Consider the following 144179-nt stretch of genomic DNA (forward strand, 5'->3'; position numbering starts at 1 on the left):
TATAAAGTGTACATGCACTTACCCCACATTACAGTAGCAGGAAAAATGATGTTAGGGCGCGCGGTCGGTTCGTTGACTAAGCAGCTTGAACGCTGGTCCGGACGAAAAAGGGAATTTGACAGGTTTTGTTGGCTTTTATACTAGAGTTAGTGTTCTGGGTGCACATGTCTGGTTTTCACTTAAAAGGAAGTGACGTCACAGCTCGGGTGTGTGTATGCGCATGAATGTGAGTGTATGTATGAGGCTGTGTATATGCGTGCGTATGTGTGTGTGTGCGTACGTGCGTGCGTACATGTGGGTGTGTATATGTGAAGAAAAACATGTTTGAACACATGCGAACACAGAAAAACTTTGCGAAATGAAGAAGAAGAAAAAAAAACTCAATTCTTTTAAGATTTAGAGTCGGTCATCTGTTTCGCATATAAATTTAACGTAAAATGAGTTCTCATTTTTCTGCCCATTCTAGCGCTTTGGGAAAGGTAAGCATTTTTTTCTATTATGGGAGATAAATTTTGTGTGAGTTTTTTTGTGGGGTGGGGTGATCAATCTTATTGAGGATTACAGGTGGTTTTACGAACTTGCTACTCAGACTTAGGGTTAGTTGTAAAAAAAAATAATATACTGTTTTAAAAAGTTAAAATGGCCTGGAAATAGAGGATTATTTTATTTGTATACGAAACTGATATCCAACTCTAAATTCTAAAATAATTGCTTGTTTAATTTTTGTTTTGTAGTCTTCTTTCTGACAAGTTTTTGGAGGAGGGGAATTCAGCAAAGGGTGTTCATCTAGAAATTCACCAAATTTAGTTTGAAGATAAAAAGGAAAAAGAAAAATATAAATTTAAAGTAAAATGCTCCTCTATTTCTGAGCCATCGTGTAGCACTTTAGGGCTTCTAACATGTTTTACAACTAACCCTAAGTACAAGTGGCTGCCAGTCAAGATTATACTAAGGATTAGGTTAGAAAGCCGTAACGATGTTTTGAAAAATCATTTTTAGAAGAATGTGCTGAAAAATAATTTTAAAAAATATTTGCGAACAATACTTTTTTTGGAATGTTTTAAAAAATAATTTATTGAGGAGAAATAATGTTTTGGAAAGAAAAAATATCGAGGAGGATGAAATTTGATCAAAAGTATTCCTGTCTTTATGATTTTGTCGTCAAAAAGATAAAAGTCTAGAATGTGTGATTGACTTAACATCCATATGAAGACAATACAAAACGAAGAATCGCCGAAACGAAATTGATCCAGGTGAGAAAGTTCAATAACACTTGCTTTTCTTTTTCACCTTTTTCTTGTCGATTTAATTTCCTTTCCTGGATGATTTAACAATTCGATTCTTTTTTTCACAGTTAGAAAAAAGAATCGATAGTAAAAATATAATCGAACTCCAAACTGCGGTGGTCCATTCGAAACAGTCGAGTCAATTGGTAATCGGATTTTGATCGATTATATCGTGTCTGTGCATCCGTAGTTGTGCCCGTGCGCGTGCCGGTGTCGCAATCGTTTTTATTACGACTAGCCTAATAATAATGGAGGAAGAAAAGTGGTGAGGCGAAATTAGAAAGAAAAAATGGATTATCGTGTCGACGATGAGGATTTTTAGGGGATTTGGCTGCAGTGTAATTTAAAAGATCGTTCACAGTTTTAGGTAAGGCACTGTTTTTTTTATTTTTTTTATTACAGAATCAAATCATTTAATGATGATACGAAGCCTTTTTTACTGTAATGTAGCGAGAGTTGTCTCGAAAATGGTTTCTTTTAGTAGAAAGAATCAGTGCGATTTTGAGTTACAATCTTTTTTTTTAATCATTATTCCGTCAAAACTTTGATTCTAAATGAATATTTTTCGGTTTATTTAATTCGCTTTTGTTAAATTATTATTTTTTTTTTTTATTTACGTAAATTACTTATATGTTTGTTTAATGTTCTGACATCTTTTTTTTTTTTTTTTTTCGAAATTAACATTCCTGTTTTCGCGTAAATCATAAATATTTTGATTTTTTTTTTTTTCATTCATTTCCGCATAATTTTCAGTCTAGTTAATATTTCACTGATTTATATATTATCTTATTTTAATAATAATACAAAATAAAATTAAAAAAAAAAACATGTTAACTTTAAAAACAACAACAAACAATATTTCCTCTGATGGACCCCAAAAATCTCTCAGGAGGTTCAGTTTTATTTTATTATTAGTCCTGAACCCATCCAATTTATAATTGAATTTTTGGTTCTGATCTAGAAGTTAACCTTTTTAAAAAAAAAAAAAAAAAAAAAAAAAATGCAGAACGAAAATGTCATATTCCAAAAAATCACGTCATGTAGCTTTTCTATATATAGATAGAAAAAATTTTTTTTTTTAATGATTTTTACCGATTAATAGTATATTGTAGCCATTACAAGACTGATTTTACATCTTCGGTAGTTTGAATTTAATTGTCTCCTTTTATTAAATATAGCAGATCAAAACACGGCGAACCTGGACAAAAATCGCCCCCCCCCCCTATTATTGTCCACTGAAAAAATAGGAAAAAACCGAAAGCCGTTCTTAACATGGTGAGGTTGGGGTGTTTATTCCGAAAGTCGTTCTTGTGGAGTGGAAGAGAAGGTGATTCTCGTTTAGGTCCGCCACGTTATTACTTTGAAAGCCATTCTTAACATGGAGAGGGAAGGGCGGAAAGGTGTTTTGTAACTATTCTGTACTTCCACCCAACAATTTAAGATATCGTGAAACTTTAATTTAACTTGAAAATACTATTTAAAAATTAGTGCAGAGAGTGATCCGCCGGATCCGGACGTAAATAATAACGTTATTATTTAAAAAGCCATTCTTAACATGGGGAGGGGAGGGTGTTTTGTACCTATTCTATACTTTAACCTTACAATTGAATAAAAAAAACATATAAAACTTTAATTAAACTTGGAAATTTTTAAAAAATAGCGTGGATTAGTAAGTGCACTAGCACCAAAAATAGTAAGGTAACATAAGTGCATAAGCACAAAAAATGATCAATTTACGTGATATTTGGAATATGACATTTTCATTCCATAACAGGTACGTGCACCAGCACCAATACTACTGCACCATTAAGATTTTTTTGTATTTTGGTTCTTTAATTAGGTTGAATTCTGAATTTGCATCGAAATTTCATTTTCACTGGAGCTACTTTAAACCTGATTAGACAATTTGTCCCAAAGTTGTTCAAAATAGGGTCCCAATTTATTTATTTATAAGGGAGATAATTGTAAACTTTAAAATTTATTTTGCACGTAGACAATATTGTTCACGAATACATTTTTTTCCTTCGTAGTGAATTTGCTGTTTCCTGCGAACAATCATTTTGAGAAATAATTAAAACTAAATATAATGGTTAAACTGGTTAGTATATCTGTTAAAAATCATCTCCACTGTTTTATTTATTTTTTTATCAAAAGTAAAATAAAATAATTAACACCCTGTACAATTGCTTTTATTTGTTGGGTTTCTACCAGTATTTTGTTTAATTTTGGCACTTCTGCATGACAGTGACATATTAGCAACAGACTAGTTATTGACGCCTGTTCTTCGAAAGAGAACTGACATCTAGCAGCCATTATGTAAACCTCAAATATAAACAAGTGTTTACGATAACGCAAAAAAGAAAATTGAAACATTTATTGAATAAAAAATGTATCAAAATATAATTTTAATGTATTAATATAATTTTTTTTCAATGAGTGAACTAAAGTGAAATAACTGAAAATAAAAATAATAAATATGATTAAAAACACGAAACATTTATAGATTGTTTTTAGAATTGTGTTTTTTTTTGTTTTTTTTTTACGGTAGGTTGTATAAAAATGTAGCAAAATATAATTTTAATGTATTAATATAATTTTTTTTCAATGAGTGAACTAAAGTGAAATAACTGAAAAAAAAAATTAATAAATATTAAAAACACGAAACATTTATAGATTGTTTTTAGAATTGTTTTTTTTTTTTTTTTTTTTTTTTTTTTTTTTTTTTACGGTAGGTTGTATAAAAATGTAGCAAAATATAATTTTAGTTTGCACTTTTTTGTAGAAAAGGAAGAGGTAATGTACCCCCTGTTCTTCCGCTGACAAGTGATATCTGTCGGTGGTTCTCGAAACTAAAATACACACATTCGCCTCATGTCACTGACATGCAGAAGTCCCTTAATGTTATATTTTTGAGCGATTATCCACACTCCAAAAATGTGACCTCGTGTCAACCATTTTTTGTTCTCACGTAACACTTGCCACTACTCGTTTTTCGCTTAAAAATAAGAAAAAAAAAGCAGTAAAAATTTTGCCAGCTAGGTAGAAGAGTAACTTGCCTATGATAACATTTATTTGTTTTATACTTGTTTTGTTTTTGTTGTTGTTTTATTTTTACCACTTTTTCGTATTGTTGTCTGTATATAAAAAAATGCCCGAAAATTTGCATTAGATTTAGTTTTTGAAATATATTTTGGCAGTATATTTCCAGTGTAAATGTTTATTTTTATTAAAGCTATTTTTCAATCGCGTTGTTTTAAAGGGCTCAATTAAGTCGCTCCTTATTGTTGTGAAAAGGATTTAATGTTTTTAATAATTTTATTTATCCGACCATTGCGTTGAAAATAAATAAAAGACGACGAAAAGTTAATGAATTAATTTTATCCCTTTTTGAGCACCTCCGTTTCGATTTAATCCCAATCGAATTCTTCAGGGAATTCTTTCATTCATTTTAACACATTCCACAAGGAATGAGTCAAAATCGAAAATAGGGCAGCGCAAGGTTCTTCCCTTTTCCCCATTTTTTTTATGCAATGTATCATTCGTCATTTCTAAAACGCTTTTCATCTTAATTCAAGCTCTTATTTTAACTTGTTTAGAATGTAATCAGAACCGAGGGTTTCTTTTTTTTTTCTTCTTTTTTTTTTTAATCGAAATATTTGATCATTCAATTTTTATATAGCGATATATATTTATACAAGTTGTAGTAATAGTTTGTTCACAAACTCCTTAGGGTTTACCCGCTATACCTGTATAAGTATATTATCTTTACGATTACTGTTTCCACTTCACTTCCGGGTGCATCTTTGTCTTTAATTGATTTTCTTTTTTCGGTATCTGTTATGTATTAAAATGTTAGGTAAAAGTACAGAGTAGATAAAGGAAGTACTTCCTCATGTTAAGAAAAGCCTTTCTAAATAATGTTATTTAGAAAGAACAAAAAAGAAAAAAAGAAAGGCATTCTTAATATGGGGAGAGGTAACCGGAAGTGAACTGGAAGCAGTAATCGTAAAGGTAACTTCAGATATTTCATCTTGATCAACAAAGGTATGACTTGTTTTCCGTTCTTGCCAGAAAACTGAGCAGTTTATACTTTATATAGTTGGGAGAGCCTCACAAACTCACTATAATTAGTATTTTATTTGATTCATTGTTATTTTTCTTTATTTTGCTGTTTTGGGGCTTACCCCCCCCCCTTCACTTTCTATTATCCTGCAGTCCTCTCTATATATTTGTAAATATGATCATTCAAAAACGTCTAGGGATTGATCAATAGGCCCATAGAGTAAATGTGGTATTTTGGTGGTTGGAACTAGTTTAGGGAATAGAGCAAGTGGATGATGGACGACCACTGACCCCTTACCCACTCATATCCATTTGGGCCATGTGGCACATTTTTTCTATAATTTTTCAATATATTCGTATTTAACATTACTTTTTTTTTTTTTTTTTTTTTTTGCAAGTACATGTAAACAACGTGAAAAAATATTGTAGAACTCCTTTTTTGCAGATATTTTTTCAGGCTGTTGACATGTAATCGCCCCCCAAAAAGTAGAATCCTATTGAGGGAGGCAATGGAGTAAATATATATTGGTATGGGTACTAGTGCACTTATTGATCCGTGCTGAAATAATTACGTTATTATTTAAAAAGCCATTCTTAACATGAGGAGGGGAGGGTGTTTTGCACCTATTCTATACTTTAACCTTACAATTGAATAAAAAAACCTATCATAAAACTTTAATTAAACTTGGAAATACGATTTAAAAAATAGCGCAGATCAATAAGTGCACTAGCACCTGGGTATGATGATAAAAATTAGCTTCATTTTATCTTTGATTTGAAAATTATAGAAATTAAAGAAAAAATAGAAATCCGAAATGTTTCGGGCTTGGGACAGGTATATGCATGAGAACTCCTTGATTTCCGGAAAATGCCGGATGTGCCCCAAGGGTGTTAATGATGATAAATTTACCGAAAATTATTTCAACTAATGTCACTCAGTCACTACTTACAACACCTTTCATGCTGTATTGTGAGATATTATCTCACCTCAGTTTTACCCTTGGCAGAATGAAAGAACTCATCTAGCTAAAACTACTATCAATAATTTCCCACACTCTTTATCTGTGCCTAAACCTAAATGTAGATATTGCATCAACAAAGCTTCTTTCTTAGAACTGCACGCCTGTCGAATTCTGTTCTGATTGCTTGCTTTCCACCTGACTACAATCTGATTGTCTTCAAGTCCAACGTAAACAATTTTTTTTTTTTTTGTTTTACATGGTCACCACTTATCAGGGCCCTGCTAAAAGGAGCTGCTAAAAACAGCCCATCCTGCCTTGACAGAGTACAAAATAGACTTCGTGGTTTAGTGGGGATGCCCTTTTCTCTTCCCTGCAGCCTCTCTCCCACAGAAGAGACGTTGCGAGCCTGTCTTTGTTTTATCGTTATTTCCATGGCAAGTGCTCGTCTGAGCGCCAATCTCTCATCCCCTCTCGCCAATCTTTCACGAGAAACACCCGTCTGGCTGGAACTACTGTCAATAATTTTCCCCACTCTTTATCTGTGCCTAAATCCAAACGTAGATTCCATGAGCAGAGCTTCTTTCTCAGAAGTGCACGATTGTGGAACTCTCTTCCGTTTGCCTGTTTCCCACCTGACTACAACTTGGATGTCTTCAAATCCAATATAAACAAATTCCTGACAAACCGCCCCCTTAAGTAAGACACTCTATCAAATCTCCAATACTAATGATTACTACAATACTATCTCATAACCCTTATCCCTGAGTGGCCTCCAGGTCTTGATAAGTGGTGACCTCTCCATGTAAAAAAAAAAAAGAGTACACTTGACATCATGAGTTTTTTTTTTTCAGTAATTCCAATCCTGCATCACGTTCAACCTGTGATGCCTGCATGTGCTTGTAGTTGTTGGTCTTGGCTGATGCAATAACACGCTTCAATTTATCACTCTTGTCCTTTTTGAAAGGTGGTTCATTGCCAGAGCATGCATTTGCTACCTACTCTGCCTCTTGCCTCGTAAGGTAGACTTTATCTTCAAAATACTGGTTGCAAACAATCTGCAAGGCTTTCCTAGACTTCTTTACCGAGATACCAACTACTGATGATAGAGTAGCACAAGTTGCTTTACATTTGTCAAAACGAACACGTTCATTGTTTCTCAGTAGTTCAAAGCTGATGTAATGATGTTCTGTTTGGGGTGCAGTACTCTCAATGGCATTCATATTTCTTGAAAAACCTGACCTATTGGTGCTTTGGTTTGAAGAGAAATTAGCGAAACATTCATGTCCACGCACTCTAATGAATCATCTTCCATTGCTTCCAATTCAAGCTCATGTTGCTCTTGCTCCATAAGCTGTCTTGACCACTCCTCCTCCCTCACATATTCCTCATCGACCTATTCACTAATTCTGAACCTCCTCACAGTTTTCATAAAATACTTTCTCAGCTGCATCCAATGAATCCATGTCAACACCAATGTCAAATAGACTTGCATTGGTGCCTCCATTTTTGTTGATAACTTCTTGTGCCAAACTTTATTTTGTCGCCAGGTTGTTGGAATAGGTTGATTGGGTTTCTTTGGGGGTTTTTCTGTTGCATCGCAGGTACACATCATTGTGATAACTACCACGCACTTTCTCCAACTGAGACATGACAGCTTTTCTAGACAGTGTGCGACCTGCTCCAAACGCTGCTGTCCATTGCTTCATCAGAGCTGCATAGTATGCGTTCAGAGTCATTTGTGCCTTGTCTCCATGTACACATTTGAATAAGAGAGAGTGACATCATAATATGTTGTTAACGTATCACCTCGTATGAAGATTATTTGCTCAGTTTCTTCCTCCATTTTGTGATATCATCCCACTGTATCTATGTACTGAAATGAAAAACAAAAGTTTTGATGATTGAGTAACCAAGCAATACAGTGTCCTCATAATTAAATATGCAATGTCATCCAAGGTTATATTCTAAATATTCATGAAAAATTTAAATATTTCTTCATCTCAGTTTTGGCCGTAAATATCCATTTAGCTGTTAGAACATTGTTTAGAATTGTGCCTACACATTAAATCTTTACTACCCATCAGTAGTTGCAGCCGGGAATTTTCATAACTACTACCTGGGTATATAGGGGGTTATTTGGCTAATTTTGAGCCCTAAAATCTCCCCCCCCCAAAAAAAACATCTCAAAACTGTTAGAAAATTGTTTAGAACTGTGCTTACACATTAGATCTTTACTATCCATCAGTAGTTGCAGTTGGGAATTATTGCAACTATTATCCGGGTATCTATAGGGACATTTGGCTAATTTTGAGCCCCCCCCCCCCAAATCCCAAAGCTGTTTTAAGAATTTTACTGACATCAATGTTCTTCATCTAATAGTTTTTAAACCATTTGAGATATCTGATGACTAATTAAGTACCCTATTGATGCCCACATTCAGTGATTTGAGGCAAATTTTGGCTATTATTGTCAAATTTTGGCTATTATAGGCTATTTGACCATATTTTGGCCCTGTAAAATTCCAAACAACCTAAAAGTGTTGAAAAGTTATGCTGGTATATCAGTTTTTATTACCTACCAATAAATAACCCTCTTTTATTTTATGTTTAAGTAGACATTTTTATTGATATTGCTTGTTTTTGGTCACAAATGTCGAGTAAAAATTGTTTGAGAGTTGAAGAACACTGCCTCCCCTGCGAGGCTACTAATATCGGATTTGCTGCTTGATGAGGATGAGGAAGGTGCAAACCGGAGCGATGGCCCACTGGCCTCAGACCCAGAGTTGCTCCTGTCGTCCAGTGGTGGTTGCAACTATGTTGCCGGCCTCAGGTCCCTAACATGACGGAGCACACCGTCAATCATGACTGACTGCTGACTCATCACATTGGTCACTCAGCCCCGTGTATATCTGTCAGTCCACCGGCTTCCCGACGGCTTCACCCAGGCATGATCCCTTGGTGCGCACGACACCCGTCCTTCCTCGTTGGCGACTTCTCTGTTGGGGTAGATTCCATTTTCTCGGAGTTGATATTGGTAGATTGCGTTTGCAGGTGCTGTTTCTGGAGAAACGACATCTTTCAGCCTGATGTTGTATCAATATACAGCTTCTGAGATGGTGCACTGCTTCCTGGCTGCAATTCTTTTGATGCTGCAATGTCTCCTTTCAGCAATGACACATCGCAGTCGCAACTGCACTTTCCACTCCTTCAAGAACTGCCTGACCTGCCAGCTGCACCTCTTTGGGCACACCTCTTTCAAAAAACATAGATGACAGCTGGCGAATAATGTAGGAGGAGTCCTGGCGCGCAAATCATCCCCAGACCGCGAAGTGCATAGGTCCACAATCGATGAGGGTGAAGAAGTGATTGCCACCGTAATGTGTGATATCCATGCCCATTCTCTGCCATGTGCCGCTCACTCCCAATTGCCTTTTTTCCCACTGTATCGGAGTGGGGTCGATTGATTGACATGCCTCGCAACTTTCCACTGCTCCCTTGCCATCTGCCTTTCTTACTTCTGGGTCAACCATCTTGGCAAAATATAGTGTCCGCTTAACCCCTGGGTGTCCACATTGCTGATGAATCTCACTGATAAAATCCACATCCGTATTACACGCGACGGCTGCACACGGCTGTTGCAGCGTCTCAGAACCTCCCTGGGTATCATCCAGCAGCCACCGTTGTGGTATTCGTGTCAGTGCATCTGCTCTGTTGCTTGCAGACCTGATCAACGTTACGTCTACAGTCAGGTTGTACTCTTTAATTGTATCGACCAGGGTGGCGAGCCGCCTTCGTATCAACATCTCACTCGCTGCCCGTGTGGTTAGCTGTGCTCTTCCAGTCAATGCATCGGTCATCCACTAATGGGTGCACGCAGAGTCTGTGATAATATGTAGTACCCCGGCTTGCCACTGAAGCGCCTTTCAATGTGGCATCAAGTTCGGCCAGGTTTATGTGCCTAGAATCATTACTGGATGAAGCCAACAGGCGTCTTCGAGTATGCCATCATCAACCGCAAAGACAACTCCAAAGGCTAGTGAACTAGCGTCCACCCAGACTGTGAACTCGTTCCCATTAACGCATCAGTTTCCTCGCACAGGGTCATCACAAGTCACCCTGGCCACAGTTTCTGTCAGCATGCTCAGGAGTGTGGCATCCTGCACTTTATCATCCCATCCCAATGATACAGATGTGGCGCAACGTTTTATGGTCACCACTGCCACCCTGAGCCAAACACATACTGGGAAGTGGCCCACCAGCTTTGACGAGTGATGTTGGATGGGACTTCCGGAACATCACCACCTCTCCTCCAGTAGAGCCCCTCCTTGCTACCGCTCACGCGCAGGCCAAGTACTTTTGCCCCATCTCACAGATGCTCCGGTTCCTTGCATGTCAGTCTGAAGTTCCCGAAGTGCTCTTTAGCTGACTGGGCAGACATGAGGCTCTCATTTACAAAGATATCGTCAATGTAAGATGATGTTGCCTGGCACACAGCCTCATCTTGTTGCCGGATAACGTGCATAATTGCTGTCATAATGCCTGGTGCCACGTTGAGACCGAACCCTAGCCTGGTTAGAAAATAGCGAGTTCCTTTAACTTCCACAGTCTGAAATGTCAACAGCGATTTTTCAATACGTATCTGCAGGTAGGCCCTGCGCAGGATCAGAATTGCTACGTCCGACTCTTGCTGCCGCCACTCCCTTAATTTGACCACCCAAATATCCACCCCTTCCGTGTATGGGTCGACATGTTCATTAAGTTTATGGTAGTCCATGGCGGGTCGGACCTGTTTGCTATTTTGTAAAACGGCCATCAGGGGAATAATCTATCCTCGGTGGGGCCCGAGCTCATCCTCCGGGTATGGAAGCAGCCAGCCATTGTTGATCCAAGTCTGCAGTTCTTCTTCATACTGCCCTCTGAGCCTCCATCTATGGTTAGCACCGGAATTCTCTCCTTGTACCAAGTGTCGCAAGATGCCTTGGACACAAGGGTCTGTGTGCATCCAGTGTCTACAAGGGCGAGGCATTCACGTCTGTTAACGCGCACACTCACTGCGGGCAGCACCTTGTTCAGCGATGATCTGGGGGAGAAGACTGATGCTGTAGCTTCTTTCCCTTACCTGTTTCCCGGACAGGCATGGGTCAAGTGTCCCCAGTTTTTTACACTTGTAGCACTGAGGCCCGCTAAGCCTTTGAGTTGGTGAGCGCGACGAGAGACAATCACGGGCCAAATGGTTGGGCCGACTACACTTGTAGCAACTTGTAACTGTGCCCAGGTCCTGAGATCCACCTTCTGATGGCTACACGGCTGATGTGCAGTCTACTGTCTCTGGGCTCTTTTTTATATCACCCGCGCCCGTACTGATACTTCTGAGATGTCCATCTCTTCTACTTGGGATGAGGTTCGGAGCAGATCTTCCACACTAGCGGGCAATCCTGCAATAAATGCGCACACTAGGCCTTTGTCTGACATTCCTTCGAACAGGACCGCAAGCTTTTCCACCCATTCCTGTACTGATTGCTCAGCGTTGCTGCCATCAAACAGTGGAATCAGCTTAGGATCAAATCCTGACGTCATGCCGAAATAGCTTTTTGAAATGGAACCTCCTTCACTCGTTCCAATGCACTGAGTAACCGTCTGTCTAGTAATGTCACCTGTTCACCGTCTGTATAGCAAAAAAAAAAAAAACCCCACTCCAAGCGACCTGCTTACATTCACCCACGTGAATCTCGCGAAATCACATGAGACCGTTTCTGTTAAATATCGCAGACGCCATCTTGGTTTCTCTTTTTCCTGTCCAACACGCATGACAGGCAGACACGTGGGCACTTCTCAGTCGGGCATTTTGTATGTCTGTTTCTATTTTCCCCACATGTTTTGGTCACAAACATGAATAAAACAAGATGGCTGCCACAAGCAAATTTGTAGCTTACAAATTTGCTTGTGGCAACCATTTTGATTTTTTTACTCATTCAATGTTCACACATTTTATTCGTGCATTTCTCGGGTTTAGATGGGTAAAAATAATTAGCTTTTTACTCAAAATGACTTCTCATGTATTAATATTTGAGATAAGAAACATTTTTAATGTCTACACAGACTTATTTTCTCATATCGCCCACAAACCTTATTTAGTGACATTATCCATATTGTTGTTGTAAAAACTGATCAGTATTTAACAACAAAAAAAAAAGAAGATAATGAAGATGCTTGGCAAAAAATATAACCCCGTATATATTTTCATTTATTTGTCTTTCAATAAATCTTATTCTCAGATATGGGTCAGAATGTTATTTCATGTATTTTCAAATAGTTGACTTAATTTCCTTCCAAAGAACCTCTGAAAATGCAACATTTTCTTGAGGCCACCAGTTGTGCTTCTCGTCTGTGCCATGAACTTACCTGTTTTGTTTTCATTTTACTTCAGTAAGTTCTTAGAAATCAAGAGATCCCCTTTCTACATAAAATACAGAGATATCTGAGTGTTCAATAAAGATTCTCGTCTGCTTCTCACATGTTGAGTTAGTAAAAGCAAAGAAGAACTTATTTTCTTTTCTCCAACTGGTCACTTAATCTAATATATAAATGTCTGTCTGTCTCCATATTTTCAAACTCTATCTCCTCTGAAACTAAAAGTCGCAGAGTGGCGCTTGGGGCCTCAAATGATTGGATTTTTTACAAGCCGTTCTTTTATGGGTTTTAATTGTTTTTAAGGAGTCAAAAATGGGTCAAAATTGAAAAAATTGTTAAACATTTTGTACATTCATGTTAGTTTATTTTAAATTTTTAATCGGTTCATATGCGTGTCACGTTGGTACAGTGGTAACGTCACCAGCTTTGAATACTAGTTTTGGTTTTAGCTGATGGCACCTAAATACTTTTTTTTTTTACTTCTGAAATGATGATTCTATAATAATATAATACGAAATCTGGACAAATTAAAATATCATATGTTAGCGTAGTTTACGCCCGGGCAAAGCTGGGTGCCCCCCTCCACTAGTTATGATATAGTTTGTTTATTTTAATCTTTTCTGAATTTTATGGATTCCAGGACAATAATTTATCTGGTCTAGTGGAGTATCCAGTTAAGTGCTGTTAAGAGAATGCGCACCATTGTTTGTATGAACCAGTGTATAGCCATGTCAAAAACAAATACTATATTGTTTTGAATATTTGGTCAGGGTTTACTTGTAAGGTGAAGTACCCTAACTCTAGGTTGCCTTGACAAACTCTTGTACAGAGAGATATCGAAGACACTATTGTCTAGTAGGTAATTTAAACATTTTGTTTCATTTTACTTTAATTGACATTCTCAGAAATCAAGGGGACCCTTTTATGGGGCTAATATTTGATTTTTATATGAAATACATAGATATTTGAATATTCCATTAAAGTTCTTCTTTGATCTGTTAAATACTGAATTAGTAAAGAAGTTGAAGACATTATTTTCCTCTCACCAAATGGACATGTAAATATGTTATAGTACGAAGTAATCACATTTCATGTGGTCTCTTGGTCTTACTGGATTCCAGGACAAGAATTCATCTAGTCTGGTGGAGTATCCAGCTTCATGCTATTACTTGAGATAACATCACTTGGAGAAGGTGCACCATTCCTTGTAACAGCCTTACACACACCACTACTTTCTTTTCCACCTTTGCATCATGGGTTCGAGCCTGCCTGCCTACTACAACTTTTTTTTTTTTTTTTTTCGCTGCTCCACATGCATCTCCAAACGCCCGGGCAATGCCGGGCACCCAGGCTAGTTCCTCATAAAAGTTAGTGTGGAATAACCATACCGATGAGATCTTATTTGAGCCACGAATACTCTGCAATTTTGAATATTGAGTCAAGGTTTACTTGAAGGGAAAAGAATCCTCATGCCAGATTGTTCTGACAAAGCCCTTTACAAAGAGACCTTAGACACTTGACTATAGTGTCTAGTAGGCATTCAAGTTCTCTGCAAGTAGGCATTCAAGTCTCTGTACTATAGCTTATCATGTGTTACCCAAAATTATTTTCCATTTATTATGGCGGTTGGGTGTGCCGGATAGGGTTATCTCTGTCCTTACCATCTAAGTTAGGTAACATTGTTCATGCAAAAATTTGCCATGTGTGATCAATTTAGATTACATTAAAACAACAAACTGGTCCTGCCTAAAAATTTAATTTTTTTTTTTTTTTTTTTTTGTTTTAAACAAAAAATAGTAATTTACAACAGATTTTAAGGAAAAAATAATTTAAAAAGTTCATAAAGGCAAAAATGTGTGTTAGTGTGTGCACATTTTTTGTATATCCGGCAAAGGCTTTTAGGGGGTGTGGGCACTTGGGAGAGGTCACTGCTTTACACCTTTACACCTGATCTTAAATGGAACACATACATCGAGTCTGTGGCCAAGGTCGCTGGGAAAATGGTGGGATCCTTCTACCGCTCCAGAAGATATCTCACTAATGATGCAATTCTCTATCTATATAAGAGCCAAGTACGTCCAAAGATGGAGTACTGCTGCCACATCTGGGCGGGGGCTGCAAAAAACAGCCTATCCTGCCTTGACGGAGTACAAAATAGACTCCGTGGCTTGGTGGGGGATGTCCTTTTCTCTACCCTGCAACCTCTTTCCCACAGAAGAGACGTAACGAGCCTGTCATTGTTCTATCGTTATTTCCATGGCAGGTGCTCGTCTGAGCTCCATTCTCTGGTACCCCCTCGCCAATCTTTCTCAAAAAACACCTGACTAGCTGAAACCACCGTCAATAATTTTCCCCACTCCCTATCTGTGCCTAAATCAAAATGTAGATACCATGAACAAAGCTTCTTTGTTAGAAATGCATGCCTGTGGAACTCTGTTCCGCTTGCCTGTTTCCCTCCCGACTTCAACCTGGATGTCTTCAAGTCCAACACAAACAAATTCCTGATGAACCGCCCGCCCTAAGTAATGACACCTTACCAATTCTGCAATACTATTGCTACACTATCCCTTTGATTACTGTACACACAATAACCCTTATCCCTGAGTGGCTATTGGGCCTTAATAAGTGGTGAACTCCATGTAAAAAAAAAAAAAAAAAAATTAAAAAAAAGGTGCTCGTTTATATTGCTGATTTTTTAAACCAACACATTTCAGGTGAAAACATTATGTACTTATGTGCTATGGTTAAATCAGTATAAATTCCAAAAATTCCAAAAAAATGATCAAGTAGAAAAATAATTGCAAGTAAAAATAGAATTTATTGAATTATATAGTTTTATTGTATGTTTTAATGTGGAAGAGTTGTGCTACCAATTCAGTATTACAAACAAGGGAGATAACCGATGTAAAAACGCACCAAACAAAACATTAACACAAATATCCTGTAATGAAGATTACCAATTGTGACGCTGTATAATATGGATTGTAATAAAGAATTGAGTTATTTATGATCGTTTAATGCTGAGGGTGAGAACCATATTTATAAACAGGTGTTTTTATGTTTGATTTTTAGTAAACTAGTAGTGAGAAGAGTAATTGTACTATTTAATACATACTTTATCTCTTTTCCAAAATTTATTTATGATAACCTAAGCAATGCTGGATAAATCTGCTAGTATACCTATATTTATGAAATTAGGTATATATAAATATATAGGTTAATCTCCTAATAGGTCATCATGATGTTTTATTTAAATTTTTCAGACTACTTAGTTATCATCTTGAATGTCATTTTCACAACGTTTCAGTCAACGTAATCACTGACCTTCTTCACTTCTATCTTGTCGAACTCAGGGAATCTTTCTGTCAAACTTCAATTATCATTCCATCAGCCATAATTAGGTAGAAGTTCTAAGTAATTCGCAATTGTGTTTCCGGTCGCCCACACTTAGGATTGAACCTTCAGAAGAATGCCATTTTTACAACCAAATTTATCCAAGTACTCTAACCACTATGCAATGGGTCCTTGTGGACAATTCTATTACATATTTTAGGTAGCCTTAAACTTATTTTATTTCTAGATATAAATATCACTATTTATTACTATGTAATACTATTGTGTGTTGGTTGGTTGTTTGTTTTTGTTTTACGGCATATCAACCCTTTTTGGGTTATTTAATGCTAAATCCAAAGATTTTGAAAAAAAAAATTTTTTTTAATAGAATATATTTGTTTTTTTAAAGTCAGTTTCTATTTAACCCATAGTTGGGACCCTAACAGGGACTACCACTCTGAGTCAGTGAACTTGGGAGCAATGGCAATTAAAGGGTGACTTCACACTCCCTAAAGCCTGCAAGCTGGGGCCTCACCATCAGATATTGTTTAAGGTCATATCCAGGACCACTACTGTGTGTGCGTGTGTGTATGTATATATATATATATATATATATATATATATATATAGGAAATTTATTACTGTGAGTCCAGAATGAGTTTACAAATTGTTTCAACTAGAGGAAAATCCTCAAAGAGAGGAAAAATCCAACTAGCATCATCAGAATTCATAGATGTCCATCTATGAATTCTGATGATGCTAGTTGGATTTTTCCTCTCTTTGAGGATTTTCCTCTAGTTGAAACAATTTGTAAACTCATTCTGGACTCACAGTAATAAATTTCCTATATACTGCTCTGACTACACATTGAGCACTTTAGTCCGTTTTTTTTTTTTTCACCACTGGTAAATATATATATATATATATATATATATATATATATACTTGCAGGCTGCCCAGCCTTTCCCGGTTGTAAAATATGCTTAAATATGATATTTTGATTAATGCAGATTTCGTATTTATTATTATACTAGCGGGGGGTACCTGGCGTTGCCCGGATGTTTAGAGGTGTGTGTGCTCGAGTGGGGGGGGGGAATAATCAAAACATAAGAATAAGCGAAGTAAATATTTTTAAATATTAAAATGTTAAAACTTAAAAAAATAGCAAAAAAACACCCAAAAAAACTAACATAAGGCAAACCAACGATGTTAAATGTAAAAATGGGAAAAACAAAAAAAGAAAATGCGAATGTAATGGAAAACAGAAAAACAAACGTTAAAACTTTAAAAAATCTGAAAAATAAAAACCAAAACAAAAAACACATGAAAAATGGCTTAAATAACCGTTTCAATATTAAAATTTAAATCGTGTCAAGGCTTTGGGGTTCAATCCTACCTTCCTACTAAAACTTTTTTTTTTCTTTTACACATCCAAACACCCGGGCAACGCCGGGTACCCCCTGCTAGTATATATATAAAAGTCACTTTGTGTGTGTGAGTTCCTTTCTCATAGGTTCCGAAACGGCTGAGCCCATCTTTTGCAAATTTCACACAAAGCTGTCCTTAGATATATTTTGTACAGAAATTCATCCGATAAGTATCGAAAATCCAAAAAATCCAATCTTAAAAATAGCTTTTCTCTTTTATAGATAAAAAAAATAATTTTTACAGGGAGGGGAATATTTTACATTACACTGGCAAGGGAAATAACATTTCAGCAAATCATTTCTTCTTTAAAAACAACAGATTTATTATAATTTATTATAATCCTTTGTTGAAGCCTGGTTGTACCTCACCATTTTATTTCAATTTTTTCTTATTGACTTTAATTCACGGTAAAAGAAGAGATATCATTTAAATCGCTGCAAGTCATTTCTTTGTTTGCATATTTTAAAACTAAACATTAATCAGAAGTGACTTTTCCAGGGCATCCATCGTCAAGCCCAAATATCAGTTAACATGATATTGTAAACAAATATAGCTGGAATTTGATGAACGACATTATCAGTTATATTTTAATTCTTTTGCGAATTAGTCCACCGGGAAAATTATTCTTCATCTATATATATATAAAAGGCAAAATGTGTGTGTGTGTTTGTATATGTCTGCCAAAGGCTTTTGGAGGGGGGGGGGCTCCGGGCGGTTACTCTTTCTTAGTACCTTTTATATGCTACCTATATTATAATATCTAAGATTTACAAAACGAACTCATGTGTATCTTTAATTTCAGCGAATTTTTCACGCTATTTTCGAGACTTTTTGTCACTCACCACATGTTTGTTTCACTTTTCAGTATAAAAGTGAAACTGTGAGAATGAAATCGAGTTCTCAGCCTTTCGTGCCGAGACGTCCAGAAAGCAATCAGTTTTGATCAATTGCTATTCATTGGGACACTTCCCCAACATGTTGGCGGGGGGAAACAAACAAATACGCAGAAACTCGCCTGAAACACCAATGTTAAGTCATGTGATGTTTGACCTCATTAAATTCACGCACCTGTCATTTAACTTTATGATCGTTACATTAAAACAGTTTTTACTTCCTCTCCCTCTGTGGCCGAGCGGGTAAGATGTCATGTTTTTCCCCCTTTTTTTTATACCTTCGTGTCAAAGCTTCGGGTTCAAGCCAACCTTCTTACCAAAACTCTTTTTTTCTTTTACACCTCCAAAACCCCCGGCCAACGCCGGGCACCACCGCTAGTCTATAACATAAATCTCACCTGTCTGTTTAAATGTATGTATGTTTGTATCTGCCTAAAACTTTCGACAGAGGCAACGGATTTTCATGAAATCGGTATCATTTTGAAGCTCAACCCTTTGGACAACAAATATTGAAAAACTGGCCAAAAACATTAATTCCTTCACCCTCAACTGGGTAGTTTTCTAGAGGGAGAGTCGAATTTTTCACTGACATTTTTTGCAAGTCTACCTCGCATTCAACGTCGCTTAAAAGGAGTTTATTTCTTTTTCCTCTGCGTGTTTTTTTTTTTTTTTTTTTTACAAAGGCATCACCACATTATCAAGGCCCAGAGGCCACTCAAGGATAAGGGTTAAAGAGTGTACAGTAGAAATTGGTCAATATAGTAATCATTAGTAATGAAAATTTGGTAAATTTAATAACTTATATGGAACGGCTCATCAAGAACTTATTTACTTTAGACTTGAACACAACCATATTGTAGTCAGCCGGAAAGCAGGAAAACGGAAGACAATTCCATAGGCGTGCAGTTCTAAGAAAGAAGCTTTGTTCATGGAATCTACGTTTAGGTTTAGGCACAGATAAAGAGTGGGGGAAATTATTGATAGTGTTTACAGCTAGACGAGTGTTTCTTGTGAAAGTTTGGCGAAGGGGGACCATAGATTGAAGCTCAGTCGAACACTTTCCATGAAAATAACGATACATCAGAGACAAACTCGCAACATCTCTTCTGTGAGATAGAGGTTGCAAGGAGGAGAAAAGGACATCTCCTACGAGGCTACGAAGTCTATTTTGAACTCTATCAAGGCAGGACAAGTCCTTTCTAGCAGCTCCTGCCCAGATGTGGCAACAGTATTCCATCCTTGGACGTACCTGGCTCTTATATAGGTAGAGAATAGCATCAGCAGTGAGATATCTACTGGATCGATAGAAAGATCCCACCATTTTTCCAGCGGCCTTGGCAACAGATTTGATATACGTGTTCCATTTAAGATCAGGAGTAAAGGTCAAGCCCAGAAGCTTGTCAAAACTTGAGGCCTCCTGAAGACGAGAGCCATTCATTTCAATTGATGACAAATGTGAATTAGAATGTTGATGGTGTAAAGAGAGAAGCTTGGTTTTAGATGCATTAAAAGTAACCAGCCACTTCTTCCTTTTTTTTCTTTTTGTTCAACAAACACCCTTGCACACGCCTCCACTTTCTTTTCTATCTTCGCGTCACGAGTTCGAGCCTGGCTGCCTACTACAACTTTTTTTTTTTTTTTTTTTTTTTTTTTTTTTGATCAACACACATCTACAAACACCCAGGCATCCAGGCTCGTAATATATAATAATCAATAGAGGATTGATTCTATAATAATACATACGCAATCTGCATATCATGTGTAAACGTATTGTATAACTGGGTAATGCCAGGTTGCCAGCTAATATATATATATATATATATATATATATATACACTAGCATGGATACCCATCGTTGCTAGGGTTGACATGAAGTTCGGTTTCGCCACACCTGCTATACTAAGAATATTGAGCAGTTTTTCATTATTATATGTCAACTCTATCGTTATCCAACAAAAATAAAAGAACGAATGAAAACACCCCCCCCCCCTGAAAAAAGAAGTACGTGACAAACTCTCCACCAGATATTTCGGCAGAAGAGATACGAAGAGAAACTATTCTCTGGATATTGAGCACCTTTTTATAAGACTATATTCTAGTTTGAGCGAATTTCTTTTATACTACCTCAGTCTAGAAAGATTGTCTTTACGGTCTGTTGCAACGAAAACAAACTGTAAATAATTCAGTTTCAAAAATACCAAATTAGAATTTGTGTTAACCGAATGTTTATGCTATAAAAATGATGAGTTATGACTTATTGCGTTATTAAAAGAAAAAAAAATAGTTACGATGCCAAGAAAATGTGAAGAAAAAAAAAACTGTAAAAAAGCGCAAATAAAAGAATCGTGGTTTAATTGAATTGTTTATTTTAAAATAAAAATTCACTGGACCACAACATTAATTGCGAAATCACGGGAATTATTTTATTCAAACTAATTTAAAAAATAATGCTTGAAAGTTTTTAGAAAAAAAAAAAAAAAACAAAGCAAAATGAACAACGTTCGTGTCCAAGGGAAATAACTCAAACCGATTCATAAAAAAATCGATGTCGGGGAAAAATAAATGAAATGAAATATGTTATCAATATAAATCAAATTTAAATAATAAACTTAAATAGAACACTTAAAATAATTCTCTCACTATAAACAATAACTAATATTTTCCTTAATGTAATATGCAAATGACGTCACCTCTTTAATCTTATATTTTGCAGTAATCATAGTATATATTGGAATGAATACTATGATAAAGTAATGGATTTTTGTATATATTAATCATTTTGTGAACAAACAGACAGACAGGAATACGAATTTATATATATAGATATCTACATAAAACACTGAAGAGTTCTTAAACTACTTGTTTTATTGATTTCTCATGTTGCTTACTGTACTTCATGGCAGTTGACACAATTCTATGATTATCATTTTTCTACTTACATCATCATAATGTTCGTTTTACATACTGGCATGCATTAGATGGCCTTAAGAAATTGCCTCCTAAAGTAACCTATCTCTGACCAGGTCTTTATTTATCCCTTTTTCATCATAGAATTGCGTTAGCTGATATCAAGAACAATAAGCAAGATTTCCATTTGAACTCTTCCTTAATTTTATTTAAACTTTTGGTAAAGTTCATTCCTCTCTGTGGTGTAAATGAAGAAAAAAGAAACAAGAACGACCGACCGCGTTTTTGTGTGGCTTACCTCGTGTTCATAATGAAGAAGAAAGAAACAAAAATGGCTGCCCTGTTTCTTTATATGCCTACAGGGTGACCACGAGGTATGCAAATGAGATGCTCCTGATTGGAGATAAAAGACAATTGCTATTCATTTGGACATTCACCTTTTATGTGGAGAGCTGGTTTTCCCCAACATCTTGGAGGGAAATGCAGAAACTGGTTGCAGCCAAAGTTAATTTCATTCCCCTATGGCGTGATGTTTGACCTCATTAAATTTATGCACCTGTCACTTTTTAATCATTAAATTAAAATGCTTTTCACTTCCTGTCCCGTCGTGGCCGAGCGGTAAGTTGTCAGGGTTTTTCACACTTTCTCTTCCACCTTCGCCTCAAGGCTTTGGGTTCAAGCCTACCTCTCTTCCAATTTTTTTTTTTTTTTTTTTCTACATCTGGGCAATGCCGGTCACCTCCGTTAATCTATTATATAAATCTCACCTGTTTGTTTAAATTTATATATGCATGTCTGCCTAAAACTTTTCTCAGCGGCATTGGACCGGGTTGAAACCGTTATTGTCCGAAATTTCTTGGTTGAATAATATGTGAAAAGTGGAAAAAAAGAAGTCAATTATTTACTATAGAAATAGCTGTTCGTAATGCGGGAGGGTAACAAAAAAGTCTTCCTTCATGACAGTTTAGCCGAACATGTATGCACAAAAAAACGTTCTTTCTTGAATTAGTTTAAAAAAAAAAAAAACATCGCTATCATAGACCAGTGGTTATAGTAGCAGTATTATCTTAAGATTGCGCATTCGGGCCGATATATCGGATATATTTCTCGATTTTTAGTTTTAATATTGAAACCGGGTTATTTATGCCATTTTTTTCGTTTGTTTTTTTGTTTTTATTTTTCCATCATATTCGCTGTTTTTGTTTTGTTTTCCCAATTTAAAAAAAATAGTTATTATAAACAGGATTATTATGTTCGCTTATTTATTTTCCATTTTGTTTTGATTTACCTCACCACACCCAGGGAATGCCGGGTACTCCTGCTAGTCTATAATATAAATCTCACCTGTATGTATGTATGTATGTATGTCTGCCTAAAACTTTTGACAAAGGCAACAGATTTTCACGAGATCAGTATCGTTTGGAAGCTCGACCCTTCGGACGACAAATATAAAAAAATTGGCTAAAAACAGTAATTCCTTCACTTTCAACTGGGCACGTTTCTATATGGAGGGGTCACTTTTTTCACTGAAATTTTCGAAAGTCATCCCCTCTTTTCGATTGACTAGCCTTAATTTAACCCTTCGTCACTTCCAGTTTGGCAATGAACGCAACAGCAAAGACGTCTTTTTTTTTTTTTTTTTTTTTTCACATTCTTTTCCTCCTTCATGGGCATGGGTTTAAGCTTTTCTTGCCTACTACCATTTTTTTTTTTTTTGCTCAACACACACCTCCAAACACCCGAGCATCGAGGCTAATCTCTAATAAATCTGACTTTACTCATTTTAAAATGAATCATTCCCAAATTAGTTTCCTGTGAACTAAAATATTACAATTTTAAATAATATTTCAAAAAGTGACATTCGTTTTATTAGAAGAATATTTAGCTGACAATTATTATACTGTAAGAAAAAAAATTGTGTTGCATTTTTAAATAAAGAAAGGAGGGACATGTATTCGTTTTATTAATTTAAAAATATATTCATTTTATCTTTATGGAAGAAGTCATTCTTTTTTTTTTTTTTTTTTTTGCCTGACAGATATTTATTATTTCAAAAGGAATATCATTATTAACAGTAAATTATACAAATTAGTGTAGAAAGCTCTGTGGAAATTCCACAGGTCCAACAAGTTTTATTTACTATTTCCAAAGACATAAAAAGAAACTGATTCCATTTCAGATTGGCAGTTTTGCTGTGGCTTCTGCACCATTTTTCTTAACATCCATTGGAAAAGATAACTCCATATATATCCAGTAATGGATTGAAGTAGCATTCTATGACCTTTTGACCAGTCCGATTCTGTTGGTGACATTGGTTCCTCCAGTTCTGTCTAGAATAAGGTACTTCTAGGAAGAACTATATGAACGTTGCTAACATCCCTGGTGAAAATAGAATGTGCAGGATTTGAACTTGGCATGCTCAGTTTGTCAGTTCACATCAGTAGCTACTTTCTTGTAATAATAGGATAGACTAGATTCTCAAACACTGGTAGAGCAACTAATCTTTAAAATAACATTACTTTTTCTCAATGGCCTTTTGGTTAGGAACAAAGTGTAGTATCTGTTCTGATACTCCACTTCACCTTTTCTGTCCTCAGTCAGCAGAGGAGAAATCCTTCATGACTGAGACAATTTTAATTTTTGTTCCTATCCAAAGTGCCTCTTTTAGGGGAGCTGGATTTCTCCACATTAAAAGCCGACCTTGTATCTAACTCTGCCCTTGTGGGGAGGCAAGTAAATAGGAACACTACTTTTTCTCTGATTCTCCTCACATCATTCCCAGATTGTCTTGGACTTTTCATTGTCACTGGATTGAAACAAGGAGAAATTCTTACTTCATTATAAACTTTTTTTGTCATGCAGGCACTCTTTTTGGGATGGGATTTTTTTTTCTCTTGTAATAGGTTGCTATGCTCTATCATCTGTCTTTTATGAACCAAAGGCGAACATGTTCGTGAAGATCCCTTTTTTCGATAGGTTGACATACATATAGGGAGATATCAATCATACCAGTTATTATCCCATGCCACAGGGCTTATGAAGAAGAACCTGAAGTCTTACCTAACTAATATTCCTGGTGAACCAAGTGCAAAAGAGATCTAGATATTTGCACTTAAGGGAACAACAAGGATACTAAAAAGAGCTCTTGGCTGGTTTCAATAAAAAAGCAGGACAATGTTGGCAGCTGGTTTGGCTGCCCCATACCCAACATTACAATATTCAAAGGAAGAAAATTAAAAAAGAAAAAAAAAAGGGGGGTACAAGGAACAATTTTAACTTAAACTATATTTTATTCACCTTACATAATGGAGCCTTAGTTTCTGAGCTTGATGCTGCTTCTGACTGGACCATCTCCATGGGGATGCGGGGCTCTAAGCATCCTATTTTCTGAAACCTTACATTATGTCCTAACTAATAGAAATTATATTAATTTTGTATTTCTTCTCCGTCACATTGTTTAGCTAACTTCTTCCCATCAATCATTTCATGCACTTTAAAACTATATTACTGCCAAGGAATATACAAGATGGTGTTTTATGCTGTTGTAAGGTGTCCACTTCTCATTATTAATCATAATTATTGTATATGCTGTTTGATTGAAAAGCATGCTGAGAGATATTAGAAATTCTGATTGGTCAAGAAAAATCACATGTTAGGAGAGATGGGCATTTGAAGTAGTTAGGTGTTTAGTTAAGGCAAAATAGTGAATAGAAGTAGTGGTCTGCGAACGCTTTTTGAAACCTTGACTGTTCCTAACAATTTATGCGGCAATGACCCAAGCCAGCTGGAGATGATGGTGTGCAAAATAAGATAAGTTAATATTATAAATATTCATCGTCATTTGTATTCATCCAAAACCATGGCATCCAGCCACTATTAAGACAAGATGGCGACACAGATAAAATCACTGGGAAATAATCTAATGTATAATATTATTGTAACATTACACATGTGTTAACATGGAGACACCCGGGACCCACACGTTGTAGACTCAGTCTCAAAGAAGACAAAGAATGGGAAAGAGGAAAGAACTCCTGTTTCAGGTTTTAAGAAAGGACCTTTAGTCCTCATTCTCCCACTACGCATGACTTTCGTTACGGCTGTGACATCACTCATGTCTCTGTGTTCTTGAACGTCCTCCAGATCTCTAATGTGATCCACCTCTCAAATGTGTTCTCTCTCTCCTTTTTATAGTCTTTTTTCTTTTTCATTACCATGACGTCATTTCACACACTGTTCGGTATTTGCATATAGCTGCCATATGCGCGTCCGCACTCTGTTACATTATGTTGTTCAGATTTTAAAAGTTAAACCTAAATAACATGTAGGCTGACAAATCAAACTTTTAATTTTTGACTAGCCAATTTTTATTTGTTACTGTTGTAACATGTTATTTTACTAAAGAATTTTGTTACACTTTAATTAAAAAAATATCCAATCCATAGTTTAATTATTGTATATACTGTTTGATTGAAAAGCATGCTGAGAGATACTAGGAATTCTGATTGGTCAAGAAAAATCACTTACTAGGAGAGATGGGCATTTGAAGTAGTAGACTTTCTCAAAGAAACCCTACTAACAGGATTAACTATTACTTAAATAATAAGTCCTTCATCTGAACTATTAATGCTCTTTAATTCTCAGATAGACCTATTTACAAGTGATTGGACAATTCCTATATTTTTTCCGATTTGGATACAATTATCGATTTTGTTCTAAATTTCAGATTCCGATACAATTACCAATTCTGATTCCGATTCTTTTTGAATTTTTAAATATAGAGTTGTTTTTGTTGGAAGGGGGGGGGCTTACTACAAAAAATTATGTAATGTGTGCATGTATTTTCACAAATGTAAAAATACATTGATGAGTGTGATTTTAGTTTTACTGGTAGTTTAAAATCAATAAATATTTATCCATTCATTATTAATACGAGCCATGGAAAATTAAGTTTTAAACAAAAGTAAAGAAATAAAAACTATAAAAGGAATCGTTTAGGGCACCAGAAAATAGGCTGACATTTTTCTGATTCCGATGGTGATTCCGATACACGATTTTTTTTCGATTCTGCTTCCGATTAATGGTCTCAACATTACTACTTACAAAGAACATTTTGAGATTAATGAATCCCAGGCAATGTCGTTTCATACAGCTAATCACATAATACTGTTTCATGCTTATAGGTAAGTTATCGCCTTTCACGCACATTACAAAAATGAGATGATCTAATTAGCAAAAATTTTGATTGGTAAAATCTGTTATTGCCAAGGTAAAAAAAAAATCTGAATTTACTCATTTTAAAATGAATTGTTCCAAAATCAAATAATATCATCCCATCAACCGAGACAGTACAATTTTAGATAAATACATTTCAAAATGTGACAATTGTTTTGTTTTTTTTCTTATGAAAATCGCTCCAGACAAAGCACTTAATGTAAGGACCTTTTTATAAAATAAAATTAAAAAAAAAACTTGTCAAGGTGTGACTTCTATATAGAAACATTGATTTAATTTGAATAAAATAAAATATGCATCAAATGCGCTTGAAAGCCAAATCACAATGCAATATTAGGAAAATAAACAAATATTTTACTTGTTTGAAATTTATAACATAAATATATTTCAGAGTTATACTCCATCTTCAGTATGTTTTCTTTCTTTCTTCTTTCTTTCCATGTTGTAAAGTTGGAGAAAGAAAAGACTGTTTGTAAAAAAAAAAAACTACTTCAAGGTTAAAAACTAGCCAATGATAAGTGTTAGATGGATGAATTCCGACCCAGAAAACAGCAATTATTCCCCATTTGCCAGAAAAATTGCATATTGAATGTGAGAACAAAATAAAGAAAGCAACTGATGAGGCAGCCAAAAGTAAATCCAAGGTCCATGGCTGCCAATTATTTTTGCATTAATAAGGCAGACTATTTGTTTTCCAAAGAATTAAATAGCTAAAATTTTAAATAAATGTAGAAGAAACGTATTTGTTTTATTTATTCAAAGAATTGACAATAGCAATTATTGTAATGGAAGTAAGAAAACATCCTTTTTTTTTCCTTAATATTTTCATATTTATTATTTTTAAAGAAATATTGCTGTTAACAGTAAATTATACAGATTGATGTAGAAATCACTGTGGGTCTCACTAGTGACCAATAATATGCTTATTCCTGTGACCAGCATAAGCTACAACAATACAATCACTGTTCAACATTTTTGCTTTTCTTTGCTTATGGTGTTTTTGCAGAATGTGTAATTAGGTCAGGCAGACGTAGCTTTGAAATTAAATCAGATTAACATGTGGAAAAAAAAAAAAAAAAAAAAAAAGATATAAGCTTAAAACTCAGAAGCAAGATTAAAACGTGACTGTTTCGGAATTCTTGAGATGAGGATTGATAATTTCTATCATTTGGATTATTCAGTCTACTTTTCTTGGATGCCATTAACACAACGTTTCGGCATGCATAACCCCCAAGCTTCTTCAGGCGTACTCAAAAATTTGTATGGAATTTCAAATAGAATCCTTTATTTAATCCATGGAGGTAGCTTGTTCTCGTTCCATCAGCCATGACCAGAGTGGTAGTCTTTAAGTAATTTATAATTGTATTCAATCCTCAGTACAGGCAATACTAAGAAGACAATTATGAATTACTGAATATCATCATCATCATCATCATCATCATCATCATCATCATCAGTGTCCCTGCTGTTTTAACAGCATTGGTGCCCATGGCTCTCCAAATTGTAGAGCCATGGTACTCTTGGGAAGACAATAGTTTCCTGTTGCTTTTTTTGGATACCAACCTGGAAATCTCTATGACTTGGTGTGGTACATACAGTGCCTAGCCTTCCCAAATGCTCCCCCATCTGGTACTTGCCAGGCTCATCATTGCTTAACTTTAGTGATCTGGCGAGAACCAGTATGTCAATGTGAGCAAAGATACCTAACTTAATAAGAATAAGCTACCATTGTGGTTTAAATAAAGAGTTCCATTTGAAATTTTATGCATATTTTAGAATTCAACAAGACATATCTGAAAAAAGTCGGAGGTTACATCGGCCAAAGCATTGTGGGAATAACATTCAAGATGAGAACAGTAGTTTAAATAAAGGTCAGTTAATATAACCTTCGACCTTCTTCAGGTGTATCTTGTCAAATTCAGGAATCTTTTTATCAGTCTCAGAAGTTTGCACAAAATTTCAAATAGAACTCTTTATAGTGCTGGTCCAATGTAGGGTTCTCAGATTTTAGCTGCATTTTCGCATCGCGAAAGACCAGCTCAGCTAGAAAGCTGTGGTCGGTTGTTACACAAAAATATCCCCCTTTGCACATTAATATTTACTTTTTACAATTTATACAAGTTTTTATTCAAAGCAAAAACAACTAAAACTCATCCAGAAAAGGCTCACGTTGTTTACTCGTAGAAATAAGATTGTTTTATTTTTTTTTTCTTCTAATGAGTCGCAACTTATTAAGGATAAAACATACTTAAGGATAAGGGTTAATGAGGTAGTTTTTAAACAAAGTGCATGTTTCTGGATAAGTTTTAGTTTTTTCCTAATGGATTGCTAGTTATCAAGAATAAAACACACTCGAGGATAAGAGTTAATGAAGAGTTCAAAGAATTTTTTCAATAACAAATAATTAGTGTTAGCGCATGTCATGTGCGTAAATAATGCAACAAAGCAAGATGTGGTATATGCAACAACTATATGCTGCATAAGAAAATTATGAACTTTGTTAATAGTGTTAGCGCATGTCGTGTGTGTGAAAAAAAACAAACTAAAACTGATCCAGAAAAGATGCACTTTGTTTAGTGTAATAAAAAAACTCCTTCATTAACCCTTATTCTCGAGTGTGTTTTATCCTCGATAAGTTGCAACTCATTAGAAGAAGAAAAAAAAACTTATTTTATTTCTACGAGTAAACAACGTGTGCCTTTTCTGGATACATCTTTTTTTTTTTTTTTTTGTTATACGAAAAAAACTTATCCTCGAGTGTGTTTTATCCTTGATTAATTGCGTCGTAAGAAAAAGCTTATCACAGTTTTGATTTTACAAGTGAACAAAGATAAGTTTTAGTTGTTTTTTATGTTTTCCTTTTTCAGAAAAAAACAAAAAAGGAAAAAATGATTTTCAAGTTTTCAAAAAATATGAATAAAAACTTGTATAAATTGTAAAAAGTACACAAATTTGTTGGCCCATAAAAGGCCGCAGTTTTCTAGCGGAGCTAGTCTTTCGTGATGCGAAAATGCAGCTAAAATCAGAGAACCCTACATTGGACCAGCACCCTCTTTACAGTGGGAACGTGCTCTTGTTTCGTCAGCCATGACTAGGTAGAAATCCTAAATAATTCACAGTTGTATTTTGTGTGTCACTTGCACTAAGAATTGAACCTTCACCCTCCAGAAGAGTATAACTTACAGCTAAATTTTACCAAACATTTGATCTATGTCACAGATCCTTTACAACCAAAACATCGTAAAAATAACATGCAAGAAGAGGAGAACAGCTGTCCGAAGAATCCAAATAATACAAATAACCATGTGCAGCACTAAAAAAAGTACAGGACATCTGTGGCCATTTTTATAGCCACAATGACATGGAAAAATCCATTTTTGGCTTTCTTTTTGTCCAATTAAGTACAGTTTTTTGCAAAATTGTTACTTTTGAGAATTTTGCAGAGAATCTTAGTGATGTGAATTATGAACATGGCGAAAGATTCCATCAGGATATTTCAGTGATGGAGAGACGTTTTAATGGAAAATGGAATGCACGTTGGCAAACTACTGCTGGAATATAAAAAAGGGAGGATTACACTCAGCATAAGAGGGTTAAGATGATAAATGTTGTTTAAACTGACAATTCTGGGGTTTTCATTCATAACCAATAGTAATAAAATTTGATTTATATTAGAGAGGTACTGATTAATCGGCAGGTAATCAGTAATGTCTAATCAGTCATTTTGCTGATTGGCCGATTAATTGAACGATTAATTACTTTTCTCTTTCCTATTAAATTTAAACTATTTCACCACTGCTATTGATACATTAACGTAGTTAGTGCTAATTTAATTTAACATTTGTTAAGTATCTGGCCATTATTATTGCTGTTTCCCTTTATTAAATAGAATTACAAAATACAAGTTGCAATTTTTAAATGAATATAATTAAACAATTAGATAAGAAAAAAAAAACGAAATTACAAATTGCAATCCTTTAAGTGAAATAACTATAAGCTGAAGTTCTGCACTTGCTGTAGCTTTACTTCCTCTTCTATCTTGCTGCATGCCTTCTCTGCTTTCAGTCTTTTCAGTATTTAAAGTTAAATACTTTTAAGTTGTAATGTAAAAACAGTTTTTCCAATTTCAGGACACAGCCTGTTCCTCATAGATTCATACACATTACTACCTGTACTAAAGAGCCTCTCACTCTCCACAGATAAAGGTTGTGCGCTTAAATATTTTGAATCCTGTTTACTCAGCAGTGGTTAGGTCTCCTGTGTCTTCTTCCACCAATGAAATCGATCATCACCTCTTGCGAGTAATGGTAAAGCTACATAATGATCAAGTTCTTTTGTGCATTTAAGCAGAAGGATTTACTTCTTTTGAGTTTAGATTGTGATTCTTGTATTTCTGTTGTAGTCGCAGTCTCCAGGTTTCACTCAGCTTCTACCTGCTCTAATTTTTTATTTCTTACTGTAGGCTTATTCGAAGCTAATTCATCAAACAGTTTTGAAAGAAATACAGTTGTATTTTCACTTTGATTTTCTTGATCCTCAACAAAGCTTGAAGAAGTGTATCCTGCTGATTCTGTTTCATTATCATCAGTAGAAAATAGAAAATGTAGAATCCATTTCTTAATAGTGTTTTCCATGTTATTCTTTTGAAAGTAAAATGTGAATCTTGGATCTAAGAAAGTAGACATACACAAGTTTTTATTATTTAGATAGGATGAAAATCTTCTTTCCATTGATTCATTGAAATATTGAACAGTGGTAAGGATTCCACTAAAGTCAGAAATATCAACATTAGATTGGACAGCCTTTTTTTTTTTTTTTTTTTTTTTTTTTTTTTACTATTCAATAACTTCAAAGCTAAAATTGTACGTATTATCATCAATATGGTTAAAGTTCTGTGACTTGCTTCTTTGGTGATTTCTTTAAATGAACTAGCTAACTGGACAATTTTTGAACCAGTCCCCATTAGTAAGTTGTTAAGATAGAAATCTTATCAACGGCATACATTACAAGAGCTTTTTGTTGTTCTAAATTTCTTTTTGACATATATGTGTGGTCACATCTTGAATGAGTTTTTTTCCTGTATTTAGCTGATCCTGTATTTCAGTTAATTTGCTAAATGCTAATGCGGAATGGTTAAAGTGAGAGACCATATTTCTGTTAATTTTGATGATTGTTGGGATAATGAGTCATTTATTGAGAGTTACAATGTACGTATGAAGCATGGCAGTGATTCTAAACTACATTTCCTGACACCAGAAACCATATTTGTTCCTGAATCTCACAAGTCTAAGAAAACTTTATTGAAGATTTTATACTCCCTAAGAACATTCTGCAATTCTTCACTTATTCTTGCATTTGTGTATGCACCAGGGAATGGAACAAATCTAAGAACAGCTCGGTACTGTTCAAAGTCATTTGAAAGCCAATGACCTGTCAAACTCAGAAAGGGAGCATTATCTGTTGTAGCTGTCTAAATGTCTGTAGTCCATGATATGCTACTAATTTCAGTAAGAGACAAATGAATTTTGTTTTACTTTTGTAAATATATTGAAAATTATTTTTGCAGTGAAGTACTTTTTTGATGGATTGATGTAAATTGAACAAAGTTTTGCAATAAGCCTATTAAATCCAATGTCAGATGTTACAGAACATGGTTGCATATCAACAGCAATCATTTTTCTGATCAGATAATGGATCTCTTGTGACATGTGATCATTAATATCCCAAACTTTCTTTTTGGCCAATATTGATTCTATAGTAGTTTAGTGTTTTGCTGGAGGTTCGTAGTCACTGCTACTTGTTCCGGGAATGTCTGAACCTGAATATTCATTGTGCTTCCTTTTCTCATCTGTAACTTTTGCTTCTTCTAGATGAACATTTCTAAGATGGCTTAATATATATTAGTTGTCGTAAACGTTTTTGCTGATTTACCACCCTTTGATATGATGGTTTGGCATAATTTGCAAGCAACTGTATTCTTATTCTTGGGATTGACATTAAAATACTTCCAGCAGAAACTGGTTGCCATAATAGTTGAACGTTGTTAATATTTAGTTAATTTTTTTCGTGTTTAAATTCCTTATGTTTGATATCTAATTAGTAATTTATCTCAATAAAATATGCATTATTTAAACCAGAAAAATAAAAAATATATATGCAATGGTAGCAAGAGGTTAAAAATGAAGAACAAGAATATGACTGAAGAGTGCTTTATTTTCGGTTCGCACATCTTTGCAATTTGCTGTACAATTCCTCAACATGAAAACTGAAAGATGAAGTAATAAATTTCTTTGACAATGATTTTAAGTTCAAAAAAATAATAATGTTAAATGATTTTAAGTAAAAAATGTTAATTTGATAGAACGAGAAAGGAGGGAAATTTCCCATATGCTTACATGAAATTCAGTGCAGTTGTATTATTTGATAATGTAGTGTAGACAATGCATGTCTCTTCGATAAATTTTCACTGGCAAACAAAAAAAGGGAGTTAACTTGTCTTTGCTTACACTATAATTTCATTAATATTAGTATCATTATGACAACAAAATTTGCTGATAAATCAGCATTAGAAAACCTATTAATCGGCAAATTTGTTAATCGGTATATCCCTAATTATAATACATGAAAACGATGCCTAATCTAGAGAAATAAAGGTCAGATTTAAAATCAGGATATTTTTCTTACACTGAAACGGGTCTTTTGTGACATGCACTTTTTTTTAACCTGAAATTTGTTGCACAGTGTAATTAGACATAGGAACATGAAATTTGTTGTACAGTGTTATTTTTCTTTGTCATTTTCTGTTCTCATTTATGCTCAATGTGAATGTCACGAGAAAGGATAAAGTTACAATCTAGATATAAACAAATGGTTTTATAATGGTTTTTGAACCCTTATATAACAAAGGCTTGGGCGTCTTCTATTAAAATCTGATTTTACTGTGCTTAAAAATGTATTTCCTTAGTTCGAAAACACCAAAATTAAATATAAATCACCAATAACTAAAAATAGTTAATGCCGATAAAGTACTTGGTAAAATTCAGTTGTAAGTTATACTTTGTCAAATTAGGCACAGTTGTTTGCAAAATTGTTACTTTCGAGAATTTTGCAGAGAATCTTAGTGATGTAAATTATGAACATAGCGAAAGATTCCATCGGGATATTTCAGTGATGGAGAGACGTTTTAATGGAAAATGGAACGTTGGAAAACGACTGTTGGAATATAAAAATGGAGGATTTAGAGTTAAGAAGACGAATGTTTTTTAACTGACAATTCTGTGTTTTTCATTCATAACCAATAATAATAAAATATGATTTATAGTACGTGAAAACGGTGCCTAACCTAGAGAAATAAACCCTAACCCTAATTCTGTATTTTTCATTCATAACTAATAATAATAAAATATGAAACAGGTCTTATGTGGCATGCACTTTTTATTTTTTTACCTGAAATTTGTTGCACGATGTAAGCAATCGTCATCTCAACAATTCAGAAACATAAAGCAAGCCAATACAAATGATTTTCTCTTTTCTTTTAAGCTTTTCGGGTTTTAGCATGAGGGTTATCAAAACTATCAAAATTCAATAGTTTTCAATATCACATCTTTTAAAACTGTCCAGTATATTATGTTCTGTACAAGCAGTAAAAATATAATATTGATTTTTGGGTACTTGTGTAGCTTACGAAGCGTGCTTAAATAATAAGATTATTATTAAGAAGCCATTCATAAATAAGGAGTGAGGAACTATTCTGTACTTTCATCTAACAATTTAATAAACAGCCGATATGGTAAAAATTGAATTTAATGGGGAAAATCCTATATAAAAACAAATAGCAAGTTCAGTAAAGTAAATACAGATGTTTTAGTACCTTAATAGTTTACAGTTCAAATTGTCAAATCTTTTGTTTTGTGTGTGTGTGTGTGTGTGTGTGTGTGTGTGCGTGCGTGTTTTGTACTTACCTTCCGAGGTTAGCTTTTTGATCCTCCCTCCCTTTCTTCTGACCTGATTTTTGACCTTGCTCTTCTCTTGATCTCTTCCCCTTATGTTGCACTCACTTAACTCTATTCATTTCACTTTTGATTCACCATCTCCAATCCATCTCATAAGGGTTCTATCTCCTAACAAGATTTTCTTTTGTTTTGTTTTTTCAACTTTAGACACAATTGTTTTTCTAAAAGAGCTTTCCTTTAAGAAATCACTTTGCCGTTAATACTTTGCAATTCAGTTATTTGGGAATTTTGAGAACTTATTTTATTTGAAAAGGTAAGCTTAATTTCCTGTAATTTTCTTGCCAACGTTTGAATTTGAACTCTCCAATATCAGTATTTTTGGTGCTTATGGAGTATAATGCAATTTTGAACAATGCATTTCAGATAACAACACTATCACGTACTTACATGTGATGTCAAAATTAGTATAATAAAAAAAAATATTATGAACAATGATCTCGTAGATGTACTAGATAAATTTTTCACAAAAAAAAATCAGACACTTGCATTTCGACATTTTCAATTTTTTTTTTTAATGGCAGATTTCAAAGAAAACAAGGGAGATAAGCCAGTTTATCATACAGAATCAGTGGCACAACTCTTCCATATTAAAACAGGCAATAAAACTCCTTAATTCGATAAATTCTCTTTTTATTTGGAGTTATTTTTCTTGATCGTTTTCTGTAATTTTTTAAATCTATACAATTTTCAACGTATACGTATGTGATAGTGTTTTTACCTGAAATACATTTGTTCGAAATTTCATTATATTGTACAAGCACAAAATTTTTTATTTATCAATTTAAGGCAAATGGTGGTCATGCTGAGTGAGATAATGCTGTCATTTTTTTAATTTTTGCAATTTGAGTACAGTTTCTTAAACGTTCCCTCAAATAAATTTTTAAAAATACTAAAGGTGAAATTGGTGAAGATGAGACATTATCAAAGGGAAGTTCAGAGTACGTTTTAGGTGAAAAGAGTTGTTTTGTCTGCAAGTAGAAATTAAGTACATGCTAGTGTCGTATGTGCTTGCTTGTGTGTGTAAATGGGATAAGCATGAAGATGTGCATTGTGTATGCGTGTGCCGTTTTTTTTCCCAGTGAGAGTGTATGTATGAATTTGCATGTAAACAAGTTTATTTAATAGCATGTGTATGTTGGCATTTAGGAAAGCATTTTGTATATCTGCTACTATGTCGAGGATCCTTTGGCTTTCAAGGGATCTAGGCATAGTCTGCATGCGTGAAAGAAAAACAAGGATCGAAAAATGCAGTGTTTGAGGTTTTATAGGATACATAATTATCTAGAAATGAATATTTCTTGTGCTGTAATTGGTCGAAAAAAAAAAAACACCCTAATTTGAGCTTTTGTCTAATTGAGTCAGTTGATATGTAAAAAAATAACATTCACTGTCACTGCTGCTTTTAACAAGATTACTTTTACAGCATAATATAGAAGATGTGTACTTAAGGAAATCACTCATTATAGTAGTTGAGTCGAAATCGAGAAGTATTGTGCACTATCAAAATAATAATTAAAATTTGATGATGTGAATAAAATCTAAATGTATTTATTTTATTCTTTTAAGATCTAAAATGATCGATTACAGGTTTGTTTTTAAAGGCACATCCAAGTTAGGATTTCTTAACTGGAGAAGGTTGAAAATAGAGAAATAAACGATCATGTGCCAAATGATTGAACTCTATTCAAGTTCCATCATTACTGATCATCATGGTGTTGTCTCAGTTTATCTGGCACTCATTAACCCTTATCCTTGAGTGACCCTTAGGCCTTGATAAGTGATTATTCTCTAATAATGATAAAAAAAAATAAGGTATCTCAAACCAGCCAATTTAGTGCATGAAAATGGTTCATGGTACATAATGAAATTCTCTTCAATTTCAACTTGTGGTAACTCGTTCATTTTGGGGAATTATTTTGATAAAATTTCGTAAAACAAAATTTAATCTTCTCTTTTTATAAAAGTTCTTTCTCTTGTGTCATTAATAGTTTATTTTTTCCAGCTTAGTTTTTAGTTGGGTTACCATCACTGAAATCGGGTCAGATTGTTGTGCTAAGTTGATTTGAAAAAAATCAAATCTTGCAACAAAATCATTTACATTTTTGTGGCATTATCAGCTCATTTTTGTCAACACATATCAATCTGAATATGTTTTTACGGTAAAAAAAAAACATGTTTTGCCAACAACATGTATTGATTACTTGATAGAAAACATCAATTACTGTAAACTGAATGTTTGGCATTGATAAAAGTAAGTACACGTAAATTTTATATTGCTCCACCATTGTTCAAATTTCCAGGTTTGAACTTTTTTTTTTTTTTTTTTTTTTTTTTTTTTTACACAGTGATCACCACTTATCAAGGCCCGGAAGCCACTCAGGGATAAGGGTTATTGCAAGTACATCACGTTAGTGAGGAGATTTTATGAAGCGTTTAATTAGGGGGGTGGTTCATTAGGAATTTGTTAACATTAGACTTGAAGACATCCAAGTTGTAGTCCGGAGGGAAGCAGGCAGACGGAACAGAGTTCCACAGGCGTGCAGTTCTAAGAAAGAAGCTTTGCTCATGAAATCCGCGTTTTGATTTAGGCACAGATATAGAGTGGGGGAAATTTTTCACAGTGGATTCAGCTAGACGGGTGTTTTTCGTGAAAGTTTGGAGAGGGGGGACCAGGGATTGGAGTTCAGATGAGCATCTGCCATGAAAATAACGATAAAACAAGGATAGGCTCGCAACGTCTCTTCTGTGGGAGAGAGGTTGCAGGGTAGAGAAAAGGGCATCCCCCACTAAACCACGAAGTCTATTTTGTACTCTGTTTCTTCCGTTTCTTCAAATTTTGGAATGCCCAGTGGTAGAGAGGTCTCTCTTCAGACTCCAACAGTAGTCAGCCATTATGACTGCGTCTCAGCGATTCTAATACCTGGTCTCTATCTCTTTCAAATCTCTCCTCTGCTCATCACTCAGGTTCTCAAGAAACCAGTCTATATGTGAAAATAGGTAGTGCATTTTGACGTTGTAGTTCAGGTTTCTGAAAGCAGACAACATGTTGTTGACAAGTTCTGCATAGTTTCTGGCTTTATTGATGCCGAAAAAGTTCTTCACTATCTTCCCATGCTTCCAGTTTCACTTCGTTCATGGATTTTTTGGATTCTGGATCTCTGAGCTGCCAGATCTGAGGACTGTTAAAGTTGGCAACTTTCAACTTCTCTATGGTCATTCTTGGAAAAGCCTGGTACAATTAAGTGAAGCAGTCACCATCCTTGTCCGGAGCCTTAGTGAACTGCTTGATAAAGTTGAGCTTGATGCGCAGCGATGGGAAGAGTATTCTGTCTCTGTTTACCAAACGGTCATTGATGACGTTCCTTTCTTTGCAAAACACCAATTCCTCCCGCACAGGCTAGTTCTTCTTTGCTAAGCACCAATTTTTGGAATATTTTGAGATTTTATGACTTCAAACTGACACCTTTTTGACATAATCATCCAGAACTAGCGTACCTGAATACTTCTTGTCATTAAAGTAATCATTTCTAATCAAAACAATTATTCGGCATGCCATTTTACCCCCACCAACTTCTTCTAAAATGCTCCACACATGCATACATGTGAACAATGGCGTAAAAAACGACATATGGCCATATCTCAAAAACTTCACCTGATTGAGCAAATCCAATGTGATTTTTGGAGTCAGCATATCAGATTAGTCCTAAATCAGCTGAAAAAATGCAAATAAATTTGTTGTTGACCAGTGACTCTTCCTAAACACATTTTAAGATCATTCGGTCAAGATTTATGCAGAAAATAACATTTTGAAGATCTTTGTGATACTCTCTCTCTTATGACTTGCAGCAAGTGGTGCAATGGAGGGGAAAAATAGCTGAATACTTTTACTGTATTTGTTGAAACTAATCTTCTTTGCCTTCACCAACATTCCAATCCTCATTTTGCATCAATTGAAATGAATGGCTCCCTGTTTTGATAAGTTTCTGGGATTAGCATTCATTTCAGATTTGAAATGGAAGGTTCATATCAAAACTTTTGCTAAGTTCGTTGGGAAAATGGTTGGATCATTCATTCTACTGCTCCAGAAGGTTTTGATGTAACCTCTACCTTTATAAGATTCACATCTGAGGAGGTGCCGCTCAGAGTACCTTTTCCTGCTTTGACAGAGAACAAAATCGACTTCAAAATTTAGTGGGGGAATGTGTTTCTCTTCTTTTCCCTACAGCCTCTTTCTCACAAAAGTGAGATTGCTATCGTTATTATCATAGTAGGTGCTCAACAACTCCAATGTAGGGTTTACGACTCCTGTAAAAAATTTACAACAAAAACTCATCTAGCTACAACCACTGTCAATAATTTCTTTTTCTCCCTATGTGTACCTAAAACTAAACAGAGCTTCCATGAGTGGAGTTTCTTTCTTAAAATTACCGCCCTGTGAAACAATACTGCAAGGCTGCTTCCAACAACATATATTGATTACCTAATAGAAACATTGATTACTGTAAACTGAATGTTGGGCGTTGATAAAGGTAAGTACTTGTAAATTGCATGTTGTTGACGAAAACATAATTGCTTTCATATCCAATGTAAATAAATTCTTGTTGAGCCATCCTCTTAAATAATAAAATTCTGCCCAGTTTCAACCATTCTTATTGTTGCCTAACCAACCACCTAACCAATTCATTAACCTTTATCCTTGAATGATCTTTGGGCCTTGATAGGTGTTGATTCTTTTGTAATAAAAACAATTCAGCAAAATTGCAGTGTTTTCTGGAAACTTTTGGTATCAAACCATAACCATTGTATAGTATGATATAGTATATGAGGGACGTTCCAAAACTAATGCCTTCACTTTTTATTTTGCTCGGATGGATCAGAGGGGATTGCAAATTGTGTTGTTATGATGACTGAACTTATGCATTCATGATCTGAAACTTTCATGTCTCTGTTGCAGATATTGACGGTGTGAGACTCTTAGAAAGTAACCCCTGTCATGGACGTGCGGCACAGGCAGAGATGAATTCCTAGTAATAGTGCATTGAGAATTGTGGTGACTGTTGAAAAATAAATTCTGGAGCACAAAATATTGCTTGTTTTAATGGTAACACTGCCATCTTCGTAACTGTTCAAAATTTTGGGGTTAGAAAAAGAAAATAGGACACTTTTAGAACGACCCTCGTGTATATTTTTTTCTATATATCTGAGCAAAGAATTTCTAATTTATCTGAAGAGTATATGAACTGAAAAGAGATGGTATTGACATAATAATAACCATTTGTTTCTGCATAATGAAACAGATCTGTAAAAAATGTACCGAAATGTTAACATGCTGAAGGATCTGTTTTGCATGAAATAAATATTTGGATCTTGAAATGTAACTATACTGTAATTCTTTTCTATTTGCTCTGTTGTTATATTTAACAGACATTGAGCTTCTAAACAAAAAGGATTGGTATACACAAAGAGTGAAATATAATTGAAACAACATATTTTACCAAGACAACATATATATATGGTATCACAAACCAGCCTAGTATAGATTGTGAAAACTGTTAAGTATCATGAAATTCTTTTCACTTTCAACTTGTAATATATCTTGTTTATTTTTTGGGTTATTCTGATAGTATTTGGATGTAAACAGAATTGAACTTTTACTCTTTAGAAATATACAATTCTTTTACTTGTGTCATTAATGTTTTTCCAAGCCACTTCAAGTGAGTTTACTATTTTCGCTGATGAGCTATTTATGTTTTACCATTAAAAATAGTTAGTGTTTTTCAAATTTGGTGTATGTGATATTGTGTATCTTTAATCTTGAAGAAAAATGGCCACTCTCTGTGAAGAAACCAGATAACACTATATTTGATTTTTTTTTTTTTTTTTTTACAAATAAATTTTTCTTTTGTTTTCCTCTATTTTTTTTTTTCTTTTTTAATCAAAATTTTTAACTCCAAGTGACAGAGATCTATGTTTTTGTTTTCATTGTCGAGATCTTATTGTATTGCTGAAGATCGCCGATTTCTTTTGGTTTTGTAGAAGAAACTGTCTTTTAATGCACAATAGCCATAGTGAGGTTAATTAGAATTTGTGTACAAATATTGGAATCAATTTTACGACAGTAGGAGCGTCAATATAATGAGAAATTTGAAAATCCTTTAAGAAACCAAATAACACAATGTAGGATTTTTTTTTTTTCCCCAAATAAAGGTTTTTTTCAATCCAAATTTTTAGCTCCATGAATCTACCTTAGTTAAATTTTTTTCAGTGTTGTAGTAAAATTGATCTTTATAAATGTTTTAGTTTATTTTTACATGGTAAAACATATTTGTTTTTTTATTGATTTACTATTAAAGGAAAAAATCTAGCCTATTGTACTATAAATTATATTAAGAAGATCCAGTGTGTTAACTGTTGAAATGAATCATATATCAAAGTTGTACTTCTGTCATTTTGTATGTTTTTTTTTAATTTTTTTTTTTTTTATGTTTATGGGACTTTTGCCAAAATGTTTGAATAATAATTATTGATTAATTATCATTTAACACAAGATATTATATTTGTAAGGATTTTTGGCTTGTTTTGAAGTCTGCATTTGTAGTTACTAAACTAAGAAAATAATACACAAGGAGCCAAATTCATTAATTTTGAACAAACTTTGAACGGTTATAATTTGGTTGTCAAATGAGCTAGCATGAAAAATTTGGAATCCCCGTTTTTGTGAATATTTATGCTTCCCTCATGAAAAGTTTTTCGGAGTAAAATTTTGGTTAACGATAACTCTATATATCTTCAACAGTAGCAGCATTGGAATGCCACCATTTAACTAAGTGATAGTTTTAGCTCTCTTTTGCCCATTTTGATGGAATGCATTTTTTTTTTTTATATAATTAAAAAAAAACATATTTTCAGGCAAGTTTACGTAGCTCAGTGGTAAAATGCCAGGCTACAGAAAATGCTGTTGTTTAATGCTTTGCAAACTCAAGCCATGCTAGGAAAACACATCCATCGATAACTTTTCGTACATAATAAAAAATTATTAAATATGTATATTTTCATCAATTTTTTTTATCCTCCAATCAATAATATAGACCAATGTGTGTTTATGTGTTAGTCTTGGGACGATTAATCAACTCAGTAATTGGAAATATCTGCACTTTCAGGGGTATCGGAATCGGAAAAATTTGTGCTTATTTTCCGATGCCAAAATGATTCCTTTAATTGTCATTTTTATTTGATTTTGTTTAAAACAAAATCTCACCATGCTGGTAGTATGATAATAAAATGATAAATAATTATTGATTTTTAAACTACCATTAAAGATAAAGTCTACCCACCAAGCGTGTTTTTACATTTGAAAAAATTTCTGCACATTTAACATGTGTTTTTATGGTAATCGGGGGAAAAATACCAACTCTATAGTTAAATATTTAGATTTATAAAAAATTGGAATTGTTCAAGTGTGTGTGTGTGTGTGTGTGTGTGTATATATATATATATATGCCCTGTCACATAAAAATAAAATGTAATGAGTAAAAAAAAAAAAAAACAACAAAAACTGTCCGACAAAACCATTTCAAGTGTTTAGGGGGAAGGGAGAAAGCAAATGGCAAGTTTCCCTCCCATCATCTAAAATAATTTGAAAACACATCCTTCACTCTGAGATGTTTTCTTTCTTTTTCTCTTCTTTCTATTCCGGTTGATATGTTGTCTTTTTAAACTTTCCTCTTTGAAACATTTTCTTATTTCTATTTTATTTCACTGAGACGTTATTTTTATGAATAATCTACTGTGAATACTAGTGAAGCTTTTTTTTTTTTTTTTAGAATGGTTATACACTTGTATATAAAGTAACAGAAATGTTCCCTTACTTTATAAAAATAATGTTTCCATTATTAATTTCAAACTACTTAAATATAAAAGTTAGAAATATTGCACTTGATTTATTTTTTGTTTGTTTTATTTTTGTTTTTAAGGAAAGATCCGTTTTTCTAGAAAAATCCCCAACTTTCCAAAATGAGTTATGAAAGTTCTGAAAGTCATGACAGGGATTTCCCTGGCCTTTATCGACCAGCAGTTGGAGGTGATGCCAGTATCAGTAAGTTCATATTTAAAGCTTTATTTTTCATTTGTCTTTTTTTTTTCTCCTACGAATTGATAATCTTTATGCAAATTAACGTTTGATGAAATCAAATTTTTACACATTTTTAAAAATAATTTTAAGTGCTAATTTTTTGTTGTGAAATGGATCAACGAGGATCATCTGATCATTACGAAATTACTAAATTGTGAAGTAAGGGTACACAATTGTTATGCTGTTAAATGGTAATAAAACGAAAGGAACACAGGACTTTTAGAAACAAACATGTATTCACATATATTATAGGCAATACCATTCCTCAACTGTTGGGCATTTGCTCACGACCTCCAGAGGAAGTGACATCATGAGATAGTCCATTAATCCCATGGAGAGGCGTCTCCAACACCCACCTCCCAAGCTTTTTGTTCGTAAAAGCTGTCAGTACCTCTTCCTTTTAGGGTTTACTATCAATGGATCGGTAAACTTTCTCTTATGGAACTCTGCCGTTATTCAGGTGTTGGTTGAAGAGGTCAAAAGTTTCGAATACAGTGTCTATCGGCTCATCTTCCAATGGTGGACTGTTGCTGGTTTCAACTGATCGACATCTTAGTTGGTTCTGGTGACGTTTGTGGGTATATGTTGGTCCTTGTACGATATATGCCATGTCACCGACTCTCTTAGTAATTGTACCCATCTCCCAGAATGATGCATTGTTTTTATAACTTGTGAAAAACACTCTTTCACCTGACATGAAACGTTTACTGGGTACACAAGTGGTCACTAGTGGCCTTGACTGTTTGGGTAAGAGCTTGTCCAAAACGGATCTCACTTTCTGCGCAAACATTGTTTCTACAGGTGAGCCTGCGGTTGGTGTGTTCGGGTTGGATGTAATCCTATACACGTGTAGAAATTGTTGAAGTGCTTCATCTGTTTGGGTCCCTTGAGCCTTCTTCGGTGCTCTTTTAAGAATGTCCACAAAGCGTTCCGCTTGCCCATTCAATGGCATTGGAGAGTGGTGATATGATTAACTTGGAATGTATCACAAAAACTTTTGAACTCAGCAGACGTAAACTGGGTTCCATTATCACTTACGATGCAATCGACTACACGGAAACGTGCAAACAGTTCATATAAGAAATTTGTAGTCGTTCCAGTTCTCGGTCTTCTGCACCTCAATACCTCAAGCCATTTGCTGTAACTATCGACTACGACTCGAGCGGACCCGCAAAATCGATGTGCACCCTAGACCATGTCTGGTCAGTCTTCGGCGAAAGCTTAAACGTAATTGGTGGTGATTTAGCTGCAAGGGCACAGCCTGTGTACGAGTCTATCCTCTCATTGATGTCCTTGTCCATGTTAGGCCAGTAGACATAGCTCCTCATCAAACTCTTCATATGATTTTTCCCAGGATGTCCTGTGTGAAAATCCTGTAGAATTCATTTTTGGAGACATTTGGGAATCACCACTCTTTCGCCATATAGTAAAACCTCAATGCAAAGCGAAAATACTTTCTGGAACATCGCCCTTTATGGCAATCTTATTTTTCATGTCACAGATGAAGTCATCCTTGTCTGCTTCCCTTTTAATTTCCAGTGAAGACACCGGGAGTTCTTTGATTGTGTTTCCCATCATTGTTTTTATTTCCCTGTCCATCCAAAGGGTGGCAATGATGGAATCTTCAAACGGATCCCTTTTCAATGGTATCAGCTTAAATAGACTATCCGCATGGCTAATTTGTTTCTTAGACAAGTACTCCAGGGTGAAATCATAATTCAGTAATAATGTACCCCATTTCAACAGTCTATTAGCCGTATATGTTGCTACTATTATTATCAACCTTGGATCATAGTGTGTCAAATAAAGATCTGAAGTTAACGTCTCTTTGATCTTCTCAAACGCCTTCTGGCGTCCAGTCCCAGGCTTTCTCTTTCTTCAGCAGTTCATTTAGTGGGGCACGCAAATCATGCATATTTTTGATGAAGACTTGGTAGAAATTAGCCAGGTCCAGAAAGCTTTGTAGTGCTTGCATGTTATTGGGAGCAAGTTCTTTATGGCTTCTACCCTCTCAGGATCGGGATGTCTACCATCTTCATCAATAACGTATTTTCTTCATCAGGAAGTTACACTTTGCTTCTTTTATTTTCAAACCAAAACTTTGAATTCTTTCAAAAACTTCATGTATGTGTTTTCGGTGCTCATCTATGGATTTACTGGCTATGACAATATCATCCAAGTAGGCGCAAGCGAAATTGAGGCCACCCAGCATGGTGTCCATGATCTGCTGGAAAATTACGGGTGCGACCTTAACTCTGAAAGCTAACCTTTCAAACTTGTAGAGTTCCCTGTGTGTATTTATACAGAGGAGTTTTGAACATTCTGCCTCAACGGGGATCTGCAAATATGCATCGCTCAAATCAACCTTAGAAAATACTTTACCACTGTTTAATTTGTTGGTGTGGAGAGTGGATGGTAGTAATCTTTGAGGGCTGTGTTCAGACCCGTGGAGAAATCTGCACATACATGAATCTGGTTTGTTTTCTTGGCCACATATACGGTAGGGCTGCCCAATCACTGCTGCTTACTTTCGATAGTATTCCAACCTCTTCTAGCCAATCCAACTCCTTGTCGATTTTCTCTTGCTGCAAATGGGATGTTTTGTTTCTTCTTGAAAACGGGCAGTGTTTTCTTTTAGTTCGAATCTTGGTATAGCCTTTGTACATTTTCCTAGTCTTGGTGAGAATACTTCTGGAAATTCTGCTTTTAACTCCTCCCTATTGCGCCTCCGTAGGCGAGTCTTCTACCCTATGACAGAATTTATTCATAGGTTGGTCCCACAATTCGAATTGCTCCATCCAGTCAGTACCAAAGAGGTTTTTCGATGTCCTATGTACATACACTTTCACTTTGTTAGTAACACCATTTAAGGTCACCAAGAGTGTGAGCGCTTCCTCAAATTCCACTTTATCGCCGGTCACAGTTCGAGCTAATTTGTTCGTCTTCCGCATGGTTGGTTTCCTTAACCTTTTCTATGTTTTAAGGTTAATGATGGACAGGTCTGATCCGGAATCCAATGTAGATGCACAGTTCTATTTGCGATATTAACTGTGACATATTTGCACCGGTTCTTATCCGAATCCAAGTCGGATCTAGTCTGTCGGACACTGTTCTTGTCCTTGTTCTTCCTGCATTGGATCGCTTTGTGGCCCTTCCTGCTACATTCGTTACAGTACTTATGTTTGTAAAAACATTGACTCGACCAATGTTTCCCGCCGCAGCGATAGCACGGGCTTGTAGGGGATCCGGCTCTTGTGATTGGGTGGTACTTATTAGGTGTAGCCTGAGTTTTCTTACTTCCAGCTTTGCTTTTTCGGGGTGACTATTTTTCTGGGCTGAAGGTTGTCCTTCTAATGAATATTGCGCCTGACTCCTTGACGTTGTTCCTTACGCAGACTACCCATTGACAATCCTCTGCCAACTTCTGGAGGGTGAGGCCCTGTTCGCTCTCAAGTCTAGAGAGAACACGCCTAATCTCAGCATTTTTGGATGAGACTAGGCCCTGTGCAAAAATTAAACACTTGAAGTCATCTGCCAATAAATCAGACAGACGGAAATCATCACAGTGTTTATTTACCACGGATGCGAAGGTCAGGTAATCGTCGTCGCTTTTTTGCAGGTTAAAGCACTTCCATCTTCTATTAAAGAGCGTAGTATTCGGGCTGAATAGTTCGGATAAAAGTTTGACCGCTTCAGAGAATTCCAATTCACTTGCCTTCCTGGGGAGAATATAATCCACAAACTTGCTATGTTCTGTGGCCCATAACTTCCTCAAAAATAGGCAAACTTTTTTAGCGTTGCTCCACTCTTGACAGTCCACGATGAATAGGTCTTCATATCTCCGATAGAAAGCATCAAACGTCCCATCCAGTTCTGGTCGGTAGTTGAACGTTTCTATAGCGTTCCATATTGTACTTTGGGAAAAAGCAAAACTGTCGTCCCTGTGTTCCGTTCTATCGAACATTTTTAACAATAGCTCTTCTTGTCTCTGTTGTTGAAGTAGCATTCTCTCCAACGCTTGTTGCCTCTCTTGAAAATGTAAGTGGAGCTGTTTATCACGTTCTTTTTAATTTTCCTCAGCCTTATGCTGATGGTCTATCTGGGCCTTGATTAGCTGTATTAATACTGCTTTAACCTCCTCCATCTTGTAATGGCTTTTCCAAGCGCACGAAAAGAAAATTTATTTCTGTTTTTGAATGGAGGAGAGAGATAAAATGATAAAACCCCCCCAGAAAATGTCCTTTCCTTGAGTGTGTGCATATGAAGAGCGAGCAATGTATCCTTTGGTTCTTGATAAAAACCTTAGAGATAACATAATATGAGGGTGGACAAAAAATAAATTTTACTTGCAAAACTAAAAACAATACAGTTGCAAAAGAATAAAAATAATTGTGGAATTGTCCAGAAGTTAACCAAAATGGCTAGATTTTTGTTGTTTTTTTTTATGTGTGTGTGTCCCCACAAGGAAGAAAAAAAGTTTTTCACTTTAGAGCCGACAGTTAAAAATAGAATATTTCAGAAAATTCCACTCAATGAAAAAGTATTTCCTTTAGTCCAAGTAAACCAAAAGGGGAAAAAAAAATATTTCTCTCCCGTTAAAAATTTGCATAAAGTTAGCAGTAAAAAGCAAAGGCAAAAAAAAACTTCTTTTCATTTGAAAAATGTCCAAATTTACATAAGAATAAACAGTAGACAAGTTACAATTAAAATTGTTCTGCGGTGAATTTGGGTCAACATTTTTCTCTTTTTTTCTTCTTCTTTCAATAAGCAACCAAACCAAATTAGTTGTTACGGCATTAACAAAAATGCGTTTGGTACAGTTCTTTTCAATTTATATATAGACAAAAGATTGCTTACAATTGAGTGGAGAGCTTTGCCTTGCGTTCATTTCTATTTTTTTGTTTTAGAATTTTGTTTTTAGAAAGTAATTGCCAGCCAAATTCTTAACTTGTAAATCCGAAGTTCTTTTGAAGTCAAATTAATATCAGATTTTTCCGTTTTTGTGGAGTTAATCTGTGTGAAAGTCGAATCCGTATGTCGCCAGTTGTTATGGTGTTAAATGTAATAAAACGAAAGGAACATAGGACTTTTAGAAACAAACATGTATTCACATATATTACAGGCAAGGCGGGTTGAGCAATACCATTCCTCAACTGTTGGGCGTTTGCCCACGACCTCCTTGACAGCGTACCAATCTCTCACTCTGGGCACCGGTACTCGTTAGCAGAAGTGATGTCATGAGATAGTTCATTAATCCCATGGAGGGGCATCTCCAACAACAATCTCTAACCACTTCTCTCTTGAGACAGCACTATTTCATTTCAGTCGCAAGTAGTAGTCCAGGATGACTGTAAACAATGCAGGCACAAGTGGAGAACTCATACAGCTCCTGGTATTCTCAAATGCACCCATTTTAGTACTGACCCAGCTCAATGATCCTTAACTTTGGGGAACCGGTGTATCATGCTTTTGTTAGCTTGCTGCATAAAACAATAATTTTAAATAATAAACATTTCATTCATAAATTTGTTGTATTCTTTGGATTTGGACTACGGTTCCCATCACAAGGACCCGTGGTGCAGTGATTAGAGTACTTTGAAAAATCAATTGTAAGAAAAAAAAAAGAAAAAAAGGGGGATATTCTTCTCAAGGTTCAATTCTCAGTGTGGGCAATCGAAAAATACAGTTGTGAATTACTTAGGACCTTTATCTAGTTATGGCTGACAGAACAAGAACCTGTTACTCCCGTGAAGTAAATAAAGGGTTCTGTTCAAAATTCTGTCCAAATTCCTAAGTTTCCCAAATTCGGCAAGTTATGAAAATGACGTTTAACAGTATAGTGAGAACAGTAGTCTGATTAATCGAAAATAATACAAATAACCAATCCTCATCTCAAAAATTCAGGAACGTAACGAAACAAACATTTTTGCATTTATTTGTATAAATTTATCTTTTGAATATGACTAATGAAAAGCAACAAGAAATCAATTTGCCTGAGCAACGGTGCATTTGGCCTTAATTTTTTTTTTTTTTTTTACAATTTAGAAGTGGATGGCAACTATTTAAATCAAAACTAAGATATATTAGTTTCATTTAAACTACCTGCCTTGAAAATTAATGGGTATATTATCTTTACAAGAGATTTTCTTAATTTATCCATTTTTTTTAAAAATTAAATCACTTTAATTAATGTTAATATCGATCAAGGTATTGCACATATATAGGAAAAACACTTCAATAAAATTACAAGTGAATAACACCATATGTTAATTCATTATAAACTGGTAAAAAAGTAGTTATACAAAGTAGGCAGCCAAATAGCTGTGTTTGGATTTTTGGTATTCGCTATATTTAAAAATATGTTATATTATTGATTTAAATGACGGAAATCCGTTTTGATAGTAAAATCTTTCGTGTTTATTTAGAGTATAAAACTGGTTAATAAAATTAAAGGAAAGGATTAAATATGGTAAAACTTATTTTTGAAGGTCATCTTTTTGTGGATGTGTAAAACCATGCCATCCCTATCTACAGTCACTGACCCTGCCAACACTGTTTGCTGTGGTATTCTTCTCATTTATCTTTTATTCTAGCCTTGTCGTCTTGGCGATCGACGAGGATGTAAACACTGGCTTACAACTATAAAAAAATAAAACAATGCAAACTCACAAGAGAAACCAATTGGAAGGAAAAGATCAAGGAACGCATGGGAGGAAGTAATAAGGATGGATTTGAGAGAAAGAAGGATAAATAGACCTGGGTAGAGATAAGTTAGTTTGGAAATCATTTTCTAAAATCTGCCCAACACATACTGACGTGTAAAACAGACATTAAACCAATAACAACTACTTGAATGAAAATATAAATACGACCTCCTCCCTCTTATGGCAATTTGTAACGATACCAAATTTCATGTTTGTAGGTAATTTAAAAGTACTTAAAGGACACACAGACAAAATTTGCATCTCTCTTATTAGTATAGACTAGTAGGGGAACCCGACGTCACACGGGATTGAATGAGGATCAACATATGTTCCACCCTTCCAATACTTTTATTGTCATCAAAAATGATAAAATTGCCTACTTGTCAATCAAATTGATTGATTGCCCGCTCTAAACGGGGCTCAAGGAGCTTACATGCTTCCTCATAGTGACTTGGTTCGCAATACACTGTAGTCCATATTTATATGTTATAAAGAACGTACTGTTGATTTTATAAAATTATTTGTTTGAATTAAAGTTTAAAATGCAAGAGTCAAGTATCATGGTTCAATTGTGCTCTAAACAGGAATATTCATTTTGAATGCGCCCCTGTCTTATCAAAGAACTTACTGTTTGTTTTATCCACTGGACCCTTCTGCTTGTGTGGTGATAAAACTTTTAAAATGCACCTGTGATGTATAAAAGTGTTAATTTTGGTCAAAATCAGACTGTTTCTTCTTTAATTGGATTTTTCGATTATCAATTTTTGATATTTATCAGAGGCATTCCGATACAAAATCTAAGTATACTCCCAAACACATAAAGTACATTTGTATGAAATTTAAAAAACAAAAAAAAAAATGGTTCAGCCGTTTTGGGGTCCATAGGGAATAAATACACAAACAAAGTGCCTTTTATATATAAGTATAGCTTCATTTATGTTTCTAAATTTTTAAGATGTGGATTGATAATTTGGATTATTCAGATTACTGTTATCAGACTACTGTTGTTTTCAATGTTTCAGACGATGTAACCTTCAACCTTCTCAAATGTGTCTTCTTGGAATCAGAAATCTGTTTGGAATTTATCATGAAACATTATTTCATTTGTTCTTTTTCTCTCAGCCATGGCCAGGGAGAAATCTTATCAATTGAAATAGATGGCGCTTGTCTTGGGGAGGCTCCATGTTTTGACAAGCTTCTGGGCTTGACCTTTACTCCTAATCTGAAATGGAACGCGTACATCCAATCTGTTGCCAAAGTCGCTGGAAAAATGGTGGGATCCTTTTACCGCTCCAGTAGATATTTCACTGCTGATGCAATTCTCTATCTATATAAAATCCAAGTACGTCCAAGGATGGAGTACTGTTGCCACATCTGGGTAGGTACTTTTAGAAGCAGATTATCCTGCCTTGACAGAGTTCAAAATAGACTTTGTAGCTTAGTGGGGGATGCCCTTTTCTCTTCCCTGCAACCTCTTTCCCACAGAAGAGACTTTGCAAGCCTGTCTTTGTTTTATCGTTATATCCAGTCTGAGCTCCAATCTCTGCCCCCCCCTTGCCAATCTTTCATGAAAACCACCCGTCTAGCTGAAACCACTGTCAATAATTTTCCGTACTCTTTATCTGTGCCTAAATTAAAATGTAGATTCCATGAACAAAGCTTCTTAGAACTGCACGCCTGTGGAACTCTCTGCCGTTTGCCTACTTTCCAGCTGACAGTCCAACATAAACAAATTCTTGATGAAACGCCTCCTTAAATAATACAATTTACCAAATTTCCATTACTAACAACTACTACAATATTATCCAATTGACTACTGTACACTCTATAACCCTTATGCTCAAGTGGCCTCCGGGTCTTGATAAGTGGTGACTTCTATGACAAAAAAAAAAAAAAGATGCTGTATGCTGATGATTTTAATACTTGCCTGTGAAACAATCGAAGGAATTACTTATTAATTTAAAGACTGAGGAATGATTTGGAAAGCAAAGGTTTGAGAGTGAATGTTACCAAGACCAAAGTGATGATTAGAAGTTGTAGTGTTAGGAAGCTCCTCAAAAGAGGAAAGTTCTCCTGCTCAATTTGTGACAATATTATTGGATCAGAAAGCGTTGATGTCAAACTTGAGTTTTCTGAAAAAGAGGGAAACTTGCAATTTGATTAAAAAAAATCTGGTGAAAAGAGAATTGTTTCTCTCATCATGTAAATAGGGATTTTTTTTTTACATAAACGTCACCACTTATAAAGGCCGATAGGCCACTCAAGGATAAGGGTTAAAGAGTGTAGAGTAGTCAAAAGGACAATATAGTAATCGATAGTAATGGAAGTTCGGTAAATTTGTTAACTTAAATGGAACGGCTCATCAGAAATTTGTTCACGTTGGACTTGAAGACAACCATATTATAGACAGCTGGAAAGCAGGAAAACGGAAGACAATTGCACAGGCGTGCAGTTCTAAGAAAGAAGCTTTAATCATGGAATCTATGTTTAGGTTTAAACAGACTAACTGGCTTTGTAACCAGTGTGCGTTAACTAAGATGAGTAGACAACAATGATTGACATTTTTCCCAGAATTTTGGAGAAAGAGCATGTCGGTGGGTCTGGAAGAGAGGAGAGGAGAACCTACCTCTCCTGAGATAAGAGTGAGAGAGAGAAACTGATGATGTAATAATTTGATACAGCAAGAGAGGATTTCCATGGCAGATGCTTGTCTGAACTCCAATCTCTGGTCCCCCCTCACCAATCTTTCACGAAAAACACCCGTCTAGCTGAATCCACTGTGAAAAATTTCCCCCACTCTATATCTGTGCCTAAATCAAAACGCAGATTCCATGAACAAAGCTTCTTTCTTAGAACTGCACGCCTGTGGAACTCTGTTCCGTCTGCCTGCTTCCCACCGGACTACAACTTGGTTGTCTTCAAGTCCAATGTTAACAAATTCCTAATGAACCGCCCCCTTAAGTAAACATATCAGCAAATCTCCTCACTAACGTAATGTACTTGCAATAACCCTTATCCCTGAGTGGCTTCCGGGCCTTGATAAGTGGTGATCACTGTGTAAAAAAAAAAAAAAAAAAAAAAAGAACCTCTTCCCACTGAGTGAGCACAATTTAATCAACTGCATATTATAGCCAACAGACTTCCTTTTGCTTGTCATCTGACTCCAGATCGTTAAGAGACAGACCCCAGGTTTAAAGGTTGACAACACTAAACTAAAATCATCCAGACTTGATATTAGAGCCAATCCAAAAACAATTAGAAAGTGCATTTAGAAGTGTTCTTATTCACTTGCCTTCCCACAAAGGCAGAGTTAGACACAAAGTTGGTTTTTAATGTAGGGAAAATCCAGCTCCCTGAAAAGAGGCATTCTGGATAGGAACAAAAATAAAAATTGTCTCCATCATGAAGGATTTTTCCTCCACTGACTGAGGACATAAAAGGTGAAGTGTAGCATCAGAACAAAAGTGTTTTTTTTTTCTTCTTTTTGTTACACGAACACAACATTGTAAGTATTATTCAGAATAATTATTAAAAAAAAAAAATACGAGAAACAACATCCATCAAATTGTTATTTATTTTTCATGTTTGAAAGTGACCTCTGCTCCTCAGTGGTACGACTTCTGATGCTCAATACTGGATAATTACCCTCTTAATCTTTGACAATATGGAGAGAATGGTAATTTGATTAAAGTAGACCATTTGATATCTGTCGTCCTAATCAGAGCAGCAACTTTTCTGCAAGGAGGTTCTAAGGGACCAACTGAAACCCAGGAATGGCCAATGTTGGCCAAATCATGAGGAGGATTAAAGGGTACAAACTGGTAGAAAGACTCTGGTGCTATTTAATCTTTTGTAATATTTGGAAGCCTTGCGTACACAATTAAGTGCTGTTGAATTATTTGAGAGCTCAGATGTTGACAAAGTATATTTGAAGCCATTGAGGTTGTCAAAGTTTTGTTATGTTGGTGATGCTATTGGCACACAGGAGGAGCAGGTGCTAGTGTGATTGCAAGAGTTAGGAGTGGATGGAGAAAGTTCAAGGAACTTTTGCCTTTACTAACCAGCAGAGTATTATCAATGTCAACCAAGGGAACGGTCTATTGTGTGATGATGTATGGAAGTGAAACCTGGCCTGTGATGGTTTAAGACATGCGTTGCATGGAAAGAAATACTATGAGAATTATACAATGGATATGTAATGTGAGTTTTAAAAGGCTGGCTTAGTTCTACTAAGCTTACAGGAATATTAATTCTGGACAGTATATGGAGATGTGTTCAGAAGAGGAGATTTCAGTGGTATTGCTACATTGAAAGAATGGATGAGAGCTGATTGGTCAGTAGATGTAAAACAATTAGGGTAGCAGATCCAGTTCACAGGGGAAACAAGGAAGGAAGTGATAAAAATGTACATGAGAAAGAAGGATAAATAAATACTTGGCCAGAGATAAGTTAGTTCAGAAGTCAGTTTGTTAAAGTCATCCGACACATGCTAACATGTAAAATGGAGATTAATACTTAATACTAAATATGATAATGTTGATGACCCGTACTGAGAATTGATCCTTCAATCTCCAGAAGGCTCACACGTAAAACTAATTATTACTTAGCAATATTATTTGTTGCATTATGCAGTGCCATGCATCCTTGTGACCAATTCTAATATGAATTTTTAGGAGTTTTAACCTATTCTCGTATGCTAGTTAACGTAATGCCAAAGTACTCTAATCACAAAAATTTGCAACATATTTTTTTCTTGGTTTTATGTGAGGTTGGGTCTACTCTACATCATGCTAAAAGTTGGACATGCGTATGAGAAAGTATTTTCGACTTAAAAGTCATTTTCCATTACGTTTTAAAACATTAACTCGGTCAGTTTTCATGATAAATCAATAAATCTGACATTTTTACCCATGTTTTCAGGGTCAGTCCTTCATATGAAATGGTTGCCAGTGATGTTGAATCACCTCTTATACCATGTCTATGGTTACCCCTACCCCACCCCAATTCATATAAGTTATAATCTTTTTTCAAAGTTGTTTACACTTCCTCCTCATCCTCATCATCTATGACTGGAGCATTTTTCATATTGTCACAGTTGCCATCTTGGCAATGTCAACATGCACTTGTACATTTTAGTCCGTGCCTTCTGCAGATGCATCTTAGAGTTATTGCATCCTTCCAAACAGTTGCAATGAATCATCTGAATCAGTTCATGTCATCACTAGAACAAATTTGTCCTCTTCTACCTTCCATCCCCACTCAGATAGTGCCATTTCATCACTACATGTCATTCACTTCATAATCAGGTAGTAAGTCTGCAGAGGATGAAATCTACAGGCAGAGGTGGTTGAAGGGAGTTGTTCTCGCGTGAACAACATTTTTATCTCTTATTTCTTTGTACTTAATTTCTTTTTATCTTTATTTTTATATTTTATAATTTAAAGTTTTTTTTATCAGAATTTTATTGTAAAGTTTTTTGAATTTTTGAAAAATATTTTGAAGTTTTTGAAAGTTTTTATTAATTTTTAGAATTTTTTTTTAGTATTTCATTTTCTTATATAGTTTTGTATATTCTTTTAGCATTTTTTTTTTCTATCACTTCTATCAATTTATCCCCATCATAGCGCTCCTCGCTATAAAAATGTTTTTCACAAATTCTAATCTAAAAAATTTTTTCATTTCTAATCTGAATGCTTTCAAAGTCGGTGTTGTCTTTTTACCTTTACTTTTGTAGAATGTCGGCTTTTTCTCTTTTCTGACGAGAAGCATTTAGCTTCGAAATGCCATGGACTAAAGAGGTTTCTTCTTTATTCCTCTTTCTGTAACCCTTATTGATTATGTAATGAAATTCCTATGTATCTTCACGCTTTATCTTATTCTATTGTATATAATATGAGAGAGAGTTATCTCCATCTCGTCGGAATATTATTTCCTTTATTCTCATCATGTATATATTTCATCTAAACCTCTGGCCTTGATGTAGGGGAGACTGAAACTTGCTGCTATGGTTTCAAATGATCTGAAATAGCAGCAAAGAGATACTTGATTCCAAATATTTCTAATATGTTATATCTCCCCTTTTGAAATCTTATACATTGTGAAATTTACTTTAAGTATGAAAACCAGGGGAGATATAACATATGAAAAATATTTGGAATCGAGTCTTCCCTTACTGTCATTTCAGATCATTGGAAACCATAGCAGAAAGTTTGTCTCCTCTCCATAAAAGTCAGAGGTTTGAGGGGGGGGAATATAAGATATTTTGTAATTCATATGCAAAACTAGGAAAACAAATGACTATGATTGAAACATTTTATGGCTGTAAAAATAAAAGTGCCAAAAATAGGCTCTGGATGATGGATGATCCCCTTAATGTGTGACCTTAAGGGCAAATGTCACATAGTCCACTACACAATGCAAGTCATTACCTTTCCAACAAGCCTTCATTTGTTAAATAGTCGCTGAAATTTGGAACTTATAAAATTGCCAAAAAAGGTGGTCTATCTCTCTCTCTCTCTCTCTCTCTCTTTCTCTCTCTCTCTCTCTATATATATATATATATATATATATATATGAGAGAGAGAGAGTCTGTTTATTGTACATACATTATTGGTTACATATGTGCAAATATGTTTCAGTGGAGTCCCAATTCTGGGGCAACACTTCAACAGACCAAGGTGTCAAGACCACATTAGTTTTTATAAGATATTTGGATGCATCTACATTCTGGGGGAAAATTGTGGTGTATGCTTTGTGAATGTGAGCAGTAGGGGTTTTTTGGGGGGATACTGTTCCCCCCATGTTTAAGTCGTCATTAGTAGGGAGGTGTTAAGTGATTCTTTTAGCTTGGCGGTTATTTATTGCCCTTGATTTAAAATTTCCCATATCCTTAGATTGTTTTTATGGTTGTATATCCTTTATTGGTAGTGACTTTAATTTTCTTTTGACAAGTGTTATTTTTATTTATCTCTCATTTTTTAATTTTTTATTTGTTTTTAGTTTGTTAGTTTTCAGAGTAGGGGAGATAGAGGGAAGTACCGTTTCATAAGTTAAGCCATTGACAGTTGGTAGGTGTTAGAATTCTATTAGTCTGGCAGCTACTTATTTTGATTTAAAGTAATTTCATGCTACTACCTATATGCTAGGTTGTTTTTATTGTCCTTTCTTTATTGTTGGCGACTCCCTATTGACAAGTTTTTATTTTTTGTTTTATTTTTTAAATATATTTTATATATATTAATTTATTTTTTATTCTTCCTTATTTTCTATTCTTTCCTTTGTTTTTATTTTTTTGGGTTCCTTCTTTATTCATATTATATACATATACTTGTAGCCAAATTGAATATTGAAATGTTCATATCTTTGGTTCTATGGGACGAAACTACATGAAAATCTGCAGGCTTTTTGAAGATTATAATACTATTTTAAGGTTAAAATTTTATGACAATTGCTAAAAAAGAACCTATATTTTCAAACCAATAAAATATGCCCAAATTTGCCTACATAGTGTCCTGGCAAGCCAGCTTTAGTTTTGCTGCTTTGGGGTGAATGTTGCTTAGAGTTTTTTTGCTTGATTGTCTTACCTGCGACCTTGTCAGACCACTAATATATATTCAAGTGTTAATTTTAGGGTGTCAGAGGATCACATTATCAAACAAAATCTGTGTCTATCAATCTGTCATCTGGTTGAGCCTACTGTATATCATGTCCGTGAGACGTGGCCAATGAGATCAGTGGAAGTTGACAATGTTTGATAAAGATTACCTCGGTTGCAATAAGCATTGTCAGCTAGTAGTGTTTCAACTGCTTTTCTCCGTCAACACCTTAACTTGAAGCCTTTTGTCATCTTTTGTCATCCGTCTTGTTGCTGCATCGTCTTCAATGATTCGTGCATGTAGCTTATCATCTAGAAGGAGAATTAATTTGTGGCGTAATCTCTGCCTGATTGCTGCAAGCATATCCGTAGGAAGCTGAGAACCTGGATAACAATCATCAAACGAGGACTTGACTTGGCTCTGTTTCACAAGTAGTTGACCTTTAATAATGGAATTACTATTGCTTTACCATATTATATGACCTTGTTCAGGACTCGCATATATGAGCCAACATGATCTAAGATCTAGTGCAAGCCAGGGAAGAAGTTTGCTCAATGTGGCCAGAATGAACGTTCTTGCAGCAAACAACATTCAACCACGTTTGATTATAAACTAGTTACAAGTTTTTAATTTTACTGTGGAGTTTTTCTTACTAATAAATTTATGCATTATTTGGATTATTCTGTCTGCTTTGTTGTTGTAGCCTTTAACCTCCAGCTACATCTTTTTGAACTTTGGAACCTAGTAGGCTTCCTTCAGTCTTGACAGACTATGGATACGCATGGTAAGGGTGCCTATACGTGAAAATTTTGTGGCAAGAGTTGCGCAATCTCCAACCACACCCCTCTTGAGTCGGAATTGTTGAATACCAGTGATAAGTGGAGGTTCAGAATGACTGGAAACAAATGCTGAGATAAGTGGAAAGCAGATACAGCGCATAGAATTCCCAAGTGGTCACCCATCAAGTACTAACCAGGCTCAACATTGCTTAACTTTGGTGATCTGACGGGAACCGGTGTGACAACATGATTATGCCGTACACAACCTTGGAACCTACAGAGAATTTGCAACTGAACCTTGAATTTAATACTAGTGGTGGTGGTGGAGGAGGAGGCTTGAAAGGTCATTAAATACGCTTACACATATGTTAATTCATGGAGATTTTGTATTATTACAGAGTCAATTCACTATTGAATATTATATTGTACCTAATATATAGTACTAATTTCAAAAGTTTTTAAAAAATGACTTAGGCACCATCAGCTTGAATCGAAACCAAAATATTTAGCGCTCCAACCATGTCTCCTATCCTATATAGCTATTGTGAGATGGGTAAGAAAGATTTAATATTTAAACGAATTGAAGAAATAAATCGAATTTAGGCATGCACAAAAAAAAGTAAAAATATTTCAACAAGTTGAAATGAACATTTTGCATTTCAACTTATATGTCAGTACGCGTTATTCATCCAAACAAAGATTTTTTTTATAAACCGTCTGTGATATATGATTACTATTTTCTATTCATTTCAGTGTTATGTAACCAGTTGTAAGAGTTTATCAGTTAAATATTTACATGCACATACATACATCTACTTTTATTTATATAGATTTAATCCACAAGGATAGATTGTTCTCATGCCATCAGCCATGACCACATAAAAGTGTTAATTTTTTTTGCTATCCTTAGTTATTGCCGGCAATAAGGATTTGAACCTTCAACCTCTGGAAGACTGTCATTTAAAATGATTGTTAAACATGACAGGGGTCATGGTCATTATTTTGATTTTGCTCTCCCTTAAGTCAGGCGGCACTTTTCGGTCAAAGAACACAGCAAATGAATAACACAAATAATTGAATAAAACCAAAACATTTATTGTATAAAAATATATCAAAATATAATTTTAAAAGCATTTGTTGTATTAAAGTAGATTTTGAATAATTTTTTTTTTTTTTTCAATGATTGTTTTTTAAAACATTTTTTGAAATTAAACTAAAATTGGATTTTATTTTTTTTCCGAACATTTTAGCATAAAGTCACCAAAAGAAAAAACATATTTTCTTACAGTGACAATTTTACTGTAATTCAAAAAATGTTATATTAAACATATAGGAGTTATCGCCCTTGGTGAAAATCAAAATAATGGTTATGGCGCCTGTCATGCATAAGTGCCTATAATACTAATTTATATTTATTTTGATTCAAATTCTATTCAGAATTTACTGAACATTAATGAACTTTATCGGAATACATGTAATCAATTTTAATGTCTTATTACAATACGATGCTTAAGTGGCAGAATGGATATAAGCTGTGAGAGTTCTAATGTCATTACAATTTACTGCTTTTATATTTTCGCTTAGTCTTGCCCCGTAGAGGAATGGTGTTACTAATTTTACTATATTTGTAATTATTTCCAAGATATTTATCTTTTATGTTTGTATTTCTTACTAAATATTTTGGTTTATAATTTTTATAACAACTCTGAAAATTTGCCCAGTGGCTTGATTATCAACAAGTTTTTACATTGTTGGTCTGTGTGCAAATATAACTAGAACATTAATATTTCTGAAACGTTCGACTGAGCTCCAATGGTCTCCCCTTCACCAATCTTTCACAAAAAACACTCATCTCTAACCAAAATCACTATCAATAAATTTCCCCACTTTTTGTCAGTGCCTAAACCCAAACATGAATTTCATTAACAAAGCTTCTTTCCTAGAATTGCCCACCTGTGGAACTCTGTTTAGCTGGTCTGCTTTCCAGCTGACTACAAAATTGTCTTCCAAGTCCGTCCGACGTAAACAAGTTTTTATTGAACCGTCCCATAAATAATCCAACTATACCAAAATTTCCACCACAAACAATACTACGATACTGTCCTAATGTTATTAGGACAGTATCGTAGTAATTGTTTGTGATGGAAATTTGGTATAGTTGGATTATTACATTAACCTTTACCCTTGAGTGGCCTCTGGGCCTTGATATGTTGTAACCTCTTTATAAAAAAAAAAAAAACGTTTGTACAACTGCATTAATTTTATGTTATTATTAGTTATTGTCTGCAATAAGGATTGAACCTTCAGGAAAGTGGAAAATGAACCTTGGGTTTACTTTCAGCAGCTTCGTAACTTTTGTTTCCTTTATTTTGTCCTTTAGTCCTCACATTCCATGAGCGGTGTATCAGACAAAGAATGAAGAATTGCTGTTTTCTGGGTTGAAATCTATCCATCTAACACTTATCATTGGCTAATGTTTGATTTTAAAGTATTTTTATTTTCTTTTTTTCTTACATCAAATGACTTCATACCTTGTCTGGGGTGATGTGATTTTCATAAAAAAAAACAAAATACCTTCAGAAGACTCATTTAGAACCATTTATTAATCAGCACGTTTTTGTGTGTTTTTAATGATGTAATGTTAGTAAATATACAATTTATGTACTCTCCCACCTTAAAAAGAAAAAAGAGAATAATTTTTCCTGTTTGTAATTTTCTTCAAAAATTGTCATTTTAGTTGGAGATGAAGAACATGAAAAGCAAGTGAAGAAAAAGGATACCGAAAAGAAGAAGAAAGAAAGTCGTAAAGAGAAGAAAGACAAAGGCTACATGATGTTTGAAGAAGAGGATAGTGAAGAGGAACAACTCGTGAACATGGATGACGTCAAGTAAGATAAATCTCTTCATATTCCATTCTTTTAAATTAGGGAAAAAATATTGCAATTATCCTATCAGTAATTTGTATGGGTACGCATAAAATCGTGGTTGATTATTTTCTGACGGAAGATTTAAAAAGAAGTAATATACTCATAAATCTATAGTGAGAGAGTTGTTTTATTTTTCTGGTTTTAATATGTAGACTGTTACATGTAATCGATACATATTCAGCCACTGCGAGACATAGGTGATTGTGACTCCTACAACAACTAAGCCCACTCTTCTACAATCAGCAGCATACATAAAATTCATGAGACACAGATGGGTTCTACGTATAACATCAAAATATATTTATTTAATTTAGGTAAAACAAAATTCTACAATAAATTTACTGTTTCAATCTAAAAAGATTTCGTCTGGTGACTGAGACCTCTGATGAAATCTTTTTAGATTGAAACAGTAAATTTATTGTAGCAACAAATGGTAATTTTTTTTTTATATTACTTGTATTGGTTGAACTATTGTTCTCATCTTTAGTGTTATTTGAGTAACGTTTTGATCGGTTTAGTCTTCGACCGTCGGCAGGTATGTCAGTTGTTGTTTAAAAAAAACAACCAATATGCCTGAGGATGGTAGAAAGTCAAACTGACCAGAACGTTGCACAAATAACACTCAAGATGAGAACAATAGTCCGATCAATATAAGTGATATAAACAATCAGCCCTCATCTAAAAAAAATTCAAAACTTTAAATGGTAAATTTTATTTACCTAAATTTAATAAAAATAATATTCTGGTCATTTTATTGAGCACTATCAACAGCATTATTAAATTCAATGGTTTTTACTTTTGGATACCTTTACCTGGAATATATATATATATATATATATATATATATATATATATATATATATATATATATATATATATATAGTAATTTATAAAATATATACGGCGATTAAGCATGAGGAGTCCTAGAGTGGATGAAACGCCGAATATTCAGTGGAGCTTAATCGCCATATATATTTTATAAATTACTAACTAGCTCTACCTACGTATTGAGCACTTTTGAAGTAAATACTTAAAGTTTACGCATAAATCTATACTTTTGTATATTAATTTTATGTGAGTAAATTAAGTAGTTATATATATATATGGCATAATCGCGTTGACACACCGGTTCTCATCAGATCGCCTAAGTTAAGCAACGTTGAGTCTGGTTAGTACCAGATGGGTGACCATTTGGAAATTCTAGGCACTGTATGTGCTCTCTACTTGCCACTAGTATTTAACAATGTCGACTCAGGAGATGTGTGGTTGGAAATTGCACGCATCCTGCCACAAAAACAATTTCATGTGCAGGCACCCCTTCATGGGTATCCATAGTCTGTTAAAGACTGAAGGAGCCCTTTATATATATATATATATATATATATATATATATATATGTATGTATGAGAGAGAGAGATATTACTGGAACTATACTAGAACGACACTTGAGGTAATTAGCTGCCAATCTATGGCCATAAATATGAGATATAAGGAGCTACTGAGATTAGGGGCAATATTTATTAAGGGGTATCCTAAGTGCAGCAAGATGTTTATTCACATTACATTTAAATTTCTGCATTTTGGTACAGTCAAGGTAGCAAAAATAGAATTTAAAAGATAGGTGGCCTGAGGAAAGAATCTATTAGAGTAGAAAGCTTTTCAGCAGCTGGGAACATTTACAATGAAGAGGTGAGATTTTGCTGTTACTTGAGTTAATCAGGGGGTTAGGGTAAGGGGGTATTTACATTGAGTGGGTACAAATGCAATAAGTTCATCAGAGCATCTGTAAAACAAACATAGGGATACAACATTGCAACGACGGAGCATGGTAAACGGTGTGGGACTTACCTTATCAGATTTAAGCCGGTCACACATCTACCGTATCATTTTCATATTTCTCTCCATATTTCTCTCCATGCAATGCATGTCTTCAATCCTCAATGGTCAGGTTTTTCCTTCAATGCATCATCATTTTTTTTTTACTCACCTTCAATCCTAGCAAGGCATATTGCCACTTGAACGTAAGGGGCGATTGATTGGGACGATGCCTCAGAAAGATTAATAACATGTGGTTTACATTACATTTGAGCTTCTGCATATCGGTACAGTCAAGTTTATGTGCACATATATGTCATTTTTTATTTTTATGTGCACGTATATGTCATTTTTTATTTTTATGTGCACGTATGTCATTTTTTATTTTTATGTGCACGTATATGTCATTTTTTATTTTTATGTTCACGTATGTCATTTTTTATTTTTATGTTCACGTATATGTCATTTTTTATTTTTATGTGCACGTATATGTCATTTTTTATTTTTATGTGCACGTATATGTCATTTTTTATTTTATGTGCACGCATGTCATTTTTTATTTTTACGTGCACGCATGTCATTTTTTATTTTTACGTGCACGTATGTCATTTTTTATTTTTATGTGCACGTATATGTCATTTTTTATATTTTTTTTTTTTATAGGAGTCCATCCAAAATTAAAAAGCCAAAACCAACATTTAGATTTCCCAAAAAGGATATTTTTCCAAAATCGAAAGAAAAGGTAAAGTTTTTATTAATGATTTTATTTTTTTTAACTTTTCACATGTACAATTTAATTTGGTACCTTGGAACTTTCTTGAATAGAGCAATTTAGGTTGTTTTTTTATTATTGTTTTGGGTTGTTCATATTGTCCATTACAGTGGTGTGTCTTTATTTTCTTTAATGAGAAAGACTGTAATGAGAAAGAGTTTTTTTTTTTTTTTTCTTACATTTGCAGAATAACACCCTCTGAATCTCCCCTCCTCCAAAATAAAATTCTACTTTTTTTATGTGATTGTGTAAAAAAAAGAAGAAAAAAAAAATCTGAGTGGCTGCCCATTAAGGTTAGGTTAGTAGACTGTATTGAAAAATAATTTCTTTAAATATTTTTATTTCGGAGCATATCATACAATAAATAGGGATCAAAAATAATATTGGCTATGAATTTAAAATATTTCATACAAATGAGCATTCAAAAAGAATTAAAAATATTGGGTAAAAGTTGATTAAACATCTGTAAGAGGAGACAAAATGAAGATTAATTGTAATAAAATTGCTCTGCTCAAGATTAGTTCCAATAGCACCATTAAATTCTTTATTTTAAAATTTGCAATTTGATTGATTATTAAATTGATTTTGGGCAAATATATATGAACTCTATCATCATTGAATTTTCTTTTTAATTACATTGTGCAACAAATTTCAGGTTTAAAAAAATACATTCCACAAAAGACCTGTTTCAGTATAAGAAAAATATTCTGATTCTAAATCTGACCTTTATTTCTTTAAATTAGGCATCATTTTCATGTACTATAAATCATATTTTATTATTGGTTATCAATGAAAAACACAGAATTGTCGGTTTAAACAATATTTGTCCTCTTAACCGTCTTGTGTTGAGTGTAATTCTATTTTATATTTCAGGCATAGTCTGGCAACATGCCAGGGTTCAATTTTCCTTTAAGACGTTTCTTCATTGTGATGGGATCTCCACCATATTCATCACTCCTATTACTAAGATTCTCTGCAATGTTCTCAATTTTCAAAAAAAATGTATTTAATTTGACAAAAAGAAGGCCAGAAATGAATTTTGCATTCCATTGTGCATATAAAAATGTCCACAGATGTCCTGTGCCCTTTTTGAGTATTGCACAGTATTTAGGCACATCCTCAGATTATGAAAGAAAAAAAATATGTATTCAATTTTTAACAGGGAGAATCAGCCTTCTATGCAAGTAAAATGGTTTCTCTACTTCATCTTTATTTATTTTTTGACTGAAGTTTAACAAAAATAATTACATTTACAAATACCTTTTCAGAATGTTTAAGAGGAGAAAAGGGGGGGTCGATTAATATTAAACTTACATGAAACTGCTCTGTGAATTTCTAGAAATTAAGCAATAGATTTTGAACAATATTTTGTTTGAAAAGATGGTGCTTAGTTGATAGCAATCTGAAGATCTAAACAAATTAAATAAAACTTTTAAACGTGATAGAATTTGTCATATGTATTTGCCCAACTTTTTATTTTTTACATTTTGTCTGTCAAACGGATCTTAATTAAATGAAATAATATTGGCACTTCTAAGATATCGTTTGAAATTTGAGGTATTAGAAATTTAAGAAAGCCAAAATTGTTTTTTTTTTTTTTTTCTTCAGATTAAATTATTTATCTTAAAAAAATGAATGAGCCAGCTTTCAATCATATAATGCTCTTTTCAAGCATTTTTTTATTTTTTTGAATCCAAATAAATTTCAAATCTGGAAGTCCATCAGGGTATTGATTACAGGTGGTCTGGTGATGCTCGTCTTTTCTTGTGCCACACATGCTTACATAACCTGGTTAGTGTAATAATATTAACCTGGTTAATGTAATAATATTAACACTTTTGAGATAGCGTTTGAAATTTAAGAAAGCCCAAAAGCAATATTATTTCTTTTCTTTAAAATAAATTATTTACCTTAAAGAAATGAATGAGCAAGCTTTCCTTTGATCTCATTTCATCAATATGTTATTTATATCAAAACTTGAGAGAGATTCTATTGAATGAGTTCAATTGATATACTTTTATTGAAATATCCACTTCCGCATAAAAACAATTTAATGTTACACCAATTATATAATATAAAACTGTATTATTTTTATTATTGGAATCCTTTTGAGATGAGCAATTTATACATTTATTTATTTATTTGTGGACAATTATCCTCATTTTCTAGTTATTGCTTCACAACGTTTTCGGCCAACTATTCCTCATGACTGGATAGGAATGCTGAGTCTCTTTACTGTATCCTCAGTAATGTTTTTTTTATTTATTTTTTTTTTATTACATTTTCACTCCAAACAAGGCGCATTACCACTTTGGTGTAGGGGGCTACTATCAGGGGCAGCAACTACTGGGGCACTATGTAGGGATTTGGGCAGCAAGATGTCGGTTCACGTTGAACTTCTGCATGTCACTACAGTTAGGGAAGCAGGAACCTGGAATGGAATTCCAGAGTCTAGCGGTTCTGGGGAAGAAACTACTGGAGTAGAAAGATCTTTTACATCTAGGGATCTCTACTGTGTGGGGGTGGGATTTAGCTGCCTGTCGGGTTTGTCGAGGGTGTCTACGTCGTGGGGGCACAAGTGTCTGCAGTTCGTCAGAGCATTCACCATTAAAATACTTGTAGAACAAGCAGAGGGATGCAACGTTTCGTCGATAGGACAGAAGCTGAAGCTTAGATGCCAGTTCAGGGCCTATCAGATTGGCGACTCTTTTTTGGACCTTGTCTAGGAGCGAGAGACTAGTAGCAGATGCACCAGCCCAAATGTGACAACAATACTCCATACATGGGCGAATGGTGGTCTTATAGAGGTACAGGATACTTTCTATAGCTGATTGCCCTTTGGGCCTGTGGCGCAGTGCATAGAGACATTGAATCTCTATGGTTCCAGGTGAGCATTGTCTGAAGATAGTGGTTTCAATCATACCCAAAGCATGCCAGAGAATTAGTTGGCCAAAACATGGTGAAACGACAACTATGGAAGGTAGTAATTACTAAGTTAACAACCTGACGAAGGCCAGAGGAATAATTGGCCGAAACGTCGTGAAACAAGAACTAGAAGATGAGGATAATAGTCCACAAATAAATAAATGGATAAAATTATTTCATAAAATGAAAACCATGAATACAAATTCAATTCAATGAATTTGGCAAAAATTAAGATAAGCTAACTTCAGTTCCCACATAGGGATGAGTGGGGACAGAATTCTTTAATGTACTAATGGGTCACTATTTATGATAATTCAAAGGTCACTTATGGATAAGGGTTAATGGGTGTCAAGTGGACAGTAAGACAGCACCTTGAGGATTGGTAACACTGGTTGAAACTGATTAAAATTTGATTATTTAAGAGGACTTAACAAAAATTTGCTTACATTGGACTTGAAAGTGACCATATTGTCCTCAACTAACCAGCAGACCCATGATAAAATAAACTTTGCTCATTGAAGTTTAGTTTTAGGTATAAAGAGGAAGAAAAGAAAATCATTTATAGTGGTTGTAGATAGACAAGTTTTTGCATACAGAAGAGGATACGGTGGCTTAGCACCAGTCCAATATCGCCTTGAGTTGCTGCATCATTGGTGCATTGATTACATTTCCTGAAAGTCCACTTCACTTAAAGATCCAATAATTAAATAATACAAGAATACATTTTTCTTTTAAAAAAAGTAGTAAAATTAAAATTTGATAATTTGTTGGAATAATTTTTTATTAAAAGAAAAAAAAAAATGATTAAATTCTTCCATATTGAATGTTATTGTAGTAGTATAACTACCAATTTGTATTGTGTGTTTGTTTTCTTGCTCTTTGTATTGGCAGATTCTGTTTCTTCCATTAATCTCTGTAAGTACAATAAGCACCAATGCAGCACACCCACACGTTCATTGTTTCCATTCAGTCATTAACTTATAGACTTTGTTGTTTTTACTTTTATTTAATAGTATCACTTCATTTATTTGCTATAACTACGTGACGCTGCCCAGGAATGCAGTGAGATCATTTTAGTTTTTAATTTTTATTTGCACATGAAACAGAAAACGAAATAAAATTTTAATTACAAGGGAGACAACCATTTTTATATTCTACAATAAAAAAAAAAAAAAAAAAAAAAAGGTATTCCTCTCAACGTTTTTTTTTTATTAAAAATGTTTTCCATACTATCAGGACTAAATAATTTTAAAAAATAAACTAAATAAAATTTTAGTTGTAAGAAGGGAGACAACTCTTTCTATATGCTTCAATTAAAAATATCAATGGTTTTGATTTGGGGAAAAGGGCTAATATGCCATAAAACTAAATGAAAGATGTTTTCCATATTACCAGCTACAAAATTACATCATTTTTAAATAATCTGTAGTGAAGTTTATTTTATTGCCAATAACATTGTACAACAATAACGTATGAAAATTGGCTATTCAGAATCAAAGTTTGATATGTCAGCTTAAATGCTATTTAGGTTCAATTTTTAAAATCTTACAAGATAACTTTATATGTTAAGACTTATTTATTTTTTATAGCTTATTCCTTTAGTTTGTTTTTAATTGTCATTCTATACTTCAATCCATTTCAGAGTGCAGCTGTAAAGCATATAATTGGAGACCTAATGAGAAATGTGTGATTTTCAGAGATCTATTAAGAAAATTAAGTCAAGTTGCTGAATTTTTTAGATGAGGATCAATAAATTGGATTGCTCACATGAACTAGCATAGCAGATAAAGTACTAAGTAAAATCCAGTTGGTAACAATTGTGAATTACTTAAGACTTCTACCCGATCATGGCTGAAGGAATGAGAGCATGCTACTCCTATGTATTAAATAAAGAGTTCCTTTCAAAGTTTCATGCAGATCTCCAAGTTCGACAAGATAGACCTAAAAAAAAGGTCGGAGGCGACATTGGCAAAAAATGTGGTGCAAATAACACTCCAGATGAAACAGTAGCTTAAATAATACAAATAAATCAACTATATTTAAAAAATACATAAAATAACATTCTAACCCTGAAGATATGTTGAAAAATAGATAAAAGTATGTATTTTTGTTGTGGAAACTGATAAGTATTAAACAAAACAAAGGGAGGTAATTAAGATATCTGGTAAAAGATTTGATCCCTATATGTACTGGTCAAGTGTTCATTCTTAATAATCAGTCCAACAGGCGTGGGTCATTGTGGTTACTTCTCGTCCTGCTCTGTTAGTCTGGGATATGGTTCTGTGCAGTTCTATAAGGTCCATTCTCCCAGGCTTTACCTTTTTGTGTTCTGAAAATGGGTTAGTTTATTGCTAATCACCTAAGCCACCCCAATGACGATGGGGTTGCCCAGGCCCCTTCTTTTTTTTTTTTTTTTTTTTTTTTTTTAAAGGTTAATGCTATCTCTACTTTCCCACCTTGTGTCACATCTCACAGTGGAAGGGAGATAAATAAGCATGGTTATTTATGCTTCAATACATCTTATCCTTAGCTCTATCTCAAACTGTTATTCTATGTATTTTCAAATATAGCTGCCTTAATTCCATTAAAAATGCTCTAAAACTCAAACATTTGTCAATAAGCTTCCAGTTGTGCTTCTCAGTTGTGCCATGAAGTGGATTGTAGTATAGAACGCCATGCTTACATTTCAATTCTCTGTGCATCAAGGAAAACATTAAGCTCATTATGTGTGCAGCCTTTTATTTAGTCAGTTGAATCTGATCTTTATTGGTACAACCTGATCAGCCTGTCTAAAGATACTGGCTTCCTGACCTACAATGCGCCAAATGTTGATCTTATTGTTTTTTTTTTTTATTCTCTTCCTTTTACAAAACTCAATCATGTTTTGCAAAAACAAGAACGACAATTTTCCTCTACAAAACAGCCAAACCAAACACCATGAATAAATATTTGAAGATATAACTTGAAGAATTTTTCCAAAATTATTGAATTCAGTGTTAAATAACATGAAAAATGTGGATATATCATAAAACAAAACAACCAAACCATCATGAATAAATATTTGAATATACAGTAGAACCTCTGGATATGGTGGCCCTAGGATACTTTTTTTTTTTTCTTTTTTTTTTTTTCAGGTTATGATGTGGAATACAATGTTTTCTGGCCCCTGGTTACAGTATTTGCCCAACCTTATGGTGTTATTTATAATGTTATTTGATTATATACATGTATGTTATATACTGTATTGTATTTTGTTACTAATTTTTAATGCCGTATCCCAGGGTTCCACTATATAAAGAACTTGACGCCTGAAAACTTTTTCCAAAATTACTTAATTTGGCATAAATAACTTGAAACGGGTTGATATGTCATAAAACTAAACAACAAAGCCATCAATTTTCAGGTACAGAGTGTCCCAAAAGAAGCTGATGGTTAAAAAAAAAAAAATTCATAACTTTCTTAATTTTTTATATTTTTATTTTATTTTTTCACTAAAATAACCCTTCCAAGGTCATTATGAGTTGTTACACTACAGAGGAGCGGATATTTATTGTAGAATCGTATTTTCGATTGAATGAGTCAATATCAGAAACTCAAAGAGAATTTCAACGAAACTTCAATACAACTCCCAATGCAATAAAAGCTATGGTTGCTCGATTTCATGAGCAAGGGTCTGTATGTGACCTCCCTAAATCTGGTAGACCCTGTACAGCAAGAAGTGATGAGAATCATCAGAGATTAGCAGAGAGTGTGGCCGAGGATCCATCCACATCAGTAAGAAGGAGATCAAGTCAAATTGGGGTCTCTCGATCATCTCTTCACAGAATGCTTCATGAAGAGGGCAAATTTCTATATAAAATTCAATTGGTGCAAGAGTTTCAGCCAAACAATCCAGAAGAAAAGGCTGGAATACGCCATGCAATTCCAAGATTTGGCCAATGGGGATCCAAACTTTCTCAAAAACCTCATTATGTCCAATGAGGCCCATTTTCATCTGAATGGGTTAGTAAATAAGCAAAATTGCAGAATTTGGGGATCAGAAAATCCCCACGCAACAGCACAACGGCAATTACACCCTCAAAAATGTACAGTATGGTGTGGAGTAATGGCGGATGAAGTAATCGGACCTTCATTTTTCGAAAATGAAGGAGAGAATGTAACATTGACAGGAGCTCAGTACCGCCAGATGGTTGAAGATTTTGTTCGACCTTGGGTACAAAACAAACCACCAATGTGGTTCTAGCAGGACGGTGCAACGGCACATATGGCATGAGAAACATTAAATCTGCTCCAGGACATATTCGGCAACTGAATAATTTCTCGTGGCTGTGAGATAAATTGGCCACCCCACTCACCAGATCTCACATGTGCAGATTTCTTCCTTTGGGGTTACCTCAAAGAGTGAGTATACGCAAACAAACCAGCCACAATAAATGCCCTTAAAAATAATATAGAGGAGGAAACTAGGGCCATAAGCCCTGAAACATTAAGTGATGTGCTGGACAATGCCCTGCAGAGAGCACAAGAGTGTGAAAATAAAAATGGTGGACATTTGAGTAACATCATTTTTCATAACTAAAATTAGACCTTGTGAAAAACATACCCTAGATTAAGTTGTGTAAATAAAATTAGCATAAGTAGACTATGATATCTTAGTATATCTCAAAAAAAGGCTCATCTACCTACATATGAAAATTGGTAAGCATAACTTAAATATTGATGAAGTTAATCGAATTTAAAATCCCTCAGCTTCTTTTGGGGCACCCTGTATTTCGATTTTTTGATAGGTGGTAAGTAGCATCTAACTCTCTGAATCTGAAAGCCGTTGAGATCTCGTTTTAATTTTATCTTTGTATCTGCCACGTTTTCAGTATTTGCTTGCCTACTGAGAAATTTTTTTGTTTTTATTTTTGAGGTCTGTTTGTTTTGTTTGTTTTTTTTTTTTCACCTGCATCACATATCTATCCCATCACAAGTCTGTTAAATGAGAAAATGCATGCCTACTGCCCAGGTTAACTCTTTTCAGAACTTTCCCATTTGAGATCTTCTTCCATTGTTTAATACTAGCAGTATCTAGCTGACATCATCCGTGTGAAGATATGTTACTGGTTAGAAACAATTTCAAATATCGTCATGTTTACAATTTTTTTATTGAAAAAAAAAAAAAAAGTTAAAAATAACATTTCTAATATGAGATCAACTAAGTAAAGAAAGAAACTGTTAGCACAATAGTGTTTTCTTTAAAAAAAAAAAGAAAAAAATAATTTGTTGATGCTGCATTACGTACAGACAGTTGTAAAATGACAAATGCTTTTAAAAAATCAAGAGATTTATTTTAAATCTTAAAAATAACAATAAAAATAATTTAAATGTTTTTTCAAATACATTCTTTACTGAGATATTTTTTTTTGTTTAATGTTAGTTCTGATAAAAATCTGTTAAAAAAAAGTGAATTTCATTTCTTTACATACTAATATACTTCAGTTATTTAATGGATATAATCGATAACTGCCTCTAGTTACCCCAGATCGTGTCTTTAGATTCTTTGAAATATTTTAACATAATAATATTGATTTTCACGAAAACAACAAAAAAAAAAAAAATACACACACACACCTACCATCCAACAGGTATTGATCTTACTCTATGTATTCTTTCTAAACGTATAACTTACATTACATATTTTTAATAAAACTTATCTATGCTTACAACACCTGTGTCAGAAGCATTCTCGTGACTTGACCTGTTACAGTTGACAACATTACCAGACTGACTTGCAGTGATCATGCAATGATACAGTGGATATGCTCCCCAAAGCTTGTTGATAGAATCCCTCTCAATGAGCTGAGATCCAGGCTCAACCTCAATTCAGTAAGCTGAGACCCTATACTGGAATACTGGTTTGGCCACATTCAACACATGACAGTCGACAAGTGGCTTAGAAGAATCTTTACTTTGATCTCCTTGAAGCTTGTTCAAGAGGTTGACCTAGGAAGAGGTGGAATAACAGCAAGTAGGACCTGAAACATCATAGGTTAACGCAATGAATTGAATCAAGTGGAGAGAAGCCATTTAACCAAGTTGACGACTCAAACATCCAACCCTGAAACTCTGGGAACAGGTGACAATAAACATGTAGTACTAGTATTGTAATTATGAAATATATATTCTATGTCCAACACAAAAGAATTCTTCACATAAAGAATTACACTAATGCACTCTGTAGTTTAAAGATGAAGCTTGAACATACAAAAAATAGAATGTTCACTTTTTTTTTTTTTTTTTTTATATATATTAAGACTACCAGAATACCCGTCCCAGGATGAGCAAAACAAATTCCACAAACAGTTTTGCATCACTTTTATGAAAGATTAAAATCAAGATGTACTAATACTAAACATTAATTTTGATCAAATCCATTACATGGTTTTGATCCTAGAAAATGTCTAAAATTGAATGCTAATGCTTAAGGCATCTCAAGAAAAAATCGAAATTCGGACAATTTTGCTTAGTGGCTATGGATGAAATTCAGTACAAATTTGAAATATTTGAATTTTCAAATGGGAGATTGTGGACATATTATTCCATAAAAAACCCCTTTAAAATACCCCTAATAAACTGAAATTTTGGAAATATTGTTTAATGGATGTCTAAAACCTAGAATTTCACAAAAATTTGGTGTTATCTGAATTTTCATGAAGGCTTTTACCTTCTTTTTACTCCCTTTGCATAAAACTAAATATAGCCCACATTGTATATTTACTTATTGTCTTATTAAATCTTTCCCTTCAGATTTTCTTAATTTAGTTTTATTCAAAGGTGGTAAAAAGGAGTGAAATGCTAGTGAAATTCACATTTTTTTTTTTTTCAAATATTTTTATGAAATTTTAACAAAATATATGAGACGTCAATTAATAAACATCCCCCAAATATCAGTTTCTTTGTTGCGTTGGGGGAGGGGGATGCATAATATTGGCACAACTTTCAATTTGAAAATTCAAATATATCAGATTTGCATTGAATTTGATCTAAATTTGACACCAAAGCAAGATTTCTTGAATTTTAATTTATTCTTAAGACCTCCTTAAATATTAGCCTTAAATAATAGACATTGTCTAAAATACAAATCATGATGAATTTTCATCCAAATTAGAATGAATATTCTAGGCATAAGATTATCATTATATCTTGATTTCAATCTTTGTAAGGAGGTATGAAAGTGGTGCAAAATTGTTCAGGGAATTCATTTTGCACAAAACTGTTCAGGGAATTTTGTTTGCACAGATATTCTTCTAGTTAACTTCATATATGTTAAAAAATTTCTTTACTCAAAACAATGTCTTTTTAATTAAAAAAAAATGTCTGTAATATTATTTTTAGGTACATACATTCCCAGAAATGTATAATTATTGGCTTTACTTAGCTTTTTATTTTATATTGCATATTTGCAAAATAACTGCAATTACTTTTGTTAATTTTCCAACTGATGCTGATTTTTGGCCTTCAAAATTTCTGATTTTTTTTTTTAACGTTTATTTAAATATAATAATCAAGTAGCAGGTGGAGGTAACTCATTGATCAAACCAGTTCTCCATTCGTTTTCAAGAATTTTGTGAATTGAGCTGAGATATTAATCCTTTAAATAATTTTTTTTTTCTAATTTCTAATAAATCACCATTTATCAAAGTCAAAATCCACCTGAGGATAAGGATTGAGATGAAAATATAGGCAATTGAATAATGATGAATATTATGAGAGGATTTAAAATCTTCCTTAGATAACACATACCTAAAATAACAGCCAACCCCCAAATAACAGCAATTCTCTTTCTTTTGTCAGAAACATTCCTTGTGGACTGTGAGAACTAAATAACAAGAGTTATGGGGCTGTAGAAAATAACTCAAGGCTTATTTTCTACTCTCCATCAGTATTGAAGACTCTTGACTCTCATGAAATTCATCTGCTATTTGCTAGCTCTTGGTTTTAGTATTACTAGGTGTCTATACACCCACTATAACGAATTAGTCAAGGCCGGCCTGATTGAGAAGTCAGTTTAGTTGCCAACAGCCTTACATCATCATCATCATATTAGGTTTACATTTTATATGCTAGCATGCATTGGACAGCTTTTGGAAATTAATTTCCAAACTAATTAATCTCTGGCCAGGCCTTTATTTATCCTTTTTCCACCAAAGTCCATTCTTTATCACTTTCTCCTGTGTTTTTCTTTTTGCCTCCTCCTGTGAATTGAACTTGTAACCTCAACTGTTCTACATCTACTAACATAAGGGAGTTAAATCCAAACATTCAGTTCCAAAATTATGATGCCGGAAGTGGACACAGTTTAGCTAAAATATAGAATGGAACGGAAGTCACTAAGCGTGAAACGAAATATGAAACCATATGGAAATAATTTACTTCAAAAAATTATTTTAGTTTTAACATTTCTTGTGTTAAAAAATAAAGATTTAAGTTTTACATTTCTATAAATAGTTATTTTTTTTTAACACTTCTGTCTACGCAAAACAATAAAAAAAGAATGGGAATTATTATTTGCATATATTATCATGGAATTACGTGAAAGACATTCTATCTAAGAATTGAAAATATTAAATAAAACTCTATTTTATGTAATCCTTTTTTTTTTTTTTCTGCGGACTGTTATCCTCATCTTCATAGTTGTTGTTTCACTGCTTTTTGGCCAACTCATCCTCTGACCTTCTCCAGAGGTCAGAGGATGAGTTGGTTGAGATGTGGTGAAACAACTATGAGGATAAGAGTGTCAAAGGATTCCAAAAAAATAAAAATAATATCTAAAACTTTATAAAACTGTAAAAAATTTTTTTTTATTATTTCCATATGAATATATTTTAAATATTTAAATAATTATTTATAGAAATGTAAAAATAAGTTTTTTTTTTTTTTTTTTTTTTTTTTTTTTTTTTTTAAATTGTTTTGTGATAAAACAAGTCTTTTTTGTTTTCATATTTCGTTTCATGTTTAGTGACTTCCATTCCATATTTAGCTAAACTGAGTCTACTTCCAGCGTCTTAATTTTGGGAACTGAATTTTTGAATTTAACCCCCAAGGACAAGTGAAATGCCCTTTAACCGTAGTAGACAATCATCGAGAGATGATGTCTCTATGAAAACATCTCCCTGGTTGTGTCAGGAAGAGCATCCAGCCTGTAGAAATCTTGCCGCAACTAAGGAAATGACTTGCAAAGAAAATTGGTTTTGTTGAACAGGTAGTAGTAGTCTGTGGTTCTAGTATTGGGTAAAAAAACAGATGACTTTTCTAATTTTTTGGTTGGCTTGAAGGTTTTTGGGTTTTTTTTTTCTGATTAGTTGATAAATATTTCCTTTTCAGGATGAGAAAAAAGAAAAAGAAGGAAAGAAAGAAGAGAAGAAGAAAGATGAAAAAGAAGCCAAAAGAGTGAAACATAAACTTAAGGACAAAAAAAAATCAAAACACCAAGACTTTCACATGAATCCGTCAGGTATGAAGCTTTTCAGTTATCATTTTCCGCAGATGTATATTCCAATCTTTATCTGAATGTTCTTTTGAAAACTCTCTGTTCAATTTTTAGAGAAGAGTTCAACTTTCTATGTAGGTTTAATGTAAGATGATTCCTCCTGCTCCAAATTCTTGAAAAATCATTTGCAAATGGAATCTTGTTTTAAAATAAGCTGGGAGGGGGGAGTATAGGACTAGTTTAAATTTACAAAGAGAAAAGCTGAACTCTTGCTAAAAACTGAACAAATAATTTTTGGAATAATTTATAAATTACAACTTTTATCTCTACGATTATATAAAAGTTTATATTTGTGAGTTTGTTCCCTATGGACTCAAAAACAGCTGGGCCGATTTTTATGAAATTTCACATGTAGGTACCTTTTTATATGTCTAGAGTTTTGTGTCCGAATGACTTCGATAAATATCGATAATCAAAATAATCCGATGAAAGAAAGAACAGACGATTTTGACCAAAGTTAACACCTTACACAGCCTAACATCACAAGTGCATTTGAGGAGTTTTATTATCACACAAGTAGAAAGACCCAACATATAAAATCAACAATAGGTTCTTTGATATGACAGGGGCGTGTTCAAAATGAATGTTTCTGTTTAAAGCACAATTTCACAATGATACTTGACTTTTCTATTTTAAACTTTAATGCAAGCCATTATATATAAAAAATAAAAAAATTAAATATATATGACATATAAAATCAACAGTAGGTTCTCTACAGTGCAATGTGGATTACAATATATTGTGAACTTAGTTACTGCGAGAGAAGCTTCCTCCAGGTACATCATGATGGGTCCCTAATTAGAGCAGGCACTCAATCAATTTGATTTAAAAATGGGTTATTTCATCGGTTTCAATGACAATAAAAATATAGGAGCGTGAAACATTCATTGATCATCATTTAATCCCGGACAATGTCGGGTCACCCTGCTAGACATCTGATGTGGACTATTGAGTGTGTACTAGTGACTGTTGTTGTTTGTGAATTTATATGGCATAATCATGTTTGACACACCGGTTCTCGTCAGATCACCAAAGTTAAGCAACAATGAGTCTGGCCAGTATCAGATGGGTGACCATTTGGGAATTTCAGGTGCTGTATGTGCTCTCCGCTTATCTTGGCATTGTTTCCAGTCGTCTTGGACTTTTTGCCACTGGACTTAAACAGTGCCGATTCAGGAGAGGTGTGGTTGGAGATTGCGAAACCCTGGCCTCACAATTACATGCGCAGCTGGCTCTACAGGGGAGCATCCGTTGTCTTTCGAGACTGAACGGAGGCATCGATGTTTGTGAATTTATGACTGTCATGTGTTTGAGTTTATCTGGTTTTTAATATAACTTGTCCTTCCTGTGACTAAAACAGTTCATTCTACTGCGGGTCCATCTTCCTTTCTTGTCTCTGCCTTATCTTTCTTTATCTATTCAACTATATCGCTTGTGTCAGGCTTTATGTCATACACATTTTTCAGGTTAATTTTTATTTGTATAGTAGTATAGGGTAAACTGATCTACCCATTTTAGGAATAATGGACTTACCCAGTGACCATATATTTACATCTAAACATCGATGTGACAGTTATGGCCCCAGAATCACGATGTATACTTCTGTAACATACTTTTGCTAATACATGTTTTGTTAATTGTATCAATGTTTATCTTTATTATTGGCCTGTAAGGCTACAACAGATACTTTTTTACAAATACCATTTATTTATCAAACTAGTAGGGTGACCTGACGTTGCCCAGGATTGAATGAGGATCAACAAATGTTTCACACTCCATATATTTATTGTCATCGAAATCAGTGAAATTGCCCATTTTTCAATCAGATCGATTGATTGCCTGCTCTAGTATGAAACCCACCCCGGTGCACCGGGAGGAAGCTTCACATGCCTTCCCACTGTTACTTAGTCCAAAATACATTGTAGTTTATATTGCACTATAGAAAACCTAGCGTAGATTTTATAAAATTATTTTTATATGTAATGGCTTGCATTAAAGTTCAAAATGCAAAAGTCAAGTATCAAGCTTTAATTGTGCTCTAAACAGAAACATTCATTTTTGAATGTGCCCCTATCATATGAAAGAATCTACTGTTGATTATATATGCGTGGCCTTACTGCTTGTGCGGTGATAATGGCTTGAATTTAAGTTTAAAATGCAAAAGGTGCAATTGTGCTTTAAACAGAAACATTCATTTTGAACACGCCCCTGTCATATCAAAGAACCTATTGTTGATTTTATATGTTGGGTTTTTCTGCTTGTGTGATAATAAAACTCCTCAAATGCACTTGTGATGTTAGGCTGTGTAAGGTGTAAACTTTGGTTAAAATTGCCTGTTCTTTTTTTCATTGGATTATTTTGATTATCAATACTTATCAAAGACATTCCAATACAAAATATATCTAAGAACACTGCCAGACACATAAAGTACAATTGTGTGAAATTTCATAAAAATCAGGCCAGTCGTTTTCAAATCTATAGGGAACAAACTTTTCCTTTTATATAATAGTAGAGATTCTAATATACTATTTGTCCTACTTTAAAACCTCGTTTATTTACCAGATTTCAATTTACCCATTGTTTGTTGAATGATATTATAAAATAGAATAACACAAAATGTCTTTTTAAAAAGGTTTATCCGATATTTGTTTTTATATAGTTTCTCATCGTTCATCAGTAATTTATGCTAAATAACATCTCCCCCATCTCCTTGTGTAATATTTTGCGTCTACTTTTACAAATTTATTCTGTCTGTGAAGTCTAAAACAATGCTCTTTACATTCGTTAAATTTTATGAAGAATACTTTCTTTTAAATTGGAGAATTCTTTTTAAATGAATAAAGTAACGAGTTTATAAAGGAACATAAAGAATATTCCTTTTCAAAATACTTGTTCATTTTCCCCCAAAAAACATATTTCACAAATATTCTTTTAACGTAAAACATCTTTTGCCTTTTCTCTCTTATAGATCCTGGCACTGCACAATCTTCAGCAATGATATGCGAAAAACCCGTTTTTGGTGTTCCTTTAGCGGTCGCTGTGGAACGAAGCAAATGCCATGATGGAATAGAGCTGCCAGCCATATTTCGCGAATGTATTGATTATATTGAAGAGCATGGTAAATATTGATAACGCTTTTTATTTTTTTGCGATTCCTATGATTAGTCCCTTAGTTTTACAACTTGTGAGATATGCATCAGAGCTGAAATGTGTAAACTAACCAGGTCTGAGATGACCATCACATTTCAAAAAAACAAAAGAAAACAAAAAGAGCAAACAAAAAAAAAAAAAAATCAGGTAGCAGGGATGTAAGTTCTCCCATTTTTAGTGGAATTAAATTTATTTTAATCCAGAAAAAAGCTGATTTCCATATATACATCCCTAAAGCCTGCAATATATGTTAGTTTTAAGCTTTTTTTTTTTTTTTTTTTTTTTTTTTAATAACAGCAAAAAAAATGATTTTCCCTCATGACAGTTCTCTCTGAAAACTGAAAATGATCATTTGGCTGTGAAGGCTAATATTTCAAACAATTTGTACGGCAGATAAAGGAGTGAGATGACTTTTGTTTCATCAAAGAATGATTTCCTGTTTCTTCCATCGACATATGCATTCAGTATCTTTTACTTAATTTTGACTTTTTTAGCTGAAACTAATTGGAATTATTTAGGAAAAAACTTGTTTTATTCTGTTGCCCTCTTATACATGTGAACACACTGTGAACTTCTGGTTGGGAAATTCATCTTGATTTTACCATTTTTTGCAATTTACCACTTTCATTCCTGCAGTAAAAGAAAATTTGTTCTTTTTGTATCCGTGGGTGATAATTTTTTTATCGCTTACTATTCCTCCTTTTATAGTGTACACTAATGTGGTTATAATATTTTGAGATATTATCTTTATCCAATGTGTGTGGGAAATGTGTGCACTGTCGGACATGTGCATTCTGTTCTGGAACTACAACAAGCAGAGTTCAGCAATCGGCCAAAAGTTAAAACTATATCTATAGGCTCTTTAATTCTAATTGTATTTTTTATGTTTCTATTCAATTTTTTTTGTCTTTATGCAATATTATTAAGCAAGGATTCAGGTTTTAAATCTGGGTAATCTGCAGACAGGTTTGTAGTCAAAGTAAAAATAACAAGGAATTATTTAAGAACAAAATGACCAAAAGGAAAAGTTCCTTGTCCATGATGTAAGGAGGTTGAAAAGCATGATCAACAAAAGAATGCTGTTCATACCTCATAGCTGACATCTGACGACATGAACAAAAGATCATTTAACATGTTCACTGTTGATGGCAAGAAAGAAATTTGAAATCAGTGAGCGGACAGTTTTTTTTGCTGTATCTCACAGGGACTGGGGAGCACACTGTATGAGAAACTGAGGTTGCTAAAAGAAAGTCAGCATTCTACTACAATAAAGTGTAAGTGGAGTTCTGGCCTCCGGGCCAAGATCACAGTGTAGTATCTGTTCTTATGCTGCACTTCACTTTTTCTGTGCTCAGTCGGTGAAGGAGAAGTCCTTCATGAGTGAGATAATTTGTATTTTTGTTTCTATCAAGAGTGCCCCTTTTTAGGGAGCTAGATGTTCTCCATATTAAAAACTGCCCTTGTGTCTAACTCTGCCCTCGTGGGGAGGCAAGTAAATAAAATGCAATAAAATGTAAGCCATGCAAAATCTTTTTTGTTTTTAATTTTTCATTTTGCTGCAACATGTTTCTCATTTTGGGGATTGAAACCCTATCATTGTATTGCATGTTTTAGCTTTACACCAATGTAAAACCTATAAGAATTATTTATAAATATATTAAAGAAAAGAAAGAGGGAGGATAAGAGGGTAGCTACAATATCACAAACAAACATATCTCTTTTTCTCTTTATTTCTTTCTCTTTCAAAAAAAAATTAAAATTACAAAACTAAACATGTGTTTGTCAGTTGATCTTAAAATTTGTTGAGAGTATGCGTACAAATTACGAAACGAAAATTGTATAAAAATCTTGAAGTATTTAAGGTAATCAAGGTACATTTTATTTTCAAATAATCTGTGAGCAAACTGAACCAAACTAGATAATCCCAAATACTTTTTACATCCATTTTGAAAAAAGAGATTTGCTTAGTCTTGAAACCAATTGACAATTTGACTTCAGTATGTTCAAACATAACTGGACAATTAATATTTTTTAAACGTTCATAGCCAGAATGATTATAATAGTAAAATAATATATTTTTTGTTTCTGAAACATATATACTGGTTGGTAATCAAAAGATAGTCAGTTCACAATCATAAATTTTGTTTTTAATTTTTTACTTGAATGAATGCCTATATATATATATATATATATATATATATATAATTTGGAATTTGTCTTTACATAAGTAGTAGTTTGTTGCTACACAGTCATGAGCATGCTCATTCCTGTGTAGCAACAAATTACTGCTTATGTAAAGACAAATTCAAAATGTAACTTGCTCTACTTCTGTATTGAGCACTCTTGTATTAACCTCGTTATATTTCACTGGCTACCCTACCTTTGAAAAATAGCAACCTCAAATTATATATATAGTTTATTGTTTTACGTATGTCTATATATATAAATATCATCTTATAGTTCCTGATGATTGTGTAACGAATGCCTACAGCCCACTCGGGAATGCTGATCACGTTGTGATAATGGTAGAAATCGCCCTTAATTCTCAACCCAAAACTGAAGACCCCTGCTCAAAACAATGAGGTACTACAAAAAGGCTGACTGGGAAGCCATCAGGGATCTCATCAGAGATGCCCCATGGGGAAAAAAATCTTTTCTCTTCCAGCTGAACAGTGCGCAAATGAGACCACTGAATGGTTCAAAACTGCAATTGAAGCACGTTTTCTAGTGGAATGGGGACAAAAATGGATGGTCACATTCAATGCTGCCAAGACTAAGCTTATTTTCTTCAATAATTACAAGAAACCTTCACTACCACCAATAGCAATGACCCAAAAGTACTTCCTTTAAACTCCTCAATCTAACGTTTACAGGAACATGAACTGGAATAGATACATTGAGAGCATTACCAAGGTTGCTGCGAAGAAGGTGGGCTGTATTTATTTGCTTCTCCACGAGAGCAAATTAGGCATGAAGTCGTTTTTTTAATGTGGAGAGGGGGAAGGGGAATGGGGAGAGGTGGGAAATGGGAGCCGGATAGTGAGAGTCTCTCGGTGTATAGGGTTGCCCCTACATGGACCAGAAACTCATTGCCACAAGGGCAATGGTCTTTGCTTGCAGCATCTGCTGGAACAGATACTACACTTTGAGATATTAAATCTTGTATTCAGGCAAAAATAAACATGAACAAAAAGCTTAAGGACAAGACCAACTCAAAAGGGGGGAAAATGGGGGTCGTTGGTCATCCTTGTCACTCTAGAACTAAACAAAAGTTTCTCTTAGCTAGAATCTTCTTCCACCATAATACCGCATTCGCCCTTTCGTACTTGGGGACATCCTACTTAGCACCCAATTTTTAAAACATTTTTTATTAGCATGGAAAAACAAAAAAACATAATAACGGTAATACAATAATTCATTTGTGTCGAGGGCGGGGGAAGAAAAAATACAAGCAGTGGTTACTAGGACCCTCCCAACACCGTCTAGTTGATAGACTGCCCGTTCCACTTTGTTTGTAAAGGAACCTCAGCTCTTGTGGGACAGTCTCTATGTGGGGGTGCCCTCTAGATTGGACGAAATGGAGAAAAGAAAATTTTTTTGATGAGGGATGGGGGGTTAGTTAATGGTTTATTTCTCTCCAAGATGGGTGAAATTTAGAGGGAGGGGTAAAAAGAAAAAAATTGTGGTTAAGAGTGGGTGGGGATCTTGGAGGCTTCCTAGTTGGGGAAGGATGGAGCAATCACTTAAGAGGCTTAAGATTGAGTTATACTTGACGGAACTGCATGTTCCACACCTAGGTGGGGAACACGTATTCAAATTTGGCTCCTCTTCGTACACACAGACTTGCTATCTGTATCCATCGTCTGTCAAATATCGCATGATGCAGCGTTCTATCACATCTGATCTTCACCCGTAGTTGGTGTTTAAAGAAAGCGATCAGATCCTGATCAAAAGAAGACCCCACCACCACCACCTTGTAGACGCGATATCCAAATCACCATTCTCGCCACAGCCAGGATCGTAATGTAGACCATTTGTCTTTTCCAGTCCCATGGCGGCCTTACGTTGTCAATGGCATTAGATACGGTAATCGGGCGAGGATGCTCAGGATCGATGCGAGCCGTCACCTTGCTGACATACGACCAGTACTGGCGGTGTTTACAGCAATCGAAGAAAGCGTGATCAGTTGTTTCTACGCCATTGTTCCACAACAGGGACAAGCAGGCGACTCCAAAAAACAACGGAACTGCATTGTATGTTGTTAAGTGGAAGTGCATTTCAGGCCAATCGCCAGGTCAGAGAGAACTCTGAATTGTTCAGATGACTCGAACCTGGCGCCCAACTCCATGCAGAGCAGCCAAACCCTCTACGAAGAGAGAGGTAGGCTCTTTCTACCCTGCTAGAAAGCTACTTACGCCTGAACGTATCCTGTACCTTTATAAGGCCACCATTTGCCCATGTATGGAGTACTGTTGTCACATTTGGGCTGGTGCATCTGCTACTTGTCTCTCACTCCTGGACAAGTTTCAAAAGAGAGTCACCAACCTGATAGGTCCTGAACTGTCATCTAAGCTTTAGCCTTTGTCCCATTGACGAAATGTTGCATCCCTCTGCCTGTTCTACAAGTATTTTAATGGTAAATGCTCTGATGAACTACAAGCACTTGTACCCTCTCGACGTGAATACTCCCGACAAACCCTACAAGTACCTAAATCCCACCCCTTCACAGTAGAGATCCCTAGGTGTAAGAAAGCATTCTACTACAATACTTTCTTCCCCAGAACTGCTAGATATTAGAACTCCCTTCTGGGATTCTGCTTTCCCAACTGTACTGACATGCAGAAGTTAATAATAAAAAAAATAAATAAATAATCAGAGAAAATTCCCCCAAATAGATATGTATATATTGTGGAGTAGTAAAAATAATTTGGCATAATGTGACATTAACAAAAAATAAAAAATTAAATAAAACAATTTTTTAATTATGTTTTTTTTATTTTAATTGTTTTATCTAAATTCTTGCATGTACAAAATTTGAAAATATAATGATTTTTTAAATATATTATTCAAACAACTTCTTAGCACAAACATATTTGCTTTTCAATTTGAACATTGAACATAAAGCTGTTATAAGCCACAAATAAGATGCAAATATTTAAAAAGATTTCTTTTTAATTTTAATAAAAAAATTTTTTTACATCTATGTAAAAATATATTTACAAATATGTAGCTTATAACAGATTTTTGCTGGAGGTTTAAATTAAAGCCTAACAGACGCTTCGAAAGAAGTTTTTCCCTTTTTTTTTTTCTGCTGAGTGTTTTCTATTCTAATTCTATTTCAACTCTTTTGTGCAGGGTTGCAATGTGAAGGCATCTATCGGATATCCGGAGTGAAATCTAAAGTGCAGATGCTGAAGGAAGCCTACAATGACGGAGCACCGGCTTATTTGTATGAACATGAACCAAATGTGGTTGCCAGTTTATTGAAACAGTTTCTCCGAGAATTACCAGAACCTGTTTTAACGACAGCTCTCATGCCCAAATTTGAAGAAGCCTCAAGTAATTTTACAGATTTATTTTTGATGCGATGACTAATAATTTTTATTGTATAAATTATACAAACTACTATTCTCATCTTGTTCATTATTTTCATAATGTTTACATTCAGTGTAATCCCTGATCTTCAGATTGTGTGTTTTCAAACCTGTAAATCTTTGTCAAACTCGTGGAACTTACATGGAATATTGAATGCTCAAGGAAAGATAACTCTTTTGTATTAAATAGTCGGTACTTGTACAGTTTAATGAAGACACTCAAAAATGAAAATATCGAAAAAAGGTTATATTGCACATATCCGTTTTGGACAGAAGATCTCCTAAAAAAATTTCATTTAATTTGTTCGAGTAGGGTTTTTTTTTTGTTTTTTTTTTCCAGCAGAAAAACACGTTCTTATGAGAGCGCGTTGAAGTCAACCATTATGGAATTTGTTGACACAATACGGGGGAGATAACTCTGTGTAAAGCGCCAACACTCCCTCCCCATTTTTAATACTAGCTTTTCTTCCTATAAATCAAACCTTTTGCTCGGTATCATAACAAATTGTGTTTTTACTGTAAAAAAAACAAAAAAAAACTACTTGATGAAATTAAGTGAAATTTATTTTCAGAGAACTTCGTTCCATAACAGATACGTGCAATATAACCTTTTTTTTTTTTATATTTTCATTGATTACAAGTACAAGTACCAGATAGTCACATTAAATGCCAAAGGAAAGATAACTCCTTTTTCTAAGATCCACAAAGTAGATTGGTCTCATTCTATCACCTTTGATACCTAATAACTTGGTAGTTGGTTAAGAACGGACATGCTCATCATAATATCACTGTGAAATAAGTATTTTTTTCATCATAAACTCAAACATCGATACATGGGGCAAAAAATCACAGGAAAAATCTCCAAGGAGTATCAATAATTACTTTTCCTAGAAAAGAAACATTGTTTTTCTAGCGTATTTTAAGACCTTATTCTAAAATGTCAAAATTTATTTCTGATTGTATTATCTATGATTATACTACGGCTGTGTTAATGAATTTTTTATTTTAATGACACAAAATTCATGTTAGAATAGTCTTTGGTTTTGGGATTGAGTTATATTTGAAAGATAAAAATCCATTTTAATTGTTCTAATTAGTCATAATTTACAATTTATTGATCAAGCTACCCATTTCTTACTAAGTTTCTGTATATTACACTCAACCTCTCTCACTGTTATTTGATCCCCTCCCCTATATGGATTATTTATGTGTCTTTATAAGTATTGCTTGAATTTATACTAATTGAATTTGAATGTTCTTTTTCTTTTCTTTTATTATAATTTTTTTTTTTTTTTGTGAAAGTATTTCGTTTTTTTTCACTCTATTTAAAAGCCATAATAACTGCATTGAGATGTTTTTATTCAATTTAGTTATCTAAATAAAATCTAATTTGTTTGGTTCTTATTTAGAATTCAACTTAATTTTTTTAAAAAGTACAGAAAAATATTTATGATGTACGTATTCGTCACGAAACAAAGATATCATATTCCAAAAATCACATAAAATTGATCAATTTTTTTTGTTTTTTAATTAAGAAAATCTTTTTTTTTTTTTTTTTTTCAAACAACGTTTAGCAATTTAGAGAGTAATTTGTATTCGTTATGAGGTTGAATTTGATCGCGATAGTTTGAATTGTGTTGTCTCTAATAAACAATGACAGATGAAAAATAGTGTCCCTTTCGTAAAAAAATTGGATTTTTTTTTTGTTTTTTGGTTAAAAAAATCTACTTTATCAATTTACATGATTTTTGGAACATGACATTTCCATTCTGTGACGAGCGTGTACAGTATAGATTCGTCTATATTTTTGTTTTTTAATTTAGTCAAATTCTAAATAAAGACCCATTTTTTATTTTTCAAATATTTGATTCAGAAGAGTTATTGGAATGATTTGAATTTCAATGCAATTTGATTTTAAATGAACAAAATATTTTCCATATTACTAATGTCATTCTTCGGTTTACTATCAGCAACCTCCTAATTCTTGTTTCCCTTATTTTGTCCTCATCTTCCATAGCAATATTTCTGACAAAGCGGGGAAAGAATGACTCTTATCTAGGTCAGAATCTATCCATCTAACACATATAACTGGCTATTTCTTTGTTTTTTGTGGCTCCCTACATCAAGTGGCTGCATGCTTTGTCTGGAGCAATATCCATTAAAAAAAAAATCAAGCAAATAAACGAAAGTTATAAATTTATCAACTGATTTTAATATTACAATTTGAATCGATTTTCGTATTGATCATTGTTTTGAAAATATTTTATTTTTCATTCTTTCTTTCTTAAAGCCATAAAGAATGATGCCAAATGCATTGAACAGTTTCGGTCCTTGATTGACATGTTACCCAACTGTAATCGCTTACTTCTTTCATGGATGATAGTTCATATGACACATATTATCAAAAGGGTAAGAATGATTTGAAAGCTTTTAAAATTCTATCTTTTTCTTTAGCCCCCCCCTCACTTTCTCACACTATTGTAAACATGAGCAAAACTGCATGTTTTAGTGGGTTGTCTAGTTGTACTGTATGCAAATAACAGGCTTGTATTTAACCAAGGGAAAAGAAACCATGCATTAAATTGGAAATATGTCTGTTTTCGTGTTTTGACCACCCAGAATTTGATTTATCTTTGGAAAACTTAGTGTTTCTTTAAACAGGAGTTCAAGCTGAAAAATGAATCCCTTGAAAAAATAGTGTTCATTTGGAGACAAGATTCCCTGTCAGGATTATGATCCTCTCCTCCAACCATGAGCAGGTGGTGCAAAGCTTCTATCTTTTCATCACCAACACTCTGATCCCCCCTTAGCCTCACTTGATATGAATGGCTCTAGTTGTAAAGAAACACACTGCTTCAACAAGCTTCTTGAACTGACCTTCACTCTTGACTTGAAATGGAAAACTCACATCAAATGGGTTGTTAAAGTCACCGGGAAACTGGTTGCATCATTCTACTGCTCCAGAAGATATCTCACTCCTGATGCAATCCTCTACCTGTATAGCAGTCAAATACCGGTATAAGAGTCAAATATGTCCTAAAATGGAGTACTGCTGCCACATCTGGGAAGGAGCCACTCAAAGCACCTTATTCTGCTTTGATAGAGTTCAAAATCATCTTCAATCTCGTAACCTCTTTCATACAGAAGAGACCTTGCGAGCCTGCCTTTGCTCTATCATTATTCTCATGACGAGTGCTTATCGGAGCTTCAATCTATGGTTTGCCCCTTGTCTATCTTTTACAAAAAGCACTCGTCTTGCGACAACCACTATCAACAATTTTCCCCACTTTATTATCTGTGTCTAAATCTAAATCCATCCAAGTTCTATGAACAAAGCTTCTTTCCTAGAACTACCCACCTGTGGAACTCTGTTCCACCAGTTTGCTTCCCAGCTGACTACAACATGATCGTCTTCAAGTCGGATGTAAACTAATTCTTGTTAATCCGTCCCTTAAATTTTTACCCAATTTCTATCATCGTACACTCATTAACCCTTATCCTCGATTGGCCTTTGGGCCTTGATAAGTGGTGATTCCCATGTAAAAACATGATACAATAGATGTGTAATATGAGTCTTAAAGACAGGCCCTATTCTGATGACCTCAGCAGAAGATTAATTCTGGACAGTATAATGAGATGTGTGCAGAACAGGAGACTTTGATGGTATAGCCATGTTGAAAGAATGGATGAGTTCTTGGGTTAGTAGATGTAGAACAGTCGAGGCAGCAGGTCCAATTCACAAGCGAAAGCCAAGAAGAACATGGGAGGAAGTGATAAAAATGGACTTGAGAGAAAGAAAGATAAAGAACTGATCCAAGATGGGTTTGTTTGGGAATCAGTTTCTTAAAGCTGACCAACGTGCAGCAACATGTAAAACGGATATTAAACTGAATATGAGGATTTGAATGGAGTTTTTCTTTTTACTTATTTACTGAAAACAAATACAATTTTCTGCTCTTTTTTTCTTTTAATTATCAAATGCAGTACCAGATTTACTGTTCCTTTGAGATCATCGAATGTACGACTCACATTATGTATCCATCGTATCATTCTCACATCACGTCTCTCCATGCAACGCATGTCCTCAGCCTTCCCTAATTTAAATCTGGGCTGTTTTCAACGCATAAAAATTCACAAATCGTTTGCATTTTTCTTAATGTTATTTTCTTTTCAAAATTTCCTGATAAAATTTGAGTTAAAAAAAAATTTTTTTTTTAATTTATTTTTCAGCAAAAAGAAAATAAGATGAGTCTTCAGAACGTGTCGATTGTATTAAGTCCTACAATGCAAATCAGTCATCGTGTGTTGAATGTTCTTTTCTCACACGTAACAGACCTTTTTAATGATACCTGCATCAAAAAGTGAGTAACATAAGAGTTTTATTAAATGCCACAGAGTAAGATAACTCCTTCTTTCTTATCAAATAGCCAGTGGTTGTCCAAAATTCTCCCTATATTAAAAACAAATCGAAATTCGAAATTTTTAATATTGAATTTCAAGGCAAACCAATGGTCTCTACTTAAATAAGGTAAAAAGACATTATTAAAGAAAACCTTTTTTGATGAAAATGAGCGAAAATGTTGCTAAAAAAACAGTCCCAAAGGGAGGTAAATAGCATGTAATTATTACCAATTTTTTTAAAAATAGTGCATTTTGTTTTGTTTCTAGCATAAGTGAATTACTTCCTTTTTATATCATGTCTTCCCAAAGAAATATAGTGATTGTTTTTTACAATAAAGATCGAAAAATCTTTTTTTTAAGTAATGTGTTAATATTTGCCAATTAATTATTTGCTTTTAGTAAAAGTAACACAAAAAGTCAGTAGGTACCATTGTTTTTTGATCAATTTTTTTCATTTTCCAAATTTCGCTATTATAGTGTAGTTGCACCATAATAAAAATACGGAAAACTCCTTATGATGTACGTACCTGTGACAAAACAAAACGATTATATTCCAAAAATTATGTAAAATTGATCAAGTGGTTTTATTTATATACAGAAAATCATTTTTAAATGATTTCAATTAACTAATGGGAAATCATAAACATTACAAGGCTGATCTCGTCAAGTTTAAATTATCGTAGAGTTATCTGTCCTTCTTTCTTCAAGATGGTGATGCGAAACAGTCACTTTTTGCTTACTCATATAACTTAATTTTCTATAGATTAATTCCGATTTTGGTAACAAAAATAGTAAGAGCAAAGTAATATTTTTTGTGTCTTGATTTAAAATCGTTTATTATAGAAAGAAATTCTTTTCCCTTATTTTTTATTATTTTATTAAGATTACGTCTCCCTTTCTTTGTTCATAAAATAAATCTGTATATGCGATTATTGAATTGAGCCGGACAAACAAACGTTCACTCTTATGTAATGTAAGTTAGACATAAAAAATATACTTAGAGCTAGCTAGATTAATAGTTACCAAATGGTGGCTAGTTTTTTTTTTGTTTTTTTTTTGTTTTGTTTTTTTGCTTGTTAAAAAAACAACAAATTAAGTATGAAATATTGTTTTTGCTTAAAACAATCTATTTAAAAAGTCGATTTGTTGAGTATATCTTAGCAAGCACTCTAATTTCATTGGAAAAAAGAAGTAAAGTGTGAAATTTCTCATTTTTTTGTATAATTTTGAAGAAAATTCCATTGCTCTTTTCTTAATTAAAAATTTTCTAATTTTGTTTCTTTTTTTCTTTTTTTTTCTTTCTTTTTTTTTTTTTTTTTTTGAAAATGTGAATAAAAGAAAGCTTATGGTAGTGAAAAATGGATAGAGAGAGTGAAAGAGAGAGATGGAAACGTTTCTCTCTCCTTCCCCTTTCTGTTTCTCCTTTTATTTTCTCTTTTCTGTCCTCTGTTTTTAATGCCTTTTTTTATTATCAAGTTAAATCTTAAAGAACAAATATGCAAAGTTTTACAAAAGAAAATTTTACTTAAAAGTAAACTAATTCTTCTGAATCTAAATAAAACATGTATGCACCCCCCGAATCAAGACGGAAAGCAATGGGAAACTACCGTCTTTACTTGTCTTTCTAAGATTACCATGGCTCTACAATTTGGAGAACTGTGGTTGCCGGTGCTGTTAAAAGAGCAGGGCTGCTGCATGCATGCAAAAGAGAGAGATTCTTTGCTTATTTTTGGTCCACCGACAAAAGGAGGAGGGTGGACCTGGAAGTTTACCCTTGTCCGTTCATCTGTCCACACTTTTCTCAATAACTACAACTTGGAAATTTTTGAAATTTTGCACAAACATTAAACATGGTATGAGTAAAAATGTAACGGAACGGATTTTCCGGGGAAAATCTGGTTGCCCCCTAGGTTACTTTTTGAGTTAAAATGGTTAAAATTGACACTTTTGTGCTTATTAAAAAAAAAAATTGATGCCTTGGATTTTTATAAACCTTTCTGAAAAGTTGTAATTAACTGATTTCTATATAATTTTGTTTGTCTATACTTCGTAATAACTCTTGGGTGTGCCCCATGGGCTCTTTTAGGGCTAATAAAAACACTCCATTTTGGGGACTAATTTACCATATTTGTCTAAAATTTTCTGTGTGTGTGTGTATTTAGCAGTTTTGCATGGTGCTGAACTCCAATTTAAATATGTTAAGGCTTTGGGGACTTTTGGGGCTAAATGGGGTGGTGTGGGGGGTGGGGCAAATGATGGACTTAGTCATTTCTTTTTTTGCATGGTGCAGAACTCAAATTTACACATGTTAGGGCCTAAAACTGCACCGTTTGTCCATTGTTCACCAGGATTTGACATCCCCTGGGGACTTTGGGGGTTAAATGAGAGGTGGGGGTAGAAATGCTGAACTTAGTCATTTTTTTATGCTTCGTTCACTGTGCACTCACGGGGGACCATGCATGCTTCACTTGTTTTATTAGAAGATGTACTCGGTATGAAACGTAACATTAAATTCCTTAAAAAAATAAAGTAAAAAAAAAAAAACGCAAGAAACTGAAACATATGCTTGCAAGCATTATGATTTTTAGTCGCGTGCAAGCGACTCTATAAGTCACTCCGTTGGTCCATCAGTCGGTTTGTCCATAACACTTTTGTGCTTGGTCTTTTTGGTTAAGATCAAAGGTCTGTTGTTAATAGATGCTGTTCTTAGCTTTTTAAACTTTTCTTAGCCTTTTGGCCAACATCAAAGTGTAGTATCTGTTCTTACTACATGCTGTACTTATTGTGATATAAAGTGGGGGATCACTTTTCTGTATTAATTTAATGTAAAATGATCACCCCCTTTACAACCAGTCAGTCTCAAAGCCATTCAAGTCATTCTCCAGATCATTCAAGTTGTTTTTGAAGGATTCCAGTTATTTTTTAAGCATTCAAGTCATTCTTAAGGTCATGCAATTCATCCTTAAGTTCATTAAAGTCATTCTAAGTCATTTACTTTTTATTTATTTAAATCATTTCGGCCCATTTTTCGGTCATTTTAGTTTATTTTTAAGAATTTCATGTCAATCCTACATTCACGCATTCATTCATTACATGAGAGCATGCGACTAATGGCTATCGGCCTTGTTTCTAAACAGTTCACTTCTTGTAAGTAAAATGAAAAAAAAAAATACTTGAGCTGAGAGCAAAACCAAAACCAGTTAGTCAATACAATAGCCATTAGACCAGCTTGACATGATTTTTCAAAAGTGTTTTCAAACCTACTTATTCTTAACATAATGCAAACAATTCATGCATGCAGTCATGAAACAGCAAAAAGATAAAAATCCGATGATCCCCACATCCCAATTTTGATTCCTTAGTAGCCCTTTTCTCTGGATGAAAACTGATTAAAATTTTTCACATGTCTGAATACCCTATATACTAAATTACAAGTCTGTAGATCAAAAATTTGTTTAGTATATAGGTTGATAGTTGTCCTCTCACACACGTCCTCACTTGTATAGATATATAGATTATCAGTTATTAAGCTTAGCTTTCTTTGCTCATAAAAATAAATTTGCATACGTAAGTATTAAAGTGAACCCAACACAAAGATAGATTAACTGATTGTCCATAACCGACAAGTTGAAAGGAAATCATACATTTAAAAACAAAACAAATGCTTACATAGTACTTTAATTTATTTTTTTTATATTTTTTACTATGACCTTCATGGAGTCACAGATAAATTTCAGCAAAATTAATAAAATTTAAGAGTCTAATTTCTTTGTAATTATGTTCTTTGCAATTGACTGTAAGAATCTGTTATTTTTTTTTAGATACATCCCACCCTTGAAGCCTGCTACATCTCGTTGGTCTTTAGAACTTCCTGATAATCTTTGTGCTCTTGAGGAAGAATTAGCGAAGCAAGAATCTTTGCTCGACCAATTACATGAGGAACTCAATGCTGGTGTAGAAGACGCACTGAAAAATGAACAACTCTGGGAAGTACAACGTGTGGTAACTCAACTCAAAAGGAAGGTCAGTTCATTTTGATTGAAAAAAAGGTTATTTTTTTCTTTTGTATCACAACCTCTTCATATGACATTTAATTTTTTTTTCTGCAGTTATAATCTGTTTTTTTTGTTGCTATTTTTTATTTTGATTATGTTTCAGTAAAAATTATTGCATATATATATATATATATAATATAAGTACATAGGTTTAATAAAGTATGTTGAGAAACACTTCAGCGGTACTTGTACAGTTTAATCAAGACATTAAAAAATCAAAATATTGAAAACAAATTATATTGTTCGTACTCGTTATGGAATAAACATTTCATGAAAAAAATAAATCACTTAATTTGATCAAGCTGTTTTTTTTTTTTTTACTGAGGAAAATCAAATTTTAATGCGATCGATCGGGTAGCGGCCATCTTTTTTTTTTTTTCGTTTAGGAGAAGGGAGCACCAGGGGAAGATAACTCCAATCACCGCTTAAAGTTTGTCAAAATTTGATGAGATTATTTTTCACTTATTTTATAGAGTTTCTGTGTCCTTTTTTTGATCCCTTTTTTAATTTTGTCCTTTGTTTATTAATTTTTCATTTAAAGGTACCCCTCTCTTCGTGTCCGTAAACAGCCAAATGGTAACGATAGATTGATTAAAATTTGATTTTTCTCTGTAAAAAACTTGATCAAATTAAGTGAAATAACGGGTATATACAATATAATGTTTTTTTCAATATTTTTATTTTTTAACTTCTTAATTAAACTGTACAAGTACCACTTTGGCAAGAGTTAAACACACATTTATTTTTCGGAAAGGAAACACGAATAAAGGTGAAAGTCCTTAATCCACTGAGTTTCAAAGAAATATTTTCCTTCTCGACAGAAGGGAGGAGTTAGCAAAATGTATAAGAAATTTTGCTTGTAAAGTATTTAAAGAAACTAAGTATGAAAAGGATCATAGTAGCGTAAAAGTGAAATGTAGAATAGTGAAACAGATGGAGTAAAAAGAAAAAAAATTGTTTCATGTGAGAGTGTGTTCCCATGGTTGTTGAGTTCAAAATTAGGTGAATCCGAGAAAAAAAAAATATATATATACACACACACACACACACACACACATACTAGCTAGGGAACCAGGATTGAATGATGATTAATAAATGTCTCACACTTCCATATTTTTATCGTCATCAAAATCGATGAAATCAACCATTTTCCAATCAAATTGATTGATTGCCTGCTCTAGTTGGGTAGTTGGAGACCCATTGCACTGCACCCGGAGGAAGCTTCACATACCTCCCCGCAGTGACTTAGTCCACAATACATTAGAGTCTACATTGCACTGTAGAGAACCTGTCGATTTTATAAAATTATTTTTTTATATATAATAGCTTGAATTAAATTTTAAAATGCAAAAGTCAAGTATCATGGTTTAGTTTTGCTCTAAACAGAAACATTCACTTTGAACACGCCCCTGTCATATCAAAGAATCTATTATTGATTCTATATGCCTGGCTTTACTGCTTGTGCGGTGATAATGGCTTGAATTTAAGTTTAAAGTGAAAACATCAAATATTATGGTGCAATTAAAACAGCAACATTCATTTTGAATGCACGCCTGTCATATCGAAGAACCTATTGTTGATTTTAATGCTTGTATCGTAATAAAACGTCTCAAATGCACTTATTCTGATGTTAGACTGCATAAGATGTTGAATTTCGGCTGTTTTTTTTTTATAATATTTATCGAAGACATGCCGATACAAAACCTATCTGAGAGCACTGCCAGACACATAAAGTACCTTCATGTGAAATTTCATAAAAATTGGCCTAGCTGTTTTCAAGTCCATAGTGAACGAACACACATATACACACAAAGTTCCTTTTCTATAATAGTAGAGATATATACATATATACCAATAGTTTACATTCCAATGCCAAATATATATTTATATTTTTCCTTTCATAATATTTTATTTTGTCTTTTTTGTTAAAGATGATAAAAGCGGGTGAAAATAAATATAAATTGTTAGGAACCATATGATTCATAAAGAACTTATTCACGATATAATTGGGATCTCTCAGTAGAGAAGATCAAAATATTTTTTAGCCCCATGAGGATGCATTGATGTTTAAGGTGCCATGTGTACATATATATAGCACAGTGCCTTACAAAAACGGTGTCTTTATATAATTCTAACATGGTTAGGTTAATGGAATTTTTATTGCTACATATATATATATACATGTTATATATTTACATATATTTAATCAAACTCTCCTCCCTCTTCAGTCCAAAGTATTTTTTCTCCTCCAGAACAGCTGTTACACTTTGATTCTAACCCACAGATCAAGAAAGTGTATGTTAGAGTTTCAAACTAAACTTCAATGAAAAATAATCACTCTAAATGTTAATCTATCCGCCCCCCCCTCTATTAATTTGGTTTCTGGTGACACCCCCAAAATGGCTATTAAAATAAAATAAATGTGCCCAAAGTAATGCTAAAAAAGAATATACAGTAGAACCCAGAGATTTGGCATTAATCCATTCTGGGGTTGGTGAAGTTGCCGTATAAGCAAATTTTTAAACAGTACATATTAAAAATTAGTACCAAAATACAGTACAGTATATATAATACACATGTATATAATCAAATAACATGATAAATAAAACCATAAGGCGGGACAAATACCATAACCAGGGGTCAGAAAAACATTGTATTTCACATTGTAACATGAAAAAAACATCCCAGGGCCACTGTATCCAGAGGTTCTACTGTATCAGCTTCGTGGGTGTATATATGAAACTGTGTGGACCGTCTGGCTATGCTTGCTTGAATGTTATCTTCCGTGATCAGGTGATTCCATCTCTTAAAAAAGGAATGATGGATGAATATATATATATATTATATATCTATATAAAAAAACAGATGTATGTGTATAGAAAAATATTTAACCAATAAACTCTTAAACTACTGATCACTAGGACTGTGACAAGAGAATATTCTTATCATTGTTTTGACTCTGACGTATATATCTGCCACAGTTAATCAATCGAAAACCACATCACTTTATCTAAAAACATATAAGATATTAACTGATACACACTCGGGAGTCAAAATAATGAAAAGAATATTCTCTTGTCATAGCCATACTGATCACATAACACTGAAATTAACAGGAACTAATAACCATACACCACGGATGGTTTATAATAAGTAAAATCTTTGTTTGGATGGATGAATAACGCATACAGAAGTCGGCAAGTTGCAATTCAAAATGTTCATTTCAACTTGCCGACATATTTGTATTAGTTTGTGCATGCGTAAAACTAATCATAGCTAAAAGTGGTTTCATTTTAAAACTTTATCTGTCTGTCAGGTTAGCTCAAGCTGTAAGGAACACGACTGGAGAACTAAATATTTTGGTTTAAATTCTAGCTGATGGCATCCAAGTTTTTTTTTTTTTACTTTTGAAATCATTACTATATGTTAGGTACAATATAATATTCAATAGAGAATTAGCTCTGTAATAATAAATATGAAATCTGCATGAATTAAAATATATTCAAACACATTTTACAATGTGTTACTTTTACGCATGCGCAAATTATATTTTCATACGTTAAAGTTGGTTAATTTCAATTTTTTTTTATCCATCTGTAGTTAGTGCAGAAGATAACGAATAAGGTTAGAGCACTAAATGTTTTGGTTTAAATTCTAACTGATGGCATCCAAGTCATTTTTTTTGTTGTTGTTGTTTACTTAAATTTTTTTAAATCGCTACAATATATTAGGTACAATATAATAATCAATAGAGAATTGGCTCTATAATAAATACGAAATCTGTATAAATTAAAATATTATATTTAAGCATATTTTGCAATTGGGCAATACCGGGCACCCTGCTATTATATATACTAGCTGTACCCTGCCACACATTGCTGTGGCTCAAATTGGCGCATTGGAAAAAGTTCCAAAATGAAAAAATGCATGTTTCTTATAGGTTTAATTCCACATTTCGTATGGGTAAACAGTTTTTTCCATTTTCTTAGCTGATATAGAGATTTTCTGGTTTGGTGACACTTGAACACATAACATAAATTGTCCATGTGAAAAAACAGTCAGTGTGTAGCTGTAAGCCAAACAATTGTAAAGATTGTTTCCTGAGCTTTGTTGATGGTTATTGCAAACGACAATAAAATTGGAAAATGCAGTTTCCTAAACTGTAATGGTGTATCCGGTGGAATCATAGGAATGCGTGGAATGAAGATATCTTCACCTGTGCAAAGTCCTGTTAAGGTTGTTTCTATGATATTGTTTGTTATTTTTTATTTTTTTTACTGCAAGCCATGTGCCATTGCAAAGCTTGGATTGGTTTATATTTCACAGCATCATAATTAGTACATCAATTTTCAGTTGCAATATATGCGGAGGCATCCCTGGCAAATCTAGCTGTTGGATAATTAACCACATTATCTGCTTCCACAACAGTATCGATGGATGTGTATGTGACACTTGGAATTTTACGTTGAATAATAGCGTTAAGTGCATGGACATCTTTGTATTGAGCTACAAGAATAGCTCGTTTACTCAGTCAAGTGGAAGTCGTATAATTAATTTGAATATCTTGAAAAAACTTTTTAACCAATTCTTCTTTTGATGTAATAAAATTACAGAAGTTAAAAGTCAAAGAATGTCACCCTTAACTCGGATCAGCCAGCACTTTTCTGTGCCCAATTTCCCACAAGTGATGCAAAAATTTCTGTGCGGATCGAGCAATCTGCAACCGGACATATATATTTTGAGTTAATTGAGGAGACTACAATAGAATGATGGATTAGAGATGGACAGATAGACAGGAAATATATAGATAGAACAGACAAAGTGAGAGGGAAATTCAGAAAGAGAAGGAGATAGAGGGAGATAGAGGGAAAGTTAGAAACAAAGGGAGTGAGACAGAGGAAAGGAGAGAAGGGGAGAGAGATAGAGGGAATTAGAGAACGGGGCGCAAAGAGAGATGGAGATGGTTTTATATATATGGATGGAGAGAGTTATTAAGAGAGGGGGAGAGAAATAGAGGGTGAAGTACACTTCTCCATTTTTTTTTTCCTTGATCAGTAGAGGAGAAATCCTTCGAGACTGGGGCAATTTTTATTTTTGTTACCATCCAAAGTAACATTTTTTTTTTTTTTTTTTTTTTTCGGGAACTAGATTTTCCACAAATTAGAAACCGACTGGGTTATCTGTACTTTCACCTAACAATTTAATGAACAAAAAAATATTTTAAAACCTGAATTTAACGTGTAAATACTAATTTTAAAAAATAGCACGGTAAAATAAGTGCATAAGCGCCACTTTATTTCAAATATTTACTTTCCAAAGACTGATTGAATGAATTAAACTTTAAGTGTTGTGTAATTTTCTCAGCATTTGACTTTCACCGGCGCATGACGTCAACAGCCGGATAAAGTCGAGCGTTACCGAGGAAATAACGTTATGTGAAAGAAAAAGTAAAGTAAAATTTTAAATAAAAAACACAAAAAAAAACTACCGGTCATTTGTATTTCTTAATAAATGTTTGTAGAAAATAACATTTTTTTTTTTTTTTGTCACAAAAATAAAGCTTTAGCAGTTTTTGCAATAAATAATAGCAACTTCGTTAATTTTTACGGCTCAACCTCCACATGTTAAAAACGGCTTTAGGAATACACCCTACCTCCCCATTTTAAGAACGGCTTTCGAGGTTTTGGAGGTATATATATATATATATTGCCGATCCCCGGCGAGTAGGTTTTTTTTTCATTATGTTATGTCCAGGAGGAACACACATACACCGATCAAATTGTTTGTTTCTTTCTTTCTTCTGTGGATGTCATATTCCGGAGAAATCTGAGATGCAAACTGAGTTACGTTTGGTTCATTAAATGCATAAGTACAAATAATTTTTTTTTTTTTTTTACTTATGCTTTGTTTATTAAATTTACAATTTCTCTGTTACTCTTTTAACGATTTAAAAAAAAAGTTTGTTTAATACGCACGTGTAGTCAGAATCGTTATTTTTCGTTATTTCAAAATTGTCGACCGAAAAGAAACAGTCGAATAATAGTTTTTTTTTTTTTTAATATGGTAATATTTTTTTACTTTTTAACATTTAAAAACACAGTTAGATGAGAAACAGTCACTCTTATAAAATTTAATGGAAAACGGGCATGTAAATTTCTAGTTTATCGATTTGGAATAAACCAGACGTTTGATATATATATATATATATATATATATATATATATATATATATAAAGTATGCTTATATGTATTGTATTCACTCCTAAACTAATTAACCAATTGTCGTGAATTTTGGAATGCAGCTACTAGTCATAAGAGTATATTATTTTGTTATTGGAATCTTTTGAGATGAGTAATTTGTATATTTCAATTTCTTGTTAAATCTTAAATTTTAAACATTTTTTAGAATCAAAATCATGTAATGGATTTGATTGAAATTCGAATAAGTTTACTAGACATAAGGTTTAGTATGATTATATCTTGGAAAGTGGAAATAAAAGTGATGCAAAACGGATCCGAGGGAATTTTACCTATCCTGGGACAAGTATTCTTCTAGTAATGGCTACGTAAATATCATTATATAATGTCTATAATGTTTGTTTTTTTTTGTTTTTTTTGCTAGATCAAATTTGCCCGCAAAGCAATGGAAGCTGCTGAGAAGAGAAAGAAAGAAATTGAACAGCAAAAACGTGTCGCTTCTGTTCATGAAGAAGAAGAATTGAGGTTGGATTTGCAAGAAATCCCCAGTAAACCGATTGGTGACCAAGAGATGGTGGAATCGGAGAAAACCGCACCTGGCGCGAATCCAACTCTGGCAGAGATTGCTGCAAATGCAGCAAATGAAGATGCTGCTGCTACAAAAACGTCAGCAGCAACTGATTCGCAGCAAATAACCGAACAAGATGTTGTGCCTGCTGCCAATGGTATGCCAAGTTTCTTTTTTTTAATTAGCTTTTCTATAAGAGTTAAAAGACTTTTAATTATCTATTATATAAAGAGCAGTTTTGTGGTGTGTGTGTGTTCAACTAAAACTAGAAAATGACAAAAAATAAACACCTTCAAAATTTGTATTTTACTAGTTGGTTTTACCCCGGATGAATAATATCTAAAATTTATTTAAAGAACTAGCGAGGGGTATCCGGCGTTGCCCGGGTGTTTGGAGGTGTGTGTGGAAACTCTGGGGGTGGGGGGGGTTAAAAAAAAAAAAAAGTAAGTATTAGGATCGAACCCGAACTGTTGAGGCAAAGTTGTAAATTAAAGTGTGGAAAAAAAGACGTGTGACGTTAACCATTGCCCCACCGCGGCATGCTAACGGAAACACGTTTGAATTTATTTAATTGCTTGGATTTAGCAGGTGCCCGTTTTAATGAGTTAATGAGGTCAAGTTTGACTGCGGGATTTCATTTACTGCTGAACGCTTTTTTTTCCCCCCAAGATGTTATAGGAAAAAGACTAACCCAAATGCGGCGAGCGACAAATGTTGAATATTTATCTTCCCGAAATCGAGCAAATTGAATAGACAGGTGAGCTTCGTTGTTAACTGTGAGATATTATGATTTGTATGTGATATAAAAAGTTTTAAAAAGTTGCGAAGCGACCGATCGCTTCTCTGAAAGAAGCCTTTTGTAGACACACAGAAAAAGCAAGCATACATACATACACACATACATACATACATTTTAGCTTTTATATTTATAGATTATCCGTTTTTTTTTTGTTTTTTTACTCTAAACTGGTGCAGATATTATCTAGGGAGGTCTGTTTTCTAGTCAGTAGCTAAAGGCGAATAACTCTGATTCTTTTACAAGGGTTATTTCCCTTAAGTCAATTCCTGCATACAGTAATCTATAAAAGTGTGTGTCCAGAATGAGAAATGGCCTGGGTGAAAAAGAAAGGAGAGGATATAGAAGTAATACTGATAGTTATATTAATGTTGATGCAGAAAACATTTTTAAATTCTCTGTCCTCCTGCTTTCTCTTTCTTCCCCTTTCTCTCTTTCCTCCTTCCTCTTCTCCCTTTTGTACCTATTCTCTTCTCTCTTGCCTCCTATCTCTCTCCATTTCATCTTCTCTCTCTCTTCTCCTCTTTGTTTCTCCTTCTCTCCTTTCCCCGCTTTTCTTCTCCCCTCTTCTTCTCTCTTCCTCACTCTTCTCTTCCCACTTCTTCTCTATTTCCACCTCTTCTCTCTTCCCTTGTCTTCTCTATCTTTTCTCGTTTTCTATCTTCCCTCACTCCCTTTCTCTCTTCCTTCCTCCTCCTCTTTTTCTTTTCTCCTCCTCCTCGTCATCCCATTATCTTCCCTTTCTCTCTCTGTCTTCCCTCTCCCTCACACATGGCCTACTATAATAATACGGCCGTATATGTCTCATTGAGAGGCAATTTTCTAAGCGGCCATTGAAACTAAGACAAAGGGAGGTAACTCAGAAATTGTTTTCTATTCCAACATTATTTCAGATGTTAATGCTTTGATAATTAAATAATTCTTTCAGGTTTTAATATTTGAAATAATGCTTAAATGAATTCTACTTACATATTTTACTGTTATCCTGTCCAAAGTAAAACGTTTCCATTAATTAGATGTATTTTTCCCTTTTATTTCTTTATAATACACAACAAAACAAAAACAAATTCATTTTGAGTTATCTCCCTTGACCTTTTTAATAATTTTGTTTATAAATATGAAAAAAAAAAATTTTGCTTTGACTATAAATATTTTATTAGAATATCCTTTTTTTAAGAATATCAAAATATTTACAAAGCACATGAATATAAAGATTGGAAAGGAAGTAAATTGTTTTTCACTCTGTTACAAAATTATCAAATCGTTAACTGCTATCTTCCTTACAAGAGGAATTTTAAAGTATCTTTACAAAGCACAAGAAATTCAATAAAAATTGTAAATAAAGGTAAATGTTCAACAGTAAATTTCACTTTTATTTTGATCGTTGCCGTTTTTTAAAAATTTTTAATGAATCTTTTCTAATTTCATCTGAAGAAAATTTTTGTTTGTTGTTATAAAATATATTTATAACAATTTTTCTTGCAAATTTATGTACTTTTTCAATGTGTTTCTCACATGTAAATACATACTTTGGCGAATAAGTTTTTAAAATTATTTCTGCAGACTTCCTAGTTGTAGACTGAGCATGTTTTTCAATGAATTGAGAAGAAAAATCCAAAATTGCAAAGCAAGAACAGATAAATTCAGCAATCTGAGTGGATGGAATTGTCAAACCTTCTCGAGATAATAAATTAAGATAATGATTCTCAGTGATCTCCTTATCATTGCCAACCATAAAAGTAGAACAAATATCACAGTTAAAGCACTTCAAAAGTTTTTTTGCAACATAATATGCTACTTCTTTGCTGTCAGGTGATAAACATAGTTCATTTATTTCTGACTTGTGTTTGGACAAAATATCCAGAAGATTATCATAATTTTCATTCTTTGACAATGAATTGAGGTTTTCCTGCCAAATGTCAATATTTTCTTTTAAAAGGGATCTACAGATTAAAATCTTTTCACTGCTATAAATCTCACGAAGACCCACTAAAAATCTCCCTCCACTCATTTGACAATACTAGAATCAGAGGGCCAGGCCTTTATGTGCTTCAGACTAAATATGCAACACAATATTAGCTACTTATATTTTCTCTACCGCTCTCCCTCAAACCAAGACTGTACCCTAATAAACAAAGTCTCAGACAGCATAGATATAGCACTCTCCCTCGATACTAGCGCACAAATACATGTATTTGGTGACTTCAATGTCCACCACAGTAACTGGCTAGGATTCTCAAATCACACAGACGTAGCTGGTAGCGCCACATATAGCTTCTCTATATCTCATTCCCTATCTCAGATGGTTACATTTCCGACACGTTTCCCAGACCAGCACGATCAACATGCCTCACTTCTAGATCTCTTTCTGACAACAGTTCCCAATGACTGTACAACAAATGCCCATAGCCCACTCGGGAATGCTGATCACGCTGTGATAATGGTAGAAATCAGCCTAAATTCTCGCCCTAAAACTGAAGACCCACTACTCAAAACAACGAGGTATTACAAAAAGGCTGATTGGGAAGCCATCAGGGAGCTCATCAGAGATGCCCCATGGCAAAATATCTTTACTCTTCCAGCGGAACAGTGTGCAAATGAGACAACTGAATGGTTCAAAACTGCTATTGAAGCACATGTTCCCGCACGGAAATACTATAGCAAGCCCCACTCCCCCCAATGGTTTACTTCTGCTTGTGCAGCTGCCATTTGTCAAAGGCAGCATGCGTTCCGCAGATTCAACCGACATAAGTCCAGCTCAAATAAACAGAAGTTTATAGAAGCTAGAAATAATTGTAAGAGAGTGATAGACACAGCTAAGTCAGATTACTCTGAAACCACCAGAAAGCGCATCGAAGCACAGAAATTAGGAACCCGGGATTTTTGGAAAATCTACAACAGCGTAGTTAATAATGGACAGTCAATTATTCCCCCACTAACAAACAATCATGAGGTTGCTTGCACGGCAACTGACAAGGCTAATCTGCTTGCCAGTCGGTTTGCCTCAAACTCCACACTGAACTCGGTACACCACTCACTCCCTGATTTTCCTCTGCGAACAGACGCCACACTTGACGACTTGAAAATCACCCCTTCTCAGGTACATGCTATTATAAAAAACCTAGACACCTCTAAAGCATGTGGACCAGATCTCATCCCGGCTGTGCTATTAAAAAAATGCTCTGCCGAGGTTGCTCCAGTTCTGTCCAAACTTTACAATAAATGCCTTAACGAATCTTGTTTTCCCGACTGCTGGAAAACCGCCTCTGTGGTACCAGTCTTCAAGAATTCTGGTGAAAGAACTGACCCACTAAATTATCGCCCCATTAGCCTCCTCCCGCTTTTCGCCAAAATATTTGAGTCCTTAGTTAATAAAGCCCTAGTCCAGCACCTAACAGCTGCTAAACTCTTGACTGACAAACAATATGGATTCAGGCAAGCCCGTTCAACAGCAGATATCTTAACTGTAGTTTCTGAACGTATATACCGTTCATTGGATAAAACAGGGGAGGGTAGAGCGGTGGCCCTTGATATATCTAAGGCTTTTGACAGAGTATGGCACGATGGTCTTCTAAGGAAAATTAGATCATATGGAATCACTGGAAGAATTCATAACGTAATTAAATCCTTCTTAAGTAATAGAAAAATCAAAGTTGTCCTCGACGGACGTACATCCAAACAATATGACATAAATGCGGGAGTGCCTCAGGGGTCTATCCTTGGACCTCTATTGTTCCTGATATTCATAAACGACCTCCCTGATAATATTGTTTCGGAGATGGGTATATTTGCCGATGACACCACTCTCTATAACAGATATGAGGGGAAAACAAATGAACACATATCCAAGAAAATGGCAGAAACACTAGAGGATGACCTCCAATCCGTAGTGGAATGGGGACAAAAATGGTTGGTCTCATTCAATGCTGCTAAGACTAAGCTTGTTTCCTTCAATAACTACAAGAAACCTTCTCTACCACCAATAGCAATGGCCAAGAACACATTGCCTGAAAGTACTTCTTTTAAACTCCTCGGCCTAACGTTTACAGGGAATATGAACTGGAATAGATACATTGAGAGCATTGCCAAGGCTGCTGCAAGGAAGGTTGGCTCCCTCTACCGTGCTAGAAAACTACTTACGCCTGCCAGTATCCTATACCTCTATAAGGCAACCATTCGCCCATGTATGGAGTACTGTTGTCACATCTGGGCTGGTGCATCTGCTGCTTGTCTCTCGCTCCTGGACAGGGTTCAAAAAAGAGTCGCAAACCTGATAGGTCCTGAACTGTCATCTGGGCTTCAACCTCTGTCCCATCGACGAGATGTTGCATCCCTCTGCCTGTTCTACAAATACTTTAATGGTGAATGCTCTGACGAACTGCAAACACTTGTACCTCCCCGACGTAACTACCCCCGACAAACCCGACAAGCTACTAAGTCTCATCCATTTACAGTGGAGATCCCTAGGTGCAAGAAAGCCTTTTACTCCAATAGTTTCTTCCCCAGAACTGCGGGTCTTTGGAACTCCCTTCCGGGATTCTGCTTTCCCAACTGCAATGATATGCAGAAGTTCAAGTGTAATGTTAACAAACATCTTTCTACTCTTCTCCCTTCATAATGACCCCGCTAATTAATTCCCTAATAGTAGCCCCCTGCTTCAAAGTGGCACTGTGCCTTGTTTGGGGTGAAAATTGAATTAAAAAAAAAAAAAAAAAAAATCGCTTTTCAACGAGATCACTTTGAAATCTACAAGTGAGAATATATTCATACCCATCATTCAGCAGTTCTTTCATAAGTATTGCTTGTGCTCTCAAAGTTGTGACAAATGCTTTGCTAGTCTGTGCAGTGAGGCAAAAGTCAGAAATTTTTGACCAAGACTCGACCCAGTTAGAAAATGTTTGGTAAAAGTTGATTTTATCATTTGCAGTAACAGCATTATTAAAAAAATTAGGGGTAAATCTTTGATTAGAATTGGCTATAGTCCACCAGCACCATATCAATTTAAGAAAATTTGCAATGTCGGTCCGTTCTGGAAAGTAGCTTTTACAAGCAGCAATTGTTGTCTCGTGGAATACAGCAATAGCCAAATTGACACTTTGCTTATTGTCACCGGGATGTAATGCATTGAAAGTTAGTTTTGGTGCTTTTTGTAAGGTAGCATCCAAAACCCTGTCCTTGTCATATATTTTATGTATATCAGACTAAGATAAAACTTCTGACTGGGAACACAAATGAAGGTCTAAAATATTGAAATTGAAAGAAGGAAACACAAACTTGCTTTTGTTTAATAAACTGTTTCGAATATTCTTCAACAAATGAACTGTGGCAAAAAAGAAAAAAATTTTGTTTGGAGAATCTGGATAAGTAATAAAATGTTTTTATCTCCTTCAAATTTGTTTAATAAAATTTTAAAGGCATTTACATTTGCAGAATGGTTGTCTTCAACTACAGCCCTTATATCAAATCCTGCATTTAAAAGCTGTACAATGCATACAATTATCTCCTGAGAGAGCCAGTCGCCAGTAACAGTCACTTCAGAACAGACTTTAACTACAGTTAGGACTGTCTCCTTCAACCCTGAAATCATAAATATCATGGTACCTTTATATAAGTTGCCAGTTTCATCAGCACCAACATACTTCCCACCATGAAACTGAGTTCCCTTTTGAAGGTACATTTCATCCAGCATCAAGGTTTTTGTATTTTTTCTAATGAAGGAAATGGTAATTGATCAACCAGTAGTTTATATGCTTGAGGAGAAGTATAGCGCAATAATAAATGAGAATCTGATTAGTTCAACAGAAAATGAAAGGCGACCCTTAGGTTTAAAATGTTGAAATTTGTATAGTTCTTATAGAATGGAATTTGGAGCTTCTGCTACAATGTTTTGAATATAAGAGGGGAAATTTTCCAACATGCTATACCTTGTAAGTTTTGCATTGTGACCCTTCACAAACCAATGTGGTAATGATATTGGATTTCCATAATACTGAAGTTGAACGTGTAAATTGTTGTCAATCCGAATGCACTCTTTCAGTAATGGAAAATTTGTCTCAAAATCTATCCGGAAAATCCATACATATTTTTCATTTTTTTTAAAACTGAAATCAGTGGGGCAACACTTTGTTTCTTCCAAATCTTCGAAACTCATAATAATATCTGCTGAAAGAAAATTTGGTAGTTCATCATCTTGGTAATTTCGATCCTTTGGGGCTTTTCTCATTGTGTTTGATGTAGGTAGAAGAGATGGCTTAATATTCACTAACGGTGAATGAATTGTTGGTATTGGATATAGGGACCAATTTAACTTATTTATTTTTCCTTTTAAAATAAATTTTTCCTCAAAATGTTTTATACATAAAACTGAGTTTTTTGTTGCAATCCAGTCAGCACGATTTACAAATTTTGTCCATTTTTCAAACAGGTCGGGTTTGCCATGTGGAAAATGAAAAGTTGATAGATTTTCGTGTTTTTTATAACCAGTTTTGCAGCCAAATGCAACGCATTTGTTCACCATTTTGTTAAGCAAATTATAACAAAACTTAAACAATATTTTAAAAAAGATAATATATATTTTTTACAATATTTAAAACGGGTAGAAAAAATTCAACAAGTAGAGATCGCAAAAATAGTTGTAAGCATAAAGATCGCTTACGTCTTCGAAAAAAGTCAAGGGAAGTTAATCTATTGTACTTTTGTTCTGTAAATTAACATGAATAAAAGTGGTGAAAAACATTTTATATGGATAAAGACATGTATTTTAAGAATGAAATAATATAAAAATATTTAAATAAAAGTTTATTATTCATTATTTCAAGAGTTAATATAAACTTTTGAGTTACTTCCCTTTGAAATTTTTAATGTTGTATGCGGCTCGAGCTTACACAGTTTTCCATAATAAAAACAATGGCCTCTTAGAAACGTGGTCTCTCATGTAACATACGGGGCCGTATGTATAGTAGACCATGCCTCACACCATTCCATTCTTCTTACCATTATAGAGTTACCCTTCTTTCCATCATCTTATATGTTATTGTTAACTCTGTGTCTTCCCTCTTTCTCCTCCTCCTCCTCCTCCTCCTCCTCCTTTTATCTTCCCTCTTCCTCCTCCTTTTGTCTTCCCTCTTCTTCCTCCTCCTCTTCCTCCTCCTTTTGTCTTTCCTCTTCCTCCTCCTCCTTTTGTCTTTCCTCTTCCTCATCCTCCTTTTGTCTTTCCTCTTCCTCATCCTCCTTTTGTCTTTCCTCTTCCTCATCCTTCTTTTGTCTTTCCTCTTCCTCATCCTCCTTTTGTCTTTCCTCTTCCTCATCCTCCTTTTGTCTTTCCTCTTCCTCATCCTCCTTTTGTCTTTCCTCTTCCTCATCCTCCTTTTGTCTTTCCTCATCCTCCTTTTGTCTTTCCTCATCCTCCTTTTGTCTTTCCTCATCCTCCTTTTGTCTTTCCTCATCCTCCTTTTGTCTTTCCTCTTCCTCCTTTTGTCTTTCCTCTTCCTCATCCTCCTTTTGTCTTTCCTCTTCCTCATCCTCCTTTTGTCTTTCCTCTTCCTCATCCTCCTTTTGTCTTTCCTCTTCCTCATCCTCCTTTTGTCTTTCCTCTTCCTCATCCTCCTTTTGTCTTTCCTCTTCCTCATCCTCCTTTTGTCTTTCCTCTTCCTCATCCTCCTTCTGTCTTCCTTCCTCATCCTCCTGTTTTCTTTCTTCTTCCTCTCTGTGTTCCCTCCTCATCCTCTTTCTGTCTATTCTCTCCCTCCACTTTCTTTCTCTCTTTATCTTTAACTTCCTCATTTCTTTCTCCTCACCTATTACCTCTTTCTCTCTATTTTACTTATTTACATCATTCCATTCTTCTCATCAATATCAGACACCCTTCCTCCAACCGTCAAATATGTAAATGAAATGTACAGCCTGACAAGCAAGCAATATACTATCATTAGTTTAGTAGTAAATATTTAATAATATATGTAACAAATAGTCACCCAATGGTAAACACAGATGATGACCATTTTAATTAAAACAAAGGTGTCCGAAAAAATACTCCTAGTTGGATAAAGTATTTATTGAAAGGAATGTATTAAATTGAATCAAATTTTATTGTTCATAACAATGTGGCTATTCAGAATAAAATATTGATATTGTAAGATGGCACCTATTGATAAAAGCATTTTTCTTTCTAGTTCCCAGTGTTCCATTAGATGAGCCAACCGAAGGAAATGCAGAAGTTAAGGAACTGAATGACGACGATGACATCAACAAGAATAAACCCTCCAAAGTGGAAATGATTAAACAACCAGATGACAATGACCCGACTGTTGCATCTGCCCAAGTGCATGTACATAACAACAACGATATAACAACTAATAACAACACTGTAATAGATAGACCGCCAGTCCCTTCAGCAGCAGCAGCAGAGAAAAGCAGACCCGATTTCCAGGCAGACGTGGAAGTATATGTGCCACCAGAAGCTTCGATACGAATCCCAACGAATATCAATGATATTCTTAACGGTATGTTTTCTCAATTGGAAATGATTTAGTGATTGAGTAAAAGAAGCAGAAGATACGTGCGGTTGACATAATGTACTTTCTTTTAGGGAGTTACTGCTTATCATGGCCATTCAAAGATAAGGGTTAATGAGTGTCATTTAGACTGTGACACTACGCCGTGATGATCAGTAATGGTGGAAGTTGGATAGGGTTTAATTATTTAAGAGGACAACTCAACAAGAACTTATTTACATTAGATTTGAAAACAACCATGTTATAGTCAGCCAGGAAGCAGCCCTGCAGTTATGTGTTCTACAGACAGACAGTTCTAGGAAAGAAACTTTGCTCATTGAATTTTTGTTTAGCTTTATAGAGTAAGAGAAATTGTTGACAGTTGTAGCTAAATGAGTATTTGTTATGACTGTTTTGCCAGGGGGGGGGTCATAGACTGAAGCTCACTCGAACACCTATCATGAAAATAATGATAGAGCAGAAATAGACTTGCAACATCTCTTTAGTGAGAGTGAGAAAGCAGTAGGGAGGCGAAAAGGCCCTTGCCCACTAGATTTCGGAGACAGGTTTGTATCTTGTCAAGAGAGGAAAATGTGTCATCCTCAAATGTGGCAATATCTTAAGCATATTTAGCTCTTGTATAGGTAGAGAATTGCGTCAGGGATGTATACTGTTTTAAACTATGAAACCAGCAATGCAGGGTTTAAATCCTATCAAATCTATTGTGTTCAGCTAACAAAATTTCTGTACAACTTCAATAGCTTCCTCATCCAAATATATTTTCTCCAGATGCGAGTTTTCATCCATCTCCATCAAGAAAGACAAATCATTCAAATTGTGTCATTTATAATAGGAATCGTGTTTTGGCATTAATCCCTCCAAAAAAAGGGGTTGATATTATCATCATGGGTTTAACATCCATGTTACATGCTGGCAAGTGTTGGATGACTTTTAGAAATTGATTTCCAAACTAACCCACCTCTAATCACGTTTGTAATTATTCCTCTTTCTCTCAAGTCCATCCTTATCACTTCTCCTATATTTTCTACGGTTTTCCTTTTTTGTCTTCTATTATTCATTTAACATCACTTGTTCAGGGGTCAGACGTTTTCTGATATTATCCAAGCTCATTCTCCAATTCTCATGATTCAGCGGGTTAACAGTCTCTAAATTTAACCCCACGTGGCCTTGTCTAATCACTTGCTTTCAAGTTTTCCTTGCTCAGTCAACCTTCCTGCAATTCATTCTTCTGCAACAATTTACCCAGAACTTTCCAAATGACCATAGAATCATCTCCGTATTAGGCAAGTCTATTGCTTTCAGTGAATTCCTTTGACCGAATGTGTTGGGTTTGGTCAGATTTCACATTGCAGATACATCTGATCATGGATCGGTTATTGTGCTGCAAACGGGTGAGAGAGGACTCCCATCATTCACTGCCATACAATGTGATACTCCTGACACAACTGCTATACAATTTACCCTGGATGTAGAGAGGGACAGCTCTCGATGCTATCAGAGGTAACAGTTCACAAATTTCGTCCAAGCTACCTTCACTATTGTCGTCGTACTATCTAGTCCTCAGATCTAAGCCTGTTTTTAAGACTCGCATTCCACAACCATTATCTCATTCTCGTATCATTTCTCTTCATGCATATCCTCAACCATCACTGAGCAAGTTTCACTTCCATGCATCATCACGTTGCATACACATGCCGATAGTGATAACGCTCTGCTGGTTAGTAATGACAGAAAATGCCTTGAACTTACTCCATCCACTTTTAACTTTTGCAATCAAACTAGAGCCAGCTCTTTCCTGTGCTAGAATGGTTTCACTAAGAAAACAAAACTTTTGAAAAACCCTGATAACTTTGCCATCCGAATACACTTTCCTCAAATCTGACTTCTTGCTTGTTTTTGCGTATAAATTTGTTATCAACCATTACATTCCCATTACAAGTTCTGCAAAAATTGAGTTACATACAACTTCCTTTCGACAAACTGAGAAGGGAAACTTTCCTCTTTCACGGGTTTTCCAGCACTGCATCCATTGATCATCACTTTCAGACGTTTACTTTCCATAACATTCCTCCAAGTTAGCAAGTGGATTTTCCATTGTTTCCAGGTGCTTCCAGACCAGGCTGTCTGAAGATATTGGCTTCCTGAGACGAAATGCGCATAACGTTGATGCTTTTTGTTTTTCTACTTATTTTTGCAAAACTTAATTATGTTCTGCAAAACCAAAAACAAAAACAAAAATCCATCTTTTCCCCCTTTTCCTTCTTTCCATTTCTCCTTTCTCTTTCTATCTCTCCCACTTCCTGACTGGTTTCCTAACTTAAAATCTGCCAAACGTTAATACTGTAATCTTTTTCCCTCTCCCATTGCAAAACTCTATTATGTTCTGCAGAGCAGGGAACAAAAACGATAAAATCCATTATAAAACAACCAAACCAAACCAAACCAAATATTACAAACTAGCGATTGGAGATACAAAGAGCTTAAAGAATAAAAAACCTTCTACAAAATAACTGGATTCAGCATTAAATAACCAGAAAAATTTGATATGCCATAAAAAAACAGAACAACCAAATCTTCCATTGTTTCACAGGCAACTATCATCAACAAAGAAAGGGTGTGGATATCGTCTCTGATTAGGGAAGCACCAATGATGAAGATGTATCCTATCAGATCTATTATATTTAGTTACACCTTTATACAATAAAAAAAGCATTGTGTGCAGAACAGGACATTTTTTAAAATCCTGTGACCTTGAAGAGCTGATAATAAATAAGACAACGTGGTGGTATATTTGAAAGAGTGTGTCTTTACAGAAGTACAGAAATAATGTTACTGTTCGTCCTTTATTGTAGGTTCCTCTATACATAATGTATAGAAGAGTCCATATAGTCATGAAATAGGATAGATCAACATTATACCACAGTCCCACCCCGTTTTTTTGTTTTTTTTTTAACCTTGCTATGTATGCAGTTAGTGCCTTTTCTTTTTAGGGTTTATTTTACATTTTCGTTTTGATCTTCGTTGCTCAGAAACTGTTTGAAGGAATGGTATCTGAAATGTGTTGAACATGATATCCATTAGTTCGCTCTCTGTAGTAATATTTTCAACAACATCTGATTCATGTGTCTTTTGTGGATAAACTTGGATCTCTTTACCATGAAAATCATTTTCTCAAGCTGTTTATCTACTCTCCCTGTTTCGCAGTAGAATCTAATCATTGCCTCTGCTGGCGTCATGTTATTTTGTTATTTGCAGTCATCCTATATATCCACAAAAATTCTTGCATGGCATTTTCGGTGGGAATCTAGAATCTAAATCCTGTAATTGATCAAAATCAAAAAATGAATTCAGATCAAAATTTAAATAAGGATTCTAGATATAAGGATTATTATCATTTTAATTTTCATAAGATGACATAAAGGTGGTGCAAAATTATTGTTTGGGGAAACTAATTTTGACTATTCTGGGATGAGTAATCTTCTAGTTATATATATGCTAATCTTTCTTCTATCCTCTCCCTCTCTCGTTCTCCTCCTCCTCTACCTTTCTCTCTCCCTCTTCTACCGTTCTTTCTCACTTTCCTCCTCTTTCTCTCCCCCTCTTCCTTTCTCTTTCCTCCTTCATTCCTCCTCTCCTCTCTCTCTTTCTTCCATTTTTTTCTTTCTTCCATTTTTTTCTTTCTTTTATTTAGTGAAACAACTTTCTGAAATGCATTCAACAAATGTTCCCGTTTAACAACAAATTTATTTTTTCAATTCACAGAAACTGATTTCGTGTTTGACGAAGACTTGCTGCAATTATTGGAGGAAGAAGAGGCCCTCAAACTTGAAGAGGAAGAACTGTTAGCGATTAGTAAGTTCTTGCCATTTTCTTTTTTGGAAGAATTGTTGCCTCAAGCAAATCCTATTTATGTATACAAGAAGTGGCAACCATTTTTACCCAAGAATGAAAGTAGTCTTAAAAAAACATGTAGAATATAACTTTGTTAACTGTGCAGTAAAAATGATATTGTGTCCTGCTTGTTTCAGTAATCACATATACAAATTTAATTTTATGAGCAAATAAAGACAGGAGTGTCTTGATAATAACTGATAATAATCACTTCATTTGATAAAAAGGTATTACCTTGAAATATATTATGGAACATGGTTACGTATATTAGATCGCTGTGTAGAAGTTGAGAATAAGTCCAGTGAGATTTTTAAAAAAATCACTTTTTGTTTTTTATTGTGATAAACTTCTACAACTCCTTTATATACGTATATATATATATATATATATATATATATATATTACAAGCAAATTACATCATCTTATGGGTTTGTATTACTGTACACATAGATTTGAAAAAGTTGTCAAAAAACAAATATATAACAAATAAATGTTATCAAAGGCAAGATAAATTACTTTTCTACCAAACTGGATATAATTTTCGTGTTTTTATTCAATTTAACATGTTTATTCAGCTCGAAAAACATGCAGTGTTTACCGATGTATTGGAAAATTCAAAATGGCGGCCGACTCTCTCTTTAACACGGTAAGTTCAGGAAAAGGTGTTATAAATAATAAACTAGACAAAATACTATGAAAAAAAAACACCGAATATATGTCAAGTTATGTCACGGTAACATATAATGAGCGAATTTCTAACAGTATTTTGTCTAGTTTATTATTTATTACACCTTTTTCCGAACTTACCGTGTTAAAGAGAGAGTCGGCTGCCATTTTGAATTTTCCAATACATCGGTAAACACTGTATGCTTTTCGAGCTGAATAAACATGTTAAATTGAATAAAAACACGAAAATTATATCCAGTTTGGTAGAAAAGTAATTTATCTTGCCTTTGATAACATTTATTTGTTATATATTTGTTTTTTAACAACTTTTTCGAATCTATGTGTACAGTAATACAAACCCCATCTTATTGTTTTTGTTTTTAGGTGATGAACTTCATCAGAAAATTGAAACTGAACAAAGTGAAATCGAACGTCTTCATCAAGAGATTGTAGAATTACAATATTTACGACAAGATTCCGATTTGGATGATATGAGTTCAAGTTCTGAAAGCAGTTATGAAAGCGAAGATGAGGACGAATTGCAGGACATACTGAACCAACTGATTCGAGACAACGAACTTCTTGAGGCAAGTAATGAAAAATTTGTATGTACTTACAATAGAATATTAATATATATAGATATATGTGATTACTTACAATAGAATATTAATATATATAGATATATATGTGAATCCTTTTTTTTTTTTTTTTTTTTGAATTCAGTTTATTCTTAAAATTGTCTATTTTTAATCTAATTTGACAATTTGTTCCCAAAATATATTACTTTATTAGAAAAACATCTAATCGTATGATAGATTTAATTTTTCAAATCTTTCCGTTGCCAAGAAATGAAAATATTTAGAAATCTCATTAATTATTTTGGAGATTTCATTCTTTTCTGTAGTAAAACCACTTAAACCTAAGGATTCTGATGTATTTTTGTACCATAAATACAAGCTCAAGATAAATGTGACAGTTTTTTGGAAAGGAAAGAAAAAAAACCTATCTTAGTAATTGATGTATTCTTAAAATATGCATCTCTTAGAGAATCTTTTACTGAATGGAGTTCAATTGAAGAATCCGCCCTGAACCTCAGTCATAATTTTTAGGCAGAAATGAAACCCGGAGCACATAGCTTTCACATGCTTTTTGAGAGAAACCAAAATACCAATTTGATCTTAACAATCAACTCATCCTTGGTGTTACAAATGCTACAGTTGGTGTCTTTCTCAACTGCACTCCACACATAATAGTCCATGGGATTGCAATCCTGCTGCCATGTGAAGTCTTCTAACAATTACTCATTCCATTCAGCTCGACAGCAATGACAGCAACTAATATCACCATTTGAATTGAGTTTGAGTACCTTTTGGAGACACCGGCATGCCCATCCACATTTTGAGGGAGTACAATCATCATGTGTGAGACTTTGTGCAGATTATAAGCTAGCAGCTAGCAACATTGTTCTTTGAATCCCTTACTGAATGGTTGAGCTTAGTAAGGAGTTTCTTGGCTTTCATATGCCTTCGTAACTTTTGAGGAATAGTGAAAATTAGCGCTTTCCTCATAGTTGCCATTCCAATCTCCATTTTTTTTTTTTTTTTTTTAACCAGAATTTGCATTGCATTACCTTGCCTGGATATTGTTGCGCTGGAGCTTCTCAACAATTTTTGTTGTGCAAACACAGAACGCTTGCTGTGATCTTTCCTGCTAGCCTCTGCTTCCACATCTCTGTCACAATTCTCCAGCTCACCTCATGACCTTCAAGATATTAAAGAAGCGCTGAACAACAACTAAGTTTTCTGAATTTTTTAATCCAGCATGAATCATTGTGATGCAAGTTACTCTCTTCTAATATTTGAGTGAATATAATTCAATAAAATCTTTCTTGCCAGTAAATTAGCAGCAAAAGGATGCATTAAAAAGAGTGTTTGGAAATCCCATTATTTTTAATGTTTTAATTAAATCCTTTAGTATCTTGAGTAAAGTAGTTAAACCTAAGGATACTAACTTTTATAATTGAGATATTTTCTTTTAGTCACTTTTATTTGTAAGTTTTTTTTTTTTTCTTTTTTTTTTTAATATTATATCCTAATTTCCATGTCAGACTACTTGTGCTCAAGCAAAAACAATATTACGTACTTATGTCGAAAATAGTAATATATTCAAAAATTATGAAAGACCATCAAATAGAAAATTATTTATAGTTAAAAGTAACTTTTACGGAAAATTGGGTAAAATTGCATTTTTCTTAGACGTTATAAAGTAGACAATAATAGTCTACACACAGGGAACAAATATTTTAGATGACTTGTTCATGGCTGCAATATTTGTTGTCTATAGCGATAAACTTTATTTTACTGAAAACACAATTGTAGTTGTTCTACTGAATGAGTTTTTGGATATATAACTATTTTTGACACAACAATTAAGTACATAATATAGTTTTTGCTTAAAACAAGATATTTAAAATATCGATTTGTTAACATGCACCAATGACATTGTTAATCGCAGAGTGGCAGTAATGGGCACAAGGGATCAGTCGATATATTTTAGAGTTGATTTAGGAATGGCAATGTGTTTTGTTACAGTTTTGTTAAAGATGGTTTTACAAACAGTCTTGAGTGTATGATGGTTGACAACAGTTAAAGTTGAGGAGTTGCAAGTTTGACACAGTCGAAGACAGGTCGTGGTTCGGACTAGATTGAGACAGCTTCAGGAGATTGAGATGAGTTGACATCAATAAATGAACAGGGTTTCGACAGAACGTACATGTCGACCTTAGCATGTAGAGGGTTAATGGTGTCACGTACACACCCAAAGTGCAACTGATATTTGCAGAATATGTCGGAGTTTGTGAATCTTGTGTTTTGATCTGCCAATGTGGGAGACAGCGACATGGCCAGAAGAGAAGATGAACAAAAAGAAATTTACAATATATAAGTTAGGGTCAGCACTTCTTGTTGAGCAAGGTAGCACATGATCAAATTCTTCAATTGTTTTTATGATTCTCTTGCTGAATTTCTCATTTTTAGTTTGTTCCATTTTTTGGTTTGTTCCAATATTTAAAACTTTCCATTTTTTTGTTCGTTCCAATCTACAACTGCTATCAACAATTTTCCCCACTCTCTATCTGTGCCTAAATTCCATGAACAAGGCTTCTTTCTAAGAACTGCCCACCTGTGGAAATCTGTTCGGCTGGCCTGCTCACCAGCTGACTATATGGTTGTCTTAAAGTTCAATATGAACAACTTCCGTAAATAATCAAATTATACCCATGTTCGCTCATTCCCAAGTGACCTTCAGGACTTGATTAGTGGTGACTCCTTTGTAAAAAAAGAAAAAAAAATTTTTTTTTTAACTTTACACTTTTTTTGTTTCAATATTTAAAACTTTGTTGTCTTTAATATTTAAAACATTCCATTTTTCTTTACACAGAAAAAGAACACGGAATTATGTCAAAAAATCCATGAGGAAAGAATGATTTGTTTGGATGTGAAGGTCAGAATTCGGCTTTTACAGCAAAAGCAGCAGGATCCGAGTGGAGTAGGGGGTACATCTGCCCCGGCAGGAGGTGGCAGTCTGGAGGGTAATGCACCCCCAACGGACTCTAGGACAACAGCATGACAAACAAATACTTAATTTGTGGGAGAGAGAAAAAAAAAAACCTTCCCCTGTAGCTTTGTTTTTTGTCGTTTCCTTCCTAAGACACAAATGGTAGATATTCTATCAAAGAAAGTGCCTCTACGGTCTGATCTTAACAAAATATGTGCTTCTTCTTTTGTTGTCAGCATGATTATTGATCAGTCTGAGAAAAAAAAAAAACGGTTGGATTGAAGAAATGTTTTTCGTTTTTGTCCAGAATTTTCCCTATATTAATAAAAAAAAAAAAGAAAGAAAAATTTGTATGCTGTACATACCTGTGACAAAACAAAAATATCACCCAAAAATCACATAGATTAGACAAGTAGTTTTGTTTTTAAATAATGAAAATCATATTTTACTAGTGGGACCTGTAGAAATTCCACAGCAACATCTTTCATATGTAATATATTGCTGCTGGGTATTCTTGGAACATTCAGCATGAATGGAAACCTCGTGATATTATTGTAGCCCTTTTGTTAAAACTGTAAAAGTATTTAAGTAATCTGGTTAATGTAGTGTTAGAATATATCTGGTTGTTACGGTTTATCTCCAATATCCTTACAAAAGTATATGAAATATTTCCATTGTATGGACGCCTGGCACAAATGCTATCATCATGCAATCTTTAGATAGAACAGATACTACCCTTGGATCCTCATCAGAAGACCAAGAATGTATATTTCAGTTTCATGTACGCCCCAAAAGCGACAAAATTTTTTTTATTTAAGTTTTATTTTTACATTGCATCTTTGGTGATCGGGAGATCCTATTTATTAAAAAGAAGTATAGAAGGTGATAACATACCACGAACATTAAATTAGCGTGTGTGTGTGTGTGTGTGTATGTATATATATATATATATATATATATATATATATATATATATATATTAATTTATTATTTGATTCGATTGTTATCACCTTCTATCCTTCTTTTTAATAAATAGGATCTTCTGATCGTATGATTTATAATCTGGAAACCGTGACACACATACATATGTTAAAAGTACTATGGTAATAATATATAGATGAGTAACTGCGATTTTGAAAATCATCTAAAAACAAGAAAGGGAAATAACTCAACAATAATTCGAACTTGTGTAATTTATGTTATGTAATTCTCATTATTCACTTAAAAATTATTTTTTTATAAAAATTAAACTACTTGATCAATTTACATGATTTTTCGAATGTGATAATTTTGTTTTATCATGCATATGTACATCGTACAGATTTAAAAAAAAAAAAATTTTTTTTTTTTAATATGGGGGAATTCTGGACAAGAATTTTTTTTTCTTTCTTTTTTTTTTTGCAATTGAACATTTTGTAATTGTCATCCATGTTTGTCATCATCAAAGTCATTTTTTTTTAATGTTTTTCCTTTTTTTTTTAATTTTTTTATTTTGCTACAGACCAATTCATGACAGAATGAGAGCCGCTATTGACAAGGGTTTAAATTTTCAGAGATTGTCTACTTAAGTTAACTATATTTAAAAATACCATTCTGACTCATATCTGAGGATAAAACGTGTTGAAAAATAAATAAATGAAAATACAGATGTGAATCTTATTTCCACAACAAAAATATCTATTTTCAGTTTATTTTTCAAAAACTTTTATCGGGTACGAACATTATTCTAATTATTTTTAAGTTTAGCTGAGTTATTTTTTTTTTTTTTAAATTTCTAAAAATCAAACATGTTCATTCGTGCTTCTCAGCTGTGCCATGAAGTGGCCCATGCTCTTTACACAAAGTCGGTTTTAATCTTATCTTTTTTGGATGAGACAGTTTCCTTATTTGCGTTGATTTTATTCCAACCATTGTCCATATCAACATTATTGTTTGCCTACATGTCTAAATTTAAATACAGAAGTTTTTAAGAATAGCCCACGTCATTGTTGATGTTCTGTTACATTTATGAATTAAAAAAACAAAAATGTAAAAAAATAATCATTTCATTTAGGTAGAGAAGAAACCTCTATGTACACAGTAAACAAGTAATCAACAACTTTGAATATGGGGAAATGGTTATAGGCAGCTAACATACTCCCTAAATTCTGGCGCAGTGCTACCGGAAGTAGTGACAAGGCAAATCAGTTCCTTTTTTTTTGGGGGGGGGGGTTCACTCACACCTATATTTCCCTTGTGCATGTACTTTTTTATAAAGTTTTTTTTTCCGATTTTTTTTTATTATTTAATAATCATTGAAAAGTTTTTTTGGTCTTATTTTGATTAAAAAAATATTGAAAACACTTTTTAAAATCTTTTTTAAGTAATGAACTATTTAATAAAGACTAATTGTATTATTTTCATCTTTTTATAATTTTGTTAATTTTTATTGTATACTTTTCGATAATGTCCTTTTCTTATATTTTTATTTCAATAAATCGCTTCACAATAGAAATATTGAAGAACAATAAAAGTGAAGGAACTGATTTGCCTTGTCACTGCTTTCGGTAGCACTATGTCGGAAGTTAAGAAGTGCATTAGCTGACTATAACCAGGGAAATACATCACCATGGATAAACGATATATTGGACATAAGTCAGAAGGTGCATTGGCAGATATATACTTTTAAAATAACAAGCTACACTGAGGGCAATAGTCTAAAGAGAAAATGCAAATAAAGTTGGCTTTTGAAGGAATGTACAAATCTTTTTGCTATTTTATTCTTATTAGCTATATATTATTTATTATTAGCTATATATTATTTATTATTAGCTATATATTATTATTATTAGCAGTATATTATTTTATTCTTATTAGTATATTATTTTATTTCTTATTAGCAGTATATTATTTTATTTCTTATTAGCAGTATATTATTTTATTTCTTATTAGCAGTATATTATTTTATTCTTATTAGTATATTATTTTATTTTTATTAGCTATATATTATTTTATTCTTATTAGCTATATATTATTTCTTATTAGCAGTATATTATTTTATTCTTATTAGTATATTATTTTATTCTTATTAGTATATTATTTTATTCTTATTAGTATATTATTTTATTCTTATTAGCTATATATTATTTTATTCTTATTAGCTATATATTTTATTCTTATTAGCTATATATTATTTTATTCTTATTAGCTATATATTATTTTATTTTTATTAGCTATATATTATTTTATTCTTATTAGCTATATATTATTTTATTCTTATTAGCTATATATTATTTTATTCTTATTAGCTATATATTATTTTATTTTTATTAGCTATATATTATTTTATTCTTATTAGCTATATATTATTTTATTCTTATTAGCTATATATTATTTTATTCTTATTAGCTATATATTATTTTATTTTTATTAGCTATATATTATTTTATTTTTATTAGCTATATATTATTTTATTCTTATTAGCTATATATTATTTTATTCTTATTAGCTATATATTATTTTATTCTTATTAGCTATATATTATTTTATTCTTATTAGCTATATATTATTTTATTCTTATTAGCTATATACTTGTACATTCAGTGTGCATCATGCTGATGTCACTCGCTAAAACAAGTTGAAGATATTGGGAAGATCTTTTATGACCTCATAAATGCTGAAATGACAAAAGGATGATGTTCTTTACAATAGAGAATATAAACAACCTGTGACCCCTTAGATTACTGGTTGTGATGAGCCAGTAAGACCCAAAGCGTCTAGTTATTATTATTATTTACTCACTTGGAGTTTTCAAACTTGTTATTAGCAGTAATTGTTCACTGACAATAACAAGTGTTCTCTGGGGTTTGAGTGACAGCAAGTGTCTCCAGATTATTATTCTAAAAGCAAAAAGAATATTGGTTAGTCTCTGACCATTTATTTTTCTCAAGAGGAAAATCTGAAAAGCTGTTTTTGTATGTTTAAAAAAAATTTAAATTTGAAAATGATTTTTCAAAATAATTCAATATGTGTCTCGGGGAAGAAGAAAATGTGAATTTATTGTATCTTTATATTTTATCTTTAATGTTTTTGTTGTTATTTTTTTTTAACCGCTTGTATGCAATTCTATTTTATTTATTAGTCATGTCTTTGTTTCCAAAAAAAAGTGTGTGTGTGTGTGTGTGTATATATATAGATGTATTTTGCATGAAGCATGCAAATTCCTCGTGGTGAAACTGTTTATAGGTTGAATGGAATTTGTAAATATCTTTGCTCAGTTTATGGAATTCTTTGATTTCAAATGAAAAGCTCTTTTCAAATGAAAAAACTAAAACTAAAAAAACAAAACAAAAAAAATATTAGAATTGCTGATTTATTTAACTCTCAATGTTAAAATGTTAACGAGAACATTTTTTTTAAACATTCCAAATATGGTTTGTAAACAGCAAGAAATGAAAAGTTGCTTAAACTTTCTAAAAATATTGTCTGAGGGTTAGAGAACAGTATCCTATGGTGCCTTCTGGATTGAACATAATTTTATTAACAAAGCAATTTAGGATCAAAAAACATGTTTTTAAAAAAAATAAATCCATTAACCAGTGAAACTTTAGCAGAGTTTATTCTGCAAAACTTTTCTTTATTTTCATTAAGTTGTAAAATTATTTATTCTTTAAAAAAAATAACATCTGCAAATGTTTTTTGTATTTAACTGTTTCTGTTTTATGAAGGTAATTGTTTAGATATGATTTCTAAGAATTCCTGTGTTTTATTGATGCATTTGTATCTTAAAGGTTATGAGTTTTAGTTGAAGTGTGTGATATTTTAATCCAAACACACATAATATTTTTATTTATACGAGAAGTGAACAAAAATGAAATAAATCTGAGATCTCAAATACACGTAAATGTAAAACTAAAAAAAAATCCAAATTTTTGAACTTACAAAATTTTGAAAAAGCAAGTTTGAATAAAAACTGAAAGAAATTTGAAAAGAGTTTTTTTTTTCTTTTTTTTTTTCTGCTATGCAATTTTTTTTTCTCTTCCTCTTGTTAAAAATGAGAAAAAGTTTTTTTTTCTTCTTTTTTTTTTTTTTTTTTTCAACTGCCCATTTGTAAAAAAAAAAAAAAAATGTCTTTGCTGGAAATTTTTTTTTTTTGTTTTTGTTTCTCTTCAACAGTCAATCTGTTAATGACTGTAAAAACACATTTGATGACTGGAAACCATTTAATCATAATTTTTTTTTTTTTATATTATTGAAACCCTACATCTTGTGTTTATTTTCTTCACAATAAAAATGAGTAATATTTGGATTTTTTCGACTATTGGTCTCATCTTTGTTATTTTCACACTATTTTAGTCAATGTAACCTTCGACCTTCTTCAAGTGTATCTTGTCGAATGTGGGGAAATCTTTCCGTTGAACCCATAAATATTTCTGTTGCATCCCAGAATCTGCACAAAATTTTGACCGGAACTATTTACTCAATCTACATGCTCTCATTCTGTTAGCCATAATTTTATTAACAAAGCAATTTAGGATCAAAAAACATGTTTTTATAAAATATAAATCCATTAACCAGTGAAACTTCTGGGTAGAAGTCTTAAGTAATTAACAAATGTATTTTGAGCGTCTCTTGCACTGAGGATTGAATGTTCAACCTTTAAAAAGATGATACTTTACAACTGAATTTTACCAAATACTTTATCCACTACATCATGGAAAAGGTCAAAGGTTACATCAACCGAAACGTGAAAATAAAAATGAGAACAATAGTCCAAATAATCCTCATCTCCAAAAATTCAGAAACATAATAAAAATAAGATTGTGCTCTTTTTTACTTGATTGCATATAAACAGTTTAAAAATGTTGACAGTAAAAAGAAATTAAAAACAAAAGCCATTTTAGATTTGAATCACTTTTGCATTTAAATTTAATGTAAAATGATTCCGGTTTGTATATTGTTTTTAAGTACAATAAAAAAAAAAAACTAAAAAAAAACTGCCTAGTTGGGAAATGAGTGATTATTACCACTTTGTAGGGGATTAATTTATATTAAATTTATGTGTGAAAGTGATCGTCCACTTTAAAATCTAAAAATTTTTTTTTTTTTTTTGTTTCTTTTTAATGCCAATTTTTTCAAGGCTGTTTATTCACCTAAAGAAAAATAGAATTTATTTTTTGTGTGTGTAAATTAGCAAAGAAAAATATAATTTATTATTTATTTACTTTTTTATTTATTTATTTTTTTTTTTTTTAGAATTAGCAAAAGTTAGTTTTACCAATTTTTTAAGTGTTTTTTTTTTGCTTTAAGTTGGAATAATTTAGGCTGCCAATCAAAAAATTGTTAATATGTAAAAATGAATCCATAGAAATAATTTTGCTTTATTTCTGATGAATTAAATGTTTCCTCATGTCAATTGAAAATGGAGACCTGAATGGCAAAATTAACTTTTTTTCATCCACATTTTGTCAATCCTCCAAATTGAAAGCAAAAAAAATAAAAATAAAATAAAGAATTACTTTCATAGCTGCTTCATGTTAATTTTCTATAATTTCAAATAAAACTTTTGAAGCTTAAAAACATAATTGAAATATTTAAAAATAATTACCATTTTTTTTTTCTTTCATTCAAAATATTCCCAATTTACTTACTCACAAGGGCAGAAGTTAAAGACAAGGTCAGTTTTTAATATAGGAGAAAATCCAACTTGATTGAGACAAGAATAACTATTGCTTCAGTCTAGAAGGGTGTCTCCTTTCAGTGAGACCGAGAACAGAAAAGGTGAAGTGTAGTATCAGAACAGGTACTACACTTTGCTCCTAGCCAAAATGCTAAGAGTCTATCATGCTTTTTATTTAAATGTTTCTGCTTTCGTGATCATATAATTTAAGCCAGTTCCAGATTGAAGAAACTTTATTATATGCATTTACAATAGAGACAAGTTATAACAGATCCAATCTTTTGTAAAATGGATGTTACGTTAACAATATATCACCGATTTCTTAACATAGATAATTTCTTATTTATCAGACATTTATTTCTCAACTAAATGCATTTTAAATTTAATAGTTTTTGTAGTTCTTTGTGGTTTCTCAATGTTGTGGCCTGTAACTGTCGGCCATTTTATTGGCAAATTTTAAACAAGTTTTTTAATGATTGATGTAATCATTTTTTTTTTTTTTCTCAGATATTTGCAACTGATTATTTAATTTCAGAATTTAACTTTTTCAATCTTTTTGATTTACAGAGAAAAAAAAATGATTATTTGTTGTCATCAACAACTTTTTAAAGGTTGGCTAATTTTTTTTTCATTCAGTACCCATTTAAGTTGGTCATTGTATATTCACACAATTCAATGAAAGCAGCTAAGAAATACATTAATTTATTATTAGAAAAAATATGGAAATTCTGAGGATGAGGAGGTATATAGACAGCAAAATTTTAGATTGTAGATGAGATTTTTTTTTTTTTTTTAGTAGAATTTTTTTCTCAATCAAAAAAAAAAAATGAAAGCAATAAGGACTTATTTTGTTGCAATATTGTGTATTTGTGTTTTTTTTTTTCTTTCAGGAATTGTGAAGCCTGTTTCTTGCTGATTTTGTGCCCATTTTTTTTTTTTTTCAATTTTTTTTTTTTTTTTTTTGTAAATAAACTTGTGATTTCTTCATAAACCCTTGCAAATTTCCTCATTCTTTTGACTTTTATGAGTTTTAAGTCAGTAAGCACACTTTAGACAAAAACCTTTTTCATTATATATATATATATATATATATATATTGTTACAACCTCGAAATCCGCTGAGAACGGTGAAAGATGATGACACAACAAAATGTATAAAAATAAAGCAAAGTTTCCTGGGTTAATAGCAAAGTGTTAATGTAGGGAATATCCATTTAAGAGACCAGTAAAATATGTGACACAGAAACAAGAAGACGAAGGCAGATGAAAAATTAGTAAAATTTTAATAAAAAATACAAGAGAAAGAACAATATATGCATATAAAACAATTGGTTTACCAACTGAAAAGTAAATATTCATCCAAAAAAAAAAAAAAAATAGTCTGCCAACATGAGATGTGGGAGAGAGATATGTAGAAGAGAGGTAAATAAAACATAGGAACTCATATTTCTTTTTATATATTTTTTTGTCTTTTTTTTTTTGTGGAAATTTAATAGTTAACCCTTCTATAAATGACGATAATTCTTCCTTCAATACCATGAATAATTCATGACGATAATTTGCTTCATGCTTGTATTTCATAGTGATTTGCGATGCACGATTCTCATTTCAATGTGTTCATTTCAGATTGTTGTCTGATTCGATGTTGAGATATAGAATCCCTTCATTAAATTTTAGTTTCTCATTATTTGTCGTTTTTTTTTTTACTTGATTCATTTTTGCTTTTTTTTTTCCATCACAAATGGATTTATTCTTTCGCCGTTTTTCATAGTCTATTTCATTTTTGTCATCCTCATAATGTTGTTGTCCGTTGCGCATATGCATCGCTCGCCCTCCTTCTTCATCCGCCCTGTCATCTCGACTCCTCACCAATCTTTGCTACTGTCATTTTCAGCAATTGTGTCACTAATGCTGCTGGCTTGTCTGGCAACTTCCTCTCCCTCTCTCTCCTCACCTCGCTCCTTCCTCCTGTTAATAGGTTCTCTCTTTTTCTCTAGCCTTTCTCCTGTTAATAGCTTATCTCTTTCTTTTTCTTGTTAGTAGGTTCTCTCTGTCTCTCTTCTGCTTACATTTTTTTTTCTTAGACATACGATCTCTTGTTCAAAACTATGTTTTTGTAGAAAATGAATAAATAAAATGAATAAGAAATTTGGATATTTTTTCTCTATTTATGATTCAAATAAAAGAACTTAGTAAAATATATATACAAGTTAGAAAAGGCATGAAAATTGTTAAACAAAATGTTTTTACTATAGGCTTTAAAAATAAAGGTACAAGATTCAATTTGAAATTTATTTATCTTAAAAGTGCACTTTTATAAATTTTATAAAGTAAGGTATAAAAATTTAATTTAAATTGAATCAAAAAATTACCTTGGATTTATTTTATGTAATGTACATTCTGTTGCACTTTTTAAAAATAAAATCATTAAAAATTTTATATCTATATCATTAATTGCTAGATGAAAGATAATGTTTTTAAATTGCAACAAAATTTACATTACAAAAAATAAATCCAGGGTAATTTATTGATTCAATTTAAATTAACATTTTTTATACCTTACTTTGTAAAATTTATAAAAGTGGACTTTGAAGATAAATAAATTTCAAATTGAATCTTGTACCTTTATTTTTAAAGCCTACAGTAAAACATTTTGTTTAACAATTTTCATGCGTTGGATGAAATGCTTGTATCTTATCTTTTTCAGATTATATTTTAAAACTCTCCTTTTCTCTATTTCAGTTTGTATTTCTCCTCACACTACAATTCATTTTTGCAACCCCTTCTTTGTAATATAGATCTGAATAATGAGAAAATCTAAATTTTTTTTTTAATAAAAACTTTAAAATAACTTTTTTAGATTAAATTTTTTTTAAACTTCTTTCAGAATAGAAAATCTTTAAAATTTAATAAGGAACATATTTCATATAGGTTTCATTAACAAATATTCAGTACATAACAAGAAAAATACAGATGAAAATTTCAAAAGGACTGTATAACTGATTACGGTCAATGGTAGTCCTCGCCAGCGAAAGTCTTTGCTATTCTATTATTATTTAAAGCATTTTGTGTCCTGCTCTTTCATGTGAGGACTAATATATATATATATATATATATATATATATATATATATATATATAAGATAGATCTCAAGTAACATCTGTACATCATTGTATTAAAGTGACAAGCGCTTGTACGACACGAGTGCAAGTCTCAGCAACAAGCCATTGCAAGATGACTGGTAATTGCTTTGACCGCAAATTTCTCATAAGAGTTATCCTCTCCTAGAAGGATTGCTTCCACCACGGCTTACAGCCTACCCCGCTAATGTCATTTACCCATAACTGGGACTTAGGTAGCTGGGCATGGTCCACATGCTGGTGGGTCATGAATGCTGCAGTCAACAGGGCCTAAGCTCGTCTGGAGGTTTCTGTCAGGGTTACCTCACCTTTAACCTTTGGTTCAAAAACCTTATCCCACAAGGCAGTGGGGATTCAGTTTTCTGGTGTTGAACACTCGCCATTCACCAGAGCTCCGTTAGCGTGGCAGAACTCACAACGTGAACGTGGGGATGATTAGATTGGGAGGAGCTATATATGACGCTAGAGCATTTGTGTGCTTTTAACACACGCCCACACCAATAAATAAATATATATATATATATATACACACACACACACACTTTAAGAATACATAACACCTCACCAAAAAGAATGAAAAGGATTGTGGAGTAACGCTTTTCATTACAAGTTGGAGGTCATTTCAGACACGTTCTTTTATTTCTTTCATCCCACAGATATACGTTTATTCAATTCACGTGAATTGCTCTGATATTGAAATTTGTGAAAATTACTTATTGAATATTTATCTCAATAAATGAACTGTACAAACTACTTCCGTGTGCACATAATGCCGATAAAATTAACTTTGAACAAATTTGTAACCTTAGGATGCTTAAATGACACTGAATTATTTTTCTTGCATAAAGAACAACAGCAAATAACATCCTTAACTGCTTGTCTGCATCTACCAGATTTTCCACGATATTCAGCAACTAAAACAAATAGGATTTGACTTGATCTGTTTTTCTTTTAAGGCTATAAAGATTTGGAATCTTTTATGATGTTTCCTCCGCAAGAGTGCCACTTCCATAGGAAAGTTTACAACATCGTCCACATACTTTTGGCTCATTCTGTATATGTCTATCAATGCGGTTTTATACACATATTTATTGTCTGCAAAGTTCTTTTTTGATCATATATTCTGCTCTTATCTGTGAGCAATCAAAATCCAATGGCCCAACAGTTCAACCTTCTAACATTAAGATGACAGTCTGTCTGTCTCTGTTCCTTCGTGTGTGCCTTGAGTTGACTTGCAGCTTGCACTGCTGTTTCTCTTTCGTCATTGCCAATTTTCCTCATCGCGAGTCGTTGTAATGCAGTCTCTTTTATACAATAGGCATGCAACATAAAAATATGCAAGACGTTTGCATTTGTTTATTTCTTATGTTCAACATTATGCCGCATTTTTGTCACGTATCATCCAATGTCTCGTTCGTATTCGTTTATTGAAGGTCAACTTCCCAATTACATTGCTATCTACATTTTCTTTAGACCATCTCTCTTCTTCATCTCCATGACTCAACTGTTTTCAAATCTTGCTTCAAAACACATGATCTACTCAATTTTCATTAATATCTTGTTCTGAATCCGTTAAACTTGACTTCATGGCTCTTGTTGGCTCCATGCTTGCGACAGTTTCATCTCAAGCCTACTTTAAAGGCAATTTTGATGTCTTTAGATTCTGTGAAAAATGTAATCCTTATTGAAACTTGTTTGAATGTTCTATTAACATATGCATGTCTGTATCACTAATAAACACTGATTTTTATGTATATTTGTTTTTACATAAGCAGTAATGTATTGCTACACAGTCATGAGCATGTTTCAATCAGCTAGTTTTTAGTAACTAGAGACCTCATCAAATGGTTTAGCTTATATGAAAGCAAACTTTGCAATGAAGATCTCATGTTAACTTCCGGTAAAAGCCATTTATAAATAGAAACAAGAGATGGAATTAATGTGTGTAAAACAAGACTAAAAAGGGGTGTGGGAGTGAAGTAGACAGGGTGGTGGTTTAAGAAGTTAAGGTAGGGATATTAAAAGACAGAATGAGATGTTTTCTGCGTGTTATCTTATATATAAAGTCAAGTTATCTTTTCCCTACTTCATTGACCCGTATAGCTTTCTATCTAGTTAAAGCTGCATATGCAAATCTGCTTCAGCAGTGATTTAGGTCAATTCTTGATTTGTGTTTTCAGAAAATATGTATTCATTTATTTTTAAAGTTTCTCTACCTATTCAATACTTTTTACATTTTTATTCAATTTGGCATATTCGCCTAACAGTCATCCGCAGGAAAATCAGAGAAATGTTTACTCGTGCTTGGATCTGCTATTATCATCACTCACATTTACCAGGAATTTTTCTTCATCGCACCATTATTATTTTATTTTGCTGCTGTTTGTTACTTTACATTTTTCACTGAAATATGGAATACTCCCTTCACATACACTTTTTTTCATTGGCTGTTTCTAAAACTTTCTTTTACATTCTCAATTAATGGAATAACAAATTAACAGAATGTTATTCAGTAATCAAAGTGATCAATATTATTCAGTAATTAAGAGTCAATAAAACAATTAATTAATAACAGTTACATTATTTATTTTACTTTTATTTTGCATTTTATTGCATTTACTATTAGTTTTTAAACCATATGCTTTATATAAAAAAAACAAGAAAATCACACTTAAAGTAAATGTATCTATTATCCAGCAATCAATGATATAGATGTATAATTTTCAACAAAAATTTTTTTTTAAAGTGCAACAAAATGTACATAACATAACATAAATCCAAGGTAATTTTTAGATTTAATTTAAATTTTTATATTTTACTTTGTAAAGTGTATAAAAGTGCAATCCAATATGGATTTAGGCAAGCCCGTTCTACTGCAGATATTTTAATTGTAATCTCTGAACGTTTATATCAAGCACTGGATAAGGCAGGGGAGTGGAGGGCAGTAAACCTTGATATATCTAAGGCTTTTGACAGGGTATGGCACGATGGTCTTCTGATGAAAATAAAATCCTATGGTATTACTGGATGAATGCTTAAGATAATTAGATCCTTCTTAAATGAGAGAAGAATCCAGGTGGTTCTTGATGGGCTTACGTCCAAAAAATTTGATATCGATTCTTGGACCTTTGTTATTTCTAATATTCATGAATGACTTACCTAATAAAATTGTCTCTGAGATGGGTATATTTGCCGACGACAACATGCTCTATAGCAGGCACATGGGGAAAACTAATGAGCACATATCTAAGGTAATGGTCGAAACCCTAGAGGAAGACCTTCTGTCTGCAGTGGCAGGGTCAAAAATGGATGTTAACGTTCAACGCTGCCACAACAAAGCTCGTTTCCTTTAATAATTACATGAAACCTTACCAACCACCAATAGCTATGGCTAGCGATACTTTACCTGAGAGCACTTCGTTCAAGCTCCTTGGCTTAATGTTCACAGGAAACACGGGTTGGAATAGATATATCGAGATTATTGCTAAGGCTGCTGCAAAGAAGGTGGGTTCTCTATCGTGCTAGAAAGTTACTTACGCCTGAAAGCATCCTGTACCTCTACAAAGCCACCATTCGCCCATGTATGGAGTACTGCTGTCACGTTTGGCATCTGCTACTAGTCTCTCGCTCCTGGACAGGGTTCAAAAGAGAGTAGTCAACCTAATAGGTTCCAAACTGTCATCTAAGCTTCAGCCCCTGTCCCGACGTAATGTTGCATCCCTCTGCCTGTTTTACAAGTATTTTAATGGTGGATGCTCTAATGAATTACAAGCCCTCGTACCCCCTTGACGAAAATACCCCTGACAAGCAGCGAAGTCCCACCCCTACACAGTTGAGATCCCTCGATATAAGAAAGCCTTTTACTCTAATAGCTTCTTCCCCAGAACTGCAGGACTTTGGAATTTTCTTCCGGTTTCCTGCTTCCCTAACTGTACTGACATGCAGAAGTTCAAGTGTAATGTAAACAGACATCTTGCTACTAAACTCCCCACACAGTACCCCTGAAACTTAGGTCCCCGATAGTAGCCCCCTACATCAAAGTGGAAACGTGCCTTGTTTGGGGTGAAAGTGTAATAATATAAAAAAAATAAAAAATAAAAAAAACTTTGAAAATTGATAAATTTCAACTTAAATCTTGTACCTCAATTTCAAAGTTTATTAGAATAACCATTTTCATGCCTTGCAAGAATTGATTTTCTAACTTGTATCTCAGTTTTTAAGATTATATTTTACTTAATTTTTCAAGTTAAATTAAAAACTATGCTTGTATAAAATAATTTTAACTTGTGTTAAAATTATTTTTTGCTTGGGTGAAAGAGTAAAGTTATTTATAATGAATAAAATTTTAATCATTTTTTTTTAAAAAAAGTAAAACAAAAACATATACAATTAAATCTACTCTTTTGTCTTTCCATTTTAGTTCTATTTCTCCTTTGTATTCCTCTATTCTTTCTCAGCACTCATTTATATTCTATTTAAGGCATTGAGCACTATTCGATTTAACATAATTTATCACTCTAGAGTTTTTCAGATTATTGACCAGGACCATAAATAGCAAAGTATGAAAAAAGTGTGTTTAACAAATTTCTTTTAAAACGTATTTCTTTATCTCATTATCCTGGAACTCCTTTATTTTTAAACAGTTTCTCTACCGATTTCTAACAAAATATAATGAATAAAACAAACTCAATTTCATGAGTGAGCAGTGCAAAAAAACAAAAATAAAAACAAACTCCAGATGACTCTAGGATGCTACTGAAATTATTTTTCAATTTATTTCTTATTTAAAAATAAGTACGTCCAAGGATGGAGTACTGCTGCCATATCTGGGCAGGAGCTGCTAAAAACAGCCTATCCTGCCTTGACAGAGTACAAAATAGCCTTTGTAGCCTAGTGTGTGTGGGGAGTGCGCTCTTTTCTCTTCCCCGCAACCTCTCTCCCACAGAAGGGACGTTGCGAGCCTGTTGTCTTATCATTATTTCCATGGGAAGTGCTCGTCCGAGCTCCAATCTCTGGTCCCCCCTCGCCAGTCTTTCACGAAAAACACCCGTCTAGCTGAATCCACTGTGAAAAATTTCCCCCACTCTTTATCTGTGCCTAAATCAAAACGTGGATTCCATGAACAAAGTTTCTTAGAACTGCACGCCTGTGGAACTGTTCCGTCTGCCTGCTTCCCTCCTGACTACAACTTGGATGTCTTCAAGTCCAATGTAAACCAATTCCTAATGAACCACCCCCTTAAGTAAACACTTCATCAAATCTCCACCCTAATGTACTGTACTTGCAATAACCCTTATCCCTGAGTGGCTTCCGGGCCTTGATAAGTGGTGACCACCGTGTAAAAAAAAAAAAAAATTAAAACTACTCAATGATTTTATGCATTTTGTTTTTTTGGTTTTGCATTTGTCATGGATAAGGTTGTTTTTTTTTTTTTTTGGTGGGTGGGTGAGTGTCATATGGATATAATTCTATACAATTACGTTATTTAAGAGTAACTTAACATTCTAAATTTAAACAGTAAAGAATATGCACCGTTATAAACTCTCAGACTAACTCCAGGATATGTTTATTTGCATTTACTCCAAGTAAATTATATATTTGCATAGGAATATATGAATAGGTAAGTACCTCAAAATCTGTACGTATTGCTAAAGAATTATCAATTATCGTCAATAGCATAATTACTAACCTGACAAATCTCCCAAATTACTTTCTATCTTTAATGATTATTTTACTGTTATAACAAATGTTATATCTTAACATGGAAGCAATCAGTGATATAATTTTCAACTAAATTTTTTTAAGTGCAACAAGATGTACATAACATAAAATAAATCCAAGGTGATTTTTTTCTAAAACTTTCTTTCACATTCTCAATTAATGGAATAAGAAATTAACAGAATGTTATTCAGTAATCAAAAATGATCAATGCTATTCAGTAAATAAGGATAATAAAATTTCTTTATAAAATATAATGAATAAAAAAAACTGAATTTCATAAGTGAGCAGTGGAGGGGGGGGGATCAGGAGGCCTCCAGACTACTATTAAAAGCACCGATTTTATTTATTTTAAAGTCTCCAGAGAACTACTAAAACAAATTCTACCCCCTCTCCCAGAAGAGAAATTATTTTTTTAAGTGATCAGTAGGGGAAAAAAAATCATTTAGCCTCCAGAATGCTACTGAAAGCACTAATAAAAATTAAGGAGGCATCCAGTGCTCTACTAAAATTATTTTTCAATTACTTTATTTCTTATTTCAAAATAAAACTACTCAATGATTTTGTGATTTTTTTTTTTTTTTTTTTTTTTTTGTTGAACAACATTCTTTCCGTCACAGGTAAGATTTTATTTTATGGATAAAATTCTGTACAAGTACCTAATTTTCTTAAGAGTAACTTGTCTTGCTTATGGTAGCAGTAATATGTGACACACTACTTTTGTAAGAAAAATCACTTTAAAATAAGTTAACAAATACTTATCCATGTAAGTAGAAAAGTATCTTATCTTGCCTTTGACACGTAAGTAATGTTTTCACCTGGAATGCTTTGGTTTAAAAAGGTCACCATAGCACTAATCAGACTAAGTTTCTAACCTCCCATCTGGTTTATTAGTATTAAAATATATCCTCAGATGACATGACAAATAAACCAACACTGTGTCAAGCAGTAATATATTTGTAATAAAGTTTTTTCACTCTCTATTGGTATATACATATCTCTTACTATCTTTCTCCTTATCTGCATTTCTCCTCCTACCCTGACTATGCAGGCATCTCATTGCATGTAATATCTTAGAAATAAAAAAAAGTCTTAAAATGTCAAAATAGAAACTTTAAAATAACTTTTTTCATAGGCAAAATTTTTTAAATTCTCTAAAAAAAAAAAAAAAAAAAAGTGTAGAATGAAATAAGGAACAATTTTTTTCTAGGTTTTATTTACCTAATTCAGTAATTAATGAAAAAAAAAAATTGATAAAAATTTAAAACGTCCTCCCTACAAGAGAAATTCTTATTTTGAAGTGATTATTGAGACAACAATTACTAGTGTTGTGAACCTGAATAAACATTTTATATTAAATAAAAACACTAAAAACTTGTTCAGTTAGGTAGAAAATGAACTTTTCTTGCCTTTGATAGCATTTAATTGTTATATATTTGTTTTTTGTTTTTTAACAACATTTTTGTACTTCTGTGTACAGTAATACAAACCCTTCCATTTTTGTGCTATTATCGAAACTCCCAAGATGCGAACCTCTCATGTCACATTTTTTTTGTTCTCACGTAACACTCGACACTACTTCTTTTTTTTTTAATATACTTAAAGCCTTAGACAAGTTAACATGCACACATGTAGTCAATTATGTCATCGCAAAACAAAAGCGCTTATTAGATTAGAAAGAAGTAGTAGAAATCAGTGTCTTAGCACTTTCGCATGAGGACAATTACTTTCAGAAGTTTGCTGAACTTACTCCATCCACTGCTCAGTCATACCTATGCTGCAATGATATTACAAACAAAACTTCTGAACAACTTTGTTATGCAAATATACTTTTTTTCATCTGAATTCTTGTCTCCTGGTTATCCTCTCCTAACCTAGGTTTCTGAAGCTTTGAGATCAGGATTGATTCTTCTGGAAATTAAAGGTTCAATTCTCAGTGTGGGCGATACTCAGAACACAATTGCAAATTGCTTACATAGCCGACAGAATGAGAGTATGCTATTCTTGTGGATTCAATAAATTCTGTGCAGATTCCCAAATTCAATAGAAAGATTTCACAGTTCGATAAGATACACCTGAAGAAGGTCTGAGGTTATATCGACCAAAACGTTGTGAAAATAACACTTAAGATAAAACTAGTAATCCGAATAATCCCATTAATAAAAGCTCTGTAATTCCATTTCACTTCTTGTGCAGCTGATGATTAGAAGCAACAAAAAAAAAAAAAAATTTGCACCCATTTTCCCTTTCCAACATTACAAATGATCCGCCCCCCCCCCCCGCCAAATTTTCATTAAAAAAGCACTCGTCTAGTTACAACCACTACCAACAATTTCCCCTTTTCTTTATCTGTACCTAAATCTGAACACAGATTCCATAAACAAAGCTTCTTTCCTAGGACTGCCCACCTGTGGAATAATGTTCCCCTGACATGATTTCCAGCTGACTACAACATAGTCGTCTTCCTATTTAAATCATATTCTACCCAACTTCTACCATCAACAGTAATGGTATGACACTCAGTAACTCTTATTCTCGAGTAGCCTCCAGGCCTTGACAAGTGGCGCCCCCCCCCGCTCCCAATAAAAAAAAAGAAAAGAAACATTTAGTCTGATCTTTATTTTCCATAGCATTCCTTCAAATCTTTAACTTGCAAACTTTTCATTGTTAGACACAAGATTGTTTTTTTTTTTTTATGCGGATGATATCAAGCCTTGCAAAAAGAAGCAATTCTTAATTAGAACAAAAAATAAGTTAAGAAGGATTACAAGTCCAACAAAAATTGAGTTTCACATTCTCTTTCCACAAACTGAGAACGTAGCATTCCTCTGAATCTTAAACATGTTACATACAGACCTTCCCTTGTTTCACAGGAAAACATTAAATCATCAACACAACACATACGAAACTTCCTGGACAACATTTTTAAAACAAATCAAAAGCAACGAACAGTAGAATCCTGATGCACTTACATTTAGACAAAGGTTTTCACTAAATTTGCTGGTGATTCAAGCAATGTACAGAATTGCTCAACCTTCACGCACCATTTATTTATCCCTAATTTTAGCAAAGCCCACCAGACGATATCTCTCAGTATTCTGTCAAAAGTTTAATACAGGTTATGTAACATAGTTGCAGACGCGCATATGCAAATGATGTCAGCGGTAAATAAAAATGACTAAAAACGAGAAATAGGACGATAGAGACGTGGATAAGGTTTAAGGTCATGTGACGTCACGGCCGGAATAATGAGGAGATAAGTTGTATATAAAAAAAAAAAAGAAAGCAAGTTGAAGTTTTTTTCTATTCTTAGTCTTCTTTGCAACCGAGATTATAACGTGTTGGTTCCTGGACAACATTACTGTTATTCTTCTTACTAAGATACTTCTCTTGTATTTGTCACAGGAGCATATATTATAATTTAAAAAAAAAAAAAAAAAAAAAAAAAAAAGGCATACTTGTGCTGTGTCAACAATTCAATGAATTATCTCTCTAAATAAGTTTTAAACTTGTGTACACAATGCATGCAAGTACCACAAAAATTGCATAATTCAGAATAAGCATTAAAAAAAAAAAAAAAAAAAAAAAAAAAAAAAACCGAACGTAAAATATAATGGCATTTTTCATTCTGCAGCATGTATGTACAAAAGGTTTTTTTTTTTTTTAGTTTGAATTCTGCACTTGCACCGATTTCCAATATTAAGTTTGATTTTATTATTTGTAAGCAAACTTCACTAATTATTTGAAAACAAACAAGCAAAAAGATTCATTTGACATTAATTTTTTTCACGTTCACCCCCAAACAAGGCATATCACCACTTGGATGTAAGGGGCTACTTTTTGGGACCATGTTTAGGGGAATCAAGCAAGATGTTGGTTTACATTACATTTAAACTTCTGCATGTCAGTAGAGTCAAGGAAGTAAATAGCAATAAGGGAATTCCATAGTCTGTCTCAAGTGCATGTACTATTAATTTCAAAAAAGGAGGCGTTTTCGTACTGTGTCTACAATTAATTATTTCATACTTTAATATGGTCTTAGTAGCATTAAATATTACCATCCATTTACAGATTCATTCGGCTGAAGGTTGTTTTTTTTTTTTTTAAGTTTCTGTCATTGACTTGGATATGTGTACATTCGTTTTTCCCTTCCTATCTATTAGAAAAATTGAAAATTAGAAAAATCTTTTAAGTCATAGATTGTGTGCCAGTATTCAAATACTGCCCATTGTGCATGGGGTGTTTAACATCCGACACCGTGAGTCCAAAGATGTCTATGCAAATCAAGTTGTTGTTATGATCATAGTAAAAAAGGACATGTTCCTCATTAAATCCTGGGCAACATTGAGTCTTCGTGCTAGTATTGTATAAAGTGGAATAAGAATTGCGGACAAAATAAATCACAAACATCGATGAACAGATAAAAAACAATTTGTGTTTACAAGAAATGATTTTTCAATAATTCATATGGATTCATATAAATGTTGATGCACGTATGTCTTTTTTTTTTTTACCATGGAGGTCACCACTCGGGGATAAGGGTTATGGGCTAATATCATAGTAATCGTTAGTAATGGAAATTTGATAAAGTGTCTTACTTAAGGGGGTGGTTTATCGGGAACTTGTTTATGTTGGACTTAAAGACATCCAAGTTGTAGTCAGGTGGGAAACGGGCAAATGGAAGAGAGTTCCACAGGCATGCACTTCTAAGAAAGAAGCTTTGTTCATGGAATCTACGTTTTGATTTAGGCACAGATAAAGAGTGGGGAAAATTACTGACAGTGGATTCAGCTAGATGGGTGTTTTTCGTGAAAGATTGGTGAGGGGGGGGACGAGCACTTCCCATGGAAATAATGATAAAACAACAGGCTCGCAACGTCCCTTCTGTGGGAGAGAGGTTGCGGGGAAGAGAGAAGAGCACCCCCCCACACACACTAGGCTACAAAGGCTATTTTGTACTCTGTCAAGGCAGGATAGGCTGTTTTTAGCAGCTCCTGCCCATATATGGCAGCAGTACTCCATCCTTGGACGTACTTGGCTTTTATATAGATAGAGAATTGCATCAGCAGTGAGATATCTACTGGAGCGCTAGAAGGATCCCACCATTTTTCCAGCAACCTTGGCAACAGGTTTGATGTACGTGTTCCATTTCAGATGAGGAGTATGTAGTCAGCTTGAAGTATCCCTTGGTGTCCGGAGATGAACACAAAATGGCCAAAGGGTATAACTTAATTAGTTTTAAGAATCATGACTCTCGTTAAGTAAACCCCAATCGTTACCGTTTTACAAGATCAATAATGAATGTTATTTGTTTTATTTTTACAGTCCATGTAAAACAATGCCACCCAGATTCAGGGTTAGTGATGGGGGAAGGAAGTAAATTATTGCCATTTATTTATTTAAAAATTTTTTTATTTGTAACAATCAAAATGGACAGACTAACTCCCTCTTTTTTTGCCTTTGTGTAAAAGTCACAGATAAAACAAAACAAAACAAAAACAACAAAAAAAAAACAAAACAAAAACAAAAAAAACAAAACAATAAAAAAAACAAAACAAAAAAACCCTGATATTTTGTGTATCACTTATTTTTTTTTTCTCAAAAATAATAGCTTCATTTTGTCAAGTATATTCAAATGAGTTAATAAAAAAAAAAAATGGTTGTGAGCCGGTGTTAAATAAAATCTGAAATTATTTTAGGCTACATTTAATATTAGTGTTGGGACGATTGATTGGAATTGGAAAAAAAAAATCAGAACTTTTTGGCATATCAGAAATTTTTTTTTCCTATTTTCCGATGCCAAAAACAATTTTTTCAATTGTGTTGATTATTTAATTTTATTTAAAACTAAATCTAACACTGCTGGCAGTAATGCTAAAATAATAAATATTTATTGATTTTTAAACTACCACTAAAACTAAAATTTATAGATTACCTCCATCCCCCATCACAAGTGTATTTTTATGTTTAAGAAAATATCTGCACACCTAACATGTTTTTACAGTGATCAGCAATAAATAACTTTATAATTAAATATTTAGAGATTTATAACGAATTGGAAATTGGATCGGAATCAATAATTGTATCAAAATTGGCAAATACTGGAATCGTCCCATCACTAGTAAGTATATCATACATTTTTGTTTTAAGGGGAATTCAGGATAAGCATTGAATGAATATATATATATATATATATATATATATATATATAATTGGGGACATTTTTTGATTAACATCGGCTCACAAATAAAAAAAAACAAAAAAAAACGCACACAAAAAAAAAAAAAGAAAACAAGGCAAGTAATTTATAATTGTTCTTATTTACTATAATACAATGTATAAGTTCAAATAATTATTACTAGAGTTTCATTTTTCTTTTTTTTTATTAAATTCTTTTTGTAGCAACATGTCAGTTAACCAAATGTCACATTTTTACAAGTCTTTCAAAATTGTCCCTTGAAAAAAAAAAGTATTTGCACAGCTGAATTGAAAAAATTATTTGACAGACTGTTTTGCCCCTCTTCATGCTTCTCTGAAATTTGATATGTTCCTAACAATATGAATCATGAAACGATTTTTTTTTTCAAAAAGGTCAACACTATAAACAAATTTAATCATTCCACTTTTAGAAACACAAGATTTCATGACCCAGTGTTGTAAAATACAAACCTATTTGCACAAAACATTGCCATTTTGTTAGATTTGAAGTTTAATGAACTTAGACTTTATTAAGAAAAAAAAAAAAAAAAAAATTACCCTATCACTGACCGTAAGTCTGGTGTATACCATCCAGACCTAGGGTTAGTGATGGGATGGGAGAAACCACTTTTTAAATTATTTTTCCAGGAATAAAATCTTACCCATTAAATGATGAGTGGTTATTATTGGATATTGTTTGTTTTTTTGTTTTTTTACGTTTACAAATTACCAACTAATTTTATAATAGTTTTAATAATATTCTCAAAGTCGTGTGGGATGTAATTCAGAATTGTAAAGTTCAAATATTCTGCGCATTTATGAATTTAACTTTGAAAAGTGTAAAAATCTAGACATTTACAAAAAAAAAAAAGAAAAAAAAAAAAAAGAAAAGTATATCAAAATTTTATATACACATTTTTTTTTATTATTAATAAAATGGTCATTAATTTGAAACCTTCAACTACTGAATATCAGTAATTTAAATTTGGTTTGTGGTTTTTCAAGAATTCTTGAAAAATTGCATGGTGCTTCTTGTAACCATAATTCGAAGTTTATGTTACACAGATTATATATATATATATATATATGTGTGTATGTATGTATATTGTAGGAAAGTTTAGTAACTATTTAGTTTTTATTTAAGATACTCAAATTTTGTCATATTTTGGAAAAAGAATTTGCCAATGGCTACCATTTTGAATATTTACAATGACAGAAATAGAAATGTAACTCATTGTATGGGAATTCATTAATCTCATGTTAGTTGAAATAAAAAAAAAATTAAGGTGTAAGTCATAAAAGTTGAAATAAAACAAAAAACCCTCAAAATATAAGAGTTAACTCGTATTTTATACAAATTATCCGAATTATCTCCCTTATATCTTTTAGATCATTATTTAACATGGTCTCCATTGTAATAATCTTTGCTGGAATAATAATTTTCAGAAGGAAACTGAAGTGAATTATACTTTTTTTTATACAAGAATATGAAATGGGTTAGTCAGAATCAAATATTGATTTGCTAGACTACTAGCATCTAGATCTCACATGGAAAATCTAATAATATATTTTTATATATTAAGTTTTGTAAGAAAAAAAAAAATTATTACACTAAATTTTAATCTTCAAAAAGATTTATGAAATCTTAATCTATTTTGTTTTCACTAAAATTTTATAATTTCACACAAGTTTGCATAACATAAAAGTAGAATCATTTACTGCAGTTACAGAGGATTTTTATCTCATGAAGCACTAAATGTATCTTATGGCCTCCTGAAATGTTGCTGTTTATATGTTGAAAAAGAAGTTTTTATTCTTATTTGTAACAAATCAAAATGGACGGATTGACTTCCTCTTCTTTTTTATTGTCTTATTTGTGTAAAAATCCCATGTTTTACCCAAGAAAAAAAAGTATTCACAGAACACTTGCAATAATTCAATAAATGTGGAGGAGGAGGAGGAGGAATAGAAAGAGTAGGACTTATAGAAGAACTCCGATTATATGAAAATGTAGGATTTGAAGCGTTGAAGCTGATTGAGTTTGGACGAACAGATCTCAAATGTGCTTCATGTGTTACATGAACCCTGATACTCTATGGAACAAGACAGGATATTTAGATTAATTGTTAGTCTTAAAAGGAAAAATATGAGAAAGAGAAAAAAAAAATTATGATTAACTTGTCCTGTTTGGTCTGATGAGGACTGCAAGATGTTGGTAAAATGGAATGAGATGCTGACGCGAGAAAATAGAAATGTGAAATTTGTGTAAAGCGGAAAAAGAAAAAAAAATCCCTTGATAAAAAGTAGAATTTTAAAGAAACGAATTTGAAAAGTTGTGATTTAAAACATGAAACTGTTGGTTATGGAGTAATTTTACGGGTTAATTCAGTGAGTATTTTTGCTGTCATCAACTTTTTGTTTTTACTCAATTTTAGGTAAAAAAGCTTTTTAGCAAAAAAATGTGCTTAAAGAAATAAATGGAGTTACCTTGCAGAAAAGGTTTTGAAATTCTTAAACCAACTAAACGAAGTATATTTTTATATAAATTTAAAAGAATTTTAGAAAACAAGGGAGACTAATATTTTTTTTTAACACTTTTTTCAGTGAGTTTAGAAATTAAGTTTACGACAACAAAAGACTTGCATTATTTGGCTGACTTTTTTTATCTTGGATGTTATTCTCACAAGATTTTGTAACCTCCGACTTTAACATGCGTTTTGTTGAACTATAGGATCAGTACAAAATTTTGAATGGAACTCTTTACTCAATCTATGGAGGTAGGTTGCTCTTATTCCATCAGCCACAATCAGATAGAGGTAATTTGTAATTGCATTCTTAGTGTTGCCTACACCGAAGATTGAAACATTAACCTTGAGAAGACTCAAGTGGAACTAGTCATTTAAAATTTTTATTCATTGCATCAAGTCTTTGACCCAGGATACAACAGACAAAAGTTGCGAAGCAATAATCACTTCTTAGTTACAGTCTTCTGGACATATAAGGTTCAATCCTCAGCATTGGTAATACTAAGAATATAATTATCAATTGTTTAAGGCTTCTACCTGGTCACGGTTGAGAAAATGAGAACAAGCTAACCCAGGTTCCGTTTCAAATTCTGTATAGATTCAAGAGTTCAACAAGATACATTAAATTGGAGGTTACATCGTCCGAAATGTGAGAATTATCCAAATTATCAATCCTCATCTCCAAATTTCAAAAACGTTGTCTATTAAAAGTAAATTGAAATCCAACTACCATCAATTATTCCTGAGATTTAGAAAATTCTTGATTATATTGTTTTTTTTTGCTTATACTATTTCATTTATTTGGAAGACAGAAAAAAAAAAAAAAAAAAGTTTGGAAGACAAAGAAAAAAAAGATTTTTTTTTGTTTAAAATTTTTTTTTTTTTTTTTAATTGTTCTTAAATCTTTGCTCGCAATTTGCATAAACTCTTCAACAAATTGTAAAACAGAAAAGTAATTCTATGTTTTTTTTTATTTACCGATTAACAATGATGTTTTTTTGTGAGGGGCAATGAAAACAACAACAACAAAAAAAATCAAACAAAATAAATGCAAATATACAAGGGACACACAGACACAAATGAACTAAAGTTTAGATCATTTAAAAAAAATGAAAAAAAAAAAAATGAGACTTTCAAAGTATTTTTTTATGAATGAAAAAAAAAAAAAAAAAAAAAAAAAAAAAGAAAGTGTTATAATGGGCAAGAAAAACTATTTCAGATTATACACTCAAGCCAAAACATGAATAGTTGACATGACTATATTAACAAAATAAAAGTTTCTGGTCATTTTGTGTATAAATAAAAAAAAAAAAAAAAGAAAAATCTTTTTATGATCAATTTTAATAAAAAAAAAATGACTTCTCTACTTTTATGTACAAAACTTGGAAATATCTCATTTAAAAAAAAAAAGAAAATTGGGTTTTAAATAAATATATTTGATTTCTCGTGAATTTTTTGTACATTGAAAAATATTACAAGACTTTTATAAAAGATTGCGTGACATTGAAAGGATATGTCCTTTGTTTCACAAAACCACTCTGGCCACGGAGGAGGAGAAGATGGGGATCCATTTTAGAACATAAAAAATGCTAAATGATATAATGAATGCATTTAGTTAAAAAAAAAAAAAAACCCTGAAAATGATGGAGTTGGGGTTGGGAGTTAGGGTTGTAGTTGAATCTTTAAAATATAGAAACGAAAATAAAGCATTAAAAATTTTTCAATTAGAATTGTATAAAATGTTGGAGAAAACATGGATTGCAATAGAAAAAAAAAATGAATCGGTGCTTTTATATTGGGATTTGTTTGCAAAGTATTCTATCTAATCTGATGCTGCATTTGGTCCTTTCTGTCCCCAGCCAGTGTGAGAGAAATCCTTTCAGACTGAGGCAATTGAAATTTTCTTCCAATTTTCTGACAACTTTGGGGGACCAGATCTTCACTACATTAAAAACCGACTTTGTATCTCAATATGTCCTCGTGTGGAGGCAAGTTAACGGGAACAATATTGAAGCTACATTATTCTTTCAAATAACGTAAAAAAAAAAATAAAAAAAAGAAAAAAGAAAAAGAAAAAAAAAAAGCAGCTGTACTTACAAGGTGTTTAACTTTTTATTTGTTTGCACATAAGGGAGACAACTAATATAGTCTTCAGTCTAAGAGTTATTTTTCTTGCTGATTTTTAGGTGATTATTATTAGCAGTTGCCGGTGCCAGATTAAGTAATTAAAAAAATATAAATTGCAGTGAAGAATGTTATAATATTGTCAATAAAATTGTAAAGCAATAACAAATGAAAATTGGCTAGTCAGGAAAATTTGATTTGTGAGGCAAAATATTTTGATCAAACTTTGAAAATCTGACATGTTAGATTAATGAAATTTTGAAACCAGATTCTATTATTTTCATTTTGTTGATTTGAATAAATTTAGTTTTATTTGTATTTGTTTAAATTCTCCCTTTCATCTAAATGAATGATTACGAAAACTTTTCATTTATCACACTTATATCACCATCAAAATAACTCAAGTTTACTTTTAGGCAAGCTTTTGAAATAGAATAGACATAGTAAAGAGCAACAATCTAGACATAGCTACTTGTATACCTAATTTGCGTGACTATTTTTTACTCTTGTCCAAAATTCCTGCTCTATCTAAAAATTAAAAAAGAAAAATTTGTATGATGTACATACTCATGACAAAACGAAAATATCATACTCCAAAAATCACGTAAATTGATCAAGTAGTGATCTTATTTTTATAAAGAAAATAATTTTTAAGCCATTAATGGGAATTAGTCGCCATTACAACATAAATCTCAAGTTTTGAATTATTGAGTTATCTT

General features: G+C 33.3%; 1 protein-coding gene and 3 pseudogenes across 3 annotated transcripts; 3 read left to right on the forward strand and 1 right to left on the reverse strand.

The window, feature by feature from the left end:
- Positions 1-1227: 1227 nt before the first annotated feature.
- Positions 1228-117281, forward strand: LOC145277891 (uncharacterized). Of its 3 annotated transcripts, XM_080129883.1 has the most exons (15): positions 1228-1653; positions 42502-42623; positions 60475-60625; positions 63143-63221; positions 75546-75675; positions 78680-78829; positions 84217-84420; positions 86746-86864; positions 88686-88816; positions 92678-92879; positions 99534-99834; positions 108645-108974; positions 112749-112838; positions 113928-114130; positions 116982-117281. In XM_080129883.1, the coding sequence occupies exons 2-15, from the start codon at positions 42542-42544 to the stop codon at positions 117168-117170; spliced, it is 2361 nt and encodes a 786-aa protein (XP_079986009.1). In that variant the 5' UTR covers positions 1228-1653; positions 42502-42541; the 3' UTR covers positions 117171-117281. The 3 variants fall into 3 exon arrangements, with proteins under 3 accessions (XP_079986009.1, XP_079986010.1, XP_079986012.1); XM_080129884.1 differs by lacking the exon at positions 42502-42623 and having other exon boundaries at positions 1247-1653; XM_080129886.1 differs by lacking the exons at positions 1228-1653; positions 42502-42623; positions 60475-60625; positions 63143-63221 and adding an exon at positions 67072-67091.
- Positions 76696-76813, forward strand: LOC145278362 (5S ribosomal RNA; annotated as a pseudogene).
- On the forward strand, positions 91574-91699 carry LOC145278591 (U2 spliceosomal RNA; annotated as a pseudogene).
- On the reverse strand, positions 107497-108255 carry LOC145277439 (uncharacterized; annotated as a pseudogene).
- Positions 117282-144179: the final 26898 nt, after the last annotated feature.

Source organism: Euprymna scolopes, chromosome 6, assembly GCF_053919585.1.
Source record: "Euprymna scolopes isolate OS-2025 chromosome 6, ASM5391958v1, whole genome shotgun sequence".
Lineage (NCBI taxonomy): Eukaryota > Metazoa > Mollusca > Cephalopoda > Sepiida > Sepiolidae > Euprymna > Euprymna scolopes.

Excerpts from the sequence above, each read along its gene's own strand:
- LOC145277891 (XM_080129883.1), top strand. The coding sequence starts at position 42,542 with ATGAGTTATGAAAGTTCTGAAAGTCATGACAGGGATTTCCCTGGCCTT. Across the intron at positions 63,222-75,545 it reads TTCCAAAATCGAAAGAAAAG|GATGAGAAAAAAGAAAAAGA; the intron begins GTAAAGTTTTTA and ends TTTCCTTTTCAG. Across the intron at positions 88,817-92,677 it reads AATGATACCTGCATCAAAAA|ATACATCCCACCCTTGAAGC; the intron begins GTGAGTAACATA and ends ATTTTTTTTTAG.